Source organism: Cetorhinus maximus, chromosome 2, assembly GCF_964194155.1.
Source record: "Cetorhinus maximus chromosome 2, sCetMax3.hap1.1, whole genome shotgun sequence".
NCBI lineage: Eukaryota > Metazoa > Chordata > Chondrichthyes > Lamniformes > Cetorhinidae > Cetorhinus > Cetorhinus maximus.
The window spans coordinates 212038746-212182924 of record NC_135880.1 but is presented as its reverse complement, the minus strand read 5'-3'; the positions used below and the strand labels follow the sequence as shown (position 1 = coordinate 212182924).

The 144179-nt window shown below is 43.4% G+C and overlaps 1 long non-coding RNA gene and 1 other non-coding gene across 2 annotated transcripts; one reads left to right on the top strand and one right to left on the bottom strand.

Moving 5' to 3' along the window:
- Positions 1-24011: 24011 nt before the first annotated feature.
- On the bottom strand, positions 24012-70899 carry LOC144690973 (uncharacterized). Its single transcript, XR_013579009.1, has 2 exons — positions 70805-70899; positions 24012-24582 (listed from the first exon to the last, which is right to left on the bottom strand). It is a non-coding gene; the product is annotated as an uncharacterized LOC144690973 (long non-coding RNA).
- A 6703-nt stretch (positions 70900-77602) lies between these two features.
- On the top strand, positions 77603-77737 carry LOC144672065 (U11 spliceosomal RNA). Its single transcript, XR_013574068.1, has one exon. It is a non-coding gene; the product is annotated as a U11 spliceosomal RNA (small nuclear RNA).
- The last annotated feature ends 66442 nt before the right edge of the window (positions 77738-144179 follow it).

Genomic DNA, 144179 nt, shown 5'->3' with positions numbered 1-144179 from the left:
ACTGACATAAGCTGATGCACTCCACCCAATCAAAAATACAACATGCATCACTTTCAGAAATTCCACTTGCAAAAACAGCACCTGGCAGGATGACTTCATCGCTGCAGCAACCAGGCCAGGTATGAATTGAATTATATACCTCACCTGGAAACAATAAACACAAATGCTTCTATTCAAATAAATCTCATTAGTCTCGGCTACTAAGAGCTCTCACAATAGGATCATTGATTCATTATCCCCTCACAGGTTTACGACTCATTACACAACATATATGTATAAATACATAATGGAAATTTTAAACCTACAAGACAGATGTTGTCATTTTCTTAATATCGCAAGGAGAGTTAAGTCAGACAATGCAGTCATTTCATGTGGTATATAATAGCTACTTATGTTGGATCTACCGCATTCACTTGGAAAAATGCCTTCTGTGCAACAATAAACAACCTAGCCTCTGCCCCTGCCATTTATCTGATGTACTGGAACAAGTTATTGCACTGTAAACCTAGCAGCCTTGATGTGTATCATATGATTTTTCAGTAAGTGGCCAGTATTTGTGCCTGTAATACCCCTTAGAGATCACAATGCAACAATTACTAAACCTTCTCTGAAGTAAATCACTTGAGCCCTTACACAAACCCTCAGTTTAAAGGCAAATAGATCATGCATTATTTTGTTACTGCTGTAGCTTGGGTATGATTGAGGCGATGAATGGCATCTTTCCTTCTGTTGGCTACAAGGGTAGAAGGGAAAGGATTTTGTGATCCAAATACTGGTTTGGCTAAGGTTGGTCATTGGCAGTCGTGAAAAATGATGAACGGGGTATATCATGTTGATGCTGTAGGGATTTCAGAGATTTATGTTGAGCTTAAATTGAGGTTTAAAACATTTCCGTTTTAGGAATGTGAAATTCTCAAAATGTTAATCCCTTCTAATAGAAAAAAGAGATGTGTCATCATTATTGCTGCAGTCACTTCCTGTGCATTGTTATCTTCAGAGCAAGCTACATAATTTATTTTTGTGAGCTAATCGGGGAATGTTTTGATCCTATGATGGTTGATGAGGAGCCAATTAATAATCTATAGGTACAGTTATATTCCTATTTTGTTGGAGTGGTGGTAGGGACGCCATGGTACATCATTCAACAATATTATTGATATACAGGCAAAGATGGTGGGTATTGATAGGCCTTATGACCAGGGGTGCATCACATTTGAAATAAAACAGAGAATTCTGGAAATACTCAGCAGCTCTGGTGGTATCTGTGGAGAGAGATACAGAGTTAATATTTCAGGCCGATGGCTTTTCATCAGAACTGGGAGAAGTTAGAAATATAATAGGTTTTAAGTAGGTCAAAAGGTGGAATGTGGAAAAAGAACAAAAGAGGAGATCTGTGATGGGGTGGAAGATGGGGGACACTAAATGACAAAAGATTGGTGCAGCAGAGTCAAAAGGAACAGAGAAACATAAGCTATGTCTAGAGGAGACAGAATAATGAACAGTTGCTGTAAGAAAGCAAAACCAAGAGGAAAACTTAAGACTGACCAAACTGCAAAGAAAAGGAAACAAAGTGGGGGTCGGGTTTACAATTAGAAATCGTTGAACTCAGTGTGGAGTCCAGAAGGCTGTAAAATGCCTAATTTATGAAAGATGAGGTGCTGTTCCTTGAGTTTGTGTTGAGCCTAATCCTATCCCCACCAGAATGGCACATATACAAAGGATCACTGGATAACAATTAGAAGCAGGAAATCTGGATTTCAACTCTTCCCACCACTACTTCACCACCCACGCAGATTCCCCTTGCTCAGTGCTGCTGAGACTAGTCTAGCATGACGAATTGAGTTAACTCAGTACAGGTTGGGGCTGAAACCTCCGATCATTGTAATATCTCTATGTTGTGAGCTTACCCACCATTACTGGTAAAATGAATCAGAAATCTTTATTCCATTTGTACAGAGACACCTTTGTTACAGTGGTTCTCAAAATGCGATCTCTGGGCCACTGCTGGTCCATGAAGATTTGCCGGGTGGTCCAAAATGGGTTGATCCAAAATGCAAGTCATGGATGCACAACACCATTGTATGAGAAAACAGGCTAGAACCCTCATCCTCACCACTCATGTGATGTCACACAACCAGTCCGGTTCCTGCATGCGTGGCACTATCACAAGCGTGAACAACAACAATGTAGTTTTTGCAGCAAGATTTATGTTACCATTGATTTTATTTGATTAATAGAGATGTACGAAGTTACTTTCTCAGAAGACGATTACTGTGGTGATTTTATAACATACTAAAATGTTTCAAATAAATTTGCTGTCTTATAGTATTAATGCTCAGAATACGAAAAAGCCTAGATACACCATTTACACCAACGTGCCTGACATAGGCAATGCACGGGTCACTACCCATGTTGTCCACGTAGCATTATTCAGTGATAACAATGAAGAACGCTGTGCAGGTGGTGGCCCACCACTACCTTCCCCCAAGGAATCACGAGTCTACGTAGCACCATTGGAAGCGGCGCTACGCAAACAAATTTCTCCCCCATTGGGTTTAAAGGCTACAGTACCTGCATGGCTGTGATGAACAAAAGGCCATTCTACCATGTAATTTTTTGGCTATATTATTGATTTAACAGTAATGGTCCCTTGCACACTATAGGATTTGACCCTTGACCAATACATCTTATTTAAAAAACAGCGACATTTATCCCACAATAAGGTTCTCATGGCCATGGATTTGTCAATTTTTTTCATTATTGAACCCGATTGAAAATTCAATATATATTAACACATTTTCTTCCTCTATCCGAACAAAGTAGTTACTTGGCAAAAGGAGAATACAACATAAGATTATTCTTACTCAAATTAATTAATTATTGCCACCACAAAATATCTCATCAGCATTAATGGTAACTTATGGAAACTATAAATATTTCACCGCTACATGCAATACATTCATGTGCATTGTTAAATTAAATATCTAAAGTAAATGATTAATTCATGGCAGACACACAAAGTATAGACATTTTCAAATTAATACTAGAAGAGAACATATTTTGCTTGAAACTTTATTCTTTCATGGGATTTGGGCATCGCTGGCAAGTCCATCATTTGTTATCCATCCCCAACTGAACTGAATGGCTTGCTGGACCACTTCAGAGAATAGTTAAGAGTCAACCACATTGCTGTGGGTCTGGACTCATATGTAGACACTAAGGACAGCAGATTTCCTTCCCTAAAGGGCATTAGTGAACCAGATGGGTTTTTGCAACCAATGATGATAGTTGCCATGGTCACCATTATTGAGACTAGCTTCTAATTCCAGATTTATTGATTAAATTTAAATCCCATGAGCTGCCATAGTGGGATTTGAATCCATGTCTCTGGAGCGTTTGCCTGGGCCTCTGGATTACCAGTCCAGTGACATTACCACTACATTACCATCTCCCCCAAATTGATTATGTTTGTTCATATACGTGCTAATGTTTGTTTTTAAATCATCACATTAATCTTCTTCTGAGAAACTATTAGTTATCTTACATCTATATTGACCAAATAAAATCAACAGCAATATGAATCTTGCTATAAAACCACATTGATGTTGCTTGTGCTTATGACAACCAAGCAGGTGGAAGGTAGTCTGGTTGTGTCACATCACACAAGTGGCGGAGATGAGGGTTCTGGCCTGTCCTCTCGTATGGTCTCGGCTGTGGCATTGCGTGTCAGTGACTTGCTTTTTGGACCAGTCTGTGGAACTCCTAGAGGGCTATCATGCACCACACTTTGAGAATCATTAACCTAAAAATTTGGTTTAATTGTAGAGATTCCTACCTTTAATAATTATTAATGAAGTATGACTTCTATTGTGTATAATCCCTTGCAATCATGCCACTTATTATTAAGCTTAAAGTAGGTCATTTGCAATTCACCACTATCATCATCAGTACCATTTCTCATCGAGATCGAATAGAATTTAATGCTACCTAGATATTTATTTAGAAGATTATTTTAGTCTATCATTCATCCATGATAGTAGTATGGGTAATTTCTGTGGCTATTGCTTCCTTAAGTCAGTGACCATGTTGCCTTTTAGAGGATGGCTCCTTTCCTTTTTAAATTCCTCTTATCAGGAAACGAATCTTCCATCTCTAACTAAAATACCTGTAGCAGGAAATTGTGGATCTGGAGCATGGGTTAAACACCAACACTTGATATGAAGAGAAGATGACATGAAATTTAGACTATTTAAAGGATCTTGGCCAGAATATAACGTTCGCCGGGCGGGCGCGCGCCCGATCCGACCAAATGTAAGACGACGCACGATGACGTTGGGCGAGCGTTCTGACGTCATTGTGCACTCGCGCGATATTTCGGCTGGCGGGCACGATGGCGGGATGGCCAGCGCGCCCGCCGACAATTAAAAGGCCTATTAAGGGCATTAAAAAGGCAATTGAATGAAATTTTTCACTGCCCACCCAACCTTACAGTTGGCGGGCAGGCGAAAGGAAACATCATCCACGGGCAGGATGAGGTTTCCACCAGCTATTAAAAATTAAATAAAAATTAAAACATTTCATTAATAACCTGCCCTGCTCATGTGACAGAGGCACATGAGGGGAACACATTTTATAACATTTTAAAAATCTTTATTTGCAATGTTTTAAACTTTCCATCTCCCTGAGGCAGCTCTGTGCCTCAGGTAGCCTTTCCAGCACGCACCTGCGCATGTATGCAAACTTGCGCTCTTGCCCTCCTGCCTTCCCCACGCAGGCAGCACTGAGCGCTGCAGTGCGCGACTCACGCTGGGCAGATCTTAATTGGCCCACCATTGTGAAATCGCGGTCCGGCATTGATCGCGGGTGGAGGTCGGCTTCCCGACTGCCCCTGCCCACCTCCGCCGAGCCCGCCTGACGAGGGAAAAGTCCTCCCCCTTCAGTTGTAAATTTGCAAATTTGATCAGTTCATGTTAAACAGAAGTCTGGGCAATGGCAGTCATTCAAGCTGTTAATAGATCAGAGCATTTTGTTGATTTAAATTGCTAATTACGACATCAATGTAAATTGCAAGGATATATTCTCACAAGGATCAGCTGGTGGTTTATTCGTGGTGACTGTCAATTTTATGTATCAAGTGAAACCAATAGAACTTGCTGTTGAATGGATTGTGTCCACCTAGTTGAGACCCACATGCGTGTGTGTATATTCTAACTGTTGAATGTGGATTTTAGATTTTTATCATTAATTTGAATTCAGTGAATCTCACTTCAAAAGAATTAAATGTGCAAGGCAAAAAGCTTCAACAAAAAAATGCCTCTTTTTTCAGCAATGCTCAAGAACTAAATGTTTGAAAGCAAGACATTAAGAAAATGCGAAAGTTCTGCCAACTTCTGTCTCTGAGTAGGTAAAAGACTTTATGTTTCCTGTTTTAGAGAAAAGTTTCAATATATTTTATGCTTATACTGGAAGTAGTGAAAACGTACAATATTACTAAATTTGCCTTGCTAATAGGCAGGACTTGGCTTTCAAAAAATCCAAAAGAATAGTTTATTACTTCTGAAGCAGTTCTTAGAATCCTTTGTACTTATGGTTTATGTTGTACTCGTTAATATTATGATTCATAGAATTGGTTAATAATATTAAGTAAACATACTATTTATCAATAATAAAACACAGAAAATGCTGAATTACCGGCAGCATCGGTGGAGACAGAAACAATTAACATTTCAAATTGGTGACCTTTCACTGGCGTCCGAGTTTTGTATTTGCATTTAAAATATGGCACTCTGAAGTGTGTGATATTATAGGATGAGCCTGCATTTAATCCATTAAGTAGTTACTGTGAATGAGGGCAATTATTAATCTCTGCATCACATAATTTTGAAAGTGTTTATATTTGAAACTTAGCTTTGATTTTATGTTTCAGCGTTCTTGTGCACAAACTAATGCATGTAATAAGAAAAAAGGAAAATACTGCGGATGCTGGAAATCTGAAACGAAAACAAAAATAGCTGGAAAAACTCAGCAGGTCTGACAGCATCTGCGGAGAGGAACACAGTTGACGTTTTGAATCCGTATGACTCTTCGTCAGAACTAAGGAAATAGAGAAATGAAGTGAAATATAAATCAAAAACAGAACTACCTGGAAAAACTCAGCAAGCCTGGCAGCATCGGCGGAGAAGAACAAAGTTGACGCCGCGAGTCCTCATGACCCTCCAACAGAAGTGAAATATAAGCTGGTAGAGTGGGGTGGGACAGGTAGAGCTGGATAATGGGCCAATGATAGGTGGAGGCAAAGAAGAGATTGCCAAAGATGTCATAGACATAAGGACAAAGGGGTGTTGACGGTGGTGATATTATCTAAGGAATGTGCTAATGGGGACATTAAGGGTAGAAAGCAGGACAAGCAAGTGGCAGATGGCCCTAGCAGGGGTGGGGTGGGGGGGTGGGGTGGGGGGGTGGGGGGAGGGATCGAAATGGGCTAAAAGGTGGAGATAAAACAATAGATCGAAATAAATTTAAAAATAGGTGGGAAAAGAAAGATATATTTTTTAAAGATTATAAATTATTGGAAAAAGGGGGATTGGAAAGGGTGTGGGAATGGAGGAGAGAGTTCATGATCTGAAGTTGTTGAACTCAATATTAAGTTCGGAAGGCTGCAAAGTGCCTAGTCGGAAGATGAGGTGCTGTTCCTACAGGTTGCGTTGAGCTTCACTGGAACATTGCTGCAGCAGGCCAAGGACGGACATGTGGGCATGAGAGCAAGGTGGTGTGTTGAAATGGCAAGCGACAGGGAGGTCTGGGTCATGCTTGCGGACAGACTGAAGGTGTTCCGCAAAGCGGTCACCCAGTCTGTGTTTGGTCTCTCCAATAATAAAATATGTAATAAGAATATCATCTTCTTAACTCGATGACCAAGAGGTTCACTGGGGCCCTGAAATTATACTACGAAATAACTCACTTTACACTTGAAACATTTACCCGAAGTTCCTCTCTTTGTTACTTTAGCAAATGAGGTAACTCACTTCAAGTAAAATGGTGGCTGGAGAGGAATTCCAGATGAGCATGTTAAACTTTGTTATGCTGAGGGACCCGTGGATTAATTTGAAAAATTGTGTTTGATTAATTTGTCCTGACATTTCCTCGCTTAATCATAAAGTGAGATGAAAAGCCTGTTGATATTGGTTGCTGGCCATGATTAAACTGCTTACTGTGTTTGTAATAACTGATACAAATATATATTGGGTAAACAGGATGTGAAGTTATGTACCTAATGAATATAATAGATCACTATCATTCACTCAGAGCTTTACTCTGAGTGCCTTAATAGGTTGATCATATCATGCTAAAATCAAATGTAGATGTCTATTAAATAGCTCACTGCAGTGCTCATGTTACAGAATATTATTTCAGAAAATGTCTAGAGAAGTGGAATACTATGCGCTTTTGCATCTCTCAGGTACACGTGTAACATAACATCTTCTTACCTCGATAGCTTCAATACTGCAGTGTTATTCAGGAAATATTTTGCTTACCATAATTATTCACACATACATGACCAGTGACATTAGATAGACAATATCATTGACGCTTAATGAAAATCCAACAATAAATAAAGGACTTTGCACCAACAACCCTGGGAAAGTTTACCTCCTCCAGGTTTTACACCTTGTAAAATGACCCTGGGCCTCACTGAAGCAGAAAAGCCAGATTGCTTGTGGCTGGAGGGGGGTGGGGGGTGGTGGTTAGAGAGGGGAAGAATAAAACACAAATATTTGAATCTAAACCCTGCAAATGTTTCTTTTTTCCAAGACTAGTACCAGATTTAATTTCAACTGCCAAATTATCTTAACAATGGTAAACACATGCATTGGCTGAACTATCCTGTTGAAAACAGATTCTTATTGAGCTTTAATAAGTCCTTTTTATCTAAAGAACTTCTACCATTTAATTAATAGTGTTTATATAACTATCCTGGTTTGCCTTTTCCAAACTGAAGTAAACACTTTCAATAGTACAGACGTTCGAAAATTGAAATGTGTTACATTATGGAACAGGCTATGTTTCCTGCCATTGTCAATGAATTGGATGGTGACTTTAGCCTTGAAACCTTTGGTGGAATTATGTGATCCTACTTATTGTGGATGCAGTTAACATATTTCATACTGAGCAAGCTCTGTTGCAAACTGCATGTAGTTCAATCAATAATTTTGGCTTCTTCATAATTATAACCAGTTGCTGTGGCAGATAAAGTTGTATTCCAGTGGTTCCAGGGTATTAGGTCTGCCAGCATGTGAGTTTGTGTAGAATCGACTCTTATTGAAGATCCAAAATAATCAATCTGCAGCAAGGATTTAAAAAAAAACATAAATATGTATTTCTGTTTCTGGATGTACATTAGCAAACAAATGCACCATATAAGCAATGCGGAGTGCCTCTCTTCATTTGTAGCTCTATATCGTCATGATTCAATGTGTGCTCTCACTCCGTCATTATCTTCAAATCACTTTCGACTTGAGGCTTTAGCAAAAGGCAGGTGAATGAATGCATGATCTTTAAGCTAGTGTGAACAGATATAGCACCTTTTTGGTTGATCATAGATGATGTAAACCTGGCCTGCAATTTAATTTAAAAATAATATTTGCACATTTAATGTGCAGCCTAGCTAGCAGTGGCGAGATCAATAAAGAAGCAAAGGACCAGACCTCCTTAATGAGATAGCATGCTTAATGAACAGCATTGATATCGCTTTGGAGGAAGCTTGTGCGTGTTAACATCAGGCACTTCAATGGTGGACTTATCTCTTTCTTCCATTTATCAGTGGCAGAATGAAATGAGGTGGTCATTGAAATAGCTGATGCTGACTTTATGGACAATATTAACTTCTTAGCATTGATAGACAACATCTTGGCGGGCATCGACATTCAATAATATTTCTAAAAGTCTAGCAAACACCAAAAATAGTGAGGGAAGTTGAATTTGGAATGCAGACTGCCTCTTGGAGCTCAGTTAGCACTGACAGCTTGCCAACTGGAGGCTGAAAGATTCGGCAATTTCTCTGCAGAGCTGAATTGCAAACCTATAGCTTTGTCTTAGGGAGGGTGGATGGTGGGTGGCAGAGCTGTCGGCAATTGGACTGGAGGGGCCGGAGAAGGAGTCGTCTTGGGCAGGAAGATTGAAAACTATTACCGGAAGGAATTTGTGAGCGACCCCTTTGAGGAAGGCAGATTTGACCATTTTATTGACAGTCCACAAGGGTGGGGCTTGTATAATGTGGACTTTGCATGTTTGCAGTTCAAAGTTGTATTGAAGTTCTATGTACATTATAGGACCCCAGGTTACATATATTAATGAAACTCCTTCCTGTTTCTATGGGAGACTTTGATGCACATTTCCTGGCCTGCCCCAAGGTTTGTTCATTGGCATAAATTAAGAAGCAAAGGGGCAAACAATTTATACTGCGTGAGAAAAGCATAAGTGAGCCATGTTTCAAGCCCAACTGATAACTAACTCGAGTGGCATTTTCCACTAACAGGTTACTGCCGTCAAGCCAGAAGACGTTCTGCTCACCATTCAAATGTATAATGTGGTATACAAATTTCAGTGCCAGAGCGATGCCAGGTACATAGGCCATATGTACCAATGACTGTACATCATATCAGTAGCATGCCCCTTTGGTTGTCTGCATTAGGCAGAGTAGTGACCATGCTCAACCAGCCCGTGCTTGCAAAACTCAGAACATAATGTCTAACATTAGATGTGATTCCATGACTGGCCAGCACTTGCTGAACAATCCTGAGTGTGCTAAGAATTACACTAACAATCAAGTTAAGCTTATCAGTTGGGTTTGCAACATGGCTCACTTACGCTTGCTAAAAGCTACATATATTCATGCACAGGGGCTGATCCTCTGCAGTCAAAAGGAACATGTCCAGGCATTCCATCTTTTTTGAACCAAGCAAGAGCCTGGGGGACAATAGTTCCCTAGTGCACTCTCCATTGCAACACCTCATCCAATCAGAGTGGACTTGCCATCCAACCAGCACCCTTTTCTCATGCAGTATAAATTGTTGTTCCCATTGAAATTTGGCATTCTTGCATCTGTCCTGAGGAGTGCAAGATGAAAAGCTCCAAAAGCATGTCTATTTTTCACCAATACATAAGTCTAACATTTCTGAATGCTCAGTAAAGGATTAAAAAGGATCTTCCCCCAGGTCTCCAAATTAATATTTAAATAAATCTCCTGTCTATTTGAGGTAAACATTTCCAAAGACACTATCCTTTCCACAAGAGATTGCACAAATCCAAGCTAATAGCCCATGCTGCTGGGAAAGAGGATAGGGAGGTTTGATGGTAGAAATGTGGCGGTGATAAACATTCTGGAGTGCTGGCTGATTATCATTGAGGTTCAATCCCACTCCAAGACTTACGCACTAAATCCTGTTGTGCATAAGTTGGGTGCCATGTTTCTTACATTACAACAGTGCCTGCAGTTTAAAAACACTTAATTGGATGTAAAGCACTTTGGAATATCCTGAGCTTGTGAAAGGTGCTATATAAGTGGATCAACACAAGGGGGTAGTTTGGTGAAGATTTTGGTGATGAGTATGGATGCAGATTGTACAGGAAAATACCCATGCACATTGAATTTAGTAAGAAGTACCCTGTAGTGAGCACTGTTGACCTAGGCCCAACTCAGAACATTAAGTGCTGCAGGAATTGGCTCTAATTCAGGGTGAATCTAATAACCTTTTTCCACTAAAGAGGGATTTATTAGATGTTGAATGCACTCAGGCTTGTTTACAAAAATTTCAAAATATATCTAAGAAATATAAAAAGCCTAGAATAATCACAGAGAACAAAAAAATTGAAACAGGGTGACTTGTCAGCTGTTAGTTTTACTTCTCTGAACTTAACATTATTTACATTTGGACATTTCTGACATTCCTGACTTCAAAGCTTCTTTAACTGTATGTAGATGTGGGGTAGGTTGGCGTTGGACAAGAGATAGGCCAAGATTTGTGTGTCGGGAGGGCATTGCAGCTGGTGACCCCCCATTAATCTCCACGAAATCATCAATTTTTAGTTCCTCTACCAAACCATGCAGATGGCCACCTTCAACCTCATAAAGATAAAGAAAAAAAATAAATCTTTGCTTTAGAAGATAAGCTAGTCAGGTCATATTTGGTAGGAAAAAAAAATCAAAAAACCTGCAGTAGAAATCTATAATTGTTCCTGCATTGGGTTTTCGTGAGATCTGCAGGTTAACACATGTTTGCCAGTGAAAATCCAATGTTGTTCATTCGTGGGCAGGAATTTGAAGTAACAGTGACCAATTGTGATTTAGAAATATTCATGTAAGGTCATTTTTCTGTGGCCGTTAGGAAACCAGGGCTTGGATTTTCCAGCCCCACGATGGCAGTGTCATGAAGAGGTATTAATGTCTATAATGTTATTGGAACTTGTTTTTAAATTGGAATTGTAGCAGTGTCTGTGTCTAGGTGTGTGTCTATATGTGTGTCTGTGCGTGGCTTAATTGGATTAAAGACAGCTAGCCTGTATGGTAGCTTTGAGACGTTAATTAGATAAACTTGAGGAGGAGCAGGTAAAGTGCAAATTTGCATTTGTTGAATAAACCATTCAAAAGAATAGGTAAAATCTTACATCTAGCTGGGAGATGCCAAGCAATGTGTTTATATTACTAATAACATTGGTGGAATGAAAGGATTATTGTAAGGAGAGGTAAAATTAAATAAACCCAGTGAAACCTACAATGGAAAATTTACATTCAAAGGGGAAGCTCGGTATAAACAGAAAGGAGTTTTTGTGTGTAAGTCGGGAGGCATTTAAGATCTAACCAGCCTACAACTATGTCTGCAAAGGAAACGTACTGAAAGGAGACTAATTTTTAATTTGTAAGGTCGAATGTGCTTTGCCTCGGGCAGAATTTTTGCCGTCGGCGAGCAGGGGGCGGGGCCCACTCGCTGGCTCATAAAATGACGCGGGATGACGTCGGGCGGAACTCCCGACATCATCCCGCCCCATTTAAATATTCAGGAAGGTGGGGACACAGCAAAATCAGCTGCGGGCCCGCCGACCTGTCAATGGCCAATTGAGGCCAGTGACAGGATCATTTAAACAATTAAAGGACCTGCCCGTCCACCCTTAAGGTTGGCGGGTCGGCCAGGAGCCCTGGCGGGGAATAGAAAAAACATGAAACCTCATCCAGCGGCGGGATGAGGTTTCATGCAGGGTTTTAAAAAGTTTAATAAAGTTTTACTACAATTTATGAACATGTCCCATCTCATGGGACATGAGGGGAACATGTTAGGGAATTTTTTTTTGCTATTTTTAATCTTTTTAAAAGTGTGAGCGATCTCCCTGAGGCAGCACTTAGCCTCAGGGAGATGTGTGCTCTTTCGTGCGCATGCGTGAAATAGCCCACTCTCGCTTTTGGGGAATCCCCCCCGCCCGCTCAGGGAGCGCATAACGCTTCCCACTGGATGTCATGCTAGGCGGGCCTTATTTGGCCTGCCCACGTAAAATGGCGCCGGGCCCCCCTTCTCTGGCAGGGATCAGCTCCCCCGCCCGCCGGAGATTGGGTTGGGCAAGCCCGCCCAACAGGCAGAAAATTCTGCCCCTAGTGTCTGTTTAAAAGGTAGAATTTTGCCCTTGATGGGCGGGCTTGGCGGGGAAAGGCGGGGTGGTCAGGAAGCCGACCGCCTCCCGCAGTCGGCACCACACTGTGATTGCACGCTGGCTGGCCAATTAAGGCCTGCCTAGTGTGAAACGGAAGTGGCAGTTCTGAGCACAGTCTGTGCGTTGGGGGGGTGGTGGGAGGACAGTGAGCGGGCCCAGCACGAACTTTGCGCGTGTACATGAGTGAGAGTTGCATAAGGTGAAGAGATATAACAAAAAATAATCAAGAAAATAAGAAGTAACAAAACATGTTCCCTCATGTGACTCTGTCAGGCGAGGAGGCCAGGTGTCCTAATGCAGCTTCCATGGGAGGGACCTGTGGGAGGAGAGGTGCAGGTAAAAGGGGCGCAGGACAAGCGGTAGTCCAAGGCGGAAGGGGCCCCAGAAGACACTACTATCCTGCTGCTAGGGTTCACAGGTAGCGATGCAGCTAACTCAAAATGTCCGAGGTGCAATACCGAAGTAGGCTCCCCTTCTCCAAGGAGATCGTGATCTCCATTTGTTATATGATTGGGCCTGATATCATCTTGCACTGCATGGGTGGAAAGGCCACAGTGGCCTTAAACTTCTATGCCTCCAGCTCTTTCCAGGGGTCAGTCAGTGGGGGATCTTTGTGGAGTCTCCCAATCAGCTGTCCACAGTTGTGTCAAGCTGGTTCTGTTCAGGAGGGTAATGACATTTATTCATGTCCGTATGGATGAGGCCAGCCAGGCCGGGCAAGCCAGAGGCTTTGCAGTGATTGCTGGGTTCCCCCACATCCAGGGTGCAATGGACTGCACATATGTGGCCATCAAGGTGCCAGCAGGTTAGCCGGGTGCCTTTGTCAACATTCCACTCAATGAATGTTTAGTTTGTGTGTGACCGCAGAATGCAGATTCTACAAGTCTGTGTAAGGTACCCTGGCAACTCCCATGACGCTTATATCCTGAGATGCTCTCAGGTGCAGAGGCTCTTCAGTGCTCCAGCCCGACTGGATGAATGGCTGCTGGGTGACAAGGGTAATCCATTTAAAAGGTGGCTCATGATGCCTCTCTGCCACCCAAGAAAGGAGGCAGAGCAGCGTTACAATATGAGACATGCCTTCAAATGGGCAGTGATAGAGAAGATCATAGGCCATCTGAAGTTGCGCTGCCGATGCTTGGACAATTCAGGGGGAGCACTACGATATCCCTCAGAGCGGGTGTCACTGATAGTGGTTGTACGCTGTGCTCTCTACAATCTGGCATGGGCAAGGGGATCCCACTGGAGGAAGAGGATCTTGATGCAGCTCCACAGGCCACAGATGGTGAGTTCAATAGTGAGTCAGTAGAAGAGCACGGTGAGGAGAATGCTGAGGGTGTAGAGGCAGACCTCTGTATCCTTCAGGGAGGCAGGGACACCAGGGATGCCTTGATCCAACACTCCTTCAGCTAGGGTGCCAAAGATCTGTTTTTACCTCATGCCAGGATTTCCACCTCCATCCAGGATGTCTAAAATGACCATCCCACTTGAACCCCAAGTCCACTCAGTGCCTGTGCAATAAAGTTTAGAGCCACTCACGCCCATACTGGTGTACAAAAAAAAAGTGAAGCATACTCAGGACATTATGACAAAAACAAAATTTATGTAATTTTCACAATCAAAATAAATTAACATTACGATCTCTGGTGTTCATTCCCAGACCAGTAAACATAAACAAAACATTACAGAACAGAAGTTCACCCATGACCAGTCCCACTTATACTCAGGGTGCCTTAAACTTACATTTCTGAGTTCTATGTCTTGGTGCCCTTCCCTCGCTGGCACCGACATTGGAGACAACCTGCTTACTCTGCTGTCTTGTTGGCCTTGATGACCTTAGCGGGCGTCCTCTGGCCAGTGGAGCCTGTGCTGGCTTCGTCTGGGAGGGAGCGGCCAATGCCACAGCTGGCATCTCCCCAGTCATTGCAGCCTCATCAGATGTCACGGTCACTGTCAGTGGAGCAGATGAGCTGCTGTTGTCATCCAGAGCGCCCTGAGAGGAGCCCACAGAGATGAGAAGCAGCTCGTGTGCTAGCGTGAAGTTGCTCTGGACCTCTCTGCTCGCCATTGACGGGCGGGCGCCTAGCTGGAATACTGGGTCCCTCATCCAACTCTCACACTGGCACTGACCACCTCAGATTTGTACTAAGTGCGGTAGTGGGCGGGAAAAGGAACATCTTTCCCGTCGGCCGCAATGGCGGGTTTTCGCATCGTATCATTCCAATCCTGCCCCATTAATCAAGCATTCCTGGAAACACGCCGTTTTGATGGTGGGTGGGCTCTCATTCACCTGCCACACCATCACCTTGCTGCTTCCTCACACCAGGAGCCATATTTGAATTGCAGCCGCGCGCACACCTCTCAGTACATCCAGCCCAGGACGGCTGCACAGAAGACATGGCCCCGAAAGGCAAGAAGACTGAAGCCCCCTGGTGTAGTGACGCATCGCTCGAGAACCATTTGGATGCACTGGAGGCTCGCCGGGATGTCCGCTACCCCCGTTCTGGCTGCAGGAGGGGCAGCAACATCACTAATCTAGCATGGGAGGCAGTGGCAGCAGTGCTCAACACCAATGCCCTGCAAAAGAGGACAGCCACCCAGTGCCGCAATGGGATGAATGGTCTCATTCATTCTGCCAGAGTAATCCACTCCTCTCATCACTCTCCACTCACACACTCACAAACTCACCACACATCCAGAGGGATCTCACACCTCAAGGGACAGCACCAGTAACGCTCTCACACACCCTCACATCTACATCAGGCTCATATCCTCTGGAACTCGTGTCCTCATCCTGTCCACAGCTCCGCTCACCACACACACATTCCACACAGTACCATGTGTCCTGCTCACACTCTCTCCATCTGTTGTCATGCAGGAGAAGCTGGCTCACAACAGCAGGGAGAGGTCCAAGACCGGGGGATGGAGTTGCCCATATTAGACTCACTTTGAGGAGCGTGCCATCGCACTGACTGGTGAGGATGTGGACTGTACCTGCGGTGACAGTGGGGTCGCTGGCGAAGACCTTTGTGAGAATCCTGCATCCCATCATCCTTCTCTCAATGCAAATATGAGTGCTCTCTCTCCTGCTTTTGACTCTGCTGCGATACATTAAATACCTCTACTTTGGGTCACAGGGAGCTCTGCCAAGCGACCGACACCCCCAGCCAGACAGTCCCTCAGCTCCATCCAGGTCCTCACCTCCAGCGAAGAGGACACCTCCTCCGTTGAAGAGCTGGAAATAAGCAGCCTTGAATCCCAACTCACCGCTTACCCACACCCTCCACCAGTGCAGACACACACACCTCGGTGAGACCTAGATCAAGAGCAGGCTCGTGTTCACAATTTGGTGGTCACCACATGGACATGTGTCCGCAGCAGGAGGAGGCAGGTACAGCTGGGCACCCTGACACCCGGAGGACTGCTGGTGAAAAGGCACCTGTGAGGTCTGAGTGAGATGATGAACCTCTGGATTTGGCTTTCCAACTCATTGTGGAGAGTCAGTAGAAGGCGGGAGAACATCACACAGAGCTGTTGGAAGCCCTGAACAGAGTGGCATGTGAGTCGGAGGAGTGCGCCCTCTGATGAACTGGTGCACACATGTGTGTGTATGGAAGTCTCGATGGGGAGAATGGTGGATGTAATGGAGACCCTGGTCCAGTAGAACGTGGAGATGCACGCAGACGTGCACTTCATCGTAGTAGTCATGGGTGAGTTCCTGCAGTGGCGACGCGAGAGGGAACCGGGGCACCTTGATGCACCTCTAGGTGCTCCCTCCTCTTATGGAGTCGGGCTGGGGCTCTCGAGCAACTGAAGGGAGGAGGTGCAGCAGCTGGATAGCTCCGGGCCATTCACTCAAGAATTCAAGAGGCTGTCCACTCCCCCTGCATCCCCTTTGCCTGTGACCACCTCAACCTCGTCCTCTGTCACCGCAAGGGAGCAGCTGGCGTACAGGAGGACAGCTAAATCAAACCGGGGTCGCCAAGGCCGCGGCTCTCCAGAGGACCCAAGCCGAAGGCATCAGAGGCAGCAAGGCCAACCATTGCACAGGCTGTCCATACCCCTGCTGCAAATGTCAGGGCAACAGCAAGAAGTCTAAGGCATTCAAAACTAAAGAAATTCTGATCACAGTTGGTTGCCCGGGTGAACATATTGTCACTTTATAATCTGAAAATATATTCCCTTTCACTGAATAATGTGCAATGGTGTCTTTCAGCTTCATTGACGGGCTTCTCGAGTCCTCCCCTCGCATCCCCCCCACTAGCAGTTCAGCTGCATGCAGTTGGCCCACGAGTGATTCAGGCGGGAGAAGTGTGTGTGAGACGGGGCCTTTCAGAGCCTTGTACAAGCACTCTCCCACGCAGGCAGATCCTCCCTCCTTCACGCTCATCTCAATGTCCTGAGCATTTTCGATGCTGTCTGCTGGGCTTCTCTTTCAGTTTACCACCTGAGCTGACCTGCATCTCTACCCACCCACTGATCTCACTCCCATGCAGTTTCGATTTGGCGAGCATGGTGCGTCTAACATTTGTCTTCAGGTCTCCGGCCTTTTACTCTCCCCCAGTCACCCATTTTCTTTCCGCCATCATTGTCGACCCCCCCCCCCACCTCCACCACCACAGCATCACCTTCGATCTCCCCTCCTTGACCTACCAGCCACAACCATTTTCTTTTGGGGATGTCCAGGTGAATGTGCACATTCCCTTCCTTCCTGAAACCCCACCGCCATTCACATTCACCTCCCTGACCTCCTCCATCGCACACCCAGGGTCTGGGACTACCTCCGTGTCTCCACCAACCACCCTTTCTGTCCCTTCTACCGATACCGTCACACCCTCACCCTCCCACCGCCTCACTCTGCCCTCGGTCATTCTCACCATTCCCTCTTACCACGCCCACCTTCAGTTCGCTCTCCAGGAGGCAGTCATGAGCCCTCTAAGGAAGAGTCAGTAAAGTGCAAAGTGCTGGATATTGAAACAGTGGCTGCCACAGACAGACTCACCTCAAACCCCAAGGAAATACACAATGGGTGAAGTATCTCACAGGCTCAACCACTGCAGAGAGATTGTAAGAAAGCTTTCAATCGAGGAAACATGCTGAGGGCTGCTCTCTCTCTCTCTCTCTCTCCCTGCCTTTCTTTTGGAACACGTGAATTACCCGGTTCGGAAGACAACTTTACAAAAAATCTACCCGCGAACTGAGACCTCCTAATAATTGCAACATCTTCTCCATCTGACTGCATCCACGGAAATCAACTAATCCATAATCGGCTGCAATGTTTAAGAATCTATGCCTCAAGGACAATCAACGGACACTTAACCATATATTCTTTTAAGTTTTTTTTTATTGGACTCTAACTTCCCTTATTTCTGATATCTGTATGTGTGAGACGTTTTTATTATTTTTTTCCCTTGGGCTTAGTGGTTAATAATTTTGCTCTTTCTTTGATTCAAGAAAACCTTGTTAAATTGGCTCCTTATTGCTCACAGCTTAAATAGTTAAATGCATTCTGATTTAGAAAAGTTATATCCTCATGAAAAAGAAACTTAAACCTTTGTTGTAACCAACCAAGGAGGCTGAATAAAAGGCTGCTAGTTCACCCCTTCTCACCCGGTCATAACAGTGTCAACATGACTTCAAGACACACTGAAGTCAAGCACACTGTGACCTATTTAGGAAAGATGTTTTTTCCATTGGAATAGACTATATTCCATGTGGAATATAACTTTAGTATGTTATGAAATGAGTCTAAAGATACTTTAGCAGCTTTCTGGATGTCCTGTACACTTTATAAACTTGCTACAGAGTCTTTTTTATAGCCAAGGCAAGGCAGCTGCCTATATTCCCCCAAACATTAAGAATACCCCTCAGAGGAGTGGAACACTGAGGATATGTGTGAAGGTGGTGCAGGATATTAAATCTAACAAGAGAAAGCTCATAATATCATTCAGGTGCTGTCAGTTGTGCTTTGCACTCTACAGCAACCTGCTTTAGATACTTTCTCCATGCCTTAGCATCAGCTTTGATTCAGTGGGCAGCACTCTTGCTGCTCAGAAGGTTTTGGGTTCAAGTTCCATTCCAGAGACTTGAGCACAAAAATATTGGCCGACACTCCAGTAAAGCACTGAGTGAGAGCTACATCGTTGGGGATGCCAGCTTTCAAATGAGATGTTAAACTGAGGCTCCATCTGCCTTCTCAGGTGGATATCAAAGATCCCATAGCATTATCTTGGACAAGAGCAGGAGTGTTAACCCCGAAATCCTGGCTAATATTTGATCCCTCAATCAACATTAAAAAAACAAACGATTATCTGGTCATTATCAGATTGCTATTTGAGGCAGCTTGATGTGCACAAATTGGCTGACATTACAACCGTGACTACACTTTAAAAATCCATCATTGGTTATAAAGTGCTTTGGGATGTATTGAGATCGTGACAGATGCTACAGAAATGCAAGTCTTTCTTTTCACTGCTTTTAATAGGACCAGAATGGGCTAGTTAATCCCCCTTGAAAATATGCTCCTTGTGGGACAAGGTTATGGCAAAAAAGACAAATTCAAAAGGTTATTTCTTCATTTTCACTCCTTTTCCAAACTATAAAAACAAAGAAGCTGCCAATCATTCCTTGTCGGAGAGCTTTTGCACTTGTACTCCTATCTTCCTTTGTACAAAGTAAATTACAGTTGCTGACCCATTGCCAGTTTAATGAGAAACAAAAACAGAAACAGAAATACCTGAGTTCTGTTGAAGGGTCATGAGGACTCGAAAGGTCAACTGTGCTCTCCTCCGCCAGACCTGCTGAGTTTTTTCCAGGTATTTCTGTTTCTGTTTTTGTCTTGGATTTCCAGCATCTGCAGTTTTTTGTTTTTATTGCCAGTTTAATGAGGGCTTGTCAGAAATTCTTGACATATCGACCTGACATTTTGATTCTGCAAAATAGAGAAATGATCACCTGACACTCTTCCAATTCAATGACACAATTCCTGAATCCAGAGAGTTTTCAAAAATTATGAATAATGCACTTGCTATTTCCTCACCTATTTTTTTCAATCCCTTGGGTGCAGCTTGAGTCTTGGAGATTTGTTTACATTAAGTTCCATTGTTTTTTTTAAATTCATTCACAGGACGTGGGTTTCACTGGCTGGGCCAACATTTATTACCCACCCCAAGTTGCACTTGAGAAAGTGGTGGTGAGCTGCCTTCTTGAACTGCTACAGTCTATGTGGTTTAGGTACACCCACAGTGCTGTTACAGAGGGAATTCCAAGACTTTGACCCAGTGACAGTAAAGGAACGGTGATATATTTCCAAATCAGGATGGTGAGTGACTTGGAGGGGAACTTCCAGGTATTCCCATCTACCTGATGCCCTTGTTCTTCTAGGTGGCAGTGGCTGTGGGTTTGGAAGGTGTTGTCTCAGGAGCCTTGGTGAATTCCTGCAGTGGTGGATGGAGTGAATGTTGTGCATGTGGTGCCAAGCAAGTGGCCTGCTTTGTCCTGGATGGTATCAAGCTTTTTGAGTGTTTTTGGAGCTGCACTCATTCAGGCAAGTGGGGAGTATTCCATCACACTCCTGACTTGTGCCTTGTAGATGGTGGACAGGCTTTGGAAAGTCAGGAGGTGAGTTACTCGTCGCAGGATTCCAAGCCTCTGACTTGCTCTTGTAGCCACAGTATTTATATGGCTAGCCCAGTTCAGTTTCTGGCCAACGGTAACCCCCAGGATGTTGATAGTGAGGATTCAGTGCTGGTAATGCCATTGAACGTCAAGGGGCGATGGTTAGATTTCTCTTGTTGGAGATGGTCATTGCCTGGCACTTGTGTGGTGCAAAGGTTACTTGCCACTTGTCAGCCCAAGCCTGGATATTGTCCAGGTATTGCTGCATTTGATTATGGACTGTTTCAGTATCTGAGGAGTTGCGAATGGTGCTGAACATGGTGCAATTATCAGCAAACATCCACACTTCTGACCTTACAATGGAAGGAAGGTCATTGATGAAGCAGCTGAAGATGGTTGGGCTGAGGACACTACACTGAGGAACTCATGCAGTGATATCCTGGAGCTGAGATGACTGACCTCCAACAACCACATCCATCTTGCTTTGTGTTAGGTATGACTCCAACCAGTGGAGAGGTTTCCCCCTGATTCCCATTGAAGGGGGCTTCTTGCTAGGGCTCCTTGATGCCACACTCGGTCAAATGCTGCCTTGATGTCAGGGGCAGTCATTCTCACCTCATCTCAGAAGTTCAGCTCTTTTGTCCATGATTGAAGCAAGGCTGTAATGAGGTCAGGGCCTGAGTGGCCCGAGCAGAACCCAAACTGGGCGTCAGTGAGCAGGTTATTGCTAAGCAAGTGCTGCTTGATAGCACTGTTGGTGACCCCTTCCATTATTTTACTGATGATTGAGAGTAGATTTATGGGGTGGTAATTGGCCGGGTTGGATTTGTCCTGCTTTTTGTGTGGAGAACATACCTGGGCAATTTTCCACATAGCCGGGTAGATGCCAGTGTTGTAGCTGTACTGGAACAGCTTGGCTAGGGGCATAGCAAGTTCTGGAGCACAAGTCTTCAGTACTATTGCCGGAATATTGTCAGGGCCCATAGCCTTTGCAGTGTCCAGTGCTTTCAGCCATTTCTTCATATCATGTGAAGTGAATCGAATTGGCTGAAGACTGGCATCTGTGATGCTGGGGACCTCCAGAAGAGGCTGAGATGGATCATCTACTCGGGGCGACTGGCTGAATATTGTTGCGAATGCTTCAGCCTTATCTTTTGCACTGATGTGCTGGGCTCCCCCATCATTGAGGATGGGGATATTTGTGGAGCCTCCTCTTCTTCCAGTCAGTTGTTCAATTGTTCACCACCATTCACAACTGGATGTAGCAGGATTGCAAAGCCATTTTTACCATTACTATTTTTAAAACTTAACCCCCTCCCTACCCCTCTTATAGCTTCCCTTTTCTCATCTGTCCTCTTCCTCGACCCTGAAAATGGATGCAAAATACTCATTTAACATGCCTACCATGTTCTTATCATCCATTATAGTCTCACCTGCATTCAACTTTAATGTCCCATGTTCCCCTCTACCATTCTCTTTCCAATCAATGTATTTACAAAAAAATGCTTAGTTTTGATATCTTTTGCAAATTCTTTTTCATGATTTGTTTTGCACCTCCATGTATCTCTTCGTTGCTTTTTATAGCTTTCTCAGTCTGCTAGAATTTTCAATCTGCTAGAACTTTCTTAACATCTGTATAAGCCTATTCTTTTATCTTAATACTGTCTCTTACTTTTCTTGGTGCCCATGGCAAACTAACTACAGGAGTGGAGTCTTTGCTTTTTAGGTGTATCTGTTGGCTTTGTGCCGTGTCAAATGTTTTCCTTAAACACTTGCCTCTGTTTGTAGGGTTACTCATGAACACCTCAGCCTAATTTCTTGTGGTCCATTTATCTCTCATCCTTTCCAACCCACACACTTCTGGTTTTAATGGGGACGGGACGGGATGGGATGGATGGGGTGGGGCGGTGGTAGTGGTGTGGTAGGGCGGGCAGCCAACCCACTTATACAAGCTATGTTGACAACTTAAATATAATGATAAAGCTGCATGCTTGATTTTTATGCAGCATTTTAAATTTTAACCCCCGATGCTGGTCGTCCTGATCCATGGAAAACCTGGGAACTGCAGGATGATGAGGAACGCAAGAACTCAAGAAATAGGGACAAGAGTAGACCATATGACCCGTCGAGCCCGGTCTGCCATTCAATATGATCATGGCTGATCTTCAACTCCTAGTTCCTTGACACTTACCCGCTGGATACAGCGTGCCTGTTTTGCTGGAAAGTGCCTCTGACCCATCCGACCACTCGCTGAGGCTTTTGGCTTCCTTGCTGAGACTTCCAACCTCTGATTGCCTTCCTTAAGGCCTCTTACTTCAAATTTCCCTCCCGGCCTCCGATCCCCCAGGCCTCTGGCAATGCCCCTGGATCGGGGCTCAGACTTACCTGGCTGTGGGCCATCTCCTTTCTAGCATTCACTGCCCAACTGGGAGCCAAACCTGCCAATCAGGCTGACTTCCCGGTGGGGAACTGATATGCTATTGAGTTGAAACTCCTCAGCCTGCCCGACTTTTCGGTTTCCCACATGCTAACTGGGGCTCATAAAGTTAAAATCCACTCCCACCCAAAATGACAAAACTTCGTAAGCAATGCAGTAGTAGAATTGACAATGAATTCAGCTGCACAAAACTTTAAAATTGGAAAGACTATGTGATGACGTTGAAAAGAAAATGAAATGTGATCCTCAGGTTTCTAAATGTTGGCGTAGGGAGCAAAAGCAAAAAGTAATGTTAAACTTATATAACTCATGGTTTGGGCAGTAGTTAGAATATTGTGTCTAGCTTTGGGCATTTTACTTGAGGAAGGATGTCAAGGCCACAGAAATTGTATAGAGAAGGTTTATTAGGAGAAGTACGAGGTCGTGAGCAATGATGAGAGCAACTGGGCAGGTGATTTTCATTAAAATGGAAGACAAGCATTTGTTTGATAGAAATGTGAAAAATTGAGAAGGGATTTGATCAAGATAAATGGGAAATTTCAAACAAATTCCTTGAAGGCAGGGAAAGTTATTTCCATTTTGTGGGTGAATCGGGCTCAGACAGCATAAATTATAATCATTACCAAAGAAATGAGGGATGGCTAGGAGATCTTCTTTAATTGGAGGGTTATTGGGACATTGAATGTCCAACTAGAAACAGTGGCAGAAGCAGAACCTATGATAGCTTTTAAAATGTGTGAACGCATAAATATATACTATACATTTGCTTGTATATAAGGTGTACATTCTATTATAAATTCAGTACAGTTTTATCAAAAATATAGGACTGAACTCATATGACTTCAATGGGAAAGAGAATTGAATAAATTGTAAAATCATTTGCCTTTTCACTATCGCCCCCCCCATTGTTTGGCTGCCAAAGACCTTTTATTTTCTATTCATTCATGGGATGTGGGTATCACTGGTAAACCATCATTTATTGTACGGTCCTAACTGCTTTTACGAAGGAGGTAGTGAGCCACCTTGTTTAACCACGGCAGTCCATGTGGTGAAGGTACTGTCACAGAGCTGGTAAAGAGGGAGTTCCAGGATTCTGACCCAGAAGGGTCAGGGATATATTTGTAAACCAGTGTGGTTCATGACTTGGAAGGGAACTTGAGGTGTGATGTTCCCATGTACCTGCTGCCCTTGTTCCCCTAGGTGGTAAAGTTTGTGATTTGGAAGGTGCTGTCAAAGACAGCCCCCAATCTGTTTGTGTTCTGGTTTCAGTTTTATTCAACTTATCTAATGTAGCCAGATTATTCAAGCCATATTTAATCTCAATAAATTACATTGTGGTTCTATGCCTGATCATCTTAATAGAAAATATTTTATTGTAGAGCCAATCCTAAGATCCCTTTGTTAAAGAATATTCCTTTCTCCAAAAAGAGATCATGCCCAATCAATAAACCTAAAAAAAAATTGGTTATAAATGCCAACTTTCTAACCACAAAAAATATGTAATCAGATAGAGTCTGACATATTTATTGGACTGACAAACTATGATTAGCTGTTTGCTTTTGGAACAGATACCAAAAATGTTTTATAACTAGACGACTGTCTTAGTGAGATTAAGTGAAGGGATTTTTTAGAAGTTGAAAATTCATTAGAACCAGCCATTGATGGAGCAATCTTATAGTGCAATGGTAAGAGCACAAAGTTCACAAAGTTCTGATGGGTGCAGGTTCAAATTCCATGGTGGTACTGTCCATTCTGTTGATTCTCCAAACTGGTTGTCATGGTGTTTGACCAGTTCTTGGCTAGGCCACAGGTCGGGCTGACTTGAGCGTCTTGAGAAAGTGAAACATTCCAGTGTGTGGGATTGCAAAACAAAGACTCGACCCATGTCATTTTACCACATAGGTACTGGGGTGGGGGGCGACAATAGCAGGGGTCTATAAACAAACATATTAATAGGTTAAGATTTGGGGAGGAATTGATGGGGCGTGCAATTTTACAGTGCAGGTGATATCACAATTGCTGAACCTGGTGGTGTTATGATTATGTTGCCTTATTATAAAAATAGCCTGGGGATTCATGGTTGAAGTTACAGCAATGCTTACAGCCGCACACCAATGTGAGACTTGGGAACTAAAGGAGATTTTTAAAGGAAAAGATTTGAAAAATTACAATTGTAAATTAAAAAAATAGTATTAATTACGAGTCACTGTTGAGTAAACAGCATTAACATCTAGTGAATTTGACTACAAATGAAATGCAACAACTGGGACCGGCAGTCTGTTAAAATAAACTATTTACCAAGGTTTCCATCACAAACTGGGTTTCTAATCGTGGAGAAATGTCATCCAAGAATCAAACCACAAAGCTCTTGAGGTTTGTGGCTTAAACTTAGCATAATAGCAATCGCCATGAATGTAGTCATATTCACTTAGATATAACTCAGAACAAATCTTTGCCAAATCCCACTTAGGCAACATTGGTAAAGTAATTCCCAATATAAAACAAACAACTTTTTATTCACTGCAATAGAGTTCGACTTTAGATTTTACAAGTCTCCGATTGTTTTCAGAACTCATTGGAGTTCTGATGAAATGTCATCGACCTGAAACATTAACTTTTTTTCTTGCCACGGATGCCGCCTGACCTGCTGAGTATTTCCAGCATTTTCTGTTTTTATTTCTGCTTTAGATGTAAGTTAGAAGTAAACTAGAGTTATAATTCAAGTATATTACAAACCCAAGATTGAAGAAGCAAAAGAATAAACAAAGAGTCCTCTTGGATTGCACTTATGCATAAAATATGCTAAAACTTGCATTGGTTTCTGCGCCAACCTTGCCAATTGGAACTTATGCCTTCATTTCTGATGGAGCTCATTAACCTATGATGGATCAAATGTAGAACTGAGCATGAAACAGGTGCAAAGGCAATGGCACCAATGGGATAAATGTGGCAGGTTGCTGTCTGTTGCCATGGTCCCTCACCCCAGCACCTCTTGCCTCTGCTGCTCTTCTTCCTCCTCTACTATTATGCAGAACAGGGATAAACACATGGGAAGGACATTCCAGCTGCACAATCCTTCTCAGTACTTGATTTGGGCAGGGCAGGGATCAGGAAAAGCTTACTTGCACTTAGACTGACAACATTTCGATTACGTATTGCAAACACTTATGAAGAAAGTTGGAATGAAATTCCAGAAATCTTTTACATTGATAACAAATGGCTTTGGGCCAAGGTGTTATTGGAAACTCAGGGCTGGTCTTTTGTATTTGTCGGAGTTGTGTAAATTAACGGCAGTGAGTTTCAGTGGACATATCTCAGAGTCGAAGAAAAGTGCGAGGAAAAAGGGTAAATCAAACATATGCAAATATCCTCAGGATAAAAACAGTGTTATTCTGTTCTGCCATAGCTGTATTGAAACTTTCCAGGAAATTCTGAGCTAATGTTTTTTTAAGTCTGTTTTGAAGTTGAAGTGCACTACAGCCCAGCAACATGGAAATAAATATTTATAAAGATTTTTTGAGATGTGACATACTGCAGCATCATAAACAGGATCCTACTCGTTGATACTCCATTTGTTGAATTTGACCGACTATGGATTAAATGTACTAAACTCTGTTGTGTCTTGCGAATATTCTAAACTGTTCTTCTTGTCACTTGATAGTACAGAATTTGAATATTGCTGAAAAGAGAGACATTGCTGAATTTTTTTTGTCTGGCACTCATCGGGACAAATGCAAGAATGCCAAATTTCAAACGGTCACAACAATTTATACTGCAGGAGAAAAAGGTGCTGATTGATTGGCAAGTCAACTCTGATTGGTCAAGGCATTGCCTTGGAGAAAGCAACAGGTTCTACAAGCTCCTGGGTAATTCAAAAAAGGGTCAAGATTGTTCATAATAGGCAGAGCACGGATCATACCCAACCAGCCCATGCTAGCAAAACACAAAACAAAACAGCTACTCTTAGAGGTGATTCCACGATTGGGCAGCACTTGCTGAACAATCCTGAGTGTGCTAATGGTTACATTAACAGCCAATTTATGATAACTAGTCAAGCTCATAATGTAGCTCACAAACACTGGGCAGAATTTTACATTCGGCATGCGGGCACGGGCCCGACATGTTGGAATGTAAAATGATGCATGATGACGTCAGGTGTGCATCCCGACATCACCGCGCACTATTGCGATATTTCGCTAGGCGGGCATGCTATGAGGACAGAGGCACACCTGCCATTAATTAACGGGCCAGTTAAGGCATCTGAGGCACCAATTGTCTTCGATTTTATACATCCTGTGCGATTTTCAGGGCATCGCATGGGCGCAACGGGCAGACGGGTAGGCCACATTTTCAAATACCTCATCCACGGGTGGGATAAGAGGGGTGAGTGGGCTCGCTAATGCCACTTGTTAGAACTTTAGATTATAACTTACTGCTGTTTGCTTGTGTGAACAGGACAACTTCATTTGGCTTCAGAACTGCTTTGACAGACTCCAGAGTAGTCATAACACTTAGGGCCTTCCAGGTATCAGACAGACTTCACTTACCTTGGGAATGGGGATTGTGGTCTCTCTGGAGGCACCTCCTCTGAGGAGGAAGAGAGTGCCAGAAGGAGGAGGAGGCCAGGTGTCCCTATTCAGCCTCCAGGGGAGCGACCTCTGGAGGACAGGCACAGGCACAAGGGGCACAGGGCCACAGGAAGTCCAAGGCGAAAGGGGCCACAGAAGATGCCACTATCCTGCTGCCAGGGTTAACAGGCGGTGATGCAGCTACCTCAATATGTCTGAGGTGCAATGCCGAAGGAGGCTCTGCCTCTCAAGGGAGACCGTGACCTCCATCTGTCAGATGATCAGCCCTGAGATTAGCTCTGATTGTGTGGGTGGACACCCCATGCCAGTAGCGCTAAAGGTCACAATGGCCCTCAACTTCTATGCCTCCGGCTCTTTCCAGGGGTCAGTGGGTGATCTTTGTGGAGTCTCCCAATCAGCTGTCCACAGTTGTGTCAAGCTGGTACCAGATGCTCTGTTCAGGCGTGCATTGACTTTCATTCACTAGCGCATGGATGAGGCCAGCCAGGTAGAACAAGCCAGAGGCTTTGCAGCGATTGCTGGGTTCCTCCACATCCAGGGTGCAATCGACTGCACACATGTGGCCATCGAGGCGCCAGCGGGTGAGCCAGGTGCCTTTGTCAACAGGAAGGGCTTCCACTCCATGAACGTGCAGATAGTGTGTGACCACAGGATGCAGATTCTACAAGTTTGTGCAAAGTACCCAGGCATCTCCCATGACGCCTACATCCTCAGACGCTCACAGGTGCCGAGGTTCTTCAGTGCTCCAGCCCGGCTGGATGGATGGCTGCTGGGCAACAAGAATTATCCCCTCAAAAGGTGGCTCATGACTCCTCTCCACCACCCAAGAACGGAGGCCGAGCAATGGTACAACAGGAGCTACGCCCCCCACAAGGGCTTTGGTAGATAGAACCATTGGTCTTCTCAAGATGCGCTTCTGATGTCTGGACCATTCAGGGGACGCACTCCAATACCCCCCAGATCATGTGTCACTGATAGTGGTTGCATGCTGCACTCTCCACAATCTAGCACTGGAAAGTGGGGATGTAGTGGAGGAAGAAGATTTTGACGCAGCTGCTCTGGCAACAGACGATGAAGACGATGCCAGGGAAGAAAGGACACCCAGGGGGCTTTGATCTAACGCTCCTTCAGCTAGCCTACCAAATAAGAACCATCACCAGATGCCAGGGCTGCAGACTCCATACCCGATACCTGACAGGAACATTTGCCTGGTGAACAACATGCACCATGTGCCATTTCAATAAAGTTCAATGACAAACAAGTCACTCATAACATCACGGATTACCCTGCACCTGCAGAACTAATGATGCACCCAGAGGCTTGTTGAACACGAACACATTTAATGGTGTGGTGATTGGCATACATAAAACAAATTAAATGGAAAGGTGTTCTACATCACACCTACTAATAATTAACTTAAAAGTGGGGAAAAAAATATCACCATTGATAAGCCCGTGTTGCACTTGAGGAGCTAAAAATTTGCATTTGCGGGTGCTACTTCTAGGTGCACCTCCTCGCTGGCACTGGCATTGAAGACAGCCTGTCACTCTGCTTTCCTGTTGGCCTTGATGACCTTGGTGGGCAACCACTGGCCCCACCTGGCAGGGACCGGCCAGTGACAGAGCCGGCATCTTCCCAGTCACCGCAGCCTCATCGGATGCCACGGTCACTGGCAGAGGGGCAGAGGAGCTGCTGCCCTCACCTGGAGCTCTCTGACAGGAGCCCGCAGAGACAACAAGCAGCTCGTGTGCCAACGTCGGGAAGCTTTGAACCTCCCTGCTCACCATTGATGGATGAGCACCTAGCTGGGATACTGGGTGGCCAATCCATCTCCCACAATGACAGTGATCACCAGAGGTCATTGCCTGTGTGAGGGCTTGCAGGTCCGAGTGCATCTCCAGGAACCCATGATTCAGCTCCTGGTATAGCCTCTCCTTGAGAATCATCACTCTCTCCATGGAGGAGGCAGTGCGCTCGGCCATGAGGGTCATTGCATTGCTCATGCTCCATATGGACTCTTCCACAATGGAGACCATGGCACGCGTTCCCTCATGTGTCTCCGCCAGATCCTCCCACACACCCTGCTGGACTTCCAGCATCTGCTGCCTCAGGGACGACTCCAGAGACACATCACCAGCCACCGACTAACCATGTTCCTTGGTCCCCGGCTGCCAGTGCCCTGGGCACTCTCTGCCTCCGCCTGCACCTCAAGCGAGTGTGAAGTGCCCTCACCACTTTGCACCGAGATACTATATGACAATCTAATGCCCACCTAGGTGCTGGTATCTGTGCTGGTGCCTGTCTGGCTGAGAGGGTGTGACACTGGTGCGTTTCTATCATCTGTGTCCTCTGGGGTGGGCGGTGGGCCCGACGGACTTCTGGTGAGCCTGAAAGGAAGAACAAGGACATGTCATTAGTTGAAGTCGTTGCACTGTTACTGTGCACGCCTGTCGCCCGGATCAGGATGCCCTCGTCTTTCCATTATCAATGGGGATTCCATGTTCGAGGCTCACATCACTATACAGACTATAGTGGAATGGTTGATATTACAGACATTCTGACCTCAGTGCACTGCACTCTTACCTCCCTGTGGCACCACGGCCGGTTGACCTAGGTGCATGGCTCATCTCCAACTCCAGTGTCTCCTGCTCATATCTGCTCAAGATTAGAAGGTGGGGTGGTCCTCCAAATGCAGCCTTTCTGCATTGTTGTGGAATGTCTTCTCCTGAAAGGAGAGAGGAGCATTGATTAGTCCACCCTGTACCTGCAGCGCCATTGCAGCCTGGCCAGCGCCCCCTGAGGAAAACCTTGCAGGGCTCAGCTGATTCGTGACCCTGGAGCTGCAAGACACTCATTCCAAGCAGCCAGGGCTCACCCCCTTGCCCAGATGCTGCCTCATTGACATTTGCCACTCACACTCAAAGAGCTCTGAGGTCCGGTGGGGCTGCTCCTAACTGCTGTGCTAAGTGACCCATGCCAACACGGTACTCACCCTTGTTGATCGCAGCAGATCATTGAACCACTTACGGCACTGTACCCATGGGCGCCTCACCACATCATGGGAGCTCACCCTGGATGCCACCTCCTCCCAGGCATTTTTGATGAGGTGGGGAGGCCTCCTCTTCCTGTCCCTGGGGACAAGTACATCCCGGCGTGCTGCCACTTCCTCGAGAAGGGCAGCGGGACACTTGTCGGAAAAACCTGGGATCGACTGCCCCGCTGACCTGCCCTCCTGCCTGCCGTGTTCAGTGCTGACATTCTCCGTAACTACAGCCCTCCGAGTCAATGGCAGCCTTCGCATGGCTGTCGTGTCTGCTTTTGAATTGGCCGCCGGGTCGCCATTGGACCCGGTGGATATTGAGCTCCCGCCCCCGCCCGCTCAATGGCAGTGCAGAGCCGATCACAGGCGGTGGTCAGGTTCCCAAACGCCCCCGCACGCTCCCGCTGAGCCTGCCCAACCAATATAAAATCCTAGCCACTGATTTCAAGCCTTGCACCTTGTTTTGAATTACCTGGGAGCTTGGGAAGCCTATAGTTTCCTGTCGCTTTCTCATGGCAATGCCTTAGCCAATCAGAGTCAACTTGCCAACCAATCAGTTCCCTTTTCACCTCTGAGGGAAGAATTCCACCCCCCCTCATTGGGGGGGATGTGCGGGAGCGGGCGCAGGCAGGCGCGCCTCCGATTGGCGCCCCCAATTTATGTGGGCGGGCCAATTAAGGACCGCCCAGTGTGACATCCGCTAGGAAGCGCTATGTGCTCCCTGTGCGGGCGGGGGGGTGGGGGTGAATTCCCTCAGCTGAGAATGTGCTCTTTCGCGCATGCTCATGAAAGAGCGCACTGATCTCCCTGAGGCTAAGTGCTGCCTCAGGGAGATCGGGTCAGAATTAAAGCTTTGAAGGTAAATGTTTTAAAAATTTCCCTGACATGTCCCCTCATGTGACACTATCACATGAGCTGGGACATGTCCATCATTTAACTCAAAACTTTATTAAATATTTTAAAACCCTCATGAAGCTCCAACCCGCCCATGGATGAGGTTTCATGCTTTTTCTTAAGCCCGCCAGGGCTCCCGGCCTGCCCGCCAACCCTAAGGTTGGACAGGCAGCCCTGTCAATGACCTAAGTTGTTTTATTAATGGCCTCAATAGGTCATTGACAGGTTGGTGGGCTCACAGCTGATTCGGCTGCGCCCCCGCCGACCTGAAAATGGAAATGACGCAGGGTGATGTTGGGAGTTCCGCCCAACGTCATCCTGCGTCACTTTACACGTCGGCGAGTGGGTCCCGCCTCCCTGGCCTCTGACCTAAAGATCCTGCCCTAAGTGTAAATTTTGTGATCGTTTGAAATTTGCCATTCTTTCATCTGTCCTTGTGAGTGCAAGATGAAAAGCTTCAGTAACATGTCTCCCTGTTCAGCAATATTCATGTTCTTTTTGTCATCTTTTGCTGCAGCTGTGTTATATTCCAAACTCAGTTGTAGCAGATTTGCCTCTGGTTCAGAAGTTTATTGGCCAAGCCTCACTTCAGAGATCTGGCCACATGGTGTACGATAATACTTCAGTGCAGTTGGTGGAGTGCTGCATTGACTGAGTTGCTGTGTTTAAACCATTGCTTGATCAGTCCTCTTGTAAGCTGTGGCTCCGTTGGTATTTTTGTTGCCTCTGACTCAGAAGCTTATGGGGTCGAGTTCCATAAATCCAGGCCTGGATCGAACACTCTCCCACCAATGAGTTTGAAGGTGGTGGGGGCTTGTTTAATCCAATGGATGGACTGACAGCTGCCAATTCACCCCCCCCCCCACCCCCGCAATTATGTTAATGGCAGATGTGGCATCACCAGTTTGTCTATCAGTGGGCAAATTGAGGCCTCTAAGTGAGCAATGAATGCCATGATTTAACTGGCAGCAGGAGAGGATCATGCCAAGCAGCCAACCTGGCAGGTTTCCCTGTGGAGGCTGGTAGTGGGGGTCCCTCCTTACCAGCCCCCTGGGTCTATCGGAGCTCCCCCCCTCGAACTCCCAATTTACACTCTCCTCCATGACCTCTTAAACACCAGCCCCCTACCCCCTTTGCTGCCTGCCCCTTGCCAGTGCATGCCAGCTTGGCTCCCAGTGAGATCAGCAAATACTTACTCAAATCCTGATCCTATGGCACTCGCCTCTGTTCCAAAATGCTGGAGAGCATCTGCCTCTTGACCCAGAAGGGTGTAAGTCCCACCTCCAGCCTACTAACACCAATTAGCCATTAAATGGCTGTGGGGCAGCCTGTGTCCCACTTGGCAGGCTCCCCCTCCCGGCTTTTTAGCCAGGTTGCGGGGGGGGGGTTGGGGGGAGGCGGGGGGTGGGGGGTGGGGGTGGGGGGGTGGGCGGGGGTAGATGGGGGTTGGGGGGAATGGTGGTGAGGCGGGTGTTGTGGGTTATCTGGCATCTAGTGTAATTCAACAGATGAACACCCCAGTGCTGGACTGGCAGATGTGCCATCTTTCAGGTGAGACATTAAACTGAGGCACTCTCTGTTCTCTGAGGTGGATGCAAAAGATTCCATAGCACTAGTCAAAGAAGAACAGAAGAGGTGACCTGGTCAATATTTATTTCTCAGCCAACATCACTAAAATAGATTATCTGATTGTTAATCTCATTGCTGCTTGTGGGAGCTTGCTGTGTATAAAATGCTGCTGTATTTTTCTACATTACAACAGTGACTACACTTTCAAAGTACATAATTGGCTGTAAAGTGCTTTGGGACATCCTGAGGCTGTGAAAAATGCGGCTATTTCTTTCCCTTCCCTTTTCTATATGTGTTTCCTCTGTAACCTTGAGGTAATCCAAACCTCTCCTGCCCATGTCCTAATTTTCACCAAGTCTCTCTCAACCATTACCCCTGTGCCCATTGGCATACAATGGTTCCTAGTTATGCAATGCTCGATTTAAAAATTCTCACCTTCTTTTCAAATCCCTCCATTGTCCCTATCCCTGTAGTCTGTTCTAGCCCTACAATCCTCTGAAATATCTTCCTCCGCTACTCCAACACTGGCCCATTGAGCATCCCCGATTTTAATCCCGCCACCATTTTGGTAGCTGAAGACATGGCCACATCTCCTAAACTCTGGAATACCTTCCATAAAGCTCTCTGCCTCTCTTTCCATCTTTAAGATGTCTCTTAAAAAACTATTGACCAAGGGACCTGGTCTGTGCAAACAAAAGGAATACGTTCAAATCTTGCGCCTTTTTCGAATTACCCAGGAGCTTGGGGAACCTGCAGTTCCCCATTGTTTTCTCATGGCAACACATTGGCCAATCAGAGTTTTCTTCACCTGCTTGAATGTCTCCTATGTGGCTCAGTGTCAAATGTCATTTAATAATGCTCCCGTGAAGCAGCTTGTCATGCCTTACTACATTAAAGGTGCTATATAAGTACAAGTTTTTCTTGTTGTTGTATTTCCTAAAACAAAAAAAATGAAATTAAAGGAGAAATAGATTTAGTCACCTACAAGTTTTCTTAACATCCAGAAAGCTTGTTTTCTTAGTAAATAATGAATTGCATTATATGCAAATCTGAATTTTATCAATAGAACCTACAGTAGATTGGATCTTATGAAGAAAAAGCCATTTTAAAAATGCCATGTTCAAAACAAGTGCTCTGTATGTCTAATTAAGCAATAAAAACATAATAAAAAAACAACACAGCACCATACTTTACTAACCAGATAATAGCAGAGCTGCTTATCATATGTGACTACTAGATGAAAAACAGTCAGCAGAGAGGCCTTAAATTGTCAGAAGTGAGAGTGTTCAGAAGAAACACACAGTACTTCTGCTTAATAACATATCTTATGTTTGAATGTCACTGCCGTTTACATATTTGTCAGGATAATATGTCTCACGCCCCTTTTGACAGGCATGCTTAAGCTCTACTTGTGCCATGGAGCGGAAAATCCCGCCTATTAATACTAAACTAACTTTGCAATATTTATGTCCTTGAAGAGACCACAATGCAGTACGTTTTTGCAGCATTAGAAATTGGAGGGATTTCCTGCTCCAATACAGCATTAAAGATGATAAACATGCCCAGCAGAAGGGATGCTTGAAATCTGGGGGAGAGTGGATATACTGACAGTGCATTGCCTGGAATTTTATTGACAAACTGCATGGAATGCTCAAGAAGTTCATGCTGCTTGAGAGCACTAACCTTACCATGGCTTTGAAACGGGCTTCCTGTGGTCTGCTGCTAAAATACATAGTCATTGTGCAGCGCCTGTGTAAAGCATGTACACTTTCAACCCCTTCTACATGCCTTCAGAATTCACATTCCTGGTTCACTAAATGAAAGTGAACTTTGTGGCCTTTTTTGGTTTGCTGTTTTTGAATATATATGTAAGTGCATTCTTTTTGTACTTTGAAGCTTAATTTTACTTGCTTTTCACCTTTTATTTACACCAGAACTACGTGCGCAAGTCGAAACAAAATGTCCCTTTTACCAAGGAAACCTTTCTGTAGGTCAGTGCTGAGCTGTGTAGGTTCAGCACGGTGCAGCAAGCATTGGCCGGCAAATTAGCGGCCGGCTGGCAGGAAGGTTGGAAGTGGGGGGGGGGTGGGATCTCCATGCCCAATTCAGCAGTTGGGCAGGATGTCTGACGGGTTAGGCGGAAGTCAGTTATGGCCACCCATTTAATGACACGCTGGCTTTGGGCTGGTGGCAGCTTCACGAGCTTGGCGACAGCACTCTTTGAAGAAGGCAGCATCCATAGTGGGCACTGCAGTGGTGGAGCAGCAGCATGCTTTTCCATTCTGTGGATTGTAGCGCCAGCCGTGTCTCATTCAGGGCCCTTGCCCAGGGAGAAAGTACCATCGGAGCACACCTGTCCCATTCCCCCACTGAAAAAGAATGTCTTACCCTTTAACTCTGTTTGTTTCCTGAAAGACAAAGGCTGAAAGACCTCCTGACCATTTCCAGCACTTTCTGCTGTGAATCCTCTCCACGCCCCGCAGCTGCCAGTCCAAATGGTGGGGCTCAGACCACAGACGATGACCCCCTGCTCGTCCTCGGACTCGTCTTGAGACGTTGTCAGAGGATGCAGCTCGTTCCATTAGATCATCTTGGCCAGGGCCTCCCCTCCCTGGAGAGCTGGGTTATATATGGCGCAGCAGACCCCGCCGATTAGTGAGACACAAGACAGAGAATATTGCAGAGAGCTGCCTGCACGATCTAAGCAACTAAATCTCATTTTGAACAGACCAGTGGTGTAAACCCTAATGTTTTTTCCATGCGACCACCGAGAAATAGAGTGGACAACGTAAAATTGCCTCCTTAACAAGCTCAATAAGTGGCTAATTGCTTTTTTCTTCCGATTTCAGCACCCCCTCGCCTTCCCTATTATTGGAGACTGGAGGGATGATGTAGATTGCCGACCCCACATCGTCTCACCATATCTTATGTAAGCGCGGGGAGGCCAGGGAACCCGCCTGATTTGCAGCCGTAAAATCCAGCCCGTGGACTTCAGATGCTGGAGATTGAAGAAGCGCGTGCACAGTGGAGGTGAAAGTTAGTCAGGCTTCTCCAATCCTGATTGCCAGTCATTGACTTTGGTTGGGAGCTTAGCATGCATTGATGCTGGGCCAGAACAGGACGAGGGTGTGAAGCCTCTCACAGTTGAACATGCGGGCATTCAACATCTAGGCTCACACAAGAACAGCCACTTGGATAAAGAGGTCTGTTCAACAAAGGAGGAAAACTGGGGAAATAGAAAGAACAGAGACAATGCATTAACACAAGATGTTTTATGCACATTTATATTTGCTGCTCTTTTACCCTCAGTTGTATTCCAATCTGTGAAGGACTCTTGCTTTTATGCAGTTGATACCTTTTCCCAATGTAAGAATGCTTCAAAACCTCTGGAAAGCCCAGGTTGCAAATGATAAACGCTCCAGTTGAATGCCAGGATTACCATTCGGATAGGAATTTATGATTGTTGTTATGTAAAGCCTTGGAATGACCAAGAGCACTTGAAAAATGAAAAATACATTGAATCTAAAAGTGTTGCTGCTTTTCTTCAAAGCGTGATGAATTAAAGCCCAACAGGTGGTTCCTACAAGTAATGGCTCTGCTATGGTATAGTGCCGAGAAATTCAATTGCAAGTGGACACACGTATTACATGGCCCAATTTCTAAATCATTATGTTAGAACAGATGCTGAGCAGCTATTTCCTCAGGAGGTGAAAAGGAAAAACAGAGATCTTATATCTGTACACCATTGGATTTAAGGGTAAACACTTTGGCCAGGACTTTCCGGCCCTGTCGTGGTGGGACACACCACGGGAGATTCGGCAGCCCAGCCAAAAGCCCATGGACTTTTGGTGGGACCGGATGATCCCAGCGGTGGGCAGTGCCGGAAAATCCCGCCCATTGATTGGATTTACCCATATTGAAAGGCCACAACTAAAACAAAAGCTAGAGGAATTAAGATCTGCATTAATGAAACCGTTACCCAAGTGTGGTGCCGATGGAAATCTTTTGATTTTGTTTCCGTTGTGATGGTGGAGATACAGCTCTCAAAGGTAACAAAGAGCGTCCTGGTCAGTGGAAGACTCCCCCTTAGGGTTGCCAACTGCGATTAAATGCAGTCCTGGAGGTTTCATCACATGACATGCCCCCATGCTCCAGCCATTCGTCATTCAATACGTCTTTTGCCTTTCTACGCCAATTGGAAGGCAAAATAACTCATTATCCAATTGGGTGATGCTTGACTGCCAGCCAAACAGCTTTCTTTTTTCTCCATTTTCAATATTTTTATATCTGGTAAAGAGAAATATTCAAAGAAAATGACAAAATAAAACTTTTTAAATGTCCTGATAATTTTTCTTCAGAGTTGCAACACAGCAGTGTCCTGGAGATTGATCTTAAATTCTTGAAGACTCCTGGAGGGTTGGCAACCCTACTTCCTCTCATAGAATGGAATGGGATGTATCTCCTTGGGGTTGGTCATCCTGTCAGTTTTAAAATAAGACATTGCCTACACTTTTGGTGCTTCTCCAAGATCTGGACCATGGCAAATCATGAGGGATTATTCCTAAGATACATTTGTCCTTCTCTGTATGGAAGATGGTGTACAGCACATTGGCCTATCGGAAAGCTTCTCTGCCATGGTGAAAATCCTGAAAATGGCCAGAAATCCTAAGTCCTGCCCCCCTTAACACAGCATTCCCTAATTTCGTGGGGGTGGGGCTTGAATCACCCTGAGGTTCGTACATGCACAGTTACAGAGACAGCTGGGTGTTTAGGTCATCAGCTGGCTCCACTGAAGTCGGATTTTGGTAGGCCAGGAATATGAAATCTGAAGTTTGCCGATTACACCAGGTAAGAGCAGATCTGAACATGGTGGATTCTTTTGGATAGCTGGGGCACCTTTTGGAGATGTAAGGTACCCCTTTGAATATGGTCCTGGGACAGCTTGGGGAGAGGTAAGGCACCCTTTGGGATTGTTAAATGGAAACATGATTGTGTGTAAAAGGTGCATAGCTCATTGGAACAGTTAAGCTGTCAAGGAACTGTCAAAGCTGTAAGGGAACTGTCAAACCTATCAAAGGATACCGAGTGAGTTGGCATGGAAGGGGTAAGGTCAAAGAGTGGTGGGCGGGGTCATGGGTTGGCACTAAGTTGACATAGGGTCCATAAAGGGCCATTGGTTATGAGGGGGCGGGTAGAGGGCATGGGTTGGTATGGGGGGCATGAGGTGCTATGGTGGGTAGATGGGAGAATGAGGTGGCATAGGTTGGCATGGATGGAGCATGGGGAGTGTTGGGGGGGTGAGGGCTCGTGGGTTGATTTTTGTTTTGATCCTTTTTAAAATAACTTAGGCAAAATATCACAGCACAGAGGCAAGCCTTCCGCCCAGCCTGCCTCTGCACCCGGCAGCCTCCACACTCATTCTGGGGTGAGGGGCCTGACTTCTAATCCAGCCCGCCATCCCGGAACGAACACCCAAGCTGCGGGTGGCCATTTTTTAAAGGTCGGGTTTGCAGAGCCAGGAAGGTTGTGAACAGACTGTTTTCATCTTAGAATTTTACCAGGGAGATGGATGGAGACAGTAGCTAAGGAATGGAGTTTGGACTGGGGAGTGAAAACAATGGCTTCAGTCTTCCCAATATTTAATTGGAGGAAATTTCTGCTCAGCCAGGACTGGGTGTCGGATAAGCAGTGTGATAATTTAGCAACGGTGGAGGAGTTGAGAGAGCTGGTGAGTAGGAAGAGCTAGGAGTTGTCAGCCTACATGCAAAACCTCATACCATGCTTTTGGATAATGTCACCAGAGAGCAGCACGTAGATGAGAAATAGAGGGGGCCAAGGATAGACCACTGGGGATACCATGAGGTAACGGCATAGGAGTGGAACAAGAAGCTATTGCAAGTGATGCTTTAGCTGTGATTAGACAGGTAAGAATGGAACCAGATGAGAGCAGCCCCACCTAGTTCAAAAGGCCTTGGAGGAGGATGGTGTGGTCAATTGTGTCAAAGGCTGCAGACAGATCTAAAACGATAGGAGGAATCGTTTACCTCTGTCACGGTCATACAGGATCTTATTTGTGATTTTGACTAAAACCATTTTGGTACGGTGGCAGCAGAGTAAATGTGTGTAATACCCAACCATGAGGACTCACCTGAAGTTAAATGCTAAGATGCAGTGACAGCGAGTTATGCCACCACCTCTATGGTTGGTTCCTGCTGCACAGCTGGATCCACAGCTGAATGATCTGCCACTGCGCATGCCCCAACATTTTGAAAGTTCCCTTATCCCAAAATAAAGAACTGGTAGAAGAATTTGAAGCAGCCTTCCAGAGTGTGTTTCTAAACTGCCTGGGGTTTGCTCTTCAGATTTATGACCTTACCTCCACTCTCGATTGCTTTACACCTAGGAAAGGCATTCCTATCTAAACTGCATTCTAAAGCTCTTACAAAAAGCCTCATTCCCTTGCTCCCTCCCAGGCAAAAAAAACCTCATCAACCAAAAGGTCAAATGAGAAGTTTTTCAACTAAAAGATAAAAATAATATTAATCTGTTGTGAGTCGTACTTACCGCTACTAACCTCGATAACTTCTTACATTTTGTTATTGATGCTGAAGAGTTTTCTTCTGCTTTCCTTGAGTCATTCTCTGGAGTTCAACTGCTCCCACGTAAATGTAAGCTGCGTTCATTTAAATTATCTCATGTAATAATTTTTTAAAAAGCTACTTTGCTTGTCAACTCCTTTTTGCTTATCCATACGCTAAGTTTGCCAGTATGTCTCTGGTACTTACTCATAAATACTGGTTGAATTTTGGACAGGTCAAAGCAAAGGTTTGAGGTAGGAGCTGCTGATCAGTAATGATTCAATGAACAATGGAGCAAGAACATTCTTGAAGCAGATTTCAACCCCAATTTCATATCTGTGTGAATTCCATTATTTCAAAATTTCTGACTCATTAGAGTGATTAAATTGAGGTGTGTTGAGCTTTTCTATGAATCGACTCCTCATTAACAGCTTCAACAAAACTTGGTTATGTAGAATTTTCAGTGGGGAGTGATGGAAAAGAAGAGATACTGAGTGACATTGGGAGGATATAACCTGTGAATCCAATGGATCAGGGTCAATATCTGGACTTCTAATATAGCTTAAAAACAATCATTTAAAATTTCACTTTTGAAGAGAATGAGCAGCGCGGAGGTTTGATACATACTCAAAAGTGCTTCTGTGTCAGTATTTCTGACAACTGTGTTGCTGTAAATGAGGCGTAAAATCTTTTTTGTACAAACAATGAGGCAAAAAAACACCAAACATCTTTCTCCTCTGGAACCCAAGTTCAACTTTAGTTGAAACAGATTGAATGACGGTCTACTCCAACCAGTTGGGCTAGAAATCAGTCTCAATCACATTCGCAGTAGAATGGTTCACTGTCGATGATATTAGACTCCCTTTACAAAGAGATGAAAGCAGTGAAGGTGTGAGTAACCTGAGTTCTCATATAAATTCTGAAGTATCTTCTAAACATGAAATGAATGCTCATATTCACAGCCATCTGAACTAACTCTGAGCTACATCTTTCTTATACTGTACATGACCTTGGAGGCAGAAGCTATTGAGAAAGAACATTGCTCCATTTCCTAATCCTGTCTATCAACCTTCACCTTGAAGAGCAAAACATTAACAAGGAGGGCAAACAAATCCATTATTGAAATTCCTGACTTACCCTTTTTGTACAGTTCTTTCTCACTTAATCAGCGTGGTTATCAGCTTCTCTTTACTTTTCTTAATCTTGCTAACATTGGCTGGAAGTTAACCATTTCCCTTTCTTAATCGCGGTTTTGTGAGCTCTAGTGGTGCCTGATACCCAAAACGATTTATTGGTAAAATCATGAATTAAGATTCATTGGCTTAGAAATAGGTTGATGCCATATCCATTTTAAAGGCCTGAAAGGGGCGACTAACACCCAATATGGCTGGTGGTGTGCAAAATGCGTGTTCCATGCCAAAGTTCGCCTCTCATCATATTTGTAAAAGCAGAAGTATAGGCATCCAGGCTTCACGCCAGAAACAGTTGTTAGGGCCCTTGCATGTAGCCCGAATCCAGGTAAACGAGGCCTATATGCAGCCTAACCAAAGGACATTAAAGGCATACTGAAGGCTGCCACTAAAAGGCAAGTTTTGTCCAAAATAATTACCTGAGTTTGCAGCTGGTAGGAGTGTAGGTGCTCTTTCTGGCTATGCACCTGTCCCAGAGACCATTGCCTGCCCCCATTTAACCTGCTCCCAATCTCCTGACACCCCCACGGCTTTAACTGACGGTTACTTCTGGTGGTGCAGCAACATGAAATTGAAATCCACTTTGCTTGGTAGTTACCTGGGGACACCCATCAGTGTCTTATGTGAATAGATCCTGAGGTCTAATATAGGTAAGCATTAATGTAGGGATCATTTCTCACACCCAGTTCAAACCAGCCTGCCAATTTTAGCCTATTAATTTTGGATTTCAAGAAATATAGATCACGGGCTAATAAATTTGAATCATGCTAGAATCTGGCACAAAATGTCATCGTGAAGGGAACCATGCCTGAGCATTTTGTTTCGAGACTTGTGCAGATTTGGCAACAATCCTCATCTGCATAAATCGGTGAGCTGGAAACCTTTTTGGTTGCGATCACTAGCAGCCCCCTAAGGGGCTACCAGTGAGGCCACATTCTGAATGCAACAAGCCCGATGACTGCTGTGATCAGGGAAAACCAATTTCCATTTTGTGTCCTAAAACAGGTGTTAGGCTTCTTTTTAACATTTGTAAGGGGGCTAAGCAGGGGACCGGTTCGCACAGTTGGCCAGATGGCTGGAGTGTGGTGCAAAATAACAACAGGGTCATCGGGCGGGTGTGGCTGGCTGGCCCGGGAGCGCCTGAGAAACGGCCCACTGCCCATGATTGGCCCCCGACCACAATTTCACGCTGACTGGCCAATTAACAGCCAGCCAGGGTGAAAAGTGCGCCGAGAAGCTCAGCACTGCCTGGATGGGGGTGGGAGGAGGGCGCAGGCGCAGGGGAGTGCACAATGAAAGCTCCCCGAAGGCAGAGAGCTGCCTCAGGGAGCTGAAGTATTTTAAACCAATGAATAAAGTTTTTAAAATTCCGGAAAACATGTCCACACAGCGGACTCACTCGCTTTAACATATAAATTTGAAAAATTCTGCCCCAAATTTTTTTATTTTAAAAAAATTTAATTACGAAAACCTCAACCCCGCCCTTGGGTGAGGCTTCCTCAAAAATCCAAAGGCCGCCTGGCTGATTCGCCCTTCCGCCAACTGTAATGTTGATTAATGGCCTTAATAGGCCTCTTAATTGTTGGCGGGTATGCTGCCAACTCTTGCGTGCACCCGCCGACCGAAATAACACGTGATGACATCGGGGCGCTCGCTTGATGTCATTGCGCGCCATTTCACACTCAGGTGTGTTGGGCGTGTACCCACACGCTGAGAGGAAAATTCTGCCCCAACACTGTGGTTTCACTCCCTGTACTGGCTGAGGGAGTTCTTGGGTCCTACTTCCTCACCTTGCCCCATAGCGTTATGAAATGAAGCATGATTAACAACCCTAGGGCAATGAGGAAACGACAGAGAGAGAAAGGGGCCTGTCTTAGGTGACCAACAATAACTTCTCTGCAGGACCCAGACCATTATACCTTTGGATGTATTTTGGGAGCTGTTTGGCCTCTTAACTCTTCTGTACCCTTTTCCCACCTTGAAAACAGATGCAACAAAGTCCAATTTCACCTTTACGTTTCTTTTAAATTTTGATATCTTTTTTAATTTCATTGAATGAAGCAACTTTGTTCTCTTTATCCGTCCTCCATCTTTGAATCAGCCATTTGCATGGGTTTGACTTAAATCAATGCTAGCCCTGCCAAGATTTCACATATGATTAAACAGGGAGCTCAGTCTTTAATCTGTCTCAAGACTTGTTTTGATAAGACCAAGGAAGGAATTATATTAAATCATATTTGACTAAAATTCAAGGGATAATTTTACACAGTATAAAGACAGCTTGGAAATGATACAGTAGAAGCTCAAATAATACTAATTGGTAACAGATTATTTCTTTGGAGTCATACAATTTGTTTGCCACTAAGCTATACAGATCAGGAAGGTTCCAGGTTCAATCTTCAATGGTACTGAGCTGGTTGATCCCAGCTGCAGTGGCAATTGGGTTTTTAAATTTTTAAAACTCTTTCATGGGTTGGCATCGCTGGCAAAGCCAGCATTTAGTGCCTACCCCTAAAGTCCCTTCAGAAGGTGGTGGTGTGCCTCCTTCTTAAACTGCTGCAGCTCATTTAGTGCAGGTCACCCACAGTGCTGCTAGGAAGGGAGTCCCAGGATTTTGATCCTGCAAAGTGAAAGAATGGCAAGAAAGTGTCAAGTCAGGATGGTGTGTGGTTTGGAGAGGATCTTGCAGGTCCTGATGTTCACATGCATTTGCTGTCCTTGTCCTTTTAGGTACGGTAAAGGTCACAGGTTTGGAAGGTTCTGGCATGTGAGCATACGAACTGGGAACAGGAGTAGGCCATTCAGCCCTTGAGTCTGGAAGGGGTCTTCCTGATTTGCTGCAGTGTACTTGTATATAGTACACACTGCTGCCACTATGTGCTGGTGGTGGAATGAGTGAATGTTGAAGTTGGTGGATGGGGTGCCGATCAAGTGGGCTGCTTTGTCCTGAGGTGTTGAGCTTCTTGAGTGTTGTAGGAGCTGCAGTCATCCAGGCAAGTGGAAAGGATTCCATCACACTCCTGACTTGTGCCTTGTAGATGGTGGACAGGCTTTAGGGAGTCAGGAGGTGAGTTACTCATGTCAGAATTGAGGTGCTACAGTGGCTTATATTAGGGAAGGGAAATAAATGAAGAACTCCTGGCATTGGCTTGATTGGCCAAATGGCTTCCATTCAAGCTGTAAATGAGTAGATGACTCTGCTGTTGATTCCTAGTGCAACAACCCCCCACTTGCAAGTGCCTATACGTTAAAACTTTGGGTGAGAACAGACACCGTTCATTGCCAATTCTCCAAATGAATGATGGCTTCTTTGGGGATGTAATAGAGCTGTTCCTGGACTTCTACTGCACTTAATGAATGAGTTGATGAATTCAGGAGATGAAGCAAGGTGAGAAAATTGAAGGAACAAATTTGAAGGAAAAGAATTATATACTTACCATGCATTGTAATAATTCGAAAGTCTATAACCCTTTTACAGGGACCTGTCTAATTTTAACTTTCAGTTATACATATTTCTTGTGCAAAGGACCTAAAATAGCTAGAAGGGAGTAATGCAATGTAAGGATTCCAATAATCTACTTAGCCTCAGGAATAAAGCTTGAACACTACAAGTATAATCTTGAATTGTTTACATGTATAATTCTGAACAGTATGAATATTACTTTGTATATTGAATGAGGAACTTAAGACACATCAGATGTTGTAGGAATACTGCCTGGCCTGTGATGAAGGATTCTGTACAAGTAAAAATTTTGAGCTGGAGAGAATAAAGAGGAAAAATAATAAAATTAATCAGCATGAGTCACTCTTCCAGATAGTGTGAGATCTAGGACCAATGCTGGTCTTACGTCAACCAAAGTTGAGGACTTGTTTTGACAGGGGTACTCACAGGAGAAGCTTAGTTGGTGGGATCTATCTAAACACTGCCAAACTATATTGTAGGCTGGCTAGATCGCAGCTCCTGATCCTAGCTTTCCACAGCTGCAGCGTCTGTTAAAGGAGAAAAGCTAAAAGCCACCTAACAGCACAGGAGGCTGAAATCTTATTTAACAGCAGGGGAATGAGAATCATGCCTGATGTGTCTCCACAATACCCTCCAAAGTAAAATTACAGAGAAGTTTATTTTTATGGTCATGGAGTTACCTCTCTATCCAAATTAAACAGCTGAGAAGATCAGAACTATCCTTTTCACCCCTTTTCATCACTTATATGTGCTAAACTGACACTATCAACATCAACATTTGGCTTGAATCCATTGCACATTCTTTCTGGGTGCACAGGGACTGAATGAGCAGTAACGTGATAACCAGGACACAGCATTTTGAGATGCATCCTTCCCATCAGCTTCGATTATGAATTGTCAGTTTAGTAACATCTTTATTCATAAGGGTTTCAGCAGCACAATGTGACTTGTATTGAGCATTTCACAATTAAGCGAATGGTTGGCCTTTAATGTTTTACTAATAAGGAGGCCTGGCAACTGGATTTTACAAAGGAGCACTTTCTTTTGAGATGTTATGAGCGAGTGAAGGGGCCTCCTTAATTTGACAGTTTCAGCTGACAAACTAAATCTGCTGTGACACAAAGAGTTCTCACATTAAATGGTATACTCACACAATAAATGACCCAGTTCTAGGTTTAGGTCACATTGTTTCTTTGGGGTGTCTGACCTCTGCCTGTAATTAGTGACTTATTACTGGAAATAAAAAGGAACAATTCCACTGTCAATCTTTCCTCATGTCTATCTGCTAGAACTTTGAAACAACATATGACATGTAAAAGTAGATTAGCAGGTGAACTGCTTGGCTGTTCATACCTATTAAACACACCTCCTAGTCTTTGAGTTGGCTGTTAATTGGGACTCCTCTAGAAGGACATAATGGGAGAAGTGACTAAAGATCAGTTGAGTGTTGTTTGAAATAAATCACAAACTAAGTCCTGGAGCTGCTGCTGAAGCAAAACAATTACACAATGAATGTACCCTGTGCTTAAATGACTAGAGTTTGCAAATTACTGGAAAACCACTAGAAAAGCTGGCAGATGAACATTGAATGGAGACAATTTTCAACTTCACCATCTGGGCAGTAACCTGGTGGAGTAGATCACTCACCTGTTGTAGAATCTTCCTGGTTTACATTCCATTGATTTCCACTGGAATTTATAAAGGAAAGGCAATCCACTCCACTACATTACCAACCAGACGGTAAAGTCGAAAATTGCCCTCAGGTATGTCCGTGCAAAGTTGAAAATTGCCTTCTAGTTAAAGCCTGTCCACCATCTACACGGCACACGTCAGAGTATGCTGGAATACTCTCCGCTTGCCTGGATGAGTGCAGCTCCAACAACTCTCAAGGAGCTTGACCCCATCCAGGACAAAACATCCCACCTGATTGGCAACCCATCCGCAACATTCACTCCCTCTACCACCAAAGCACAGTAGCAGCAGCGTGTACCATCTACAAGATGCACTGCAGGAATTCACCGAGTCTCCTTAGACAGTGCTTTCAAAGCCCACGACTGCTACCATCTAGAAGGACAAGAGCAGCAGACAGATGGGAACACCGATACCTGGAAGTTCCCCTCCAAGCCACTCACCATCCTGACTTGGAAATATATCGCCATTCCTTCACTGTCACCTGGTCAAAATCCTGAAACTCCCTTCCTAACAGCACTGTGGCTGTACCTACACCACGTGGACTGCAGCGGTTCAAGAAGGCAGCTCACCACCGCTTTCTCAAGGGCAATTAAGGATGGGCAATAGCCCATATACCATGAACAAATTAAAAAAAAGATAAACCCAATTATTTTGGGAATCATCTTTATAAATTAGTTTATGCTTTCACACTTATCTAGGCTTTAGTGAATATTCATTATTTTATAATGAGACCATTTCAGTGCAAGTTATCTCATTGCGATGTAAGGGCTAAAGGTAGGAAGGAAAAGCTATTGCAAATGTTACAATTGCACAACAGGGTCTTCAGCTTCTGAAATGAAGAAAAGTTGGTTTCTTTTAGGATAAAGATACTTTGGTAGGTAACATCCTTGGAGCTATTCCCATTCCGCTGTAATAACTTCACCTGAAGAGTGGTGCAAACTCCAATCACGTCGAAAATGTCTTGCGTAACTATACTTTTTTTTGATAGATCTATACTATATATTTCTAAAGTTTTCTGTTTTTGTTGGTGATGTAGAATCTGTTAATGTGTATATGTATCAAATGGGCTCAGTTGGTAGCACCCCTCAAGCAAGGGAAAATTGGCAACTGTGTTTCTCTAGAAAACAAGTGACTCAAAAGTAATCCAAGAGTTGTGAAGTGTTTTCAGATGTCCTGAGGACATAGAAGATGCTGTGTAAATTTAAGTTATTTCTTTAAATATAGAATTGCATGACCTTGACAACTCAAAATAAAAATGTATGTTTTTGCATGTGAAGAATCACTGACCTTGACCACTAGTATGAGGTTATTGAACTTTTTGCAGCACTGCATCTAATTTTTCAGAGCTAGACTGCTGGCAGCGATCATGATGGCTTTCTGTTGCCACTGTCTGTGTAATCCTCTGCCCTTCTGGGCAGTCTCCTGCTCTTGTGAGGGAAGAGAACCTCTCTCCTCCTCCTATCCACCTTTGACACTCAGTGCTGCATTGGAGCTCCCTGGCCTGTTGCACCATTTTCATTCCTTCTGCTCATAACCTGTCCCTCAATTACTTTCAGCACCTGCTGCAGCCAGAATGCGCTTCACATTTAAGAGGTGCAGATTGGCATTAAGTAGCGCAGGCTATCTTTAAGTGGTGCTAGCCTCCCAAAATCTTGAGCCTACTCCTGATGCATCTAGCCACTTTGCAGTGCATTTAGTGCGAGGCTGCAGCCAGTCTCATTAATTGCACATTGTGATCTCCACATCTGTTTTTGGGTGCTGTTGAATTTTTAACTCTTAAAATCCATTGCTCTTCTTTTCCATTGAACCCAGCCTCAGAATGTGTTCCATAGCCATGTACGAATGGATGTGATCACCAGCAAAACAATTGGAAAAAGGAAGCTGGCTTATTGATCTCCAGTTCTTTTTCGAGGTCAGTTTATCACATTGGGCCTGGGTTGATATCCCTCATCCTCCTTCAGGTACCATACCCTAAGAGGGTGTTGGCAACCATGAAATTCCATTGGATTGGTCCATGATTATGCTTGGCAAAGTACTGCAGTGACTTGCTGCTGCCTTCTGCAGTATGGCTGACCAGGAAACTCTCATTCTTACTGACTCCCATTAGGCATATTGGAAGGATTTACAGGGTGATAATCAACCTGTTTGGCCATGTTATAAACACACCTTCCTTGGCCATCAAGTCCTGGAGTAGGAGTTGAGCCCAGAGCTTCTGACCCAGAGGTAAGGATGCTACCACTACACCAGAAGAGCTCCTCCTGGGTTTGCATTACCATTTTGAAATGGGTTTTTTGGAATGAAGGGAGCCACTTTTAGAATACTGCAAAATAGCCTAATGAAGTGTGATTATTGTAAGAACAGAGAGAATTTCAAAATGGCACAGAAGTAAATCTCCAAAATAATCTCTGGGGAACAGATTAACTCTCTTGAGAAGACGACTATGCTTCTAAAAGCTTTTCATTGATGAATAAAAAGCCAGAAGATAGAATGATAAAGAGTGCCTTGGAGGCTGGAGAGATAAAGCAACAATCCTATAGTGATTCCAACGTACGTAAGAGCGATTGGTTGCTTAGGTGAAGTTTGCAGTTCCTTCACTGTCGCTGGATCAAAATCTAGGAACTCATTTCTTACAGATGTGGGTGTGCCTGTACCACATAAGTGGCTCAAGAAGGCAACTCACCACAACTTTCTTAAGGGCATCAGGAATGGATAATAAATGCTGGCCTTACCATTGACACCCTCATCCCATGAACAAATTAAAAAAGGTACTACATATCAACTTTATTTTCACTCTCACTATGCCTTCTCCTCTATCTCTTTCTCTTTCTAAGTGTAATGTTATCAGCCTCCATGTTTACCAGTTGGCTAAAATGTTATTGTGGATGAAACCGGTAATAAAGACTTTCATCTATCTATATCAACTTATGATTATAGGGTGTCCTGAGGTGCTTTATAACCAATAAAATAATTTTTGAAGTGTCGTCACTATTGTAATGCAGGAAATGCAGCAACCGATTTGCACACAGCAAGCTCCCACAAGCAGTAATGTGATAATAACTAGAAAATCTATTTTTTGATGCTGGTTGAGTGATGAATATTGGCCAGGACATCCAGGACAACTCCCCTGCTCTTCTTCAAATCAGTGTCATGGCATCTTTTACATCTAACCGAGAAGGAAGACAGGCCTCACCTTAACATTTCATTTGAAAGGTGACATCTCTGACAGATACCATGCTCCTTCAGTACTGCACCTGAGTGTCAGCCTTGATTTTTGTGCTCAAGACCTGGAGTAGGGCTTGTACCCAGCGCCCCCTGACTCAGAGGCTAAAGAGTGCTGCCAACTGATTCATGGCTAAGTTATTGAGCTGTATGCAGAGTGGAACCTGCTGAACAAGTTAACCATGTATATTATGCAGTTGTGATTCATCAAGAAAGGTTGCCTAATTGGTTGCCTAACTGGTTGATAGTTAATGAATCCTTTTTGTTACCCAACAATAGCCATTATCCTATTCAAACTCAGTTCACTGATGAAAAAAGAGTTAGGGCCTACCCTGAAACTCTTGGACAGTAAACCCCATCAGCAGCAACTTATATTTATTTAGTGTCTCTCCCTAAGGACTTTCAGCAGAAAATAAAATGGAAATAGGAGAGCAGTTTGGAAAGGTAACATAAATCACATTCAGGGCTTTAAGTTTCTTGAAGGCTTTTGAATGTGGGAAGGTTTGTAACAAGGCACAGAAGTCTAAAGACTGAATTTCAGAACGCAGGAGAAAACGATGGGGAAGTGGAGGGAGGCTGACATGACAGAGATGTACATTAGTACAATATACGAACGGCAAAGAATGTGTGTTGGGAGGGACAGTTGGTGAAGATTATAGGGACAGTGTGGAGGAATGTCTTGGAGGGAATCGAAAGTGAGGAGTAAGATATTGATATTTATATATTAGGAACAATTGAGAAAAATAGGAAATGGACAATGCAGTAATGGTTGAGTTTAGGTTGGTTGGAGCGAAGTCAGTAAAGATAGCAGTAGGGAAATTGAGCCTTGAGGCTGGATGAAGGCTTCAGTTGGGGATTTAAGTAAGGCACAAACAAGTGGTGTTCTGCCAAGAATAAGAAGTCTTGGTAATAGACTGGATATGGAGCTTGAAACTTAGTTTAAGATTGAGTTGGAACATTGAGATGGATGCTGGCAGGTTTAATCTGAGTGGACAGCTATGAAAGGAGATTAAAACATGGTCTGTCAAATGAATATTCTAGCAAGAAACAAATAGGGTTATTCATTCTTGCCAATATTAAGCTGAAGAAAGTTCTGGCTCATTTTTGATATTGAACAGGCAGCTGGACATTGTGGTGACAGAAATGGATTCGGTGTGATGGCAAATGGCTGGTCAAGGTGCCTTCAGTGTACATGTGGAAGCTACCTCAAGTTAGTGCGTGATGTTACATAAGGACAACACGTTGGTTAGAAATAGGAGGGGACTTTCTTGGTCTGTATAAGATTTGGAAAGTTAGATCACATCAGTTTGGGTTGGATTCAAATTCTGATCCACAAACTGAAAGGAGAGCATGCTAATTTACTGCCCTTCACAGTTGAATTCAACATTTTTAATTCCGAGATGTGGAAACTGTTCTGTATTTGAATTTTGGGAAAACATGATCATATCACTCTCATCCCCAACAAAACAATCCTGACATCTGAGAGTTTTGATGATGGAGCAATTCATAAATCCCTCTATTTATAGAAGGGTTGTAGAAATTAAGTTCATAAACATATTAACTGGTAACTCCTGTGGGTTTGGGTAGTCATGGTAACTGGCGTGCTATAGCTGCTAACCAGTAGTCTATTACTACATTTTTTAGTCAAATCAACTGTTGAAATATTCCTTTCATATACATCATCATTGAAGGCTAGAATGGACATGATGTGATTCCCATGGAAACCAGTGGTGACTTTATTCCTTTTAAAACTTATTGCTTCAGACAACAATGCAGCTTTCACACTCTCACAGGCAGTGGAGATGAGAACTGGAAATACAACAAAACCTCCCCAATAATTGAAAATGGATCGGATTCTGCTTTTAAGTTATTGGCCACGTGAAGAAGAATGGTATTAAATTTACCGTTAAGCCTCAAAACTAACTTAGTACAAATCTAATCAGCAATGGTTCCTTCATTTGGAATCTATCAATCAGAAGTTTAACATGCGGAATACCTTCAGGTTTATTTTCAAATTTATGATGCGTGGGAGCAAAATGATGTAAATTATAATATATAAAATGTTGTGTCAGGAATTTTAAGTGAAAAAAAAAATCAATATTATGGCTGCACAAATGTACAGACTATATTATTAGGCCAGGGATTTCCTTGAATTCAGTGCAGCAATTAACATCAGATTCAGCAGCGACTGGAAAAACAGTATCTGGAATTGGTAAGGTTGACAGTCAGGTTTTGTTTTCGATAATAAAACCATAAAAAGCCATTTGTTTTCTTTAGTTTTGTAAAGAAAACCCCAGCTCAGTCAGAACTCTAAAGCAAAACAATACTCAACTGGCTTTGATGGGAAGTAAGCCAAGATTACCAAAGATTTGCAAGCCTAAATGCTTTATTTGTGTTATACTCATTCAATTTTTCCTCCAGGTAGATTGTAAAACCTGGACAGCTATATGGGTCAATTCTGAAACTTCATTAAGCTCTAAAAAAGATTGTAAAATGATGATCTATTTCCTGATTACATAAAATGCTTTGCAGGATTCCCTAACTATCTGCAGCAAAAAACACCAAGTGGATGACTTGTTCCAGGCTGTTTAATCAAATTTGCTTCTTTTGCCGGTGACATAATGAAGTTTAAAATAAAGTACAATAGAGCTTGAGCACAAAACTGAAGGCTGACGCTCCAGTGCAGTACTGAGAGAGGACCGGACTGTCAGAAATGTTGTCTTTCAGATGAGATGTTAAACTGAGGTCCTGACTGCCTGCTCAGGTGGATGTAAAAAATTCCTTGGCACTAGTTTGAAGAAGAGTAGGGGAGTTATCTTTAGTATCCTGCCTGACCAGTGTCGCCACTCGATTAATGTCTCAATAATAGATTATCTGGCCATTATCACATTGCTGTTTGTGGGATCTTGTTGTGCACAAATTAGCTGTTGTGTTTCTTACAGTGGCTACATTTCGAAAGTACTTCATTGACTGTGAAGCACTTTGGGTCGTAGTGAAAAGCACTATATCAATGCAAGTCTTTCTTTCTTTAAATTGGATTTGACATAATTTAGCTCAGTTGAGTTTAACTCCCTGCTGGGCTAATTGTGGCAGTGCAAAACCTTTCAATGCTCCTCAAGGTTATGTTGATGAGAAGTAATTCGGGAGTATGAATTATTAAATTTTCACTGAAAATCCAATAAGTTACACTTTTGCTTTCTGAGCTTGATCATGTTGGTTGCCATAAGCACAGAAAGTCTTGAAGAAATTCTTCTAAACTATCAATAGACAAGTGATAGATTTTCCATAATCAGTCACACTGGCTCTGTATATCATAATTAAATCCTTATTTGCACTTTTACTTTGAGGAGATAGAATGACTTTTGTATTTTTTTCAATTTGGATTCCAGGATCTTCAGCCTGGCTTGTGTACTGTTAATTTTGTTTTCATCAGCCTAATGTAGAACTGACTATAGTGATTTGAGCCCAATCTAACTACCTGTCACCAATATTTGAAATATGTCAGAGACATATACAATTTGGAGTTGATCTCACACTTGTATCTCTGGCGAGCTGCTGACAGGACCTGTCCAAGTTGGAACCTAACTGCTGAGACAATCTGTTGGCAGTTTCTCCACATGTTAAAAGGTTTCTGCTTTGGAGATATTGCTCCATCACACCTTTGATTAAACCAACAATACATAACTTGTTTAGATAGGATGTTGTGTTCTGCACCATTGAATGAAATCTGCCAAGTGTGAGCCCAGATGATGTTCAGAGGGCTAGAGTTTCCATTATATTGCACAGCTTATCTCAACAAATGCTACTGCCTGTGCCCTTGCTCGCACCAAGTTCCGTTTACCTGTCACCCTTGTGCTCGCTGACTTGCATTGGGTCCCAGTTAAGCAACACCTCGAGCTTAAAATTCTCATCCTTGTTTCCAAATTCCTCTGTGCCCTCACCCCTTTCTACCTCTGTGTTCTCCACCAGCTGTACAACCCTCCGAGAAATGTGTGCTCTTCTAATTTTGGCCTCTTGGGCATCACTGACTGAATTGGCACCACTGTTGGTGACCATTCCTACAGCTCCTTAGGCCCTCAACTCTGGAATTTCCTCCCTAAATCACCCGGTCTCTGTACCTCTCTTTCCTCCTTTAAGATGTTCCTTACAGCCTATCTGCTTGACCAAGCTTGTGATCATCTCCCCTAATATTTTCTTACGGGTGAAATATGTCTATGTCATCAGGGCGAAATGAGCTCTTAGTAAATGGGCATTCAATTTTTCACCATGCCAATTTTTCATTGTTATACATTGCTACGATTTTTAATATCAAAGCAAGCAACAGTGAGATTCGGAAACAAGCCTCCGAGAAGAGTTTGAACTATCGCTCTTCATGGAAAGGAGATCGAGCGCGTTTCCAGCCCCTTGTATGCCTTGGTGTCAAACTTTGCTTTACAACACTCATGTAAAGTGCCTTCAGCCATTTTATTACATTAAAAGTGGCGTATAAATAAAAATTGCTGTTGTTGAAAGAATAGGCAGGCTCATCAGCTCTAAAACCTCTGCTGAGTGAACACATGGGATTCATCAATGAATGAAGTGTTTGTTCACCCCCGCATTCTGACTTATCTCATTCAACGATATTGGTGTGGGCTCTCCAAAACATGCAAGAGCTAATTTGTTTACATGACAGAAGTGATCCTTACCTTTCAAACACTGAAGTTTACAGGGTTTATATTTGTTCATTTTTATCTGATCCCATGCTTTGCGATAATTGCCGGGTAAAGCTAAATGGAATAATTGATTATAAACTGAGGGTTTTGATATGGAATGACCTTAAAGTGAAACCATTTCATTGCATTTTTAAGGATAATATTTAGCTTAAATTTTGAATTTTTAAAAAATAAATTGGATGATTGGTAGAAGGATCAGAGAGGACATGAGGAAAAACCTTTTCACCCAGAGGGTGGTGGGCATCTGGAATTCACAGTGGTTGAGGCTTAAACACTCAACTCATTTAAAAGGTGCCTGGATCTGCAACTGAAGTGCTGGAACCTGCAAGGCTATGGACCAGGGGCTGGAAAGTGGGATTAAAATGAGCAGCTGGTTTCCTTTTTCTCTTTTTGGCCAGCACAGACACGATGGGCTGAATGGCCTTTTTCTGCGCTGTAACTTTTCTATGATTTACGTTTTGGGTGATCAGGTTTGCTTTGTCCAGCGAACGCTAGCTGTGCCCTTGATATTAACACATTAGTTGGTGCTTGAAACAATATAGGCAGAGAGACCGATTAACTGAACAAACACTGGTAGTTTATTGGAATTAAGAACAGAGCACTAACACCACATATGCTTCTTCAATCACCTCCAGCTCTAGACTTGCAGTTACCCAAGAAGCCCGTGCTGTGTAGTGATTGGTCAATACAGTCACATGGTCAACTTACTACATTCCCTTAAAGGTACACAGCACTCCACTTTACCACATCCCTCCCCCTTTACTTGAAAGTACAATTGACAAGCTTCATAACATCCCAATTATTTACATGACTAACTATTTACAAGTCAAGCCTCTCAGGAGGCTTCCTCGGATGTGTCGAGCTCAATCATAGCTCAATGGCCTCAGCTAGTTTTTCCAAGACCCCCTTCTCAGGGGTCAACTGCCCACCAGGCTCTACGGTGGAAGTGGGCAGGTTTGTGTCTTCGACCCTCTCGGGTCCAACAGGCCCCACCGGTACTTCCAAATCGTGTGACGTTTCTTCCATGTGCGGTGCAGACTCAAACGCAAATGATGACGGCATTCCTTCTTGTGGGACTGTCTCTCTTCTCCAGAGATGGTCCACGTGTCATCTAATTATTCAGCTGTTTACCGACACACTATAGGAGAGAGGTCCTGTCATGACACTCACTTTGCCTAATAGCCAATTGGGCCCATCTCCAATGTTTTTCACAAGAACTGTGTCTCCCACCGTGAAATTTTTTTCACTGTTATGGCCATCACGGCTAGCCATCTGGGCCTCTCGGCTTCTCTCCAACGTACCCACTAAATTTGGCCTGATAAGAGTTAGAGAGGTGCAGAGATGTTTCTTCATTAATAATTCAGTGGTATTGGTGGTCGTGTGTGGCGTCATCCAGTATGCGAACAGGAAGCGTGACAATCTGATGCTGATGGAATCCCCGTCCAGCTTTTTCATCCTGGACTTAAAAGTTTGGACTGCCCACTCAGTCAAACCATTAGAGGTGGGGTGGTAAGGCGAGGTTCTGATATGAGTTATTCCGTTGAGGGTTGTAAACCTGTGGAACTCCCACTGGTAAATGCAATTCCATTATCTGACACGAGCATCTCTGGTAACCCATGCACTACAAAACTCTGTTGCAAACAGTCTATGGTGTCAGCAGACGTGGGTGACCGGACTTCGTAGACATCCATTGACTTGGAGTGGGCATCTATTAGTAAAAGGAACATCGTGCCCAAGAAGGGCTCCACGTAGTCAATGTGGAGGCACATTCATGACCACCCTGGCCATTCACAAGGGTTTAAATAAGCTAAGGGGGTAGTTTTTGCCTGCTGGCATTGAAGACAACTGTTGACTAGGGCTTCGATGTCCGCATCCATCCCTGGCCACCACAAGTACCTGTGCGCAAGCATCTTCATCCTACTAATGCCAGGGTGAGCACTATGTAATTCGGCCAGTAATGGCCTTCGCCCTCTCGGGGACACGGTTACCCTTGCTCCCAGAGCAATATGCCGTCCTGGCAGGTGAGCTCATATCTGCGATTGAAATAGGGCTTCATGTAATCAGACTTTGGCTCGCCTGACCATCCATTCAAGACCTGCTCCCGGACGTGGATCTCAGCTTGTCCACTCACGGATTTGTTTGGCCTGGACAGGACTCCTTTATTAAAGTGTCTGAACGTATGTTCTCCTATGACAGACATTGATGCCCCAGTATCGACCTCCAACTTGATGGGTTGTTCATTGGCTCTAATGACTACCTGGATTGGCTGAGTTCTACCCACTTTCAGGTTGTATAATGAATAGATATCAGATTCTGCTTCCTCTGGTTCTTAAACGAGACAGATTTTGCGAGTTGTACGTTTGTTTTTAAAATGCTGTCCCAGCCGATCTTGACAGTGCCGCACTATGTGACCATTGCTGTGGCAGAAAAAGCATTCGATATTTCTGAGCTGTCAATCGCCTGCAGGCTATCTGGATGCATTTCTCTCATTATTGTCGTGGGATTTCACTGTAGTACTGTTGTTCCTCAATGGTCTGTACATAGTGGGCACTCCCGGCCTTTCTGTGGAGTCTGATGTTTTCGCTTTTGTTACCGGCCCTTCCCACCCTACAAGATGATCGGCGCCATTTTGTGTATCTTTCATTGCCTCTGAGTCTCTAACAGCGCTCTCCATGGCTGTTGCCAATTTCCATGCCTTACTGAAGTCTAGATTACCTTCAGATAGCAATTGCTTTTGAATAGCATCGTCCCTGATTCTGCATGTCAGTCGGTCTCTCAATATGTCATTAATTGAATTGAAGTTCTGAACTCACAATATTCTGTCAATCCCTTTAAAGTTAATCCTTATACATAGCCAGTAATTGTCTCTCCTGGAAGCCTATTCCTCAAATTGAATTTAAAACACTGAATAGTGACTGAGGGCTTTGGCTTCAAGTGGTTTTTTACAATGTTTACTAACTTGCCGAAAGTCTCCGCATCGGGGGTGTTAGGTGATGTGCAGCTGTGGATCAGCCCATAGGTTTTGCTCCCACATGTGGACAAAAGAATCACCCTCTTCTTGTCCTCCCCCATGAGAATGCTAGGCGTTCGACGTAATGAGACCAGTCATCGGAAACGGGGTTGAATGTTCAAGATGCTCAAACCGCGGCATACCCGATGACTAAAGAGATTGCATTTCAAACAGCCTTCAAGGTAAGTAACGTAGCTGGCTTACTGCAGCTTTCTTGATTGCCGTCAATTGATGCGGTTTATCCTCTTCCCCAGTTTTATGTTTTTGGTTATCAGGTTTGCTTTGTCACGTGAACACTAGCTGCGCCCTTGATATTAACACATTAGTTGCTGCTTGAAAGAATATAGGAAGAGAGGCTGGTTAACTGAACAAATTCTGGTGGTTTATTGGAACTAAGAACAGAGCACTAACACCACATGTGCTTCTTCAATCACCTCCAGCTCTAGACTTACAGTTACCCAAGAAGCCTGCACTGTTTAGTGATTGGTCAATACAGTCACATGGTCAACTAACTACATTCTCTTAAGTGTACACTTTACCACTATGGTTCTATTGTTCTAATTGTAAGAATGTTTTATTTTGGACTCATTTTTCAGAATGAGTCGTTTGCAAAACTCCGTCACTTGGGAGATTTTCATGCCTTACGCAATGCCCCGACTACTGGAACTCTCTGTCAGTTTTCCGACTCCAAGGTGCTTGGTCAACCGGTTTTGGAGAATTTTGCAATAATGTGGTTGCTTTAAATTTGAATCTGAATCTAAAAAAGAATCGACAATATTTATAGAGCACCTTTAGCATAAGGAAACATCCCAAGGTGTTTTACAGGAATATTATAAAGCAATGTATGACACTGAGCCTCATGTTAAGTCAGATGACCAAAAGCTTGGTCAAGGAGGTCGGTTTTAAGAAGTGTCCTAAGGAGCAAAGCGAGGTAGAGAGGGGGAGAGGATCTCAAGGGCTTGGGGCTTAAGTAACTGAAGGCAATGGTGGAGCATGATGCTTGGGAATGCATAAGAGGCCAGAATTAGAGGAATACAGGTAGTATTAGCCCTGCATCCTCTCAGACACATCAATTTCCCCCGTGACACCTCAGTAGGTAATAAACTTACAGAATGGCATTTCAAAAGTATACACTTAGCATCAAATTTAAAAATAAAGTGGCTAAATTTTATGCCAAATAAAGTGCGAATGAGCTTGTAAGAAAGACAATAAAGAACCTTATTATTCAGTCACTCACATGCCTCGTTTCCATTAAAACCATTTCCTGCCCTTATGTCTTTGACACCACGTTACTCTGTTAAGACCTCTTACTCCATTGCACCAGTTAGAAATCCTATTCACTTATCCTTGATTCCAAGTGGCACTGATGTATTGGGTTCGTGAAATGATGACAGTGAATTGCATTACATTTGGTGTCTCCTTTCCCATAAAAGAAAAAAATACCCACAGCCTTTTTTGACTCGCTGACAGTGTAGTTATTTTCTGTTGCAAAGTTAGGCACCAAAAGCTGCAAAAGCTGTGTGACAGGTTTATCTTGGTTAGGGAGTTTGGTCATTTGTAATCAGTGAGAGAAGGAGGATTCAAAATGGCAAAACAGGGATTGTGGCTCAAAGAAGACATTAACTTGAAAGGAAAGACAGATTCTGGGCAAAAACAATCACAGTGTTTGCCTGCTAAATTTATCATTTGGCATTTGATGTTCATAACATTTCTTTCTCCTCTGAAATTAGAATGTTTGCAATTTCTGTTTCTGAAAATTATGTTGGTATTGTTATTGAGAGCTGGGAGCACCAGACAAATTCCAGGATTGAACATCAATTTCTTTCTAAATGCAATCAGGAACAGAGATAAACCAGTGCCTAGTGATTAGAAAAACGAGGACAGTATGTTCTGTTGTTTAGCCCACATCATCAGCAACAGGAATGAACCATTCTGCTGAAGTGTGTAATAATGGGAACAAAAACAAAAAGTGCTGGAAAAACTCAGCAGGCCTGATAGCATCTGTGGAGAGAAAGACAGAGTTAACGTTTTGAGTCCGTGTGACTCTTCTTGAGCAGCATTGCCAATGTGAGTGGTGAGGAGTTCAGGAGATAGTTTGCTGCTGGTTGCTTATTTGAACTTGACAGCTTCATCTCTGTTCTGAGCTTCATTCTTAGCATTTCCAGGCTTCATTTCAGGGCTCATTGGTGTCTCCAAGGCCCCTGAAGGATCTTGACTGTGTGGACCCTTCCAGGTATTAAACAGCCTTCCGTTACCCTGGTAATGGGGACTTTGGTCTCCGCTGGTGTCACCTCCTCTGAGGAGAAAGAGGGAGGCAGAAGGGAGAGGAGGCCACATGTCCCTGTGCAGCTTCCAGGGGAGCGACCTGTGGGAGCAGAGGCACAGGCACAAGGGGCGCAGGGCCAGCAGGATCCAAGGTGGAAGGGGCCACAGAAGACACCACTATCCTGCTGCCAGGGTTTACAGACGGCGAAGCAGCTACCTCAAAATGCAATGCTGAAGGAGGATCCACCTCTCCAGGGAGACCGTGACCTCCATTTGTCAGATGATTGGGTCTGATATCAGCTCCGACTGTATGGGTGGAAACCCCATGCCAGTGGCTCTGAAGGTCACAGTGGCCCTCAACTTCTATGCCTCTGGCTCTTTCCAGGAGTCAGTGGGGGATCTTTGTGGAGTGTCCCAATCAGCTGTGCACAGTTGCATCAAGCTGGTGACAGAAGCTCTGTTCAGGTGGGTAATGACATTTATTCATTCCTGTACGGACGAAGCCAGCTAGGCTAAGTGAGCCAGAGGCTTTGCAGCGATTGCCGGGTACCCCGGCATCCAGGGTGCAATCGACTGCACACGTGGCCAGCAAGGCACCAGCGGGTCAGCCGGGTGCCTTTGTCAGCAGGAAGGGATTCCACTCGATGAACGTCCAGATAGCGTGACCACAGGATGCAGCTTCCACAAATCTGTGCATGGTACTCTGGCAACTCCCATGACCTCACATCCTCAGACACTCTCAGGTGCCGAGGCTATTCAGTGCTCCAGCCCGACTGGATGAATGGCTGCTGGGTGACAAGGGCTATCCGTTGAAAAGGTGGCTTATGGCGCCTCTCGGCCTCCCAAGGAGAGAGGCAGAGCAGCGTTATAATACCAGTCATGTCTCCACAAGGGTGGCGATAGAGAGGACCATAGGTCTTCTGAAAAAGCGTTTCAATGCCTGGACCATTCAGGGGGAGCATTACAATACACCCCACAAGAGGGTGTCACTGATAGTGGTTGCACGGTGCGTTCTCCACAATTTGGCACTGGCAAGGGGGATCCCACTGGAAGAAGAGGATCGTGAGGCAGCTCCACAGGCCACGGAGGATGAATCCAGTAGTGAGTCAGAAGAGGAGCACGGTGAGGAGAATGCTGAGGGTATGGAGGCAGACCTCTGTATTCTTCAGGGAGGCAGGGACACCAGGGATGCCTTGATCCAACGCTGCTTCAGCTAGGCTGCCAAAGATCTTCTTCCACCTCATGCAAAGTTTGCCACCTCATTCCAGGATGTCTGAAATGACCCTTTCCTTTGAACTCCAAGTTCACTCAGTGCCTGTGCAATTAAGTTTAGAGCCACTCACATCCAGCGTTACATACTGGCATACCCTGTACCAAAAATAAACAATGGTGAAGGACACTCAGGCCATTAGGACAAAAACAAAATTTATCTCATTTTGACAATTCAAAAAAAAATAACATCACCTTCTCTGGTCTTAATTCCCAGACCAGAAAACATAAACAAAACATTACATAACAGAAGATCACATGACCAGTCCCTCTTGTGCTCATGGTGCCTTGAACTTATGTTTGCGAGTGTTACGTCTTGGTCCTTCCCCCCCTCACTGGCAGCAGCATTGGAGACAACCTGCTGACTCTGGTGTCTGATTGGCCTTGATGACCTTGGTGGTCGTCCTCTGGCCAGTGGAGCTTGTGCTGGCCCTGCTTGGGAGGGAGTGGCCAGTGCCACAGCTGGCATCTCCTAGTCGTCGCAGCCTTATCAGATGCGACGGTCACTGGTAGAGGGGTGGAGGAGCTGCTGCAGTCATCCAGAGCACCTGAAGAGGAGCCCGCAGAGACGACAAGCAGCTCGTGCGCCAATGTGAGGTGGCTCTGGACCTCCTTGCTTGACATTGATGGATGGGCACCTAGCTGGGTTACTGCTTGTTCACCCATCTCCCACAGTGGCACTGACCACCTGAGGTCATTGCCTGTGTGAGGGCTTGCAGGTCCGAGCACAGCCCCAGGAACCCTTGATTCAGTCCCTGGAGCTGCCTCTCCATGAGAGTAGCTCATGAGGGTTAACGTAGTGCTCATCTCTGCATAGACTTCTCCACAACGCAGACAAGGCACGCATACCCTCATGGATCTCCGCCAGGTCATCCCGCACAACCCGCTGAGCATCCAGCATCTGCAGCCTAATGGATGACTCCAGGGGTTCATCAGCTGTCTTTGACTCGGCATCGTCCTGGTCACCAGCGGTCCTCCGACTGCCGGCGCCCTGGCCACTCTCTGCCTCTGCCTGCACCTCAAGCAAGTGTGAAGTGCCCTCACCATTGTGCTCCGACATTCTAGCTGAGGCTCTAACGCCCGCCAAGGTGCTGGTATCTCCGCTGGTGCTTGGCTCAGAGAGCAGGTATGACGCAGGTGCATGTGAAGCCTGGTGGTCCTCTGGCGTTGGGGGCGGCTCTTCAGGGTCCTGCGATTGAATGAGTGCAGGTGAATCTAAGGGAGAACGACAACATGTCATTAGTTAAAGTCATCACACTGTCACTGTGGATGCCAGGCACCCTGGTGAGACAATGGAGATCTGAATCATGGTGCTATCATCTTTCGATGATCAATGGGAATCCAGTTTTGAGGCTCCCGCCAATGAAGAGACAACACAAGAATGTTTGCACCATCCAAAACTCTCACCTCTGTGCACTGCACTCTTATCTTCATCTGATACCTCAGCCTCTCCACGACCAGCTGACTGAGGTGCCTGGCGCCTCTCCAGCTCCAAGGCATCCTGCTCAAATCTGGATAGGATTAGGAGGTTTGGGGGGCCTCCGCCAGTCCGCGACCTTTCGCTGTTGTTATGGGTCATCTTCTCCTGAAAAGACAGAGGAGCATTGATTAGTCCACTCTCTACCTGCTGCGCCATTGCAGCCTGGCCCACCCCACCTGAGGAACACCTCACAGGGTTCAGTCGAGTTGTTGCCCTTGAGCTGCAAGGCACTCATTCCAAGCAGCCGGGGCTCACCCCCTTGGCCAGCTCCAGTATCATTGACAGTTGGCACTCAGACTCTAACAGCTCTGAGCTCCACAGGCGGACAACCAGACCTTAACAGTTCATCACACTAATCCATGCCAACAAGGTTCTGACCCCTGCCGAGCACAGCAGGTCGCTAAACCCTTTACGGCGCTGCACAACGCCGTAGCTGCTGACCTGTGCTGCCACCTCCTCCCAAGCTTTTTTTTGTTATGTGCGGTGGCCTCCTCCTTCCATCTCTGGGGACAAGGGTGTCCCTCTTGGCAGCCACCACCTCCAGGAGGACCGCAAGGCACTCGTCAGGAAACCGGGGGGGGGGGGCCGAGTGTCCACCCGACCTGCCCTCCCGCCTGGTGTCTCCAGCCACACTTGATGCCAGAACTTCAGGGTCCACAATCCAGAAGATGTGTTCTTCCCTGGCAGCCTTCAAGGAGCTGCTTGTGCCATTTTAAAACCGGCTGCTATTGGACCCGGAGTCCGAAAGGCCCCCTTCCTGACCATTGGGAGGATGTGTCAGCACCATGATGGCATGGATCAGTGTGTTGAAGTGTTAAGGGCTTAACTGGCCTGCCAGCATGAAATCGCGGTTAGGGGCTGATCCCGGGTGGTGTCCCATTTCCCGACAGGTCTCGGGCCTGCTGATCATGCCCGCCCACCAAGGGTGTAATTCAGGCCTAAGTGAACACTCCTATTTTAGAGGCTAGGGGATAGGTGCTAATGGAGAAATTAAACCTTCGTATAAGACAATGGCCCGTGCAGCAGTAAACTTCTTTGAGAAAAAAATAGAAGTTTTTAAGAAGTTTATCTTCATTGAGGACAAATAGTAAATGAACACGCCCATGCAAGTCTCAGGAACCTGCAACTTGTTTCAAAACTTTCTGTCTCAAATTTTTAACAAGTCAATGATAGGAGGAAGTAAAACTTGGTTCTAATGGCTATTTGTCCTATGGTTAAGATGCTGTGATTTGTTGATAATGAACGACTTCCAATATGATCTAAAAAATCTGATTTCTTTTTTGTGAAACACTGACAAAGTGACACTTGGGTTAAGACAGTGATTGTCACCTTAGAATCATTAACAAACTTGCTTTCCAAGACAGATTTTTCTGCTCGTAGTAACTGCACTGTGGCTGCATTGCTAGCACTCTTCCCTCTGTGCCACAGGATTGTGGGTTCATTTCTCACTTCAAGACTTAAGCCCAGCAATTTAGGCTGGTGCTCCAGTACTGAGGACATGTCGGAGGTGTTCCATTTTGGATGAGAAGCTAAGCTGTGTCGTAATATGCCTTTAAGGGATTGCAGCATGACATCACTAGAAAGGAAGTGTGTTGGGCATTCCAGTTTTAGTTTCACTTTTGTTTTCAGCAAAGCACACACACAGCTCTGCAGCTCAGGTGCATCCAAGCTTTATGCCTCCGTATAAATATTCCCATGAGCTTAGTCTCAATAAATGAAACCACGTGTTTGCACAATCCCTTATGAACAATTGGTGCCTTTATATCAGTATTAAAAAAAAACATGGTGTTCAGTGGTGGGAAAACAATGTGGCAGCATAATTCAGTACAGATACGACATGGTGAACAGTTTTGGATCATGTTACATGGCGTGAGATGACACTTGACATTTTTGTCAGACCATAGCAGAATTGCAGTGCCATAGAGTGTTGAAATTGCAATGTGTTGACTACACAGAAAATCTTTGAAGACACAGTGCAGAGATACTGCTCAAATAAAGAGCTGGTAAGCAGACAGATCCCTTGTGGTGAGTTGGACAGCATGCCGAGAGGACTAGCACCGGGTTAGCTCAGTTGGGAAAGGTGAGAGACCAGGATGTGTGCTGGATCGATACAAACGAGGAAGAGTCAAAAAACAAACAAACAAAAAACGTAAAAATCTGACCAAAGAAAGTTGCTCTTGGAAAAGCACGGGAAAGCAGCTACAGCAACACTCATCTCAGGTAATATAGGAGAAGGAAGGTCAAAGGGATATTGTCAAAATGTCCACAAAATTCCACAGTTTAAATTGGGATGCAGCTGACCTACTATCTGAATTCAAAATGTTTAAACAACCTACAGAGCTATGGGTTATTGATGCAGGTGTGTCTGAACCAGGCAAGCAAGCCATAAAAATTCACTTAGCAATTGGGAATGAAGGTCTACATAGGCTGAGCATGTCATGATTAACATAGATGAGCTAAAGGATCACCAAAAGATAGGGACTACATTGGAAGATCAGTTCAGAATCAGGTTAAACTTCCTCTAGAGTTGCTGTCACCTCGACAACAGTCTACAGAATCCATAGCCCACTGTTGTCAGCAGATGTAGAGAAAAGGGTACGTACTGTGATTTTTCAGACGCAGAGCTAGCAGACAGAATTGTTGAGTTGGAGATCGTGTCCACTGCCAAGAAAGCGTTCCAGAAAGATCTGCTAGACAAGCCCAAAATGTATAGCATTGACAAGCTACTCAAGGATGGACGTAAGTATGAAGTGATCCTTGCAGGTTGATAAAGCTTACAGGTCCTGAGCACAACCCCAATTGTTAATGCACTTACTAGAATACCTAAACTTAGCGAGACATGTGGAAGGTGTGGCTTTCTGCATACATAAATGAAATGCCTAGCTTTTCAGCAATTCTGTAATGCATGTGGCAGAAAGGGCCATTGACAGCAGCAGTGCACTAGGGCAAAGGCTGATGCAGCTACAAAGAGCCGTGCAATGATCCAAACAGACCGTACACAATGGGTAACTTCAAGTAAGAATGACCATCTGGCATCCCATCAGAAACATATACAAGAGGTGTTTGGCAAACCAGAAAATGACGATGATGCGCATGATGAGATGAGGAAGGTGAACAAAGGTTTCACATCATCAGTCTTGTGGAAACCGTCTCATAGACACTGTCACACCATCTGAAGTGTTTGCCAAGATTAAAATTATCTGCCATAAGAAAGTTGGCAACTGTTCATCATTGGTCAAGGTTGACACGGGGCAAGTACCAACATACTACTCCTGTGAACTCTAAAAGACGTATATCCACAGACATGGAAGGCCATGGCAAAACCTACTGCTATGAAACTTTCAGTGTGCAATGGTTCACTGATTCTATGTGCAGGATCCATAGCCCTGCTGTGCAAGTACAATCAATTCTCTTGGGTGCCATGGATGTACTACATTGTGGAGTCTAAAGGCCTTGCAATTGCAGCCTACTGGCATGCCATGACCTTGCACTGGTAATAATCCATGGAATTAGTCAGATACCACAAGAGGGATCAACCTCAGAAACTACTGCTACTACCTCAGTTCATGTCCTAACATTGAAATATCTAGAATGTTTCAACTCATTTCAAGGTAGCTGCAACATTACACTTGCAGCACAAATGCCAGTAACAACAAGAAGGAAAAACAAAAGATTCTAGACTACAGAAACTGTGGAAAATCATCATTGAAGGAAGGCCTGATTCAATTTAGCATGTCCATGAACACATGAGGCCATTTTGGCCTTATTGGGATAAGCTTGACAACTCCTAGGGAGTTGTTTTTAAAGGCAGACAGGTCATCATACTGAATCTTTGCAACTTGATATCCTTTAACAACTTCATCACTCACACATGGGCAAAGACTAGATGAGAAGACTCGCAAGAGAGACAGCCTATTGGATAGGTATGAATAATGACATTGAAGTCATCATCAAGAAGTGCAAGGCAAGTCAAGAACATTTGCCAAGTCAGCACAAAGCTTCAATGATTCCACATGAAGTTCCTCGCCATCCTTGGTCCAAAGTCGCATTTGACCTCTTTCATGTCCATGACACTGACTTCATTGTCATTGTCGACTACTTTACCAAGTACCCCATTATTTGACACTTGCATAATACGTCAAACATAACTGTTGTGCACACCCCAAGTGCGATTTTCAGTTTATTTGGTGTGCCTAGAGAGATCATTATGGATAACGGTCTGCAATTTAAGCCATTTCAGGATATGTGTGAGAAGTGGAATATCGATCACACTACTTCCTCTCCTCATTACCTTGGATCTAATGGCCTAGTGAACAAATAATTCACATGGTGAAATCCCTAATTCTCAAATGTACAGACCAAGCAAGATCTACGCATTTCAATGTTACATCTGAGAACAACGCCTTTAAGTGCAACTATTCCATCATCAGCAGAGCTCATTTTTGGCAGACCAGTGTGTACTAATTCACCTACTCTTACCCATTCCACTCTCTCGGAAACTAGAGTGCAATTTGTAAAACTGCAAGAGAAGATAACCAACATGCACAATAAAAACACGGGTACAGAATTGCCAAGTTTACAGATGGGGCAACAATTTTGCATCCAGGACCCTATAGAAGGTATGTGACAGCCAACCGAGGTGACAAAGATTTGTTCAGAACCAAGATCCTATGAAGTCATCGTACACAAAGATGCAATGGTGAGACGTAACTGAGGACAAATCAGATCCATTCCAGCTCCTCAATTGCTGCACAGTCCTTTTGTGTTGAGGACTAGATCCCAAATGCAACCAGGAACAACATCCAAGAATGACAATCCCACAATCACTGTGAGAAACTAAAGAAACCTCCAGACAAGGTTACCATTAAAAGATCAGGCTGTACCAGCAGATTACCTCTACCCTTCAGAGACTCATAGATTCATCTCTTTTATACACTTACGAAATGATAACCGAACACGAATATGTATTGCAAATAGTTATACTTCTTTGGAAATGGGGAATATACCTTTAACTAGAAAGGGGGAATGATGTAATATGTCTTCATGAGATTTCAGCATGACATCACTAGAAAGAAAGTGTATCATGCCATTTAGTTTTAGTTTTGCCTTTAATTTTAGCAGCGCGCATGCACAGACCTCTGCAGCTCTGATGTCTTCAAGCTTTATACCTCTGTATAAATGTTCCCATATGCCTCGTCTCAATAAATGTATCCACGATGTATTTGCATAATCCCTTATGAGCGATTGGTGCCTTTATAACATTATCAAAGCAGACAAACTGAGACCCTGTCTGCTCTCGGGACATAAAATATCCCATGACACTATTTTGAAGAAGAGCCGGAGAGTTATGTGCGGTGTTCTGCCAATGTTTAACCCTCAATCAACATCACAAAAACATTCTTTATCAGGTTCCATTGGTGGGAGCTTACTGAGTGCAAATTGGCTGCTGCATTTCTAAATTACAAGTGGTTACACTTCAAAAATACTTAATTGACTGTAAAGTGCTTTGGAATGTCCTGAGGTCATGAAAGGCACAATATAAATGCACAACTTCCTCGTTTTAGTATTTTTCTCTCCCTGCTCACCTCTTTACTTCCCCCTCCAACTCCACCCCAAGATCTAATGCTCCTAATGCACTGCTATAGTCTGCAACAGACCGTATTATCTGCTGTATACCGTTACTAATGTAAACCTTATGTTTCGGCCTGAGAGATTACCTGCAGTCATTTCCTCAGAATAAACTATGGCCTTGTCATATCGATTGACATGCTGCAGAAATGCTACTGTTGACCTTGCAACATAAAATTCACAAGGTAAAAAGTTCAATGTGGTGTAAATCTTGCCTGTTACCTGTTGCTTGTGCTGTTTTTGTCAATCTCAGAAAGTGGAAGTTTATTCTGTTGCCTTCTGTTTTATTTTCACATATTGTTCTGATCTGGTCAGCCATTACTTCACTTGAGTTTCCCAGAGCTAAATGTACTTAATTTCCCAAGGCCCCACTCGAGCTCCGACAATGATACCTTATAGTGCTGCAAAACACTCAACAGCAACTGAACAGGAGAAGTATTCACTGCAGTGGATCAAAAGCCCTGAATAAGCAGAAGCTCATAATCACGTAGTACTTTGAGTGCTGTGTCTGTTAGAAACCAACAAGAAAAGAATGTTTAACCATCTAAAATGTAGGATTAAAAATGGGCGAAGTACATACTTTTAACAGAAAGGCATGGCTTTTTACAAAGCTGCATTTGCAGATGACACTTTAAGTTTATTACAGTAGAAAGAAAGGCCAGCGTGCTGTTTTCTTTCACTTTTGGTATTTTTGCCCACTCTTTCTGCTGTGAGAGCTGCATTTGGCCTCGATCCTTTTAATCCATGCTCAACAAGTTGGAGTTCGGCAGTTTTCATTGAAGCTGAGGCAAAGTATGTGAACATTAGTGGCTAAAGGGCCACACTGACCTTCTGTCTGTAAAGAGTAAGTAGTTTGATATGGGAAGCCGTATGTTGCTGTTCATGTTACCTTAAGTTTGGAGTCATAATGCCAGTGTACTTAATTTGAATGGAAAAGGGCTACAATTAGTATTAGGTCCTTGATGGGCCTCACCACAACTAATTTTTACTGTCCACTTGTTGACATATAGACAGCAACTCACCCCCTCCCCCTCGGCCCCAGAACAGAAAGTAACAATAATACACCCTTCACCTGCCCCTCAAAAGCAGTTGCTTATGGTACAGCCATTGGTGGAAAAAAGTAAATAAAGAAATCCTTTAGAAAGTCGAATTGTACAAATACAAGCAGCAAATCCTTCTGTTCAGGGCTGTGACCTTGTTCCCATAAGATACATCATATTAACTGAATATTCACCTTGCTTTAATCCTCAGAACTTCTCTATACAAGGCATATTTTTGACTTAGATCAAGGTTGTGCTCAGAATTCTTGGCATTGACGTCTGAAGCATCCAAAAGAACATTCCACTTAAATTTCTGAAAACAATTAGACAAATTATTAGGAATACTTGGCATTTTCAATAATGATAAATCTACCAGCATAACACTTTTGAATTGTAATATATAGCAAGACAATCCAGTTGTTGAATATGTTTGTACAACCTGCCGTGTTAATGATAACAACTGAAATGTTTGCTATAGGCTTTACGGCTGTAGATTCAACAACTTCCATGGGCACAGGGGTTATTAATTCTCTGCCTCTTGGTTTCCATTCGACTGTCTCCTGGAAATTATTATCTATGAATTAGATTCTACATATATTTACAAGTATCGCATGCTTTCTGTGGTTCTGTTGGCTCACCTCAGAGGTAGAAAGTTATAGGTTCAAGCCACACTCCAGAAATTGAGTATATTAGCTAGGCTGTGGCTTCAGCGCAGTACTTAGCGAATACTGCATGGTCAGAGATATCCTGTTCAAGGTGAGAGGTTAAATTGTGGACCTGCCTTGTTTATCAGATGGGCAGATAGGCATGGAGGATCCCACTATTATTCAAAGAATAGTGCTGAGTACTCATGCATTTTGACCATCATTCTTCTGTTGACCAACACTTTCAAACAAATTTTCTTATCTGAGAATAGTACGAAATAGTGGAAAGATTCACAGGCTGGTTCCATAGCTGTGACCAATTTTATACTAGCTGATAGTCCTATATGGCAGGAAAGTTTTGTGGGGATGAGGCAGGTGAGTGGGGCACCCATTTTCACTAGACCCAAGTCTCCTTCTGAATGCCATCCCAGGATTAAGAGCCGGTCTCTACTTGCCTCCACTGATTGGTGGATAGTTTGAACCCTGCACCTCTTGCTTCAAGATGGGAATGTTACTGCTAAAGCAAAGGCCCTTTCCTCCCAAACTGGTCATTAATCTCACTTGTTTTTTTTTTGGATCTTACAGTGTGCAAAGTGGCTGACAACTTTGTTTATATGACATCAATGATAAGGTACATTACAAATCCATGTGCTTTGTATACTGGATTTTAAGCTTTACATTCCACCACTTTGTTAAGTAATTGCCAATGTAAATACATCTGCTAAAATGATCAATGGGTTCTTAACTCTTAATCCTCACCAGATCTGGATCAGCAAGGCATAGGAAAGATTTTCAAACCTGATGCAATGAGAATGCTGCCATTCTGTGTGCCTGTTACTTGTTGAATCGCTCTCAGGTCAAGGACAGGGTGATACAATGCCCTCTGTGATCTTGTCCTCGGCTCAGCATGGTCAAAGTAAATCAAAATACATGTTCCTGAATGACAACATGTAGATAGTGACCAAACTATTTACACAATATATTGTCGAGGCACCTTTTGAACTCCACCTGTGTCTGGTGCGCTTTAGAAGATCATGGGCACTTGTTTTTGGCAAATTATCTTTAAAAAGTTAAATTACATAAAGTATGTAAACATTATATTTCACTTCATACTCATACATGGGTGCCGAATAAAAAGCAGACTGATACTCTGAACGTTGATGACAGATACATATATACTCACCTTATACATATAAACAGTGTAATTAAAACAATATATACAATTTTTATTGCAACTATTCTTTGGATGCATAAAGTTTACATAAGCTCATTGTACACAGTAGATAAGGTACATTTAGTAGTGAGTGAGCTTTACTGAGTGACTTGGGTTATGGATTGCCCTGGAGACTCTGACAGTTGTGGCATCAGCCTTGGTGTGTGTCTGACTGTTATGCACACTCTGCTGACTTTGGCTGTATCTTTGGGAGTTACTCTGTTTGGATACAGCGGTCTGTACTTCACATTCTTGGGGTCTGTGGTCTGTGGCATTGTTGATGTGGTAATCAGACAGTGGCACTCAAACAGAAAATGTGAATGGGTTTCAAAGAATTTCTCCTGATCCAGCTATGGGCAGCCTGTGGATTTTTTCCAGAAAGGATTATTTTCCAGAGTTTTTTTTTAATTAATTCACGGAATCTGGGCAACGCCTGCATTTATTGCCCATCCTAATTGCCCTTGAGAAAGTGGTGGGTGAGCTGCCTTCTTGAACCGCTGTGGTCCATGTGGTGTAGGTGCACCCACAGTGCTGTTAGGTGTGTCTCCACATTAACCTGATAGGTGAATCTTCTTGCTGGCACTTCCAATGGGATGCACCGAAAAGCTAGGATCTTGCGCAGATTGGAATCCATTGGGTTATATTAGAGGGAGGCAACTCACAAATTGTAATAAAGTTTGCTGTGCAAGTTAAAGAAAAACAATTTCAGTTGCACATTATTTAAGTAAAATTACTCAAAGCTTAAATAGTACATGATAACTACATAATACAACAAGTTGCCCTTCCTGTATGAAGAGCAACCAGTTTATTATTAGTGTGCTGCACTTGGACTGTGTTGGCCTAATATTGGTGTCAATGAGTTACAGCATCAAGGAGAAAAGACAAACAAAAGATAAATGGCAGGCAGTGATTAATCTGAAAAGAAAGCTACTTTGTGCACATCTGTTATAACTCAAATTTGGTTTATTTCCCAATAAACCTGCTTATTTGTTAAACTTTTTAAAATTGTTCCATATAGTCATTTTTTAGTCCATGAATATTCCTTAATTGTCACAGAAGCTTCTTTTTAATAACCCTGAACAAAGTTAACCCTGCAAGGGGGGGTGGCGAATAATTTTTATTTTGCAAATTGCACAAATTTAACTGATTCCACTTGTAGGTGATTTACAAGTTTGTAACAGGATGCTTCAGTGGGCCTTCAGACCTTATACCCTGGAGTTTCCAATACGTCAATTGCTAGTTTTTAATTTGCAAGCAAAAAAAGGAGGTTCCAATTTCAGAAGAAACTGACTAGTGTTCAGAATGAATATAAGTTTTTGTCACTGATGGCACTGTAAAGTAGTTTAAGTGACTCCGTGGGCCTTTGAATTTAGGATTTTATTAGGTAACCCTGGATTAAAGGTAACAACATCTGTAGTGATTAGGCTAAGGGTATTTAAGCTTCCAAGTACTTTTTTAGGAGAAACTGGGATTTTTAGGCAATCTGATACAATTGGACCTGCCTTGTGTCCCTTCTTTTATCCTGTTGCTTATCTTCAAAATAACACTAAAGGAGAGGGATCCGTGCTGGAATGCCAAGTTATAATACCAGCAACTGAGGCACAACTTCTGAGCTAAGCCTGCAAAAATAAACCTGAAACTAGAAAAAGTGAAAGATCAGAAATACAAAAAAATCTGCACTTTCAGATATTCTTTAAAAAAAACAAGAACTTTGGGTGGATTTCAAAATCGCTGAAGGCAGGGCTGGTTTATTTTCAGGGTTCGGTCTCATTGGCATTCAGCTGGTGGGATGCGGGCAGAAGAGGACTGTGCCCTTGGCACCTGTTTGGCTTTGATGCCGCCAATGATTGTGACCAGAAAATTAAACCAATAAATTCTGGGATCTCTTAACACCATTTTGCTGGGAGACTAAGTTGTATAACTTTTGCTGTCATGATGGCATTAAGGAAATGAGGAGTAATGATCGCAAATTACTGTGTTATTTATACTTTTTGTAAGCAGGTAACAGATGGGTTTAAGCTCCTGTCATTTGATTCTCTGCAGTGACAATTTCCAGCTCAGTTTAACAACTAGGTATCCACCACATCAAGGCCCAATAACTCTATACGAATGATTCATTTTAGCAGATTTTCTTTATCCAGATATCAGCCATGCAGTTTCGCAGGTTGTGAATCATTCTTGGACTCACCAAACTACAATTATAGAGAACTACATTTGAAGCTTTGCAAGTCGAATCCTAAACCAACAAAGGAACTGGCACTTGGTACCAACACGAATTCTCGAGCAAGTGGAGCTGAGCGAACAAATGAAACAGATACTGCTGGTATGCGCTGCGCTAGTGCTGTCTGAGAAATGTCACTATACTCTCTGCGTTACACTTACTTTGACATTTAGGTTATTGAAATGACCACAGCTGATTAAGCAAGTGCAAAATGTTTCACACAATTTCCCGATAATGCTTCTGACATCTCCTAATCCAATTTACAATTAGAAATGAACTTAGAGCTTCTAGGAAATCTACGCACAGGCAGGTGCAAATGACATTGGAGGCTTTTTGAACACCCCTAATTATCCTTTTAAGGAGTTAAAGCAGACTGTAGGACGTGTCTCGCCAACATGCATTAACTTGCAGCCTTGAGTTACTGAGCTGGGTTGGAGCTCGCTTCACGATGAACATTTTGACAGTATGATAAACCTGTCGACAGCTCATCAAACACCTCGACAGGATGGGACTTTGTGTTCCTTGGTAACCAGTTCTTACGTAACAAGTTGCTTTATTTGATTCACAATGGGTGACTGTTTGAAACAGAGATAGAAGTGAACAGTTCTGATTGCCTGAGGCTCCTTGAGATGACACTAGACCGCGCTGTCCAGTTTCTCATGTTTTATTACCTATAGGATCTGATAATAACATCGTCAGTTATAAATCTGTAGGAAATTGTTGCTCAGGGTTTTAATCATCAGAAAAGGATGTCATACTTGGTTTACCTAACCTTTTTTTAACAAAAGACCACAACTGAGCAGAAAATAAATTAGAATCTTGCTACTTCTGACCAATTAAACAAACAGTAGGCGTTTGCCTCAAAAAGCTGAAACATTTTCCCTGTGTAAAGTCCACACCATCCAACACAACTATTTAGCATATTCGACCTCTTACTTTTACCTACTATTTTTCTCTCCCTCATCTGTTTTGACGAATCCTATGAAGTGCTTGTCCTGCATTCATTTTACAACTCTGACACAAGGGGCAGGATTTTGAGGTCGTTGGGCAGGTGGGCCCAGGAGCAGCTGGGAAAGAGCCCACTGCCCATGATCGGCTCCCAACCACGATTTCACGCTGGCTGGCCAATTAACCGGCACCCAGTGTGAAACGCGCACTGAAAGGCTCAGCGCTGCTGGGGTGGGGTGGGGGGGGGGGTGGGGGGGTGGGAGGAGAGCAAGCTCCCCCTGTGCAGGAACGAGGTAGCATGCAATGAAAGCTCCCCGAAGACAGAGAGCTGCCTCAGGGAGCTGAAGGATTTTAAACCCTTAAATAATGATTTTAAAATCCTGAAAAAAATTTCCACACTTAAGAACCACTGACCTCAACAGGTTGATGATAAAAATTCTGCCCAAACATTTTGACCTTTCTTAAAATTATTATTGGAAACCTCATCCCACCCTTGGCTGAGGCTTCCGCAAAAATCCACAGGCCACCTGGCCAATTTGTCTCCCCGCCACTCGTAAGGTGCCCCAGGCAGCGGCAAATAGCGGTTAATTAATTGATTAATGGTGTTATTAGGCCTCTTAATTGTTGGTGGGTGCACTGCTGACTCTCGCATGCGTCCACTGACCAAAATATCGCGCAATGATGCCAGGACGCTCACCTGACGTCATTGCGCGATATTTTACGCCTGATCGAGCCTGGTACGTGCCCGCCCGCGGGGCGTAAAACTTTGCCCAAGGTGTCTATCTGAAACACTCAACTTGGGGCCTTTTCTCAGGTGCTGACTTGCTGTGCATTCCTGGGATTTTGAATATTTAACCCACATTTGTAGATTTTTCTCTTTTTAACCTTGCTTATTTCTGATGGTCTGTGCAACCTCACAGCTGTCTTGACCACTCCCTCCATCAAATGTATAAACCTGTACCAATGTAAGAACCTGTACTTTCTATAAATTGTACAAGGGATTGGAATCTTGCTTACACCAGATCACTAGATATAATGCTTTCACCCTGTATCTTTGCTGTGCGATAAACTCTTGATCCACTACGTATGAGATCACTCATGAAAAACACCTTTCATTTACCAACTGGGATGAAATCAATATTTCATAAGAAATTTTCAGATGTCGCTGTGGCTTGCAGGTGTGCAGGCTTGAACTATGGGCACCTTGCTGAAGTAAATTTATTAGGGATAAGCAAGTGACCTTGGCTGAATGAACTCACAGTAAAGTCAAACCGCTGAAATCACCATTGAAATCAATTTTCCAAGAGGAATGAAGGCTCAGCTTCCAAGTTTATGGTTACATTTAATTTGTTTTTTGTGGTAATTTTCTAAATGCAAACTATGGTTAAAAACTCAAAGGGTAGGAATGACCATATCAAAGTCTAGATCTTTTAATCTGAGCAAATATGGGGTTGGCAGTGTGTTGGATATGATATTGACAATTTTCCAACTTAGGCCCTCCTCTTAATTTTAATAGAAACCATATGCAGCGAGTCTGGTTGGTAGCAAATCATAAAATTGGGCTAAGCAGCTGCTCTTAAGGGTACTGTACACTCTTAAAGTAAGTGCTACACACTTGTCTGATCCCTGCATTCATAGTGATGGGCAAAATTCCAAATTTCTGCTATTGTTACATTGGAGGTCCTCTCCCATGAGGTGTGGTGAAGGAAGGTTAGCTTCTTTGGTGTGAATTGTGCTATAATGGAGAATGTTAGACTAGGTCCCATAAAGGGTTAACTGTAATAGTCTGTGATGTCATAGAAGGAAGTGACATATATCATGTGATCTGAGAGGCTAGGAGAAAGCAGCATGGAAAGAGACCAGCGTAAAGGAGTGTTCTCATACCTGTAAATATGTTACAGTGAAGTTAAGTGTGTTTGCAGCTAACAGTCTTTGGAAGCTATTGAAATTACTCCAACCCCAGCAACACAATTATATGTGGAAGAGCATCCACCTCTGCACGTGAAGCTTGAAGCTGCCTGGGAGGGCATTGTGGTCAAAGCCAATGCAGTTTCCCTACAGAAATAGGAAAGAAACTCGGTGACATTAAAAGAAGAGTTGAGGTAAATTTAGCCAATGTTGCATGTATTTGTACTATTCATTCATAGCTCCAACTGTACTTTAGTTGCACTCTCAGGAGATTACTTGCCAAGCCCTGCTTAGTACCAATCCTCCAGCCCACCATCCTCTTTCAGAAGCTGTGTAGAACATTGGCCATCAACAGCCTCATTATAGGGCCCCTGACAGATCAAGCATGCAAGAGTCATGGCTGAGAAACAATCCATGGGCATATGGGCCTTAAAGGGAGGTGGTTCAGGTAAGGGATTTGCTTGCATCTGCTCTACAGATTAATATCAGCTTCATAAGTTGCTCTGCCTTCAGGCCAAAGTTGCCCACAATGACCAGGAAGGAACCAGGATTGGATGATGATGGCACTAATTAAACACCTTTGAAGAAATGGCACTTACCACATGTGACTATAAAACTATGGAGGACATTGGCGATGGAGTTATTGTGCTACTACCTAACAAATACCTTCCATTTACTATAATCATTCACATTTACAGTGTTTGTAGTAATTCTGGGAATAGAGGCGCTAACAGCTAATAATCTAAGCTACTAAAATTGCATGATTTTATCTGTGACAAACCATTCTCTAATGTGCAGTTTGTAAAATATTTTGCTTTTTGTTAAATGTCTGTTGTGCTCAAATTGATGACAATAAAGGAAGTGGCAATGTGACCCCAGGTATTTCACCACATAACAAGTACTAGATCTGCTCAAGCTACAGCTCAGCTATGTGGAGTCTTCAGTTAATGAGTTGGAGAGATGAACCAAGAAGTATATGTGAAGAGGAACAAAAGCTGAAAGACTGAGCACAAGGGATTGGTATCCTACCAAACCTGCTTTCAGATGGGAGTAAGTACAAGAGCAAAAATATTTGCAATGTCCTTTGTCTGTTTGGCTATAGCAGCTGCTTGACAATGTGCCAATGTGTATCTATGACCTCACTACAGTTTATTGTTGACTTGCATGCAATGCAATGAGTGCATCTGTAGAGAGTCTCAAATCCCAGAGAGATCTCTATCTCAAAGATGTCACTGTTGTTATTGGCACCTTTGATATTCATTTACAGGAGGCTGGTGCTGCAGTTTTTATACATTGGTGGATTGCAAATGCTTATGATAGAGAGCTTCACTCTCATTGGAGACATCCTACAGACTACTCTGATGCAGAGCGCATAGCACCTATGGCCTACCATCCAGGGCATTGAAGAAGGAGGGTTTAGGATGTATGTCCTACTAATGTGAGACATTGCATGAGCTTGGACCTAGATGTTCTGCATCATGACCAATCTGATAGATCACTTGGCAGTGCTGCTTCCCTGTCACCACAGTTGCTCCTCCCATTTGAGAATTATTTTGACATAGCGTAAGCTTGGGCAGTAGAACATGGACAATGTATAGAGACATCAAGGGGAAATGTGGGCTTAGGGATCACAACGGGCTCTGGGCACTTGGCACAATGTGAATAGCACTAAGTTAATAGAAAACTATTTAACTTTTGGCTACTGAAAATGCTGTTACTCTGCAGAGAGAGGGCATTACAGATGGAGTAGTGAGCATGCTGTGGTTAGGTTGGGTTCAAGTTCCAATTCAGGGCCTGAGAACAAACATCGAAGCCTACACAGAACAAGTTCCTGATGTCCCGGCCAATATTTATCCCTCAGTCAACATCAGATTACCTGGTTATTGTCACATCATTAGTACCTCTACATAGTGTCCTGACACCCCCTCGGCTGTCATGGCCACCTGTGGTGATCTGGAGTAATCCCATGGCATAAAAATGCTGTTGCCATGTTTAAAGCTGTAGGAAGTGCTTTATGTTTATGATAGAATCTGAAGACCAGCATGTGGCACCATCAACAGGGCACTGCTCTGACATCCCCAGGTACAAAATCCATGGCCTGGGGTTTTACCAAGAATGCACGCAGCTGCTGAGGTGCCTCTGAATGATTTCATAATTACATAAGAATTGCGAGATGGTAAAGGAGCAGGATCCATATAGTTTCCTTTGACTATTCTGGTTGTCACATGATACACCAATGTTGGGTTATTGACTAATTGTAGCAATTGTTTTATTAGTCTTAAGGGTTTCTACTGTGAATAGCACATGGATGAGGCGCTTGCGCTTTATCCGTGCGGAATCGATGTCAAGAGATTTCGGAAGCACAATTTTTGTTTCTTGGAGCTGCTGGTGGTCGTTTGTCTCAGCGCTCCGCAAAAAAATAACAGAGCCAGACATGCAGCTTGAAAGTAATCAACTGCTTCTCCCAAACCTGCAGCACCATGTTTCACACCTCAAATTATTTATATACTGCATCCTGAAGTTTTTTCTGAAGGAAAGCTGTCTCATTTTCCCACAGAATGTTACCTAGGTTGCAGGATTTCAGTTACATGGAAAGAGTAGATAAGCTCGAGCTGATTTTCTTAGGGCAGTGAAGATTAAGGGCTAATTTAATAGAGGGGTACTAAATCAACAACAGCAACTTATATTTATATAGCAACTTTAACAAAGTGTCCCAAGGTGCTTCACAGGAGCATAATAAAACAAAATATAACACTGAGCCAAACTTTGCCACCCATTGCCAGATCAGGCCTGATCTTCCAATGGTTGAATCTGACACTTAAAATTGGCCCCGGTATGGGCCACGCAAAACCTCATCTAACAAAGCTGGTGTGTTCAAGTTACGCCCCATGCCGAATATTTTAATATCAAGTACGGCTCCACTCAGGTGTGGAAGTCCATATTCAATAAACTTGTACACCTATGAGAAAATAGGGTTGGACTGTTGAAGTGAGTTAAAGGGAGGTCAGATGACTAAAGAGACAAAGAGTCAAAGAGATAGGTCTTAAAGGAGGTAGAGAGGCTGAAAGGTGCAGGGAGGGAATCCCAGAGCATGGGGCCTAAACAACTGCAAGTGCAACCACCAAGGGGAAAATTCTCCCTCTGTTGGGGGGGGAGAAGTTTAGGAGCAGGCGTGTGGAGGTGCGCCTCCGATTGGCGCCACCGATTGGGGGCGCGCCGCCATTTTATGTAGGCGGGCCAATTAAGGCCCACCCAGCGTGATGTCCACAAGGAAGCGCTATGCGGGGGAGGGGGGATTCCCTAAGCCGGGAGTGCGCTCTTTCACGCACGCGCACGAAAGAGTGCGCTGATCTCCCTCAGGGAGATCAGCTCCACATTGAAAAATCTTAAAAATAGAAAAAAAAAATTTCCCTGACACTGTCACATGAGTTGGGACATGTCCATCGCTTTCAAAGACACTTTTATTACATTTTTTCAAACCTACATGAAACCTCATCCTCCCCGTGGATGAGGTTTCATGCTTTTTCTAATGCCCACCAGGGCCCCTAGCCTGCCCGCCAACCTTAACGTTGGATGGGCGGGTCCACTAATTACTTTAATGACTTTGTCAATGGCCTCAATTGGCCATTGACAGGTCGGCGGGTGCACAAATGGCTCTGCTGAGCCCCCGCCTTCCTGAAATTGAAATGGGGCGGAGTGACGTCGGGAGTTCTGCTCGATGTCATCTTGCGTCGGCGAGCGGGCCCCATACCCCGCTCGCTGACTGGGAAATCCTGGCCCAAGTGTGGGGCAATTAAAATCAGGGATGCACAAGAGTGCAGGTATCTCGGAGGGTTGTAGACTGGAGGAGCTACAGAGATAGGGAGGGGCAAGGCCATAGATGAATTTGAAAACAAGAAAGAGAATTTAAATCCAGAAGTTGCTTCGTGAAGTTTTGATAGAGCAACTGGGAGAAACTGCTTCCAGTGGTAGAAGGGTGAGTAGCCAAAGGACAGAAATTTAAGATAATTAACTAAAGAAACTGGAGGCGACATGAGAAATCGATTTTCACACAGCAAATTGCTATGACTGGGACTGCATTGCCTGAAAGGGTGGTGGGAGAAGGTTTTATAGTAACTTTCAAAGGGAATTTGACAAACAACTGAAGAGGGAAAAAAATATAGGAATGAAGAAAAATGGCAGGAGAATGGATGTGATTGGCAAACTCTTTCAGAGACCTGGCACATGCATGAGGGGCCAAAAGTCTCCTTCCGTGCTGTGTTTCGTTTCATCCCCTGAATTTGCCCCATACTTCCAGTTTTTGGAATACCTAAAGGAATTTCAACTTTGCAGCATCTTGTGCATCAGCAGCAATGAACAAAACTGCAGACAGTTGTCACTGTTTTATGACACTGGCTGCAGCGCTACACAACCAGTTCAATGCAGCAGTGCAGAGATCCCCAGTCCATTAAAATAACAAAAGAAAATGAATACCTGTAGAAATTTTCAACCTCCCTTTAGTTCACTTCAACAGTCCAACCCTATTTTCTCAGAGGTACCCAGGTTTATTGAATGTGGACTGCACTCTATGTAAGTGGAGCCCTACTTTATATTAAGAAATTCGGCATGGGGCTTAACTTGAACACACCAGCTATGTTAGATGAGGTTTTACATGGCTCATACCAGGGACAATTTTAAGTGTCAGATTTAACCACTGGAAAGTCAGGCCTGGCCTGACAGTGAGTGGCAAAGTTTGGAGGTCCGATTTTCAGACCTGGGCTCACTGCCAACAAGACCCCTATGCTGCCAGGGGCTATGAAAAATTCAGGCTTTAAGCCCAACTGAACATATTACAGCAGGTTCAAACAGGTTTAGTTAGTCAAATAGTTTCTAGAAACTCAGCACTTGTCTTATTCTATGATTCTGTATGTGACAATCACACAAAATTCCAGGTACTCAGAAACTGACCTCACATTTTTTCTGTCAAATTGTGTCCTTTTACTCTTTCACGGGATGTGGGTGTCATTGGCAAGGCGGGCATTTGTTGCCCATCTCTCATTGCCCTTGAACTGAGTGGCTTGCTAGTCCATTTCAGAAGGCAGTTAAAAGTCAACCACTGGGGCCACACCAGGTAAGGATGGCATGTTTCCTTCATAAAGGGCATTAGTGAACCAGATGGGCTTTTTCAACAATCACTGATAGTTTCATGGTCACCATCACTGAAAGTAGCTTTCAATTCCAGATTTATTAATTGAATTCAAATTCTACCAGCTGCAGTGTTGAGATTTGGACCCATGTCCCTAGAGCATTAGCCTGGGTGTCTGATTACTAGCCCAGCAACATTACCATCACACCACCATCCAGTCATGTAAATTCAAAAGGGAATTGAATTGTTATTTTAATGGACTGGGGATCTCTGCACTGCTGCATTGAACTGGTTGTGTAGTGCTGCAACCAGCTTATAAAACAATGTCAATTGTCTGCAGTTTTGTTCATTGCTGCTGATGCACAATGCTGAATTGAATTGTTATCTGCAAAGGAAGCATGTACAGGGTTATGGGGAGAAGACAGAATGGCACTAGGTGAATTGCTCATTCAGAGAACCGGTGCCAACACAACAGCCCAAATGACCTTCCCCTGTGCGCCAACAATTCAGTGATTCTATGAAATGCTTTCATGTCTGTGTCTCTACAGTGCTATAGCCATGTTCTATTCTGTACATGCACAATGTCAACCCCCATTTTCCCAGTCTGGATATGTATGATGCCTTTCCCTATCAGGCTCCATTGTCGCTTCCTCCTGCTCCCCACATGCCCGGCCCTATACATTGATGTGCTGCTGTGAGAATCCCATTCCTAATCTAATAAACTAGTCTAATATCAGGAGATGCTGCAAATATTCAGTAGGTTGGGCAGCATCTGTGGAGATAGCCTTTCATGTGATGAGCTAGCCTGACAGAAAGTCATCAACCTGAAATTTTTTGGACTTAGAAACCTTTTGGCCATCAGGACCATTTTCAGGCCCCAAGCCCATTTTCATCAGCAGTGAACCTTCCAGTTCAATCTTCCTGAAGGCAGCCAATTAAGAACCCACGTCTGTGATCGTCATCCAGCTAGGGATGTTTGGGGGAGTGGGAGGGGGGGGTGTGCTTGAGAAGACAGGAAGTCGATTCAGTGCACTGCAAGCGTGGCCAGCAGTCTTGACTTTGTGTGCAGTGAGAGTGCTGTTGAGGGGAATAAGGCAGGAGCGGGAGAGTCACAATCAAGGTGCCATCAGCCTAATGAGAATGGTTGCTACTGCATCACTGTAGCAGAAATTAGAACATAGGAGCATAGGAGCAGGCATAAGCTATTCAGCCGCTCTAGTCTGCTCTGTCATTCAAGTAGATCATGGTTGATCATCTACCTCAATGCCATTTTTCCACACTATCCCCAAATCCCTTGATGTCATTAGTATCTAGAAATCTATCGATTTCTGTCTTTATCATACCCAATGACTAAGCTTCCACAGTCCCCTGTAGAGAACATAAACACTAATTTCCTTCAGTTCCTCGTTCTCACCTATCCCTTGGTTCACTATTATTTGTGAGAGATTTCTTGTATCTTCCTCCGTGAAGATCGGCACAAAGTAATTATTTAGCTTCTCTGCCATTTCCCTATTCTTCATTATAAATTCTCCTGTCTCTGCCTGTAATGAAACAACATTTGTCTTTGCTAATCTTTTCCTTTTTACATCGCTATAGAAGTTTTTACACTTCATTTTTATGTTTCTCGCTAGTTTACATTCATACTTTATTCTCCCTTCCTTTATCAACTTCTTGGTTCTCCTTTGCTAAATTCTAAAATGCTCCCAACCCTTAGGCTTACTACTTTTTTTGGGCAAATTTATAAGCCTCTTCCTTTGATCTAATACAATCTTTAACTTCCTTTATTGTCAAGGTTGATTCACTTTTCCTATTGGGTTTTTGTGGCTTAAAAGAATGTACATTTGTCATAGTTCTTTAAATAATAGTCATTGCCTGTCTACTATCATACATTTTCCAAATCTACCACAGCCAACTTGCCCCTCATACCTTCATTGTTTCCTTTGTTTAGATTCAAGACCCTAGTTTTGGATTGAACTTCAACGTTTTCAAAAATAATGGAAAATTCTATCATATTATGGTCACTCTTCCCTAAGGGTTCTTTTACAATAAGATTATTAATTGTCCCTTCTCACTGCATAATACTAAATCTAAAATAGCCTGTTCCCAAGTTGGTTCCACAATATACCATTCTGGAAAACCACCTTGTATACATTCCCAGAATTTATCTTCCACAGCATTAGTGCTAATTAGGTTTACCCATTCTATATATAGAGATTGAATTCTCCCATGGTTACTGTATTATCTTGTTACATGCACCTCCAAATTCCTGATTTATACTGTGTCCTACATTATCGACAACTGTTTGGTGGTCTATAAATAACTCTTACCGATGTTTGCTGCCCTTTGCTGTTTCTTAGCTCCACACAAACTGATTCTTGTTCTTCCGATCTAAGACCTTCTCTCACTAATATATTGGTCTCATCCCTTATTTTCAGCGCTACCCCACCTCCTTTTCCTTTTTGCCTGTCCTTTCCAAATGTCAAATATCCTTGAATATTCAGTTCCCAGCCTTGGTCACCTTGCAGCCACATCTCCATAATGACAATTAGACCATACCCGTTTACTTCTATTTGTGCCATCAATTCCGCCTACCTTGTTGTGAGTGCTGCGTGCATTCAGATGGAATGCCTTTAATTGCGCTTTTTTATCATTATTCCGTATTTTGACTCTATTTGATTTGATTCTCCTGCCTTCCACTTTTGGAGGGACTATCGGAGACATCAGTCTCCAGAAGCTCCTTATGCAACACAAGTCTCTAATAGTAGAATACATCAGGCTTGCCATTTTTTTGCCGTTGAAGGAACTCCCACGCCACTTCAACCTCCTCCTGTGCAGCCACTCTGAGGTGCTGAAGAGCTGATAGAGCATGGGGACAGGGCGATACTGAGAAATGACCATTTCAGTGGAGGATTTCAGTTAATTGCCTAATTATCCATCTCAATTGTCTTCCCGGCACTGCCAGGTGGGCTGCCGACTTTGGACTCATCCTGCTCTTGGGAAAAGCGACTGGAAGTGGGAGCGCATCCGCAAGTCAGCCGGAGTCCTTTTCTCTAATTCTGCTTGCACCCCCTGCCTCCAAACCATCTTCCAAGGGCCTGGTAAAATTCCCCCCATTAACTCTGTACCTCTCTCCACAGACCTGACCTGCTGAGTATTTCAGAATTTTCTGCTTTTTATTTTAGATTTCCAGCATCTGTGGTATTTTGCTTCTGCAATCTAGCAGCAGTCGTTTCAGTATTCCTATATTTATTACATTATATAATTTCACCAGCTTAAAACCCACAGTCTTCAATCTTGCCCTGTTCCATTCTTTTCTCATTCCACAATATCCGTATCTTAATGAGGTTTGGTTCAATTCAGTTTGACTGCTATTTCCCCAATGTTGTATATGAAAAAGACAGGAATAATAAAGTCCTGAAGGAGAGGCAAAATATATTGAAGGTACTTTGGAGAAGTGTGCCGGTTATAAACTTTAGTGAAATATACTATAGTGTTGAATTACTTATTAGCCTGTGAACTGGATGTTATTGTTGGTTTAAAAACATGTTTTGCGATTGAGAAGACAAGAGTTCAGTGCTGCAGGGATTACTTGCCTTTCAAAGTATGGGCCATGTTTCTACATAATAGGATATTTGTCGTGAAAATGACTTGCTTAACGTTTGAATAACTGAGTCAGGGGTAGACTGAGCTGAAGAATATTAGCATCGCATCTGAGTCAAATTTTCCTCTCTTTAAGAAACTTAGCACACAGTGGGAGAATATTATTAACCTTAATTTGAAGAAAAGCAGCCTGTGTTCTTAGTAGTAATTGAAACATGCTTGAAAGAATTGGTTTCATGGATATCTCAGCCATCACCTCAGGCTTGTGGCTGCTGAGGAACATGTCGCCAGGCAACCACCCAGCGCCCAGCTCTATGCATTTTGAGCCCTACAATCTAATCGGAGTTAAAATGTCACCAAGACTGGGTCCCAGGTTGTCAGCCTAAAGCCAAGCCCATCTAGCACGCACATATCCAGTGTGAATATTGCGGTTGCTGGGAGGGAAATGCCCCTTCATCTCCACAGGGAACAGTGCAGTAAGCAGATGAAGCTGGGCTGAAAGAGGGAATTGCTTTCAACTGAAAGACTCTTTATTTTACCACTTCAAAGCTGAAGTACCAGGAAACAATAACGGAGAAAATTGTGCGGTCCTCAGAGAGCGAAGAGGCCTCAGCAACTGGTGTGTGAAAGTTAGTGAAGGGATTTGAAATACCAGCTTCCTGGGAAATTCTTGATATTTCTGGCTTCTAATTAATTAATCTGCCAGTTGATGGTTATATAAACTGTAGTTAGCAGTATGATATTTAACCCTCAAATCCCACAAGAAACAAAAAGACGCAGGATGGCAAAACGAAGTCACATTTTTACTCTGTGCAACTTTCTAATTCCGCTTTGTGAGATAACGTTTAGCAATTTGAAGAACAGTCTTTTGATATTTTCTGTCGTGAGTTTTTGATGCTTCAAAAGGGAATGCCTGAGATTTCTGGCACAGTAATAACAGGACACCTTAATATTGCACGTGAATTATTGTACAGGTGTATTTTATGAAATGTTTTAATCAGGGCAGCATGGAATAGCGCAATTGCTTGTTTAACAAAGGGCCCTGTACAAACCTCAAGTTAGCAACATAGGAACAAAGTCAAATATAACAGCAGCAGAAGGGAGCATTTTCCTCCCAGCAACCACAATATTTATGCTTGATAATCAAGACAAAACACAAAGGACCAAAAAGTTCCATCCATAAATCATTCTGAATATAATTTATAATATCAGACAACAATAAATAATGTGAATGACTGAGACTGCAGGTGGTGTTTATCAGACAGTTACATTGAACATTTTGAAGCTGGCCTATGTGGTGGACTTTTGATGCTGTGGGATGGATAAATTCCACGAGTGTTACTTACAGTAACACCAGGAATTCCGCTATAACTATTCTTATGTTTGAAAGTGGGACAAAGAGTCAACAATTGAAGCAAGTATGAAAACACCCCTGTTGCAGGAATGCGTAGGAACTTTTGGCAGAATTTGTTTCTATCTGACACACGTTAAGAAATTATTCCATTATGTAACTCAAAATAGCGAGTGGAGAAAGAAAGCTGGATGAAAAACATTTTTGTACCTTGAACTTGTTCATGCCGCACCATCTCTTCTTGTACAGGTTAACGTTGTGAGTTAATCCATTTTGCCCAATGATGAGATTGCATGTCAAGGGAGTTTGCACTTAACATGCCCATTAATGCAGCACGGTTGAACGTTGTATTGATTTCTGACAGCATGCAGATACATATTACACTTCTTAACAAACATAGTTGTACATTGCTGATGCTACCAGTCACGATGCTGTCCCACATTGCCCTTGCTGCCATTTGCGACAATGTCATCGCGATCTGTGAGGTAGAAAAAACCACGAGCAGCACTGACATTCCCGTTCATGAAAACCCTGTTGAGAAAGGTCTTTCTGGGAACAGCAGCTAATTAATATTCAGGTAGCTGGAATCAACTCAGGTTCCAGATGGTTGGAATCGTGGCACGCATGCTACCAGTGTGCTAGCCTTACTTTTTAATCTTGGGCATTTACATGTGTTAACACAGTGTGGTTACTATCCATGATTCTCACATTGATGTGGTCTATCTAATAAGAAAGAAAGACTTGCATTTATATAGTATGTTTCGTGACCAATGGATGTCTCAAAATGCTTTACTATTGGAGAATTTTTCAGGTGTTGTAATGTAGGAAATGTGCTAGCCAAGTTGCACACAGCAAGCACCTACACACGGAAATGTGATACTGATTAGATAATCTTTTTTGAGATGTTGACTGAGGGACAAGTATTGGCCAGGACACCAGGGAGAACGCTCCTGCTCTTTTTCAAAATACTGCCATGGGATCTTTTACAACAACCTGAGCTGACAGATGGGGCCTCGCTTTAATGTTTCATCTGAAAGGTGGCACCTCTGACAGTGCAGCATTCCCTCAGTACTGCATTGGAGTGCCTGCCTTGATTTTTATGCTCAAGCCCTGGACTGGGACTTGAACCCGGAACCATAACTGCATTATTAAATGTCCACATACCACATACTCCAGCTGCAGTCTCTGGATAATTAAGTGGTTAAATCTCGCTCATTCCTCCTCCCACTTCAACCTGCACCAACTGCCACTCCAGTTGAGATTGCTAAATTTAGCACCAGCAACCTGGGACCTTCCTGCTTGTGTGTCTCAGTACCATTGTAGGTGGTCCTTTACCCCACTGAGCCATCAGTGGAACTTTTTTAAAACCTTTTTAATCAGCAACTAGCTCTTTGATAGTATGTTGGCTAATAAATCTGTCTAAAAGCAAAGAACTGCGGATGCTGGAAATCCAAAACAAAAACAGAAACAGAAATATCTGGAAAAACTCAGCAGGTCTGGCAGCATCGGCGGAGAAGAGCACAGTTGACGTTTCGAGTCCTCATGACCCTTCAATAAATCTGTCTGTTTGATAAAACTGAACCCAAACTGCAGAGTTGCTATCCTAATACACCTTCTAACAGCGAGCGCAATTCAGACGTACTTAATTGAGCATGAAATGCTTTGCAGTGGCTATATGTCATGGAAGCCACTACATGTTTTCTCACACTGCCGCTTCAGAAAGACTTGATAAGTTTTACTCAGTTGTCATTGGCTTTATGGAATCGCTCCTGAAAGGCTCATTAGGATATTTGGTTCCAACATGTATAGAATGGATTGTTAGACTACAGTGACAAGTGTTTTGGATTGGAATCCTGCTTGGTCTCATAGATAAGGATCAGCAGAAAAGTTACACAAACCTTACAACAATCTTCAATTACAGTGAAAAGTTCATAAGAAATAAGGAAACAGTGTAGTCTTACTGATGTTTCACTGCGTTCCTGATTAGTGCATGTTGATGACCGAGTGAGATTGTGTGGAAGGCAGGTTTCTTACAGTGAAGGAATTGATTGTACTGTATCTGCTGTGAGTTGCAAAAAGATCAGCAAGCACCTCAATGCAAATGGCTGCAAAGTTGTTCATGCTCAGCTCTCAAGTGATAAAAGGAGCACTTAATGGTGCCGTTTTCTCGTTAAACAATGATGCATTAGTGGGGAGACGCTATGTGTCTGTGGTGCAGCCTCACTAGCTTGGCCTCCCCCTATTGTTCCTCTACTTCCATGGAAGTAGAGGTGGCGGTAAACCCCAATGGGACATCGTAATTTGAGGTAGCGCTTCAACTGATGGTACAAAGGTGGGTGGAAGAGTAAATGACAAAAACAAAACAAAACTGCGAGCAATAACAACAGCACAGCTACCAGACTGGGAGACATGATATCAGCACCTCATTGAAATAAGTTGTGGTAGAAAACACAAAGTATGTTCAAAGTAGAAGGTGAGTCGTTGACTTGTTTCCCACCCATTCCTCAAAATCAAGGGCACATTGACTGCAGCTGCGGGACTGCCGCTGTACTCTGAAGATTCTGTCTATGCCACCATGTTGCCAAAAGACGTGCCAGGATATCCATCAATAATTCCCCTGCTCTTCTTCAAGGCACTGTCATGAGATCTTTAAAGTCCAGCTGAGAGGACAGATGATGGCAGACATTTAAGGAATATTTCATAACCCTCAACAAAGATATATTTCATCGAGAAAGAGAAATCAATGAGTAGGATGCACTGTCCGTGGCTAACTAAGCAAGTTAAGGGTAGTATCAAATGGAAAGAAAATTCATCCGACACTGCATAGATTAGTGGTAGGTCAGAAGGTTGGACAAATTTTAGAAACCAGCAAAGAATGACTAAAAAATAAATGAGGGAGAAATTAGAAATTGAGAGAAAGCTAGCTAGAAATATAAAAACAGGGTAAGAGTTTCCGCAAATATATGAAAAGAAAAAGAGACCTAAAGTGAGCACAGGTCCCTTAGAGGGTGAGACTGGGGAATTAATAATGGGAAACAAGGAAATGACAGAAGCATGGAACAGGTACTTTGTAGCAGTCTCCACTGTAGAAGACACAAAAAGCATCCCAAAAATAGTTGAAAATTGGAAGGGAAAAGGGATCATGATGACTAAGTAAAAGGCACTGGGAAAACTATTGGGACTAAAGGCTGAAGTCTCCTGGATCTGATGGCCTGCCTTTTGAAGAAATTGGCTGCAAAGATTGTGGATGCATTGGTCATAATCTTCCAAAATTCCTAGATTTTGGAAAAGTCCTAATGGAGTAGAAAACCACAAATGGAACACTTCCATTCAAGAAAGGAGGGAGACGGAAAGCAGAAAACGATAGACCAGTTAACCTAGCATCTGTCATAGGGAAAATGCTCGAACCTATTATTAAGGAGGTAAAGGCAGGACATTGAGAAAATCATAATACAATCAGGCAGAGTCAACATGGTTTTGTGAAAGGAACATTGTGTTTGACTAATTTATTAGAGTTCTTTGAGAAAGTAACAAGCAAGGTAGATAAAGGGGAACCTGTAGATATAGTGTATTTGGGTTTACAAAAGGCATTTGATAATGTGCCACGTAAAAGGTTATGACACTGGATAAGAGCTCATGGTTTTAGGAGTAACATATTATCATGGATAGAGGATTGGTTAGCTAACAGGAAGCAGAGAGTAGGCATAAATAGGTCATTTTCAGGTTAGCAAGGCGTGATGAGTGGAGTGCCACAAAGATCTGTGCTGGGGCCTTAATTATTAACGATCTATATTAATGGCTTGGAGGAAGGGACTGAGTAGCTAAATTTGCTAATGACACAAAGATTGGTAGGAAAGCAAATTGTGAAGAGGACACAAAGGGCAGGATTTTCTGGCCCCACCTGTTGCCAGGATTGTCCGGTCCCATTGCAAGTCAATGGACTTTTGGCTGGGCTGCCAAATCTCCCACCGTGACGGGGCAGAAAATCCCGGCCAAAGTGTCTGCAAAGGGTATCGATAGGTTAAGTGAGTGGGAAAAACATTGGCAGATGGAGTAAAATGTGGGAAAATGTGCCCATATCAACTCTGGCAGGAAGAATAGAAAAGCAAAATATTATTTCAATGTAGAGAGATTGCAGAAATCTGTGGTACAGAGAGAACTGGCTGCCCTGGTACATGAATCACAAAAAAACTATCATGTAGGTACAGCAAGTGATTAGGAAAGCAAATGGAAAATTGTTGTTTATTGCAAGGAGAATGGAGTATAAAAATAGGGAATGTTGTTACAGCTGTACAGGACCTTAGTCAGAGCATGGGCAGAATCGTCCCAGATTTGCACTAAGTGCAGTAGGCATATTGTTCCAAACCCGCCACATTAGTTATGCATTCCAGAGAAACGCGCCGTTTTCATGGCAGGCGGGCTCTCATTTGCCCACCCGCCATCACCTCGCCGATTCATCATGCCGGGCACCATATTTAAAGTCACACACACACACACACACACACACACACATCTCAGTGCTTCCAGCCCACGACTACTACAGGGAAGATGTCCACGAAAGGCAAAAAGACTGCAGCCCCCAGGTTTAATGACGCATCACTGGAAAGTCATTTGGACACCATGGAGGCCCGCTGTGATGTCCTCTACCCCCACTCTGTCCACAGATGGGCAGTGGCATCACCAATCCAGCATGGTAGGTGGTGGCAGTGGTGGTCAGTGCTAATGCTGCACAGAAGAGGCTAGCCATCTAATACAGATAGAGGTTGAATGATCTCACCCATGCAGCCAGGGTATGGCAACCATCTCATCACTCTAAACTCATACACTCAAGCCCATCACACATTCACTGGCATCTCATTCACTGCCAGCTCAAGGGACATCACCAGCCATTCTCACACACATACCCTCACATGTCCATCTGGCCTCATCTCCTTGGGAGACTGCCTCCTCAGCTTTCAGCATCTTGAGGTCACTTGCACAGATCAACATGTGACCCCACACACACCCTGGGTTACCCTCCTTCCCCAGTACAGCCCTCACCCTACAACCTCTTCCCTTGCCTAAGGCCACTTCTCCCCCTTCCCCAAGCAAGATCTAGCCCTGCAGCCATTGAAAAGCCACCCACATATGGCTGGGGTGGTAGGTAGAGACCTACCCGTGAGCCCCCTAAAAGTGATGTGGTGCCGCATGTGAAGCCTGGCGCTGATGACTGCGAGTGCTGCCCGAAGCAAACAAATCTTCAAGTCCCAAGTGAAGAGCAGCCTGCCAGGTGCACATTGCTTATGTGTCGTTGTGAAACACATCAGTGTGTTTTCCTACCGACGTGGGCGGACGATCCAGCGGATGGGCGGTGGGGGGCGGCTGGAGGTGGGGTAGGGGATGAGTCTGGCAGGCTGGCCTTATAATGATATGCTGATGTATTACAATGAGGTTGCAGGAAACACAGCCTGACATTGGCGGGCAGGGCAAACGATCACAAACTGCTTTCATGGTGTCGTGAAACCCATTTTTAACCTTCTTGCCATATTGTCCACTCACACCACCGAACACGCCCGACACCAGCGGCCACGGAAAATCCTGGCCCACGTCCTGAATACTCTGAACAGTTTTGCTCTCCTTACTTAAGCAGGGATATAATTGCATTGGAAGCAGTTCGGAGAAGGCTCACTCAGCTGATCCCTGGGGTGAAGGGTTTGTCTCAGGAGGAACGGTTGAACAAGTTAGGCCTATACTCATTGTTTAGAAAAATGAGAGGTGATCCTAAGTTTAAGGTTATGAAGGGTCTTGACAGGCTTGAAGCTGGGTGTTTACCCTTGTGGGAGAGTCTCAAACTAGGGGGCACAGTTTAAAAATAAGGGGTCTCCCATTTAAGATAGTGATGAGGAGGATTTTTTCCCTCTCAGGGGGGCATTAAGCTTTGGAATTCTCTTCCTCAGAGAGCATTATAGGCAGGGTCATTGACTATATTCAAGGCTGAGTTTAGATTTATGCTTGACAAGGGAGTCGAGTGCAGGCAGGAAAGTGGAGTTAAGGCCAACATCAGATCAACCATGATATTATTGACTGGCAGAGCAGGCTTGAGGGGCCAAATGGCCTACTCCTGCTTCTAGTTCTTATGGATGTTATGTGTCTTGAGTTTCACATCTCATCCAAAGGGCAGCATCTCTGACAGTGCAGCACTTCCTTGGTACTGCACTAGAGTGACAGCCTTTATTTTTGTCCTGATGTGTGTCTTGAACCCACAAGTTCTGATATCATAGGTGAGAGTGCTGTCAACTGAGCCACTGCTGTGATAAGGATGGTGCTATGAAAATATAAGTCTCTCTTTGCTGGCAATCAATACTATCTGGCCAATTTTGTCTGTGTCCCAAGAACAAATAAGAGAAAAAAAACAGGATGGATTCAGCAACTGAACACTCCTGGTGAGAAATGAACAGAACACGAGACATTGTGTATCTAAGATTTTCTAGCCAGTGCCCCCTGTGAGTGCCACACTTTGCCTGCTGTGCTCCATTACAGAATCAGGGCCTATTATTTTAAAGTGAGGCAGTTCCGGTTTTATTTTGAGGTCAATAAATCATTCTTGTCTGGCCAATAAATCACACTCCTCTGACCTGAATGCAGGAGAGAGCAGACTGAGGGTACAAACAGAACTGATTGAAGACAGCAAATGGTTCTGTGTTGAAGTGTGACTCCTCAATGCATAAACACTTCCTTTAATCTCCGTGTTTAACTCTCAATCCATGGTCTAAAGTTCCATCGATGTCAGTTTTGTCACTGAGATGTTCATAGACCTGCAATGTTACTGAGCTACAACATGGTCTTTATATGGTATTCATTTCAAACTGCTGTTGATGTGGCTGTAACACCAAATAACTCAATCTTTTGAAACATTAGCTATGTCCGCTTTGAGCTTTAACTGCTACAGCCTTCCTTATGTTACAAGGGGAAGGAAATGGTACAGTGGTATTGTTCCTGGACTAGTATTCCAGAAACCCAGGATAATGCTCTGGGACCCAGGTTCAAATTCCACCACAACAGGTGACAAAATTTTAATAAAATAAAATCTGGAATTAGAAGTCTGATGATGATGATGCTGATTGTTGTCAAAACCCATCTGGCTCACTAATGCCCTTTACGAAGGAAATCTGCCATCCTTACCTGGTTTGGCCTACGTGTGACTTCAGACCTAGCCAGTGACACCCACATCCATGAACGAATTAAAAAAAAACTGCAGTAATGTCTTCTGATCTCCCATTAGTCTTCACGTGGACGGCTTTGGGAGGCTGTACTTCCAATAGCACCTACGTTTTCAGCAAATTTAAATGTAGAGAAACTTTAAACACGCACAGTTTCCAGATTTGTGCATCTGAATAACAAGTGTTGAGACGTGGGCTAAAAAAAATTGCGACAGTGTGGCAGCCATGAATTAAAAATGTGAAGACGGGACAGGGAGTGCAGACTGATAGAAAATGCAAGGACTTTGGATTAACACCCTTATTTTTGGAATCCAACCCTCTTTTTAGAGAGCGATCACTACTAATTATAAGTGAAAGATTTGCATGTGACACTGTCCAGGGACAGTATTATCAAGTGACATGGATAGAAATAGTTGGAGCCTAAATGCCTGAATGGCTGCTGTGATTCTGCTGTGACATTTATGAGCAAATTTCTAGTGTTTGTTTCTCAATCACTTGGCTACCTAACAAGAAAACGCATGTTAGATATGAAAAAAAAAACAGTCCTCGAAAAATAATGCATTTCCTTCTGCGTATATTGTTACAGTTTTGTGCACTTACTTGTGAGTATGTGTTCCAGATGTGTACAGAGATTTAGAGAAATATTCTTGATATTGTGCATGTCCAATCTGTCCCTAAGTTTGCCTATCTCATTGAGTATCTTCAAAGCAGAGACTGAGAGATTTTTACACCTGGGGAATTTGGAGCTGCTGTAGATCATCACAACCATGATGGAGCAGGCTTGAAGGGCTGAATGGCCTACTCCTGATCCTGTACCTTGTACTCTGATGTACTGACAGACTGAGCCTCCACAGCTCTCTAGGATAGAGAAATCAAGATTCGCAGCCCATTGAGTGAAGAAATTTATCCTCATCTCATTCCTAAATGGCCACCCCTTATCCTGAGAAACAACAGCAGACAAACTAGTTGGGCAATTTAGGAAATGAACCTGTGACTTTAATGTTATTAGCATCATACTCTGCCCATCTGAGCTAACAGCCCAGTATGATTGCAGTGACTTATTACTGTAACTATTTTTTGATCTTTTGTTATTCTTACTGTAAGGGGGTCAGTGTCAAGCTCACATGAGCTCTGGTCCCAATGTAGCTATTCATGCATCTTCAGAGACATTCTCTGCCACATTATCAGACAGCACAGTTCCCTTTTATCACACAGCTCCACTTGCTGGTCACTAGTCATTGGAAAGTGAGCCCAGCCCTTGTCGAACATGGTAATTCAGTGCACAATGGACTAACTAATTTGGCTGAAATGTGTGTCGATGGTCCGGAAGGATCTTGAGCACGAAAGGTTAATGCAGTGTTACATTTAGAGGTGCGGGGAACAGAGTTGTGGATTTAGTTTGAATATTATTCTGTAGTAACTGGCAGATTTTGATTAATGCCTTCTTCTGCAAGTTATGGAGACATTCCAATGCATGACTGGTGTGGTCTGGAGACTTGATCCTGGGATATTGTTGAGACTGTGTACAACCCTGAAGATGTCCTTTGAACTCAAGCATGGTAGTCTAGTGGTTGTGGCACTGGGTCACTAATCCAGATGTCATGAGTTCAAATTCCACCATGGCAATTTGTGAAAGTAAATCTAGTTAACTTGTGTGCCTGGTTCAAAATAAATGATTGTGAAGACTGCTGTAAAAACCCCTATACTGTTCACAAATACCCTTCAGGGAAGGAACCTGCCACCCTGAGCGGGCTTGTCAAAGATGTGACTCCAGTTCAAAGAACATACGAATTAGTAGGCCATTCAGCCCCTCGAGCCTGCTCCCCCATTCAATAGGGTCATTGCTGATCTGATTGAGGCCTCAACTCCACATTCTATCTTCCCCTGGTAACCTTTGACTCCCTTGTTAGTCAAGAATCTATCGACCCCTGCCTTAAAAATATTCATTGACCCTGCCTCCACCACTCTCTGGGGAAGAGAGTTCCAAAGATTCATGACCCTCTGAGAGAGAAAAAAAAATCTTCTCACCTCCAGGCCCCTTATTTTTAAACTGTGTTCCCCTATTTCCACATGACATAATTGCCAGCAGGGCAATAAATACCTTGCTGCCCATACTGACCCCATCTCAAGAACAAATATATTGAAAAGATGAGTTGATTCTCTTCAGCATCTAAGTGTGATTCCAACACCCCAAGAGATTCCTGTCCACCAACCCTTTTGTAGAAGCAGTCAAGGCCAATGCCACACTAATCTGACGAGGGATGCAACAAAAATGAAAAAATGTACAACACGCGTGGTGCAGCAGCACAGAAATTAACCGTCCTCCTTAACTGCAAGAATTAGCTAGTTGCAGCTAGGTGCAACCTAACTGTAAATTGTTTTGCTGAGCAGACCAGTTTCACATAGAACCCAGTTTGTGTAGATGGGGACGTTCACTGTAATTATGCCCAAGATTGGTGGAATTTTATATATGAGACATGATTTGAATAAAGCCCATGTATATTATGAGCTTCCAGTGCCTGCAGTTTTTGACTCTGAGAATTGCTTTTGGAAAGTTGGACACTTCACCCAATCAGGTAAATGACTTAAAACCCATAAGTGGATTTAAAAAACCCAAAAGAACCTGAGAATTATTAGAAGAAGATAGCAAAAATCAACATTTTATTTGTGGTATTCTGACCTACCACTGAAAATCGCATTGTTGTTTCTTTTCACCACGCCTATGCTGAATCCAGTCCAGCGCAAATGGCTTCTCTTCAGGCTTAAAGGATCCTACATAAATTAATCTGTAGAAAGAATGTGCCCTGGGAAGGAAAAGGCTGGTTTCAATACTGAATATACCACATACTCTGTGGTTTAATGCTACCACATCATAAATCAGGATCTTGCACCCTCTATTGGCCATTCACTCATTCAAGTGATTGGACTACTTGCTGGAGCGATCATTTGTTTCACTGCAGCTGGCTTTCTCCAAGTGTCAACATTTACTGAAATATTATATCATAAATTAGTATAATAATAACATTCCCAGCTCCTTTATTTGTGCAACCTTTCTGTTTTTTTTAAAGGGAAATTTGTGAACCCATAAATGGAGCCCTGATAATCCATAACACTGGCACAGTGACAAATGCATTGAACTTGTTTGTATTATTGCTACCAATTTGCACATTCTCAATAAAGAGAGGGTGATGCGTGGGGCTATTAATCTACTAGTGATTGTTTTCAGCTGAGTATGTTAGAATTTAGAATTCACTTAAATTAATCAGCAGTGAATAAGCTATAAATCTAACTCTGGCGCAATTCATGCTTGTAGCAACCATATTAAGTTGTCCTTCCATCTTTTCACCCTGTACAGCCAGGTTATTCACCAATTGTAAAATTGGCTGTTTTCCCAAGTCGCGTGAATACCGATGGATTTTCTGTTCAAATCAGTAGTGCGACTTAGTGAGGAAGCGTAAAAGCGACCCTTCAGGTTAGCAAAATAAGAATACAAGTGCACAGACTGAGCTATCTGATCTTTGTAGGTCGCGGGGCAGATTTGAGGATCCTCAAACGTGCTCTAAGAGTCACAGGTTGCACATCCCTGTTGTAAAGAGATAGAAAAGCCTGTCAGATTCACCATTGCTTGAATCCCAAACTAGGAGATGCTTATGTGACTTCTTCCCAGGTATTGACTTTGAAAGCGTACATCAGGTCTGTGCCGCCAGCAGCACTGTTTAATTTTTCAATTTAGTCAAATGCTTAAATGAAAGGGCTAAGGATATGATAACTTGCTTCAAGTAGGGTTCATGTGAGGCTTTTTATCCCATTTGGCAAGTTCACATGTTCACCCCAATGTTCTTTACAGCAATTAAGCACTTTTGAAGTGTAGTCACTATTATCATGGAGGAAACGTGACAACCAATTTGCATGCAGCAAGCTCCCACAAACAGAAAATCTGATAAAGTCCAAGTAATCTGTTTTTAGATTAAACATTTTCTGTAGGAAGGAGGCAAATTAATTGTTTGTGATGGGTTTTGTCATGGCTAAATATGTGTTGTGTATTACTCTGCACCACCAGCAGGTAGAGACATCAGTATGTCTTTGTCAATCAATACGTGTAAAAACTACAGCTCTATATGCCACCAGGGGTCAGTGTTGCCTAACTTTTGTTCATGCTTTGGACTATTATTAATTTTTTTTACTGACTAAATTAGATATCTTAAAGGGACTGTTAACAGAATATTATGGAACTCTAGATTCCCATTGAAGCACGAGAAATTTGAAGATACTAAAGAAGACACTATGCATGAAATATATTAATATTTTAAAAAAAATCATGGGATGTGGGTGTCGCAGGCAAGGTCAGTATTTGTTGCCCATCCCTAAGTGCCCTTGAAAAGAGAGCGGTTAAGAGTCAACCACATTGCTGTGGGTCTGGAGTCAGATGTGGGCCAGACCAGGTAAGGACAGCAGATTTCCTTCCCTAAAGGACATTAACAACAGGTTTTGACAACAATTGATGATAGTTTCATGGTCACCATTACTAAGACTAGCTTTCAATTCCAGATTTATTAATTGAATTTAAATTCCACCAGTTGCCGTGGTGGGATTTAAACCCACACCCCAGAGCCTGGGTCTCTGGATTACTCATCCAGTGATATTACCACTATGTATTCATCAGCTTCTGGTTATTATGCTATTTATTTTGATTTTCTCTCCTCTACTTTTAAAGGCGCTGACTTTTGCTCTCATACAATTCCATGCTCTCCCCTCTCCTCCCTTCCTGTAGTCCTGTATTTTCCTCTTTCAATTATGTATTCATTTTTCCATTAATTGTTTACATAGTCTCTGCCTCAACTGTTCCCAATGGCATCGTGTACTCTAACACCTGATGTTTAAATATATCCATCAGATTCTATAGGATGTCCTCCAATTCCTTACCCTAGTTCTTTGTGCATAATCCTTATCACATAATGTTGGCGGGGGATATTTGACTTTGGAAGATGTCATAGATTTGCATAGGCATAGACCAGCCAGGAACTCTCAGCAGGAATTTGTAAAGGGCAAGTTAATTTAATGGAAATAAGGGCAGAGGACTACTCTGGACAATTTGTTGATGATACTGAATTAGGGACATGGCAAGCCAAAGAACAACAGAGGTGATTGGTTGAGAGGTTGTCGGCCTCGAGTTTCCTTGGAGCTGTTCTTGCTGCTTGGGAAATGAGACTGAAATCCAATTTTTGAGCATAAACTGAGTTTCTGCCTCATGTCAGCTGAAGTTACAGTGCCGGAGTGTGAACTCCTCCAGGCAATGACGAATGTTCCTCCTGGCCCATAGGAAGTATTGGAATGGTTCCAGCCCATCTTGCCTTCTTTTCCCTGTTGATCTTTGTTTGCGCTGTCACTGGGTCAGAAGCTCTGGCATTCCCTGTTTAAACCTCTCTGTCTCCCCATCTCTCAACCTTCCTTTAAAATATTCCTTAAAACCTACCTCTTTGACCAGGCTTTTAGTCACCTGCCTTATATGGCCTTGTGTCAATTTTTGCTAGATAATGGTGCAGTGAAGCAGTTTGGCAGGCTTTACTACCTTAAAGCCGCTATATAAATCTAAGTTGTTGCTTGCATGAAGCATTGGGAAAAAGTTAATGATAAATATAGGCTGACATACCCGATCCTAAATCAAACCATTCACATATGATATTACATTAAACTGATGCATCAGCCAGATGTACATTCCTGGTTCAGTCAATTCTGGTTTCACCTCATATTATATATATATATATATTTATATTTGTTCTTGAGATATGAGGCCAGCATTTATTGCCCATCCCTAATCACCACTGGAGCTGATTTGCTTCCTAGGCATTTCAGTGGGCAGATATTTGTCAACCACATTGCTGAGGATCAGGACTCAGATGTAGGCTGGACTGGGTAAAGACAGCAGATTACCTCCTTGGAAGGATATTAGTGAACCAGATGGGTTTTTATGGCAATCTAGTAGTTTCATGATGATTATTAATGAGAATAGCATTTTATTCCAGATTTATTTAATTAATAGAATGCAATGAACTCACATTTCTAGAGCAATAGTCCAGGCCTCTGTGGTGCTATCCTAGTAGAATTACTATTATGTTACCAGCCTCACCATATTATATTGCTACAGGCAAAGCTTTATCATAGCAGCTGAGTTCTACATTGGCGGAACCTGAGACAGCCAGTGGTGCTGGAAACTGTGATTACTGCACTTCCAGCTGAAGATATTTTGCGACGTAGTTGCATGGGATTGTACATGAAACACTTCGGGTTTGAACGTAACTTTCTGTTTAAGTAGAAGCACTGCAGTAAATTCAGGATCTCCAAACTGGGACTGAGGACATCAGCATTATTTCGGGAGGACAAGCTGTTAAACTTGTACCACTGGCGCAGTTTGGATCAAAAGATCAACTTGGGGAAATTTCCATTTAAAAATCTCATCTTTTGGCTTGCAGTGTACTGCTGGTGATAACAAGAACAGCACAGCTATCTTCAACTTGCAAGCTGGAGACTCAATTAAGAGGATTATCAAAATCTCCTTGTGTGTTTAAAATACTTGTAAAGCATAATCTCACTTTGTGAGCAGCGAGGAGCTTTTTAATCTCTTTGTTGTCTTCTCCAAAGGGCCCATTCCTTTATGCTCATTGTAATAAAGCCTGTTTCATTTCAGAATGATGCCCTTCCATAACCACTTCAAACCAACTTTATTGCCTGATACAGAACTTTTATCTGCTAAGCACTTCTCCGTCTGTTTGTCTGCTGCTCTCCTTCTGCTGAAGATCACAAGTTTTCCCAAGGGGAATGGAGCCGGCTGCCGGCCTGGAGGACCCTTCCCGCGGCGTTTATTAGTGACCCGATAAGCACGGTTACAAATACACACATCGCTAACACTTTGAGTTTTCCTGTTATCTTTGGCCAAGTCCCCATAGACAGGAAGCAATCTCAGTCAATCTTTTTCTTTGCCCTGTGTTTGTTTGAGGTTGTGAAGGTGCCAAGGACTCCTGTATTATAACAAGATAGGCAATGACTTTAATGGCTTTGCTGTGGCCATTAAGGATCATCTAAACAGAGCGCAAGCAATATAAACCTGCTTGAAATCATCACCAGGAGATACGCTTATCTTCCCTTTGTTGAGGTGCAATGGGATTTGTGCCAATGAATTGATTGTATATTCTTTGGATGTTGGACAATTACTGTACAACTATGAAGGATGATCTAAAATAGAAGTATATAAACCACTAGACTTACAGTGCCTGTTTGATGAGCCCTGTCTGTCAAAAACATCCTTTTATAATCTGTTAACGGCAAGTCACAATGCGACATTGCACACAATTTATAATCATAGAGTTTGTATAATGTAAAGTCCTTATTTTACTCTTATTTGTTAACTAATAACTGCCCACAGATAGAAGCTGTTTAAGGGGTATGGGCTGATGCCATGTTGCTGGTAGAAGTGCTACAATGGACCAATATCAACATCCAGGGGTTACCATTGGCCAGAAACTTAACTGGACCATAAATACAGTGGCTACAACAGCAGGTTAGAGGCTGGAAATTCTACAGCGAGTAATTCACCTCCTGACTGCCCAAAGCCTCTCCACCATCTATAAAACACAAGTCAGAAGCGTAATGAAATACTCTCCACTTGCCTGGATGAGTGCAGCTCCAATAACACTCAAGAAACTCGACACTATACAGGACAAAGCTGCCCATCCACCACCTTCAGCATTCACTCCCTTCACCACCGACGCACAGTGGCAGCAGTGAGTATCACCTACAAGATGCACTGTGCAAGAACTCACTGGGGCTTCTTCGATAGCGTCTTCCAAACTCTACCAACTAGAAGGACAGGGCCAGCAGATGTATGGGAAACCATCACCTGCAAGTTCCCTGTCAAGCCACACATCATCCTGATTTGGAACTATATCACTGTTCCTTCACTGTTTGGGGATCTAAACCCTTGAATAACCTTCCTAACAGCACTGTGGGTGTACCTACACCCCATGGACTGCAGCGGTTCAAGAAACGGTTCACCACCACCTTCTTAAGGGCAATTAGGGATGGGCAATATGTGGTGGCCTAGCCAGTGATGCTCACACACTGTGAAAGAATATTCAAAATAAAATTCGCTGGACAATAATCTATGAACCCCCTGTTGAAAATACATGTCCATGGAGACTGATTGAGGACAGTACCACATTTGGTTATGACAACCCCTTTGAAAGAATAATCTGTCAGTGCTTCATTGTCAAGGCTGATTAATTGGGTGAGATCTGGCTGCCCATAGAATAAGAATAAAGAACTCATGAAGCTTTCCTTCTCTTTACCAAATGTTTCCTCTATTTTCTTAAAGAGTCGGTAGCATTCTCGCCTCCGAGACAGAGATTGTGGGTTCAGGTCCCACTCCACAGACTTTAGCTCCAGTCTAGGCTGACGCTCCAGTGCAGCACTGAGGGAACGCTGCATTGTTGGAGGTGCTGTCGTTCAGATGAGACATTAAATCGAGCACCCTGCCCCCCCATCCCTCTCCCTTGTCTGCTCTTTTAGGTGGATGCAAAAGATCCCATTGCATTATTTTGAATAACGCCAGGGGAATTCTTCCCGGAGTTCTTGTCAATATATATCCCTCAATCAACACCACCTAAAAAAGTAGATTATCTGGTCACAATCACATTGCTGGGAAAACTCAGCAGTTCTGGCAGCATCTGTGGAGAGAGAACAGAGTTAATGCTTTAAGTCCATTTGACTCTTCTTCATACAGACTCGCATCGTTAACTCTGTTTCTCTCTCCACAGATGCTGCCAGAACTGCTGCGTTTTCCTAGCATTTTCTGTTTTTATTTCAGATTTCCAGCATCTGCGGTATTTTGTTTTCATCAATCACATTGTTGTTTGTGGGAGCTTGTTTTGTGCAAATTGCTGCCACATTACCTACATTACAATAGTGACTGCTCTGTAAAAGTACTCCATTGGCTGTAACCAACCTTGCAACACCTTGAGGTCATGAAAGGTGCTGATGTAAATGCGAGTCATTTTAAAAAAAAAATGTTCCCAGCATGGGTCACTGCATTCAGGAGATGTCAAAATAATTGCGAGAAAAGAACTCGGGAGATCTTGCTCTCCGCTAATGATTCCTTTATTCTCCTCAAAAGGTTGAGTCCTGGCTAGGCATAGTCTTACCGGCAGCAATCACCTTGCCAATTGTGAGAGCGTGAGTGCATCGTGTGAACAGGGGGTCTCACAGCCAAGTCAGACCACTTTTGAGGCTTATTGTGTCCTCACCAACATTCAGTTGGATAATGCTCATGCTTTGAACATGACAAATCCAGCAGTCCCGTCCAATCCAGGACACTCTGCTCATTTGTAGCGCTTCCAAAGCCACCCCAGCTGAGATCAGCAAACATGACATTCATTCCCAACTCTTACTGCAAACTTTACTGAACCATCAGGGACATTTATAACTGCAGCATGATTCATGCTCAAGAGAAGACATCAACTTCCAGCAAAAAGGGTAAGCGACACTAACCAGCAGAAGCATCCGACTGATAACAGGCTAACTGGAAATATGGTGGCATCCAGCTGTCTGACATGATTTATACAGTCGACATTCCCGAGACAGCATTAGTAACAGGGCCTTCATACAAATATAACTTTGTGAAGGAAGCAGGATCTATAATAGTAATTAAAAGACAAGAAAGGAATTTTAGGAAAGAAAACATTTCAAATGGTGTATAAAGAGGGTAGCGGAATGGGTCTGAGTGGTTAACTCTTTCAGAAACTAGTGCAGGCAAGATGGGTTGGATGGGCTTCTTCTGTGCTGGAAAGTTTAATGAGGAAAATATTTTCTCTTGGATGTTAATGAAAGGGTAAAACGATATTTAACAGGGTGAGAAGAAAAAATGGGAACTGATTTTATTTAGGAAATGTAAATGAAAGGTCTTTTTGTCATTGTGGTGTCACTTAAAAGCAACACAATTATATGTGGTGTATTGATGTGTAAGGATGAGTTTATCTCGAGTTATTTTATTTCTGTGTAGGGAGAACATATTCTTTCGATTGTTCATAGTAGGCAGACTACAAATTGTACTCAGCCAGCCCTCACTTGCAAAACCCAAAACAAAACATGTACTATTAGATGTGATTCTGCAATTGGGCAGTACTTGCTGACCAATCCTGAGTGCGCTATCAGCTACACGAATAATCAGTTTAAGATAATCTGTTGAGCTCGTAACATGGCTCACTTACGCTTGCTAGAAGCAACACACGTTCATACACAGGGATTTGGTCTCTGCAACAAAAGCAATCTGTTCAAGCCTTGCGTCTTTTTTTTAATTACTCGGGAGCTCAGAGAGCCAATAGTTCCCCAATGCTTTCTTTATGACAAGGCCTTAGCCAATCAGAGTCGACTTGCCAACCAAGCAGCACCCTGTTCTCCTGCAGTATAAATTGTTATGATTGATTTGAAGGTTGGCACCCTTACTGAGTGCAAAACAAAAAACTTTGGTGACATGTCTCTGCACTATTCAAGTTCTATACTATCTAAAGTTTATTGCTTATTCACTATGGAGCATGGAGGTCAATGATGGAATCAGCTCCTTGCACTATTACACTGAAACTGGCTCCAATTATCCAATGGCACATTTGTAATCCTACATTTTCAGGGACTAGGCCACCTGAGCACGGTGGCATTGATAAAATGAAGGGACACTGTTAGCTGAAAGGCTATAATGCAAAAGCACGTAAAGTGTTTGATAAATAGCAAAATCAAAGATTGAGTCCCCTTTTAGACTGAACATTTATATGAACACTTGTAATTCTTTTCTTCTTTGTCACTTTAAAGATATTTAATAAGCCATTTATTAACAGATCATTACAAAGGACTCATTTAGTGGCAGAACCAAAAGAGAAATAGAAAAATTGTCATTGAGTTGGATTTAAATTTGCAATTTTTATACCTTGTTGAATTTTGTTGACAGTTGATATTCAGAAATCCCAGGTATAGTCCCAGGTAGAATTTTAAACTCACTTATATTCATTCTCAGGATGTGGGCGTCATTGGTATGAGTAACATTTATTGCCCATACAAAAGCAAAATACTGCAGATGCTGGAAATGTGAAATAAAAACAAAAAATGCTGGAAATGCTCAGCAAGTCAGGCAGCGTCTGTGGAGAGAAACAGAGTTGCCTTTTCAGGGTGATGACCTTTCGTTAGAACTGAAGAAAGATAGAAATGTAATAGCTTTTGGACCAGTGGAAGGGGCAAGAGGGAAGGAAGAATAAAAGGGAAGGTCTGAGATAGGGTGGAGGGCAGCAGAGATTAAATAACAAAAGGTTTCACGGTGCAAAAGCCAATGAAAGTGCTAATGGGTATAGTAAAGAAACAAAGATGTGTCCAGATGAGGCATGAATGGTTACATAGTAGCCATCTGAACAACATGAAGGGTAAAGAAAGAAACGAGATAAGGCCAACTCAACAAAAAAAACATAAGAACAAGGTGTAGGCAGAGGTTATGACCTAAAATTGTTAAACTCAATTTTGAGACCAGAGGCCTGTTAAGTGCCTAATCGAAAGATTTATTACCCATCCCTAGTTGCCCTGAGATGAAACTGCCTTCTTGGGCTGATGTAACTGTTTATTATAGCTTGAGCGGCTTGCTGGGCTAATTCAGATGACAGCCAAGACTCCACCATGTTGCTGTGGGGCTGGACTTGCCTAGAGGAGGTGAGGAAAGCAGGTTTCCTTCCTTAGTGAAGCAGTTGGGTATTTATAACAACCTGACAGCTTCACGGTCACTTTTACCGATGCCAACTTTTTAATTCCTGATTTCTAAACCATATCCAAATCTCAAACTGACCTGGTGAGATTTGAGCTCTTATTGATCTGCATTACTAGTCCAGTAACATCAATTTACGCTAGAATATTGTGCTACCTGATGGTTTTCTCTTCCTGTGTGTCACACTGTGTTGCTCTCAACTTTTATGAAAACCTGCATGTCAAGGGAGTGAAGCTACATGCTTTAAAATTAAACATAAAAGTTTTTAATTCTCTTCTATTAATAACTATATATATATATATATATATATCCTAAAAGCAATAGAGCTGACTGCCAGCACAACTCATGTGCACAACGTTCTCACCGCACTTACAGACAAGAGACAATGGGTGAAAACTGTCAGGCACAGATTTGGCCTCTTATGACAGTGTATTTTTGTTTTAAACATGGATAAGAGGCTGCCTATCAGTAGACAACTTGGATAGATGCTGTGAGGATCTATTCCAGTGAGAGAGCACTGGTATTCAGAATTTTGGTTTGGTGGAAGGTAACTTTAAAGACCTCAAAGCACCCACAGATTCCAAAATTCAGAGTCCTGGATTTTCATCCTGACTGAATATGCACTCACTTTGTGTGTCTGTAATGGTTTAATGTAAGCAGCAACATTTTGTTATGTCTGGCCCCGGATGAGGTCCCCAATTTGTTAAATTCCTGGATGAGGTCCCCAATTTGTTAAATTCCTGAATGAGGTCCCCAATTTGTTAAATTCCTGGATGAGGTCCCCCAATTTGTTAAATTCCTGGATGAGGTCCCCAATTTGTTAAATTCCCGGATGAGGTCCCCCAATTTGTTAAATTCCTGGATGAGGTCCCCAATTTGTTACGACTGGGACGATACCCCAGTTCTGTTCTGATCCTGGGTGAGGGGGAATGAGCTGGCTCCGCTCTTTGCTCAACCGCCTTGTTTGGTCGCAACAAAGTTAGTTAAAAATCCCTTCCCTGTGGATACCTTTTCCCAGTCCAAATGTATTTATTTTTTATAAGGAGCCAATTTAACCAAGCTTTCTTGAGTCAAAGGAAGAGTAAGCTTATTAGTTACTAAAAGGCGAGCGCGCGCACACCATCTGATCAGAAATGAGAAGTTAAGAGTCCGACTAAAAGTTAAAAAATATACGAATCAGTCCTTGGCATGTCTGTGAGGCATAGATAGTGGTTTCGTTGCTGCCGTTAAGTTGGGTGATTTTGGTAGAACTGGCTCTGGCAGCTTGCAGCCTCTTGGCTCGTCCCAGGGGAAGAATCCCGGTTCTGCGGGGTAGCTGAAGAGGCTGCCCTATTTCCTTTTTGTTTGTGGTTTCTGCTAAAACCTTGCCTGCAGCAAGAGAGAGAGAGAAATGCCTGCTTCTGCAGGGCTGACTGGTTCTTCTTCTTGTTGCTGTCACTCACAAAACATGGTCTGCAGCCAGCTTTTTAATTCATTTTCTTGTGCATTCCCAGGAGGGGAAATAGTCATGTCTTGCATCCAGGGTCCGTTTTTCCTTCATCTCAGGCCATTTTACACATTCTGAGATATAAATCAACAGGAGATGGATCTTTGGATGACTGCTAAGATGTGGGAATCAGTTTCGATTGTCTCCACCAACACAGGAGATTAAAACTCCAGTCTTTTCCATTTTCCTTACCCGTCTTTCAAGTGTCTCTGTTTGAAGTAGGCCTTAACACCTCTTCCATCTTCTCTCAGGACAGGTCTGTCAGTATAAACCAGATAGGAATTTTCCAGAAAGTGGTCACTTTACATTATTAGCCATCTTTTGATCAGTCTTTACTTGTATTTCTTTTAAAAACACAGGTCTTCCATAAAAAAAGTTCAAAATGCCCGTAGGTACTTGGTAGCTGTAGGATGCTGTCGTGTATGAAGAATGAAATGAGATTCATTGTCATGAAAAGATTAATGCCTATAACATTGTTGGAAATTATTTTTTTTAAATGGAGTTTAATGGTATCTGTGTCTATGGGCTGAATCTCCCCCACCACCGTCAGGGGGGTTGTGCGGGGGTGGGCGGGAGCGACGTGAACCTGATCGGTGCCCCTGATTGGGTGCGCGCTGCCATTTTACGTGGGCGGGCCAATTAAGGCCCACCCAGCGTGACGCACACCCGCAAGCGCTGTGCACTCCCTGTGCAGGTGGGGTGGGGGGCGGATTCCCTGAGTCAGGGCCTGTGATCTTTCGCGCATGCACACGGAAGAGCACAGAAATCTCCCTCAGGCACGGAGGTGCTTCAGGGAGATCAGTTTAAGTTCCAGAACATTTAATAAAGGTGAAAAAAAATTTTAAGGACATATCCTTATGTCCATTAATTTTTTCAAAAATTTTTATTTAACTAATAAATCCTTCATGAAACTTCATTCCGCCCGTGGATGAGGTTTCATGAAAAATGCGAAGGCCGCCTGGACTTTAAGGTTGGACGGGCAGCATTCTTAACAACTTTAATCACTTTGATAATGGCCTTAATAGGCCTCTGATAGTCTGGCGGGCTTGCAGTTGACACGGCTGCACGCCCGCCGAACTGACAATCTAAATGGCACACGGTGACATCGGGACGCCCGCCCAACGTCACGGCATGTCATTTTATGCGTCGGCGAGCGGGCCCCACCCCCGCTCGCTGATGGGAAAATTCTCCCCTATGTGTGTGTGCATGTGTGCGTCTTAATTGGATTAAAGCCAACTAGTCTGGGTGCTTTGATGTATAGAAAGAAGTAGGTTTGAAATGGTAATTAGATAAACATGGGGAAGTTTAGGAACATAGGTGTCAAGGGGGCAATTTGTACTTTTAAATAAGGCATTCAAAAGAACTGGTAAAATCTTGCACCTAGCGAGAAGACGGCAAGCAATATGTATATATTACTAATAAAATTAGTGGGATGAAAATGTTGTTGTTAGAAGATGTGATGCTAAAAACCTGGTAATACAATGGGAAATTTACATTCAAAGGGAAAGCTCGGTATAAACAGAAAGGAGTTTGTGTGTGTAAGGCAGAGGCATTTAAGATCTAACCAGCCTGTAAGCCTATAACTGTGCCTGCAATACCTCATTTTGAATTGGTAAGGTCAAATGTGCTTTGCCTGGGCCCATTTAAAATCTATGAGTTTTACTGTTGCATTAATGGGGGTTTAACTGAGAACCAGATTAATTAGGTGATTTTTGTAATTATTATAGTAGTGATTTTGTAGACATATGTATGTGCTTACAATTTTGCTTGTATTAACAAATGTTTAATTTAGTTTTATAAAAAACCCCTTGAGGCTCGGTGGTCTTATTAATACTGAATTCAAAACCTGCATCTCAACACATACAAATTGCAAAACAGTTGTTTCAAGTTTCTCTCTGGGATTTGAACAACTCAGCCCTTACCATCAGCTGTGTCATAATATTCATTCTCATTTCACTACAAGGAGAAAAACAATATAAAACAACAAACACACACACTCTCATTCATTCTCTTAATCGTGGTCAATATCCTCTCTTCAGTTCTAACTGGGTCTCTGTAAGTTCTGGACAGGGCATCTGCACTCAGATTTGATTTCACGGAAATGAGGGTGATTCTTAGGTAATAGGTGATGAAAATGTTATTGTTAGAAGATGTGATGTTAAAAACCTGGTAATACAATGGGGAATTCACATTCAAAGGAAAAGCTCGGTATAAACAGAAAGGAGCTTGTGTGTGTTCTTGTCAGGTTTGACTCTTTGCCTACCTCGGTAACCCTTTATTTTACTGGTTCAAACCCAGGCATTTTTACAGGTCTAAGTGTCAGGAGGTTAGTGGGTTGTGCTGTGATGTCCACCTCCTGGTTCCAATACTTCACTTTTGGTGACTTTTTCATCAACACTGTTCTGGCTGAGGTCTAAAGCTTGTCTTGTTTTATCTGGCTCATCAGTATGGGTTTCCCTGCCATTCTCCTTGTGATCTCCACAAGTATTATCTGCTTTGGGGTAGGTTACCTTCCCCTTTCTCCCTGTGTAAATCTGATTCCCATGGTGGGAGTTGCTTGTAACTTGAGTTTAAGCCTTGGTACAGTGTCTGAACTCACTTCCGGTAGCTCTCCTTTAGTGGACTCGGCCTTGATACTGTGGAGTTTGTTGGGGTTTAGGATTGAAACTTTCTCATTTGGTTTACCAGCGGGTAACTCAGCACAGATTTCGCTGCCATACCCCTTGTAGTTTCCACAAGTTTTGCCTTCTTTAGGGTAGATTTTCCTCTCTTCCTCTTTTGTTTTAAGAGGAAGCCTGTCCCTAACCTGTCCCATGTGCTCAGAGATACTACTGCCCTCAGGTGGAGGTTCGGCTCCTTCCGTACTTCCCTGTTTCTCTTCAGCTAAGTGGGGCATCATCCTCACTCTTCCCTATCCTATCTGGGAATTTCCCTGTTCCCTATTTAAATTCGCCATGAAGCTATCGACCAAACAGAACATTGGTTCGTTAGCATCCTCCCTTGTCTTGGGAATTTGCATTGCCTTAACCTATTCCACGTCTTCTGGAGCATTACCGCCTCCAAGTGGATGTTTGGCTCCTGCTGCACTCCCTGGTGGCTCTCCAACCATGTGAGGCATCTCCCTCACTGTCCGCTTCTCTGTTTGGGAACCCCTCGTCCCTGTCTAAATCTACCATGAAGCTGTCTGCCAAACAGATCATGGGCCTATTCCTATCGTCTTTTACAGGTCCGTCAGGGGCCTCTTTTATTACTGCTGGTCTAGCTTTGACCTTTTTAACTTCCTCAGTTTCTACCTTGTCCATTTGTGCTTCTGCTGGCCTGTCTTTATCTTTTTAACTTCCAGTGGCTCTGCAACTTGACATGGCACCTTTCTCACTGTCTCCTTACTGGCCTTGGAACTCCCCTGGTCCCTGTTTAATTCTGTAAAAAATGTACCAATAACTCAATTTCCAGGTTATCCTCCTTGCTTGTTTTAAATTCCACTGATCTTTTCTGGACCCTCGTTAAATCTACAGACCTAACATTGGCCTTTTTAAATTCAAGTAGCTGTTTCTTAACTACTCCAATCCTCACTGGTTCTATCGCCTCCTCTTGAGTCCCTGAACAATCTCCAGCTCTCTGTCTCTCTGCAGACTGGCTGTGTTTCCCTGCCTCTTTGATTGCAAACAGCCCTTGCCCAGCTACTCCAACCCTTGCAGGCACTATTGTTCCCTTTGAGGCCTCTGAACCATTTTGGTTCCCTGTATTCTTACAGATCCTAGCTGGTTTTCTCCAGCCCTTTCAGCTTCATTTGATTCAAGTGATTTTTCCAGACTTTTCAGGAGTGCTATCCTTTCCCATAAGGAAGAGACAGTTCGGACCAGTACTCTCATTTCACAGTTTTTGCTGGTGTTATATTTTAAGGTATAAAGACCAGTTTGGACCAGTATTCTTATTTTCCAGTTTTTACTGTTGTTTCATTCTGACTTTGCCTGCCTCAGTTGCCTTTATCTTCCTTTCCAGTTCATGCAGTCTTCTTTGGAAATCTCCCTCTCCTTCCCACTTCTCTCTTTGGAAAGCTTCCTCTCGTTTCCTTTCCCTTCTCTCACTTTCCCCTCTCTCTCTCTTTTCCTTTCCTCCTCTCTCTCTTTCCTTTTCCTCGCTCTCTTTCCCTTTCCCCTCTTTCTCTTTCCCTTTCCTCTCTCTCTCTTTCCCTTTCCTCTCTATCTCTTCTTCTCTCATATTCTAATTATTTTCATCTCTGTTCTAGTTGTGTTCTCAGCAATTCTACTACTTTTCGTAGCCTTGTCTTAAATCTGTGACATTATAGCTCTTTTAACTCTTCGAGGGCCCAACCTTTTAATCTTCAAGAATAACTTCCCCTTCTCCTAGAAAATCATTGCATCAAATGTGGACATTTTTACACTTTAGTAGTGCAGACTCAAGAAAACCTTTTTGCAGTTTTAAAAATAATTGGTTTCGAAGGAACAATTTACCCATTCCAACTCTTTCATTTCCTCTGGAGGACAATCTCAGCACGAGCCACCAATTTGTTATGACCGGACCTGGACGAGGCCCCCAATTTGTTAACTTCCCAGATTAGACCCCCAATTTCTTATGAGCAGGACAGGACACCAATTCTGTTCTGATCCTGGGTGTGGGGGAATGAGCTGGCTCCCCTCTTTGTTCAACCCCCTCAGTTGGTCGCAACAAAGTTAGTTTAAAAATCCTTTCCCCCATGGATACCTTTTCCCAGTCCAAATGTATTTACTTTTTATAAGGAGCAAATTTAACCAGGTTTTCTTGAGTCAAAGAAAGGGTAAGTTTATTAGTTAGTAAAACCTGAGGACACTCACATACACAATATGACCAGAAGTGAGAAGATAAAAGTCAAATAAAAGTTTAAAAATTTATAAATCAGTCCTTGGCTTGTCTGTGAGGCATAGATGGTGGTAGGTTGCGGCCATTAAGTTGTGTGATTTTGGTAGAGCTGCCTGGGTAGATTCACAGTCTGTTGGCGACACTTGTTGGCTTGTCCCAGAGGAGGAAATCTGGTTCTGCAGAGTAGCTATCCTATTTCCTTTATGCTTGTGGTTTCTGCTAAAACCTTGCCTGCAGCAAGAGAAAGAGAGAGAGAGAAACGTCAGCTTCTGCCAGGGTGACTGGTTCATCTTCTTGTTGCTGTCACTCACAAAACACTGGTCTGCAGCCAGTTTATTAACCCATTTTCTTGTGTATTCCCAGGTGAGGAAATAGTCATGTCTTGCGCCCAGAGTCCATTTTTCTTTCACATTTGGAGACAGAAATCAACAGGAGATGGATTTTTGGACGACTGCTGAGATGTGGGAATGAATATTCATTGTCTCCACAAACACAAAGTCTCGTCTTTTGCATTTTTATACCCTTCTTTCAGGCGTCTCTGTTTGAAGTAGGCCTCTTCAGGTGTGACATACCATGTTCTCTCAGGATAGGTCTGCCAGTATAAGCCACATAGGAATTTTCCAGGAAGTGATCACTTTACATTATCAGCCATCTTTTGATCAGTCTACTTGTATTTCTCTTAAAAACACAGGTCTTCCTTAGATGAAGTTCAATTCCCCCAATAGGTAGTTGGTAGCTGTAAAACGCTGTGGTGACAATTTGAAGAATGAAATATTGCAGAACTGCTAAGAAGAGACAGTTAATATGTTTAATGGTTTGGGACACAGATGGTGGCGATAGTGAAGTAATCCCAATGTTTTCAATCCTAATGTATCTTTAGTTTTCTATAATTCTCCCCACCACCAAATTATCAGCCACAATGATGTGGGAAAAACTACCTTGATAGGAGTTGTCCTAATAGTTAGATGGACAACTGCAGGAGACCCGAATGAGAAGAAAGGCATAACTGAGGAAATTATTAAATTCTTGGGGTCCAATTTTAACTCTGTGTAAAGTGGATGGATTTTAATGAGTTAAACTCCTCCCTTAATCTCTTCACTCTTCATTCAGGAAAGAGTTATGATTGGTAGCTGCAGCTGGTTGAGCATGGAGCATACGCAGAGAGCTGGTGGGAAACTTTAGGATTATAACATGGGGCTGACGTGCCCTTTCTGTGAATAACAATCATTCTGAACCTCTGAGAACATATTAACCTGATTGAGAAGTTGGGATTAGCTGTTTTTCTCAAGCGGGACAATTGAGAACCATCCAGGAATAGAAATCAAGCAAGATGTTGAACCTAAATTAAAAGCAAAATACTGTGGATGCTGGAAATCTGAAACAAAAACAGAAAATGCTGGAAAAACTCAGCAGTTCTAACAGCATCTGTGGAGAGAAAGACAGAGTTAACGTTTCGAGTCCGTATGACTCTTCTTCAGAGCTGAAGAAGAGTCATACGGACTTGAAACGTTAACTCTGTCTTTCTCTCCACAGATGTTGTTAGACCTGCTGAGTATTTTCAGCATTTTCTGAAGATGTTGAACTTATATGTTAGGTTTTGCCTCCTCCACCTAATTCTCATCGGGGTGTCAGTACTTTAGACTCGTTAGGCCTATACTACCCTTCATACTCATGCAGCAAAGCCTTTAAGAACCTATCACAAACCATTGTGCTCAAGAAAGTCAGTAGCTATTGAAATAATGTGCGTGTTGCATGAGTGCTGCAAATTTTCCTCATTCTGTTGCTTCAATTTGCTGTAACAATTGACAGAGCCAGCGAACAGGTTCCAGGGAAGTAAGCATTCACTCAACATGGGCTTGACTCCAGTGTTTGTCTGAGGCTTTCCCAGGATGAAGTTGCTGTTAATATAATTACACTGAGGGTCGTTACAAACTTTCAGTAGTTGGGCGTAAAGCCAATAACAGAAAAACAAGAACCTTCCCAAATAATCTCATTGGAGCTGCCAATATTGCACTGTAATATGTAGTAAAGCTTTCAAATATTTGTTAGCAATACTTTAGCATTTAGGGAAAAACTGGTAGATTTACTTTCTTTCATTGGGTAGTTTTTTAATCCGATTTTCTATCGTCTTCTGCTGATTCCGGCTCTGTTACAGTTCCATGCACATTGGCAACCTTCAGTGGCATAAAAAAAAAGGCAAATTATTTACTCAAGGTGAGACAATAATTGTCAGCAGGCTGTACCTGCTGCTTCACAAGAACATCTTGTATTTATATAGCACCTTTAACATAATAAAACATCCCAATGTGCTTCACTGGAGCATTATGAAGCAAAATTTGACACTGAGCCATATAAGATGATATTTGGGCAGATGGCTAAAAAGCTTGGTCAGGAAGCTAGGTTTTAAGGAGCATTTTTAAGGTGGAAAAAGAGGTAGAGAGGTGTAGGGAAGGCCAGGGCAGCTAAAGGCACAGCAACCAATGGTGGAGCGGTTAAAATTGGGGGTTCATGACAGGCCAGAATTAGATGAGCACAGTTATCTTGGAGAGTTGTTGGCTGGAGGCGATTAAAGATTACAGTAACAAAGGACAACCTTACCTTTCCATGGAGAGGCACTGACGTTAATTGGAGAACCAAAATGATTGCTAGAGTTAAAATCAACTCATTCCCCATCCCTAACACTTAGACCAACAATAAAATGCTGCTCACTGTCCCCGCTGTAATTCTGTAATGCAATGACAAACTTGGAGTATATCTGGGTCTTCCTGCTTATTGGTAGCATACTTGACAATACATTAATCCATTAAGCTCCTGCTGCAACACTCTTGGCTTTCATTTCTATTTAATCAATAGAAGTCATAATCTAGTAATTACAGTGACCAAGTATTTGTTAATTTTCAAGATTTAGATTTTTCTTTGGACAATGATTTCCTAATTTGAGCCAACTTTTTAAAGCAGGCGCTTTCACACTAACTTGATATAATATGTTGGAGTGTTCAATTGTTTGGTGTTCGATTATGTGATTTTCTTTACTATTGATATTCACCGTGCATGATTGATTAAGCCTGGGTGTGGACTCCCAGAAAAGTAAACAAAACTGTAGAAGGAGCTGGGAGCCAGAGCTGAAGCATGAGCGGACATTTCAAAGCATTGTGAATAAAACCTGCAACACACATAGACACTAGTGGCAACTCTGCAAAGATCTGAGATCTAGGGGAGGACCTACTGGTTGGCGAGAGGGGGGCGGAGCCCGCTTGCTGACTTGTAAAATGACATGGGATGACGTCGGGTGGAACTCCCGACATCACCCTGCGCCATTTCCAATTTCAGGTTGGTGGGGGCGCAGCCGAATCAGCTGCGTGCCTGCCGACCTGTCAACGGCCTATTGAGGCCATTTAAAAAGTAATTGATGTAATTAATGGACCTGCCTGTCCAACCTTAGGGCTGGCGGGCAGACCGGGAGCCCTGGCGGGCTTAAGAAAAAACATGAAACCTCGTTCACGGGCGGGATGAGGTTTCATGAGGGTTTTTAAATATTTAATAAAGGTTTCAGTAAAAGTGATAGACATGTCCCAACTCATGTGACAGTGTCACATGAGGGGACATGTCAGGGAAATTTTGCTATCATTTCTTTAACATTTTTAAATTTGGAGCCGATTTCCCTGAGGCAGCACTTAGCCTCAGGGAGATGAGGGCGCTCTTTCATGTGCATGCGTGAAGGAACGCACTCCCAGCTGAGGGAATAGCCCCCTCCCCCCCGCACAGGGAGTGCATAGCACTTCCTGGAGGATGTCACGCTGGGCGGGCCTTAATTGGCCCGCCCACGCAAAATGGCGACGCGCCCCCAATTGGGGATGCCGATCAGAGGCGCGCCTGCCCACGCCCGCTCCTGCACTTCCCCCCTGACAGGGGGCAATTTTTCCCATAAAGTATACAATGATAATATTAGAAATGCAGGTCCCTTTAAGAGTAAACCAGGGGTAGCATTTTCCCTTCGTCGGGGGAGGGATGTGCGGGACTGAGCACGAGCAGGCGGGTTCCCGATTGGCGCCCCTGGTCGGGGACACAAAGCCATTTTAAGTGGGCAGGCCAATTAAGGCCCACCCAGAGTGACGTGCGCCCGGAAGCGCCGTGCGCTCCCTGTGCGGACGGGGATTCCCTGAGCCGGGAGTGTGCTCTTTTGCGCATGTGCACGTAAGAGCTCACAGATCTCCTTGAGGCAAAGTGCTGCCTCAGGGAGATCGGCTCAAATGTGAAAAACAGATTAAAGAATAGAAAAAAATTTATTGACATGTCCTCTCATGCGACACTGTCTCATGAGCTGGGACACGTCCATAACTTTTATTTGAAGAGTGTGTTAAAATTTTAAAACCCTCATGAAACCTCATCCCACCCTTAAGGTTGGACGGGCAGGTCCATTAAGTATTTTAAGTACCTCACTAATGGCCTTAATAGGCCGAACTGAAAATCTACATGACGCGGGGTGACGTCGGGACCCACGCCCAATGTGATCCCGCGTCATTTTAAGTATTGGCGAGCGGGCCCCGCCCCCGCTCACCAACCTGGAAAGTGCTGCCACAGGACAACTTCAGAGTGAATTGAGAGCAGGTGATGTCCATTGAATCCTGTACTTAGCAGCTAGGTTTCCCCCTGGTAGGGGGTGGGTCAGCTTCTGGTCAGGAAAAGGATTCAGAAGGGAAGAGTGGAAACTGGCATTTGTTCTGAACTATAGTTTAACAATAAAACAGTTTGGTAAATGGATATCCACTTATTAAACATACAACACGTACCAGACTCAATGGGCAGAATTTTGCCCTTGGTGGGCTTGTGGGCCCCACCAGCTCAGCAGCAGGCGGGCAGTCGACCCCCGCCACCGAAACGGGGCCTGCCGCCATTTTGAGTGGGTGGGCCAGTTAAGGCCCGCCCAGCAGCCTGCCCGACAGGAAGTGCTATGCGTTTCCTGTGCAGGGGGGGATGGGAGGGAATCCCCAGCTGTCAAAGTGCTCTCTCAGGGAGATTACTGACAGGTAAAAAAACTTGAAAAATAGAAAAATTTAAAAATTATTAACATGTCCCCCTCATGTGACAATGTCACACGAGATGGGACATGTTAATAAAAAGGACATAAACTTTATTATGCTTTTTAAAAACGGACATGAAACCTCATCCCGCCGGTGGATGGGGTTTCATGTTTTATCAGAAGCCTGCCTGGGGCTCCTGGCCTGCCCACCAGCCTTAAGGTTGGACGGGCAGGGCCTTTAATTGTTTTAATGATCCTGTCAAAGGCCTTAATTGGCCATTGACAGGTCGGCGGGCGGACAGCTGATTTCGCTGTCCGCCCGCCTTCCTAAAAATTTAAAGGGACCGGGATGACATCGGGGGTTCCTTCCGACGTCATCCCGCATCAGTTTCCCGTCGGTGAGTGGGCCCCGACCCCAAATCGCCGACGGAAAAATTCAGACTCAATGGGTTGGATTTTCTGGCTTTGACACCGATGAGCATTGTCGTGGGTGGAGCGGGAAAATTTCGAGAGCTGCTAAAAAATCAACAGCTCTGCAAGTTTTCCCATCCTGCCCGTGACGATGCCTGCCAGTGTCGGGGCCGGAAAATCCTGGCCAACGCCTGGAAGATTTTGTGGAGGTGGTGGCCTTGCCCCTGGCTGGGCCTCTCCTGGGCCTGGAATCCATGCTCAGGTTTTACGGTCATCAGGCTGCTAACTGCCTGAAGTTGTACCTCTGCTCCCATGTGGGAGGATGGCCCCACCTTCAAGAGCTGCCGGCCAATCAGATGGCCGACGGCTCTCCAGTCCCAGAAATGCCACTGGGAGCGGTTCCGCAGTCTCCCAGGTCAACAGTGATGAAGACTGTAGCCTGAGGTAAGTCGGATGGCTTTGTCAGGGTTAGTCGGATAGGCCCCAATGAAGGATTGAGACGTCGTGCTTGGGAGTCTGGGGGAGGACAAGCGGAGGTTGTGAATACTGTTGGTGGGTGGCCTCTGTCTACAGGGTGCCCTAACAAGAGGCCACCTGCTCCTTCCCCAAGACTACAAGCAGACTGCCAGGGTTTACTAGTGTTTATCATTAAAATAACCGCGATGGTGGGAGAACACCCTTAAGTGGCCATTAATTGTCCCCTTAAAGGCCTCGATTGGCCCAAGGTGAGCAGGTCAACCGATACCTATCCCGCCACTGATAAAATTCCATTGGAGGCAACAGACACCGCACCCATCTACCCATACCATTCACCCATACCATCCCCGCAACCCCCATCTGCCAGCCTTCTCCTGGAGGAGGGGCAGGAGGGGTGTGGTGGGTGCGTGCAGTGGAGTGTAAAATGCCAGCCAATCACTTTTACAATCAAACAGTAAAAATTACAAGAACATTTCTTTCCAAGTGAGCTGCAAAGTATTTTGTTTTAAAAGAAATACAATGAAATTCTTCTAAAAGTGTCAGATTACATCTACATGAAAAAAACACTTTAAATGTTTAAAGATTGCACTTCATAAAGTCACAGGATTAATGATCGAAAACATGGTCATGTTTCTGCTTTGGGCGTGATTGGGAACTTGCATCCAAAAAATGCTAGTTAGGTTACAGTTCAAGTTTCTGATATAAATCAATTGTATTATCACCAGTATAAAATCTTCCATGAATCAGCACAATCGGGCAGCATAATAGAAGGTATCGTTTATTTTTTCTTACCATTAAAATGCATTCAAGTTGTAACTCAGTGCAGTTTTATTAATGCAGCTGAAAATGGGCTTATCACTCAAATAAGCATAGTTATTAAGTGCCCAGTCCTCTGCTTGTGAAAGACCGATTTAAAATCACTGAAAATGACTTTAAATATACTCTACTGATCAGTGTGCTACTTTCATTGGAGCATACTCATCAGTTTCTTAGGGAATTAAATATATCTTGATATGAAATGCCTTTAAAAACATGCCTACTAATGAGTATCTGCTTAAGAAAATTAGTGCAATTTGAAGAGCCTCTCTTAACCACACAATTGGTGGAATCTCACAACTTCAACCTAAGGAAGTTGTGCTTGGGTGAATTGAATCATAAGCCAGTGTAAAAAACTGCAGAAAACACCAAGTCCTCCCTGACACACAAAAGTAGGAGCAGGGACTCACCTCTGGCTCACCTCTGTTTAACGTTCTACAGTATTTTGTGTTAGTTTGGCTGTATCCACTCAGCCTATGTAGATATTACCTGCATGAAAAAAGTGAAACTCTACCCCAGTGCGTTTTACATGAAATTTGGTCAGAATGTTTCTTCAAGACATTGACCTGCTTTCTGATGTAAAATACTTAGCAAGGCAAAAATGTTAAGTGTGTTTATAAATCCTCTGCTTAGGAAAACTCACCTGTTCACTTTTATATATTAATTCTTGAATTCATGCTCTCTGATACATTCTTCAGTGTGTGATTCCTTGATTTTCCTGTAGAAGGCAGTGTTGCCTTTGCTTTAGCTTTATTTCATTGGAAGCTGATGACTATTCCAATGGAAAACCTTTATTTTACCCTTTTGTTATAATTTAGATTAAAACATTACAGGCTGAAGGACTGTGTTTAAAGATTTATTTGAGGCTGTAGCTGATATATTTCTGTATTTATTAATTTGAACAAGTTTTAACTGATATGCTAAACACACAGAAAAAGATATTTGGGTATTGTTTAAAGAGAGATGAGTGAGTTTGTGCAGAGTACTTCTATTTACATAGAACAAAAACAAAAATACCTGGAAAAACTCAGCAGGTCTGACAGCATCTGCGGAGAGGGATATAGTTAACGTTTCGAGTCCGTATGACTCTTCATGAGAAATCTTCATCTGATGAAGAGTCATACGGACTCAAAACGTTAACTGTATCCCTCTCCGCAGATGCTGTCAGACCTGCTGAGTTTTTCCAGGTATTTTTGTTTTTGTTCTAGATTTCCAGCACCTGCAATATTTTGCTTTTATCGATTTACATAGACCTGGTTTGTTAGTGGATTTGGCTAATGATATCCTGCATTACCAAAAACCTTGTGACGTTACAAGATATTTATAAAAAAGCAACATAATGATTCCTACCAGCAATGAACAAAATAGCCAAAGCATTTGGGGATGTGTAATTTAATTTGCCTTTTTGCATTAGCAAATAGCCAAATTTATTTTCACTCCTGTTCCCAGGAGTGAAACAGACCAATTGTGTGATATGGGTATGGTGGATATCTCATCAGTATTGTGTTTCTGCTCCATCTATAGAGGTATGGTCAGGCTGCCAGTCCTTTATAAAATTATAGAACTGTACAACAGGAGTTGCCAGCTCTTAAGCCAAGCTTTGATGTTTATGCCAGGGACACATGATCTGTTGCAGCTGTCACCTCACCTCAGAGATAGCTCGAATGTGAACCAGTCCTACATTTTAGAAAGTTACCAAAGCTTCTTTTTTACTCAAAACTCTGATTCATGTTCAGAAGTTGAAGTGCTGGGTGAGGGTACATTGTGGGCAAAGTTTTTCCCTTGTCGGGCGAGGGCAGATGGGGGCAGGTGGGGAAGCCGACCACCACCCGTGATCGGGGCCGGACAGCGATTTCACGCTGGAGGGCCAATTAAGGCCTGCTCAGTGTGAAACGCATGCCGCAGCGCTCAGCGCTGCCTGTGCTGGGGGAGGAGGAGGGCGAGGAGGAGGAGGGCGAGTGGGGTGAGAAGGGAACTTCGCGCATGCGTGTGGGTGCGCGCTGGAAAAACTCCGAGGCTCAGAGCTGCCTCAGGGAGATGAAGAGTTCTGAAAAACAAAAATAAAGAATTTTTAAATGTTAAAAAACACGCCCCCAGGGACATGTTATGAATGAGATGTAAAATTTTTTATTTTATTTTTATTTGCTGTTGGAAACTTCATCCTGCCCGTGGATGAGGCTTCCTAAAAAGTGGAAAGGCCGCTTGGCCTTATCGCCTGCCCGTCCAACTGTAAGCAAAAAATGTAAGTTAATTAATACTTTAATGGCCTTAATAGGGCTTCTAATTGTCAGTGGGCGCGCTGCCAATTCCCGCACGCGCACCCGCCGACCGAACTATCGCGTGACTGCGCGTTAATGCCGGGACGCTCGCCCGACGTCAATGCGCATCATTTCACGCTACAACGGGTCAGGTGCGCGCCCGCCCGCTGAGGTGAAAATTCTGCCTTATTATTACTAGCATCATACTTCAGTTTGCACTTTCACTAAAATTGTGGCGTGTGAATGACCTGTTAGTCAATGCCTGAGGAATTAGGGTTTCTAAAGGTTGAGGGAAGGTTTTTAATTTAGCAATCGGCGTCTTGGCACAGATTGTGAGCCATCCATTGGATCATACTGAAAAAAATTGGATTTAAGTAACCAACCTGAGAATTAGAAAAAAAAATCATGATCCAAGCAAATGCAACTGAACAACGCCCATTAGGTGAACACTAAAGCATATCATTGCAATTATACCTTCACCCTTTATACTTTCAAGCAATTTTGGATTATAATGGCTCATTTAGATGGAGATGCTTATTGGGCTCATTATTGATTCTCTTGAATGCAGTTGTTTTAAATAGTTGCATTTCAAGCTTGTTTACATTTTACATTGTGACCCAATTGTCAATTTTTAAAAATTATATCAACAAAGAAAACCTGCTGATTAGCTGAATTTTCACACATTGTCAACATCATAAAGAATGCAATACGCAATTGACAAACCTGAACAATTACTATGTCGATTAATTTCTAGGATGTTTTTTAATGTGTTTCTCATTTGATCAATCAAATAACTAGCAAGCTGCCTTCTGCAGTCACATTGCATGATCATTGTATAGGGAACTACTTATTTTAGCATCAGAAATGGGTTGCAAAGCTTGTTGTGAGCAGATAATATGTTGTTGCATGATTTGATTTTAAGCTAGGTCATTGTAATGTGCTGTTGTAGTAGCGCAGGAATATTTCATGCACTGGGATGGAAGCTTTCTCTAATCATTGATTTTCATGGCTTTATTCATAATTTTGTTCGCACGATTCCTCAGGGTTAGTTATTAGGGTTTGACCTAGCTTGCCCTACACTGGAGTGTAGTAATAGGTGTGACAGGATGCAGCAGGCATTAAAACCACACTTTAACTCAATTACTTCCGACCGGTGTTGTAAAATCCAGCCAGGAACACCTGTTGACTTGGCCACCTCCTTTTTTTTTGGGAATTAAATGGTTTAAAGGACTTCACGGTTATTTAAATCAAATAGAGTGGAGCCTGGAGCGCTCATCCACCAAATTGCTGAGCTAAATTGCAGAGCAGACTGCTTCCTTTGTAAGGTAAAGAGAAAGCTACTGAAAGCAAAATAGAAAGAAAAGAAGGTTGAAGGTGGGATGTAATATTAGGATTTGGACTGGTTATTGCAGTTTCCGCTGCGTTGCGTCAAAGGAGATAAATTGAAGTGGGAGTAAAATGGTGCAGCACAAAATGCTGGGCATTGAATTCTTCAATTTCCCAAACATGGGGCTTGGCATCAGGGTGACTGCACTGTTAGAATAAATGGTGAAAAAAAAAATGGAAAAACATACTTGGTGCTAAATTCTGCTTTCGGGAGATCAGGTGACTTGGTGGCAAGATGTTCAGTTTGGATTATTCTATGATGATGAAGAGATTCTAGTTCAAATGCTGGGCTGAATGGCCTCCTTCTACACCGTAACAATTCTGTGATTCAGTAATCTGAAATTTGGACTTTTTTGAAAAGTGATCACTATCAGACTTTGAAACCAAGTTCAGATTATGGTGCCGTTGCTTTTTAAGTTCTCGTTAGAAAGCCAGAATTCAAAATGGGCCATTTGGGGTCGAGGGTGGGTGAGGGTGGTGTCTTCCGTTACCTGAAAATAGGATGTTTGAGTTATGTTTCTACTGGTATCAGAACATATGTGAAATTCATGGCCACTGGGGAGGGTGTTAGCTTTTAAATCAATGGGAGCAGTTTATACATGACAGTTCAATCTGAAGTTAAATGTATTTGGTGTTTCATTCAATAGAGGCTTTGTCCTTTTTTTCAGAAATGGGCCCTCTTCCCTCAGGTCAAAGTACATCGTATCTGAGCAGAGAACATACGAGAACAGAAGATAAGAATGAGAAAAGTGCATTCATCCCAGTCAGCTCAATCCATTGCTAAGGGCTATGTAAAAGATCTACTCAGACCATTTTCATTTCCATCCATCCTTGGCACTGACCCCAAAGTCCCATTCATAAAAGATGTAGAACAGCATATCTTGAAATATCTTATAGCTTGCACACTTGATACCGGACTGCCAAAGGCAATACAAAAATCAAAATACTGCAGATGCTGAAAATATGAAATAAAAATAGAAAATGCTGGAGACTGTTATCAGGTCAGGTAGCATCTGTGGAGTGAGGAAGTAGACTTAAAGTTTTAGACCGATGATCCATCATCAGAACTATCGAATGCCGTATCGAGTTTGAGTGACAGTGTGGTCACCGGCAAAATCTACATGTCGAGAAATCATTTTTCTTACAGGTGATTTTGAGGTTAAAAAATTAACCTAATATTGTTAATGAAATGACACAGTTGCGCGGCTTTCAAATTTGACAAAAACACTCCCAATATAAAAATGCATGGCCTTGGCTCAATTTTAATATGCTTGGCTGAGAAAAGAGGGACTCAAACCCCACTCAGAGGCATCAGCACATAATCCAGGTTGCCACTTCAGTGCAGTGCAGTCACCTGGGAACATTGTTGGAGCATTGTTGGAGTTTGGTGGCATATTAATCTGAGGTCCTGTGTGTCTATTTTGATGTACGTTACCGACCCTATGGTACCAGCGTAGGGGAGTTCTGCTAGTGTCTAGTCAACGTTCTCCCCTCACGTAATGCTACTGAAAACAAATTGAATGCTCTTTTACCTACATAACTACAATAAGTGCTTTCTGAAAATTAAGAACGTGATAACATGCCATGTAAATGCAAGTTCTGTTAGTATAATGTTGAAGGTTTGAGCTATAATGTCATCTATCACCTGCAATAACCTTTATTCTGATGGTTTGTTGTGCAACCTCACAATGGTCAGTATGCCTTGGGATTATAGACTATTTTACTGTGGAAAAACAGACAATTTACCATTGCCTAATCATGAACTGATCTAGCTGGTAGGCAGGAAATGCCCATCACCTCCACACCTACCTATTAACTGAAGAAAGATGCTCAAAGGTAAATGTCTGTTTTAAGAGAAAAGTGTGAGAGGTCAGTATAGAGCCTGACTACAAAAAAAATTAATGATTTAAGCATTCACTTCCATTTGAATGAAATAAACCAAACATAATACTTGAATATAACATCATGAAAAAAGTCTAAATTGGCTCCATAATTATACCACATTAGTAAGTACTGAAGTCCCTTCACTGACAAATCTTAGCTGGGTACATCATGTTACAAAAAAAAACAAAATTTCAAAAAGTCTATGCCCTAGGAACCTTAGTCTATTTATGAACAACACTAACATATTTGCTTATGTGGAGGATTTCTGGTTCTTCAACCTCGCCTCATCCTCAGCTCCATGTTGGCTTCCATATAGATGTGTCAGTGTTTGTTTCTCAAGTGGAAGCCCATCTATCCATTTCATACATTGATTAATGTTTGAGCGAATAATCTCCTGAAATCAGTCCTTAATTTGGCATTTCCAATTTGAACCCAAGCCTCCCTTTATCACGATTTACTTTGAAGTATTCCCAATTTACCTACCTTGAACTCTCTTGCATACTTTCTACAAGGCTTTCTTTTAGGCACTTCCTTTGAAGGCTAGAAATTCCACCTTTTCCTGGGATTTTCACCTAACTCAACCTGCTGAGACTAGGAATCACTTTTGTTGCTCTTCTCTGACTAGAACTGGGTAGATTTCTCAAGGTGCGGTTGATCAGAGCACTGTAAGGCTTAAGCACAACTTTCTCCAACTTTCGAACCATGTACAATTCAGCATTCTATATCTCTCTTCAGAATTTGCGTTTAAAGCAGATCGTGACACAATGGAAAGGAGATTTACTTCTCATCCTGACCTCAAAAGTCACATCTGTCAGGTCCTAGCTAGTTTTCTGTCATGCTTTCTGGGAAGTCCAAGGAACTGGAGTAGACCATTCATTCCCTCCAGATAATGTCATTCCATAAGATCATGGCCAATCTGCAGCTCAACTCCATTTATCAGCCTTTGATCCATATCACTTAATGCCCTTACATAATAAAAATCTGTTGGCCTTAGTCTTGAAAATTTCAATTGACCTAGAACTCTCAGCCTTTATTGGGAAGAAATTCCACATTTCCACTACCTTTTATGTGTAAAGGCATTTTCTGGTTTCACTTTTGAATTTTAAGTTTCTGTCCTTTTGCCTGAATTACACTAGAGGAAATAACTTCTCTGTATTTGTCCTATTCAATCCTTTTATAATATAAAATGTCTCAATTAGATCACACTTTTGCCTTCTAAACTCCGGGGGTACAAGTCAATCCATCCTCATTATTTAACCCTTTAAACTCTGGTATCATTCTGATCAATCTGCAGTAACCACACATCCCCCCTCCCTCTACCTAGGTCATTATTACCCTTAATGAGTTGTGGTTCTCAAAAATGAATGCAGCATGAAGTCTGACCTATCTACAACAGAAGAAAATATTCCTCCTCTTTCTATCCAAACCCCTTGAGATAAAGGTCAACATTCAATGAGCCTTTTTGAATAATTTTTGTAGCTGTGCATGAGCTTTCAGTGATTCGTGTACCTTGGCACCTACATTCCTTTGCTTCTCCACAGTTCCTATTCGCTCACCATTAAGAAAACCTTCTGATTTGTATTCTCGGATCCTTAAGTTACACTTTCCCAAATGGAACTCCAGCTCCGACACTCACCCACTCACTTCTTCTGTCTATGTGCCTCTGTAGCATTTCCTGCTTTCATCTACACAATTTACTATGTTTCCTGACTTCGGTTTCTTCGCGGAGAGCTTGGAGATCCGAGATGGTAGAGTTCCATCTTCTTTTCCAGTTCGGCAGTGTTTCCTGCTGCTTTTGCACCGCAGAAGTGAAATTATTTGAGGGTTAGATGAACAAGGGGATGACAGTTCCTCAACTTATTCCCCTCCAGTTTGCTGCTGAAGTGTGTTGGCTGAACTGGGTGATTAAAAGGGTGCAGCTTTTACAGCTTTTACATCCAGCTAATTATATTGGTTGTACACCAGTTTGCAAGATGCTCCATATGCAAATAAGCTGACGCCAGGAAATGCCAATGCAACTACCTCCCCAAACCTCTGGCTTGTGGGACAAATCTTTTTTTGATTGGCTCAACAGCAGTGTAACTCACTCTGTGGAGATTCACCCCCAATGGGGTATCTGATCTGATGTTCTTGAAACCAACTGTTTGCTATAAGTATGGAGGCGTTAATTCCCCAAGAACAAAATAGTTTTATCTGAATAAGCATCAACATTTACTTCTTGGGGAATTTACTAACATGCAACGTTTTTGAGCAGGTTAAGATAAAAAAAACTGAACACGTGACAGAGGATGCTCCAGTTAAAATATTACTCTTCACTAGAAACAGCTGTGTGATTTGTGTACAAATGAAAAAGGACAACATCTTCATATTTGACTGAACCAGGATCCTTTTCCAAATGCAAAACTTGCACATTCATGTCCTGTGACTATGAGGCAGCTCAGTTCGAATTTCAAACCAGGAGACTACAGGCAGTGCAGTGTGTCAGGGGCTAGTTTTTGTTCCCTGGACAGGCTTTTATTTTCATTGTCTTTGAAAGAGTGGCCTCTTTTACATTTGAAGGTAGGACCACTAGAGCTAATCTTTGTTAGTGCATTGGGCATTGTTTTTATTCTATATGACCCATGAAAAGCCATTCCCGCATTTAGAGTAATTAAAACCAGCTCCCCTATTTTGCTGCCAGTATCATATCCGATGATATTGTCAGTTCCTAAAACCTATGCTTTTTACTTTCTTGAATGAAGCTGATGTAAACCTGGTCCTTGTCTCTGCACTTGGTTGAAATTGTGCTTTATACAAGTGACTTTTGATGTAGGTTTAAATCCAGTCACAGCCTGGAGGGGATTATAGTCTCCTCTATTTGCTGATTCCAAGGATTGTACATGAAATGAGCCGCTCTTTTATATTGGCAACTAATACTACAAATTCAATCCCTTTATCTCCTTCTATCTTACATTTGCATTTCTCCTATGGCATTAGTGCTGTCAACTCTGAGTGAAAAGGCTGTGGGTTCAACAGAACCCTGAACATTTAATCATTTCAGTGCAGCAATGAGAGAGTGTTGCATTGCCAGAGATGCCATCTTTTGGATGAGGTGTTAGACCATCTGCTCATTCAGGTAGATGTAAAATATCCCACATCATTATCTGAAGAAGAGCCCTTGTTACCCAGGCAAGATTTATCCCCAACCATTACCACTAAGAAAAGATTGGGCCAGAAATTGCCGCAATGACACATTTGACAGTGAACAATGTTAATTGGACTTTTATCCTCATTATTGGCACCACATTTTATCCACAAATTTCTGGAATGTCGATCAGATAATGATGTTGCAATGTCACCGTTACATCTGGGTCTTGAGACAGTGCTGCCTTAAGGCTTAGTTCCTTAACCAATGCAAGGAAAGGATAGAGGAAGAAACAGAGCAAATGGCGGAGGAGGAAATAGGTTGAATTAGAGTTAAATTAAATATAGGTAGAAACAGGACTAAAGAGAGAGAGGAAGAGTGTGGATAAGAGCAAAAGAAAAAAATAGACAGGAAGGAAATGTAAGGAATAAAAAGTCAAAGTACATACAGAAAAAGAGGACGTTGTAACCCTGTTGTGTTTAGGAATTGCAAAATTGTTCTCTGAGAAGTAAATAAGTGAATGGCAGGCAGGTGTGCAAAATGTGCAATCATTGCTGGTCTATGAAGTACTGAATCAGCAGCCTGGTCCATCACGCTCAGGAATAGTAGAAAACAGTGGGTACACGACTGCAGTGCTTTCATTGGGAATTGCTAGATTGAGAAAGACCAAGATCCACCTAGTTTGCCTTCCAGCACCTTGGCATCTGCATGGCACAACAATGAGAGAGTTGCTGACCAATTATAGCAATCGATCTCTATCAATTAGTTAAGGTTCAGAAAGGATACCAGGAAAACTCCAGTGGTGAAGAGCTTAGGTAACTTTAAGTCCAAAGTCACCTTTTTTTCCTCTCAAGCATTCCTTTCTTACTATGTGCCATGTCTCAAAATACTCACCTACTGTATATCAAACTCTTTTGTGGAAGAAATCTAATTGGTATTTGTATGTGTGATCCTCTTTTGAGTAATAAAATGTTTTGTGCTCTGAAAATCATTGTCTCTGACACTAATATGAGTCTAGATGTATGACTGAAAAAAAGCTTGGATTTATATAACGCTTTTCACAACCACTGGATGGCCCACTTTACAGCCAATGAAGTACTTTTTTGAAGTGTATAATATTCTCATATAGAAAGTAGAGCAGCTAATATGCACAGAGCAAACTCCCACAAACACCAATGTGATAATGACCAGATAATCTGTTTTTGTGATGTTGATTGAGAGATAAACATTGGCTCGGACACGCAAGATAACTACCCCCCCACTCCTCCTCTTTGACTTACTGCCATGGGAACTTTTACATCAGCAGGCAGATGGGGGCCTTGGTTTACCATCTCATCTGAAAGGTGGCACTTCTGACAGTGCAGTGGTCCCTCAGTACTGCACTGGAGTGTCAGTCTAGGTTTTTGCACTCAAGCTCCTGGAGTGGACATTAAACCCAGAACCTTGTGACTCAGAGGCAAGATTACTACTAGCTCAGTCATGGCTGACATTCTACAGTAACTCGACTGGCGCAAAATACTGTCAAGATATATTCAAAGAATAAAGAAAACCTCTAAGAAAAATTCACTACCTGCTGCAGTGAGACTCCAAAACTTCATTGGCCCATTTATGGACCTTTAAGATTGAGTATCATGACAGGACCATAAATCATATCATTAGAGGGTCCCCTACAACATTAATTAAGAGCTCTCAATGGCTGTGGCAGGAATAATTTGTAATAATTTCATATATCCAGTGATTTCACGATTGCCATTATGCCATGAAGGGCATTGTTGGAATATAAGAAATACCACAACCAATTTTTACACAGCAAAGTTCCACAAACAGCAATGTTGTGATGACTAGTAAAACAGGAATGTGATCTATCTCCCTCATATTGCAAAGGCAACAGAAATCAATGCTGTAAGGACTGATCAACCCTGCAGTGTGAAACAAAAACAAAATCATTGTTGTCCAGGTAACAGATTTTATTGCTGTATTTTCAAAGAACTCCCAACTTTGGCTTCATGCAACTCTTCCATTAACACATTAGACATGTACAAAATGATGTCATTAAGTAATCTTGACACCTCCTTTGTAAAGGGCCAAAATTGTCTTTCAGAAATGTTGGCAACTTTGGGTGGAACAAAACAAAAGGATTTTTGCTATAGACACGATGGTAACACAGTACGTGTGGAAGAGAACAAAGTCCTGTTGTATCCCTCAATGCTCACATAGTATCTTGAAGGTGGATAGTCTCTGAAAAAAACATGTATGGTTTGGCACCTTTAAAGAAAGTGTCAATCAGTTAGTTAATACAATTTACACTTTATATTCTTTATAGTTCATCTCAGCCACAGCAAGTGGCATCAATTTATTTGTAAAAAACCAATTCAGTTTATGTTGGATCCAGGTTCTGGGCTGTTAATAAAAGCAGAAAATGTAGGAACTCAGCAGGGCAGGCAGTATCTGTGGAGATAGGAACTGAGTTAATGTAAGAAAGGTCATTGATCTGAAAAGGTGGGCAGGATTTTCTCTGTGGGCTTCAAGCCCCACCTGTTAGGCTCAAATGGGAGGGTAGAAGATGGAACTGCAAGGGAAACAGTCACTTACCTGTGATCTTTTCTGAATTGGCCAATTGGTGATCAGAGGACAGTTCGTTATCCAATTGAGGATGATCGGTGGGCTCTCAAACTTGGAGGGGCAACAGGACGCGATTGCAGGCAAGTGAGGGAGAGGGCACATTAAAATGGAGGTGCTGTCTGTGCAACTTTTTAAAATTTAAAATAAAAGATAGATCCAGCAGCCAATCCGGCAGTGTGGTGCTGATGGTGGTGGGTAGGTTCCCTCCACCTCCTCGCTGCACGCCTATGCGGTGAGGAGGTGGAGGGAACCCCGTCACAGTGCAGCCTCATCCCAGGAAGGGTGGGGGAGAGGGTGGAGAGGATGGAGGCACTAAACCTGCCTGGAGCACCGGTCTCCCACCTGTGCCAGGAGGCCATCTCCAGGAAGCTGTACTGCCTGTGGGGTCCTGGAGGCCGACCAGAAGAATCTAATTTGGCTTCCAACATTTGGCCTTATGTGGCCATCGACAGGGTTAATTGGCTACCCATTACTTTGTGGGTGGGTTGCCCTGCCACCCCTCCATCCTACCTCCGGGAAAATGGAGACAGGGAAACGGCATGGCAACCAACAATGCTATTTTTAGTGCCTGTCTGCCTCCATGCCCACCATTGGCAGGGCCTAAAAATCCATTAGCCTATAAACTCTATTTCTCTCTTCACTGATGCCTCCTGAGCTGCTGAGCATTTCCACTATTTGCTATTTTTCTTTTAAATATCCAGCACATGGAGTATTTCCTCATAGTGGAACATTTTGCTTCAGCTCAGAACTTCTTGCCCACTTTCTAAAGTAGGTTTTCACTTGGCATTCTCGATCAAGTGAACAGTATATTTATTAGAGGTGTTCAAAATCATGAGGGGGCGGGGTCTAGACAGAGTAGGTGGGGAGATACTGTTCTTTGGTGGAAACATCGAGAACCAGAGGACACTGATTTCAGGTGATTGGCAAAAGAAGCAATGGCGGCATGAGGAACAACAGAGAGTGTTTGGGATCTGGAACGCACTGCCAGAGAGTTGTATGGAGGCAGCTACAATTGTGCCTTTCAAATGAGAATTGGATTATTATCTGAAGATTAAATACTTGCAGAGCTACAGGGAAAAGGTGGTACAATGGCACTAGGTGAATTGCTTTCGCAGAAAGTCAGCATAGACACGATGGGCCAAATGGTCTCCTTCTGTACCGTAACCATTCTGTGCTTTCATAAAAGTGCCCTTCTTGTTCCTTGAGTTTGTGCCTGATCACTGATTCCATCAAAATGATTCCAAAGCACGACAGGACTGATTTTGTGAAGCAAGTGTGAATGCAGCCTCTCTCTGTGATATTTTTGAAAACACCTTTCCTTTGGGAGCTTTGTCAGTGCAAAATCAAAGTGGGGTCAGTAAATCATAGCAGGGATCATTGGGAGGTTAATCCAGCCCTTTGGCAGGACCACTCTCAGTTGAACAATATTAATTGATTTCCCCCTCAGCCTCATTCATAATAGAATTCCTGTGGGGTTTGTATGCTTTTGGCTCTTTGCAAGTGACAACATTTCACTCTATCAGCAATTTTGCCACACCATCCTTTCATTTAGATAATTGAACTGGCTTTCATTTAGCTTTTAAAGGCTTGTTTAAGGCTGCACTATATTCTGAGAGTGGAGTAATGCAAGAAGGACAATAAACTTTATGAAGCATTAATTTATTACAGATATTATTACACTTTAAACATTGGTTACAGTAGTTTCCTGCCTCAGGGTGGATTATAGGAGACAATATAGACAATAGGAGACAAATTGGTGTAATACATCCCTTTGACATTTCTAATTGCTAAGTTTATTTTTAATATTTCAAAACAGAAAGTATATTTGATCCTAATTCGACCAGGCTTACAGCATCTTCTCGCTTATTAACTTGGGTTTTCATGTTACAGCTTCCTTCCCCAAGACTACTGTAAAGTTTAGATTCCTGCTATACCCCCCTTTGCCTTGGCTGCAGTTTTCTCCACAGTGCTGCTAACACTACCTGAAATATGTATAGAAGGATCATTAAGTAACTGAAACCAGTTTCAAATGTGTTGGAGAACTGGGGCCTGAATTTTTCCCTTGTCGGGCAGGCTCGGCGGGAGTGGTTGGGGAGCTGACCGCCGCCCGTGATTGGCTCTGCACCACGATTTCACGTGGACTGGCGTGGATCGCGAGCGGCCGCGCTGGGCGCTGCCTGTGCGGGTAGGGGGAGGAGGGAGAGCGGGCTTGGCATGCAGTTCGCGCATTAGCGCGAAAGAGCGCGTCAATCTCCCTGAGGCACGGAGCTGCCTCAAGGAGATTGAAGCGCTTTTTAAAAAAATTATTAAAGACAATAAAAAAATTTAATGAAACAGGTCCCCTCATGTGACTGTGTAACATGATTTGGGACATGTTTTTAAATTGAAAATAAAGTTTTTATTTAATGTGTATTAGCCTTAGGAATGAAGTTTCCTAAAAAATGTAAAGGCCGCTTGGCCTTTTCGCCTGCCTGCCAACCATTAACTTGTTTTGGCAGCATAAATTTCCAGTTAATTACCTTGTTAATGGCCTTAATAGGCCTTTCAATTATTGGCGGGCGCGCGCCTGCTGAACGAAATATTGCGCAATGACATTGGGACGCACGTCCGATGTCATCACGTGTCATATTACGTTCGTGTGTGTTGGGCGCACGCCCGTAGGCCAAACATGAAATTCTGTCCTGGGTGGCACAGTAGGTTATTGCCTTTTACACCTTAGCACACGAGTCTGAATCATGGATCAGGAGAATAGAGGTCTCCTCCAGTCCTCAGTATGCAATGCGGGAGGAGTGTGTAACAGGTCAGGATCACTGTGAAGCAGACTAGGAGGATTGAAACAAAAACAGAAAATGCTGGAAAAACTCAGCAGGTCTAAGAGCATCTGTCGAGAGAAAAGAAAACGGAGTTAACGTTTCGAGTCCATATGACTCTGTCCATAGGTAGGACTTGTCCGACGACTGACTTGTGGTTTATTTTCCAGCCCTTTAAACCCTAGACTCTTGTCAGGTGTCTTGTGTGATCACTCCAACCTGCAGTGATTACTTCTTCAGGAATTTTAATGAATTTAACTTGATAAAGCACATTTGTTCACATTGATTCATTATTGATCTGTTATAGATCTGCACTAGACTTTTGATGTTCTCATCTGAAACTTTTGATCTGGATATTTTATCATGTTCCCCTTGTTTGGATTCAAGCAATTAACTAGCTACAAGGACAAAATATGGGGGGTTCGCTCTTTTGTCCTTCCTGTCTGTGTCTTCTTGTCCCTAACTAGTTTAAACCTATGGCACTGCCAACGAAGCCCGGGACACTCCAACAAAAATTGTGGTAAGATTCTGCTATTTTTTAAAACATATCTCACCCCAATCCAATGTGTGAATTACGATGCTATTAGTAACACTACTGTTTATATCCTTTCCGACTCATTTTTAACAAAAATGAAACTAGAACAAGGCCTAAATCACAGCTCGGCTCCATTTTTGGACTACCCTCGTGGTAACTTGCTCCTTTTTAACCTAGCTAACTTGCAAGCTGGAGACACTAATGTTCATCCTGGACCAAATGAAATTACATGTAGAGGCACTAAATAATGAGTTTGCAAAGTTAAGTGACCCTGTGGACTCTGTAATTATGCCCGTAAAACAGACTGTGGTTGCTCAAGATGGTATCATAACAGTGGTTTGGGAGCATTGGATGAAACACTATCACATCACCTACGCAGATGCCGCATGACTTATTAACAGAACATGGGTGGGCGAATGTAAATCGATCCAAAGTGAAGCAACGGAGGCAGCAGAAAAGACAAGTTACTTCACTAAGTCACACAGATGACAAAACAGTTTTTCAACAACTCTCCTGAGACCAGCTCAATGGAAGGTGTTTGCCGAATGTGTAAATCTACACATTTCTCTACAAAATCTTCACTGGAAAGAAGAGTACTGCATGATTTACAGGCTATCGCAAAAAGAAAGTCCACCAGAAGGAGAAACTGTGTACATGTACTAAACATTCTTGGTGGGATGACACTCTCCTGAAGAAAGATGAAGCCTGGATTAAGTTTAAACAGAACCAAACTGTGGTCAACAGGGAGATTCGATGTGCCAAGTGTAAATACAAAGTTGAATTGGCCAGGGCAGAGGACCCCAGGAAATTTTGGAGGTAGTCTTAATCAAAAAGAAAGGATGATACCGGAATATCAATTCTGTGTGTCGGGGATAAGTTACTAGTGGGTGACAAGGGAAAAGCTGAAGCCCTGAGCTTGCAGTTCCAAGGAATCTTGAAGGAAGGAATCGGAGCACCCAAATAGGAATCTGTAGTATGTGGACAGCTTTACAAGAACATGACTGATGTTCTAATTTCAACAAAAGGTGTTGAGAAATTCCTCCATAACATCGATCGATCTAAAGCTTGTGACCTTGACGACATCTCAAACTGTGCACTCAAAACTACAGAAGGAGAATTTGCACCCACGTTACAATATATCTTTCAACAGTTCATAAACACAGCAAAACTTCCCTTCGAGTGGCTATGAGCTAATCCCTCTCCAATTTATAAGAAAGGACCCCCTACCAAGCCAGCAAGCTACTCACCTATTTCACTTACTAGTGTTTACTGTGAATTACAAGACTTATGGTCAGCTATTGAGTCATCTTGAAGGGCAGAATATCCTTAGCGATGAGCATACCATTCATAAAGCCAGATCAACAGCTGACAACTCATCCTTACCATCCACAATCTGACCTATAACCATGACAACCACATGACCACAAACTTAGCTATTTTAGATTTTTCGAAGGTGACTGTTTACCGCTCACGAAGTTACTGGATAAACTAGATCATTATGGAGTCTGAGGAAATATTAAGCAATGGATAAGAACATTTCTTACCAAAGGGCAACAAAGGCTGGAATTTTCCAGCCCCCCCACCCCATGGCAGGTACCCTCCCGCCCCCCCCACCCACCCTGCTGCAGGGTCAGCAAGCCATTAAAATCCCCATTCATATCGGTGGGGCTGGACAATCCGGCCGGTGTGAGGGGCTGAAAAATTCTGACTTAAGTCAGAGTGAATAAGGAAGCCTCAAAATGGGAACCAGTCTTAAGCGGCGGGCTCCAAGGTACTGTCATGGGCTCACATTTGTTTCTTCTCTTTATAAATGACAATCAGGATGGAATATCAAGCCAGATCAGACTCTTTGCAGATGACTGTCTAGTCTACAGAGCCATTACTGAAGCAGCAGATGTGGGTTAGCCTTCAGGAAGATCTAAATAACCTCATCAAATGGCCCAATATCTGGGGAATTAAATTCAATGTAGAGAAATGCAACATCAAGTGAAGCAGCAATACTCGACATCCACCAGTACCCAACTACACAATGCATGATTCCGCCTTGAAGTTACTAAAGAATGCCGTTATTAGGAATCCACATCCAAAATAATTTAAAGTGGAGTGTAGAAAGTCAATACGCAGCCTCCAAGGCATCCAAAATGCTTGGGTTTGTGAAATGGAGCTTCCACCACTCTTCAGCTACAGTAAAGGAAATGCTGTAACAGACAATGGTTAGACTGCACCCAGACTACGGTGTAGCTGCTTTGGACCCATATACCGCTAAAAGCATTACCCTCCTTGAGAAAGTTGCGCACTTGTTTCATTAGGAACAATTACTCATAAGATATTAGTGTCTCCCAGTTGGCCATGTCGCTAGGCTGTACAGTCTCCAGAGCTGAAGAAAGGTTGGCATGCCTTTATAACATTTTGAATGGACAATTAAAATTAAAAAGTGCCCGAGGAGGAGACAGAGTAGATAGGGAGAAACTGCTCCCATTCGTGGAAGGATTCAACCAGGGGGCACAGATTTAAGGTAAAAAAAGAAGCAACGGCAGCGTGAGAAAAACTTTTTCATGCAGCTAGTGCTTAGGATCTGGAATGCACTGCCTGTAAGTGTGGTGGAGGCAGATTCAATCAAGGATTTCAAAAGGGAATTGGATCGTTATCTGAAAAAAGAAACAAATCGGGGCTTCAGGGAAAGTTCAGGGGAGTGGCACTGGGTGAATTGCTCCTTCAGAGGACTAGTACAGACACCATGGGCTGAATGGCCTTCTTCTGTGCTGCAACCAGTCTATGATTCATTCTATGATTGTATGAATTAAGACAGAGTCAACTCAATTTCTAATGGTTGTGGCCCTACAACTGGCCTAGCCAACGACACCCACATCCCAAGAATGAATACAACAAAATGCTGAAAGAAGAGACATGTTGAAGCTTTTCATCTTGCACTCATCAGGTCACTTCGCAAGAATACTAATATAAGGGAGCAAACAATAATTTGAACTGTATGAGAAGAGAGTGCTGATTGGTTGGCAAGATTGGTAAAGGCGTTGCCATGGTGAATGCACCAGTTCTGGTTGACTGACAGTTAACTGCTAAGCATTGTTTGAAATTTAAACCAGGCAGCTTGACCCTGATTGGTCAAGGCATTGCCCTGAGCAATGAGTCAGCGAATGGCTGTCACTTATTTTTGTTTAGCTGAAACAGGTGCAATGTGTGTACACATTGCATTAGCAATAGCCAAATAACAATTCTGTGGAAGGACAGCTGAGCTGAGGGGCTGACTTTCTGAATTTGGTTGGAAATTATAATCTGCAAGTGCCTAAATTTCCAATAATCATTGTTGTCATGCAAGATTCCCTGTTGACTGTGTAGGCTTGCCTGTGAGAAATGGAAAAATTGGTCCTTTTCTGAGGTTGGAGTTAATGGTGGGTAGTTGGGGGCAGAATGTAAGAAACTTTACGTTTGGTTGTGGTATACCTGTTTATGACCAGTCCCTCAGTGAGGTTCCCCCAATTTGTTATGAACCCCGGTGAAGTACCCCAAATTGTTATGCTCCCTGGTAGGGAGGGATGAACTGGACCCCATTCTTTATTCAACCCCCTCAGTTGGTTGCAACAAAGTTAATTTAAAAAGGATCCCTCCCCTCGTGGATAACATTTCCCAGCCTAGATGTATTTATGTTTAAAAGGAGCCAATTTAACCAGTCTGTCGAGTCAAAGAAAGAGTGAGTTTATTAGTTACTAAATGCAAGGAAAAATGATAAAAAGACATCACACATACAACCAGATTAGAAATCAGAAATTGAGCTCAAAAATAAAAGTTTTAATAAAAGATATGTGAATGAGTCCTTTGGTCTGTCTGTGAGGAGTAGATGCCAAAACATTTCGGCCATTAAGTTGGGGTGACTCCGATAGTGCTGACTTTGGTAGTTGAGCAGTTGGGCTGGAGATTCTTTGTTCTGCAGGTTAGCTGAAAGGAGTTGCCTTGTTTCCTTTTCGACTGTGGCTTTGCTGACTTGTGACTTGCATCCAGCAATCAGAGAGAAAGAGTTTTTTTTTTCCCTGCAAGGGCAGGGATGCCCATTTGGTATTCTTTAGCTGTGACCTTCGCAGCACACATACCAGAACAGAACGCCAGACTAGCACACAGAACTAGGGTTGCAGTTGACTTTTTTAAAAACCCCTTTCCTTGTGTATTCCTGGAAGGGAAAAGAGAACATGTTTATCGCCCAGATCTGTTTTCTTTTCAGCTCAGCTCATATTCACAGCCTGGGACATGACTCAACCAGAGATGGTTTCGGCTGGGATGGTAATCATTTTCCATTTTCTCTGCAACCACAGGAGGTTACAGTTCAGTTTGCATTGTATCTTTTCCTTTGAAGTGCCTCTGTCTGAAGTAGGCTGTGTCACACCTTTTTAGGTGTGACATTAGGTTCTCTCTGAACAGGTTGGTCAAGTAATCCACATAGGAATTTCCCAGCAAGTGGTTACCTTACAGTCTCAGCCAGCCTTGCTTGAATGTCCTTTTTTAAAAAAAACACGCCTTACTTAAAAGTTTAATATGTTCACAAGTAATTCGGAGATGGGATCTGTGGTCATGATACCTGAAACCGGAGCACTAATGTGGATATGTAAGTACCGGGGGTGGAAAATGATTAATTTTCATTGTAAGGGAACAAAAATCCACCAAAAGCACGAATTTAAGAAAAAAGAAAGAAGTTCTTTGCAATTCAACCACGCTCGTGAGATGTGATGAACATTGAGACAGTTTTTGATGTTCTTATCCCAAGAGCTTTTTCCATGACAATTTATCACACAACCTAACTCAGACTCAAAGCTAACTCACTTGCACACATAGCAAATTATGTGGTGCTGTATTGCTGCAACTAGGAAAGTCCAAAACTTTTGTTTAAACTTGTGAAATACAAGTTGACTAATATGAACAAATGCCAAATTCATCTCTGTTAAGTAAAACACTGATCATTTCATAGCTTTACTGATGCATGGTGCACTCAAAATATCAGTAAGCCAGGGAGTAATGGTATATATTTACAAATTCTTAAGCTTTTATGGAGAGATGTGTCAGTACCATGACTCTAGTAATAGCTTAGAGGATTCTCTCATTATAATAATGATCACATTTTTTGTATCTTGAAGCTGAAGAAGGTTGGCATCTAATTGGGATTTTAAAAAAATGGGCCAGGATTTTATGGCCCCTCCAGCCCGGCGAGATATTAAGGTCCTGCCGAACTAAATGACTCATCGCATCCGCTGAGGTGGAGAACCATTGCGGCGGGATCGTAAAATCCTGGCCATGGGGATAAAACCGAAAAACCCGAAAAGCTTCAGGATGTCAAGTGCCTTACATCAGTGAGATTTTCTAAGGTTACTAAGATATATAATTGAAAGCAGCAATCTGTCACACTTGCACGGAACTCTGATTCCCCCATTCCAGCATGTAACTGCCTCTTGAATGACCAGAGATTTTGCCTCTCTCATTTCAAGTGTCAGTCACTCTTTGCATGAAGACCACCTTTGCGATATCAGTTCAAAGTTGTTCTTTAGTAGCTTGTACCCACATCCACCAGTCCTGCCATTGTGGTTTAACGTGAAATAGTGCACAGGGTTAAGATTTTCTATTCTACTCAGTATATTTTGTACCTCTTTAAGGTGTTCTTTCATTTGTTTCCTTGCGAGTTTTGACTGACCAAGGGCCCTCTATTTCATGAGCAAATGCAAGATAAGATTGCTGACTAGAATGTACATAATTATTGCCATTGAAGTTGAACAAATGCAATCCCAATGAGTGGCTTGGTTTTACACACAGTAAATCCCTGTACCATAGTCATGCTTTTAGATGGATCAATGCAGTAAGACACTGCTAGGATATACATTTGCCGGTTAGTACACAATTAGTATTTCCTGAACAGGAGCAGTGGTTGAAAACAACCTTCTGTTTGTCATATAGAAACCCTCTTCAGAGACTTTGGCTGGATTATTTCAAGATTGTCTTTTGACTATTCTGATGACCCCTGCTTGAAATATTAGCGTATTAATTGATGCATTGTTTACCTGTTTATTCTAAGTTAAAAGTTAAATTAAGTTACATAGTATTTCATGGCATTTCCTTAAGAGGTAGAAATTAATATTTCACAATAATCCCAATGGAGTATATTGGGTGTTGCCATCATTTTGCATTACCTGTATTTAACTTTGTTGTCGTCAGTGATCTCCATCCACCAATATGAGAATGGCACAATAAGGATGTCAAACACCTTTGACGAAACCTTATTCTAGCATATGTATACCATGAAAACTGAAAAATACTGCTATAAATTTTGCTTTTGTAAAGTTTTCACTTTTAATTGCAGATATGATCCAGGTGGTACAGCTAAAAATTGAGATAGTTGGCTCAAATAGTACACTTATGACAACCAGTTCCAGACTGTTTGCTTTTGAAAAGTTCCTGGAAAATTAGTACTCTCATTACCTATTCAGACATACTCACCAATTAGGTTTGCAGCTAATTCTAGACTACATATATGAATTGATCTCAATGTGTGAGGCTTTCTGAGAGAATCTAATCTCCTCGGAAGAGTCTTTTAACTGCCTGGTCTCCCTCTTGACTGCAAAAAAATGAAAATAAGAAATTTACATCTAACTAAAAACTTAAGTGAATTGAGAAAGGTTTGAGGTTAAATCTATGTGAAATTGTTCAAAATAACAGATGTTGGACTTGATAACTACATCACTTACATTCACAAGCAGACTTCAGACAAGTACATCACTCAAGCATGCAGTGACTCTTTATAGTTAATGATTAAGGTGTCATATGTGTTCTCCACCCATTTTAGAAAAAAAAGAGTGCATCTTATGTTACAATTATGAGGTTTATAATATTATTATGTTTTGGGGCTGTGTTTTTAAGGTAAAATGAAAGGAGCCATGTGACCTGTTCTGAAGTCTGCCTGACAGCAAGATTGGGTGGTTTGGTTGTTAGAGATTAAAGAGGGCCCAAATTGTTTTACTGGGGAGAAAGTGCAAGGCATTTATACTTGGAGACAATGGCAGTAGCCTGTGTGCTAACAGTGAATAGATTGTGGGCCTCCAAAGTCCCAGAAAAGTGTTGAGAGTTTTGGGTTGTAAACTGTCCATTTCCTTCCAAGATAAAAGAGAGTTGGGGTCCCAAGAATAGCTAACCAGCATTTCTGGATTACCTTCATACAAGGCTCGTGTGATTCATATTACCATGGAGATATGTTTTAAGAGGGAAAGGGTTTAACATATCTTTGAAAACTCTCGGACAAGGCTGGTCTGCCAGGACCCAGGAGAGGGAAAGCAGCTATAGGCAGCAATATACTATGGTTCACCCCACAGGAATGCGGTGGGAGCTTGCACTTGGATTGAAAAGACCGAATCCATGAGTCTGGAAGATCCGCATGGCTTGCACTATATGAAAATTCTCCAGGGGAAGATCCTCATTATGAAAGACAGTTCTGACATTAAAAGTACCCATGCTGAGAAAGGAAAAGAACAAAATTAAACCCCTGGAGGCTAAGAATCACCTTAGACTTGTTGAGGGAGAATTGAATGTCATTTTAAAGGGTAGTGTAAAGTATATCCATGAAGGGTGTTTTTGTGTGTGCTAAAAGAAAAAAGGGAATGTTCTGTTTTGTGGTTTAAAGTATAAGTTGTCCCCAATATAGTGTTTAGTGAATAGTACTCTTAGTCTTTTGTTACGGTAAAAGGGTGGAATTTTCAGTGCTCTCTGGCATTGGCCGTCATGGTGGGCATGAGCGGACAATATGATGGGTAGGCCAAATATCAGTTTCACGCCATCATGAAACATGTTTACAATCGTCCGCTCCGCCCACCAATGGTGGGCCACGTTTCCCACGGCTGGCTGACAGGAAACTTCATTGTAATGGATCTGCATATCAGCTAGCCAGAATCATACCCCCATGCTGGATCATCTGAGCACATGGCGTGATTGTACAGTGACATGTTTCACAAAAGCATTTATAAGGCGTGCAGCTGGTGAGCTGGAACTCCGAGGAGAGTGCACATTCATGATGCTCAGTGCTCGTGAGGGTTGTCTATTGGACCTTGAGATTGAGGCGCCGCGCATTCATGCTAAGGCACAGGCAAATTGCGTTATCCCGGCTGGTGCGGTGCGGTGCTGGGGCAAGGGCTGCCGTGTGATTGAGGTGAGTTGTGGGGGGTAAGGGCTGCATTGCGGTTGATGGCAGTGCACAAGCACATGCTGGGGGGGGAAGCAGCCATGCATTAGGCAAACCTTCTATGAAGTGACCATTCCTCTGCAACTGAGAAAGTTCAGGCACAGCCACATTGACATGCTTCGAGTTGGGCCTCTAGCTTATCTGCCCACTCAAGCAACGCAGAGACATGAAAGTGTCACCAAGTGCTCCAGAGTTCTTCACCCCTCGGGCACAGACTGCAAACTAATAAGCATTTTGGTGGACTGCAGAACAAGTGGATGACTGCGCAAGTTGTACAATCTCCTTGTGAAAGGCGGCCATGGAGCAGTCACTGGCGGAGGTGCTCACAGCCCCTTGCAATGTCATCACCCCGGTTTCGACCAGTCTTCTCCATGGTTCAAGCTAACAGTGCAGCCTTGCAGTGCAGGTTAGGAGAGTCCCTGTGCCTGAGCTGAGAGCACAGCATGCAGTCCAATAGGCAAAGCCGCTGCCGGTCGGTCAGGTGGAGTGGGGCAGAGGTGTGTGGGGTGTCGGGCAGTCGTGCTGCGCACTAAGCTCTGTCCATTCAAGTGGTGGCCAGCACTCTCTGGGATGCGTTAAGGGGCCTTCAGACTTAACCAAGAGAAGTTCTTGGAACACCCAAACTAACCCATACATCTCTCTCTCTTTCATCCTGCAGGAGGAGCATATCAGGACCCTTGTAGCCAGGCAGCCCTTGTAGACCCAGGGTCTACAGACATCACTTGTCAATCCTGTAGGTAACAGAGAACAAGTGTTGAAGACTGAGCATGCCTAGGGAACAGGTCGGCCACATTTGCCTCCTGCTGCAGGATTTGGCGTCACAGGTACATGGAGGGCATCCACTACTAGTGGCCATGAAAGTGACCACTGTGCTCAATATTTATGCCAGTGGTTCCTTTCAGGGCTCCACAGGTGACCTGTATGGGATAGCACAAGCCTCCACCCACAAACGCATACATGAGGTCACAGACACCATCTTAGTGAAGGAACACAACTCTGTCCGTTTTGCCTGGGACCAGGATGCAGGGCCGCTGTGATTTGCCCCACTTCAGGTTTCCCACAGGCGCAGGGTGCCATCAACTGCATTCATGTGGCACTCAGATCTCAAACCGTCAACTATGCCAATTGCAAGGGCTTCCACTTGCTGAATGTTCAGCTGGTGTGCCACCACAATCGTGTGCTGCAGGTCTGCGCATGGTTCCCAGGGAGTGTCCATGGCTCCTACATCCTTAGCAAGTCTCAGATCCCTGAAGTCTTCCAGGGTCCACAGAGGATGCAGGGTTGGCTCTTTGGGGACAAGGACTACCCACAGAGGACGTGGCTGATCACACCCGTGAGGTCTCAGAGTGGGGCAGAGAAAAAGTTCACGCTGCAACTCGCACATTACTGGAGCAAACCATTGTGATGTTGAAAATGAGGATCCAGTGCCTGGGCCAGTCTGGTGGAGCCCTGCAATACAGTCTGCAGGGGCTGTCACGCATTGCCGTTATCTGCTGCGCCATTTGCAGCGCCAGGTTGTAATGTGGAGAGCTGGCTGAGGAGATGGAGGAGCTGCATGTTTCCTCCGATGAGGAGGATGTTGAAGGTGAGGATGCTGAAAATTAGGCCATTGCACTGGCCAGACGAGGTAGGCGTGCTTGGGAGGCCCTTATAGCTGCTAGATTTGTGGAGGATGATGATGACATTCGTTGAGGTGACACCATAGATCCTCACAGTGCATCTATGAACATTTGACTCCAAGTCTGGCTGATGGCAGCACACATACCCTCTGCGATAAGGCTCCTGTCATGGAGACTCAGTGGAGGCCCTAATAGCTGCTAGATTCCAGGAGGATGATGACAACATGCAGTGAGCACACTCCGTAGATTTTCACATTGCCTCTGTGAATGTCTGACTCCTGTCTGGCCGAGGGAAGCTCGCTGGTGCTCTGCGATCAGAGTCATATCATAGAGATGCAGCTGTGAAACTTTAAATGCACCTGATCCTTTGTTAGCCTTCAGCACCTGACCCCTTCAGGAGCATAGCATCACCAGTCACAGATGCTGATGGGGGCCAGCCCCACCTTAAAGGTGCTGAGAGCACACAGAGACAATGATGGAACTCTGTGATGCCAGCCCACTACATTCTGGCAGCAACGTCAAGTACCATCAAGATGTAGGCATCACTAATGTGTCCAGTGAGTCTGAAGCTGGACCATCACTTTGGTCTGAAAGTTACACACTGCACAGGGAAGAGGCCCTGGACTGAGACACCTGCCTTTAACTTGTGCAGGAACCAAGATTTCACATCTGAGTGACCCAAACACTGCTCATCATAACAAGGATCCATTGGCAAGGAGACATTCTTGGGAGTTTATTTACAATAGTGAACATTATATACATGTGATTAACACCCAGGCGCAGGCTGTGCAAGTACGTCTTCTTAACCTTCCTAACCCTGCCGCTACGTCTTGGTGCTCCCCGGACATCCACAGCGGAGGTATAGGTGGAGCATGCTGACTGCTATGACCTTGACGTGCATCCTCTGAAGGGCCGAGACCTGGAGAGCCCCGGCCTGCTTTCAGGGTCCGAAAATGTGTCAGTGGCACCCTCCTTGGACTGTGGAGCTGGAGCTGCTGGGGTCACAGGAAGTAGGGATTCGGATGGGCCGGACACTCCTGGAGTCACCTGGGTGGATTGCCCTGGGATGTGTACCTACTAATCCTCCTCCCTATGGGTGCCTGAGGACCCCTGGCTGACTCCTTGAGGAGAAGGGGAAGCTGGAGTGAGATCGAGCTGCCCCACACCCCTCTCAATTTGACACTGTTAGAGGCCAACTATGGAGCCAGCGATGGTGTTCAGCCAGCGCAGCAGTGCAGGAGCGACGTCCTGGACCAAGGTCTCCATGGCGGTCGCTATCCTACCAGTGTTGACCTCTGTGTTGATATGCCGGCGCTATCGCCTCAGCCTGAAGGCAGACAGCTCCTCCATTGTGCCTTGCAATCTGAGGAGTGCAGCAGACATCCCTTCCTGATGTTCCTGAGCTTGCCTTTCCAGCTCAAGCAACTGAGGTATGACTGAGTCCAGAGGCTCATCATCTGACTTGGACTCAGCAAATTTCTGGCCTCCAGTAGTCCTCCGAGTGCCAGAAACCTGGGAAGTCCCTGCCTTCGCCTGCTGTGGATGAGACAATGCGATGTGCTCAGCAGACTGTGACCCTGAGGCTACTCTAGAACTAGGCCCCACTGAGGTGTGTGTCTCTGCGCTAGTGGAGGGTGTGGGTCAGCGCTGTATGACTCTTCAATTGGTGTTTCAGCAGGTTCCTCTTTCGCGGTATCTTCGGGGCTTGAGTTGAGACCTGGGTCGTGGACTCCCATGGTTGTTTCCCAGATGTGCGTGAAGAAGCAAGGGGAGATAATTAGTGCGTGGCAGTGGCCTGTGAAATAGAACACATCACTCACAGCATGGTTGTCTGTTGAATGTTGCACTGCTGGATCCTCACTTGGTAGAGCAGCGCCGACCTCACCATCAGCACAGGAACAGCCCAGAGCTTTGCCGGCCAGCTGGATGACACTATTTTCAAAGTCTGTGAGGACCTTGATTTCAGGCATTCCTCCACCAGTCTGTGACCTCTCCCTCTTGTTGTGTGCCAGCTTGTCCTAATGAATACAGGTGGAGAAGAGTGTAAGCAGGATGCCTGCCAGGCCAGATGACAAGTATGCCTGGCATGTGTGGGTGGTGAGTGGTATCATGGATGGGATGAGGATAATGAAGGTATGTGTGAGAGAGTGAAATGGTGCTGTCCCTTGAACTGGCAGTGAGTGCGGTCCCTGTGGATATGTAATAAGTTTGTGAGTATGTGAGTTGAGAGTGATGAGAAGAGTGAGTTACCATGGTGGA